The sequence below is a fragment of the Musca autumnalis genome, unplaced genomic scaffold, assembly GCF_047663935.1.
Source record: "Musca autumnalis isolate F117 unplaced genomic scaffold, ASM4766393v1 scaffold_2, whole genome shotgun sequence".
Lineage (NCBI taxonomy): Eukaryota > Metazoa > Arthropoda > Insecta > Diptera > Muscidae > Musca > Musca autumnalis.
This window is the reverse complement of record NW_027411755.1, coordinates 95,112,926-95,241,955: the sequence shown is the minus strand read 5'-3', so window position 1 is coordinate 95,241,955 and position 129,030 is coordinate 95,112,926. Positions and strand designations below refer to the sequence as shown.

Sequence of the window (129,030 nt, the reverse complement as noted above, 5' to 3'; positions counted from 1 at the left end):
ATCATGGCACAATTACCCAGGTAGTGGCATCGTAAAATTTTGAATATGTTATGTCAAAACTTTCTTTATGTTGTTGGGGAAATTACAACAAAAATAATTTTTTTATAAAGGGATTTGACTTTTCATATTCGATCAGCTGGTGTGATATCACTACCTGGTAGTTCTGCCATGGGATGAATTGTGTGAAAACGTAAACATTTTGACAGCAGGGGCTGGATTCTTGTTCTATGAAAATTTGAAATGAAAAATATTTTCTTTATAATTTGTTTTCATTTGACATTTTTTTCCTTTATAAAAGTTTTCATTTCGCATTTTCATAGAAACAGAATTGGCCCCCAGGAAGAATTTTTGGTCAGCATAGAGTTGTTGTGCTCTTTACGTGACCTGTTAAAACGGCCAGGTCAAGATCTACAGTCAACCAAAAAAGTCTACGTACACCCTATAAATCTCGGGTTTAAGGGTAATAAAGTCCAATTTACATATGCATATTAAATGATTTCGTTTTACGAAATCCTAGAATCAAATGAAGTGTATTTACATCTGTTTTTTTGTGTCATTTGCTTACGCACACAATCGCACATACACACTTATACAATAACACAAACACACGCACACAATATATTTATTCAGAAAAATAGGAATTTCACAACACAAATGTGTATCAAATAACTTAAATTAATTCCAAAAACAAAAAAACATAATTTTTGCAAGTTTTTTAACCATTTATTTTCACTTTTGTCATCGTTTGAGTATTTTTGTTTTTCTACAACACACACAAACAAACAAAGACATCATAAAACAGTTGCATTTTTTGGTAGTTTATGACGAAAAAGCAGGGTTGCGTATAAAAGTATGGTGTTTTCGTGCGTTGTTTAGAATAAATGACGTAGCTATCGTCATTTATTTTTGTAAGGTAAATGAAGCAAAATGTTGCCTGTTTTAGCAAATAAATGACGAAACAGCTCTAAATGACGAAAAAGTTGCTAATGTAAATTGGACATAAGGAAGCATTTTTTACGTGAAAAAATCTTCAAGTTTTGCCACTTTTTACTCGAAAAGCGTTCCTTTACTTTAGACACCATACAATTCATATGGGAGTAGTTTGAAAATTTCACTACTTTTGCCGGTTTTACTATTTTCAAAAGTAAAGCATAGTACACACGGTCCAACAAAACTGACAGTCAACGTACTTTTACGGCAATTTTCTGCAAACAAAACTTTTTGTTAGCTAAAAATGATTGAAATACAACATTTAAGGTATAATTTAGTGATTAGGAAAGTAATTATTCAACTAGACTTTGATATTAACGAAATAGACCCCGATGACTGTCAGTTTTGATGGACCGTGTGTACTATGCTTAAAGGAACAGACCAAATATCACATACAAAAAATATATTCCATAATACGAATAAAGGTAAATTCTATAAAAATTAAAAAAAAAAATGAATAGGGAAAAAGTGTACATACACCCCAATGAAATATCGAGATTAGCGTAAAATCTATGGAATAAGCAATACAAATTTTACATTTTTTGCTTTAGCGAATGCCTCTGGTTGTCCATAATATCATTTAGGCAAAATAGGAACATATTTGTGAATTAACCCACTTAAAGCCGCTGGTCGTTTATAAGCCAGCAAAAAATGTGCACAAAAATGCAGGGGGCTAATTACGACATTCGGTATCGAGTTGTTTCGATGCGAGTACTCAAATTTTGTATGATGACATTCGATATCGAGTAAAATTATCGAATAATCGAGCAAATATTTGCGAGACTTTGCTCGCAGGAAATTAGCTATCGTAAACAAATAAAAGGATATTTGCTGTAGTTTTATATAACAAAATTTTAATTATTAAACAAAACTGAAACAATTTCTAACATAATAGCAGCAAAAAAAATTGTGAAAAAAATTATTTGCAGTCGCTTTAATGAATAATAATAAAATTAGACCAATAAGAAATATGGACATCAATTATCCAAAACTGATGTTTGCGGATGTTTAAAGAACAAATAAGTTGAAAATGTTTGCAATTTTGTAAAAACTAAAACATAATTTAAATAGTCTTTATTTTGTAGGAATTTTTTTTAAATATGTATGTTAAGTAAAAAAGCACAAATGTTAGCTGTGTTCCTTTACTTACCTGAGGTTACCATTTCTAACATGCAAAGCGTTCCTTATACCCCGGTTACACTATTGAAGATTAACCCACCGGGTTTAATAGATCCAGTGGGTTAATCTTTGCTGGTTACACTTAGCTTTTCGAGGATATAAACTGTCAGCTGATGTTTGTTTACGTATACATACAAAATAACTAATAAAGTCGTGTGTTACACTTTTACAATTTCTCGTATGAGATATCGTCCCCTCTTTGCTCATATTGGTATATTTTACACACAGGGATACATTTTTGTATCATGGTATCAATCGTACTTTTTGTTAAAAAAAAGTGTCTAATGAAAAAAATAAATAATTGTATGCTTTCCAAATAACTTTAGATTTATTAACTCCATAAAATCCCATACGACCAATCGTAAACGTGTAAAACACGACAAACTCTGTTGCAAAAACAGTTGCAACTTTTGGTACTTTTTGAGTAGAGTTGGATTTTTTTGCACAAATACCGAATACAACACTGTATTTTTGGTGGATTTGTGACGGATTTTAAATAAACCCAGCCATGAGAGGATTTATTTTTTTGGCAAATCTGGTCAGATATGAGCAGATTAAGCAAATAAATCCTCATGAAGTGGGTTAACCCGGCAAAAAGATGTAGTGTAACCGTGCTATTATGTCCAATTTACATTAGCAACTTTTTCGTCATTTAGAGCTGTTTCGTCATTTATTTACTACAACAGGCAACATTTTGCGTCATTTACCATACAAAAATAAATGACGATAGCTACGTCATTTATTGTAAACAACGCACCAAAACACCATACTATTATACGCAACCCTGCTTTTTCGTCATAAACTACCAAAAAATGCAACTGTTTTATGATGTCTTTGTTTGTTTGTGTGTGTTGTAGAAAAACAAAAGTACTCAAACGATGACAAAAGTGAAAATAAATGGTTAACAACTTGCAAAAATTATGTTTTTTGTTTTTGGAATTAATAATTAAATTATTTGATACACATTTGTGTTGAAATTCCTATTTTTTTTTCTTTCTGAATAAATAGATTGTGTGTGTGTGTGTTTTATTGTATATGTGTGTATGTGCGATTGTGTGCGTAAGCAAATGACGCAAAAAACAGATGTAAATGCACTTCATTTGATTCTAGGACATTTGATTCCAGACATGGTACAATTACTTAGGTACTCATGGTTCACGCTGCAATTATACAATTCCGTTTTGACCGTTTTTCTTATTTTTAACAGAAGGGTTGCATTTTTCAGCATTTTTGTAACAACGTACTTTCTGAACAAAAATGTACTATTCATCTACCAAAACCATTTGAATTGCCTGTAATAAAAAATAAAAGTGTGTGTTTTTATGAAATAAAGAGGCCGAAAACTGAAAAATGTGTGTGGTGTGTGATACAGGTAGTTAAATTTTTGTCCCACATGTTTTCCATTACAACGTTAAAATAAAACTGATTATTTACTTACCTTTTTCATTTACATTCGTAAACATTTCGCTTTCACACATCTTCACTATGACAAGTATAAACGGTATAGGCGTTTTCACATTTTTTGAGAACTTAGATTAATAAATAATAAATTAAAAATAATTATGTGTGAATTCATCTCAAAAGTACTTTTTGTACCTTTTCTATCCATGTTTGCTACATTTTTTTCCACCCCTGCAGAATGAGAAAATGAAAATCAAAACGGAATTGTATAATTGCAGCAACTGTTGCGTATGTGTGAACCATGAGTTACTCATGGTTCCCTCATATACCAAGTTTACACTTACGCTCCAAAATCCACTGGATTTCGCGAAATCCTGAAATACACCCCGGTGTTTACACTTATTTTTTGTTGATTTCAAACATATCACAATAACCAAGGTAGATGCATATACGCAGCTGATCGAACATCAATTTTCAAAACAAGCTGTTGTAAATTAAATTAGCGACAATATAGAACTTTACTGCTTTATTTCGAAAATTATCTATTGTTACGAATGTAACTGATAGGTTTAAGTGACGTAAAGTTTTCATTACGCAGTTACTTTATTTAAGCAACAACAACTACCATGTAGAACTCTCTTCATCATTCTAGTTGTTACACTACCTTTTATTAATGTGCTTTTGTTTGTTTTGCCATAGTCATGTAATTATCGTTTAGTTGCTACTTCTTTCTTGCATTTGTTTGTTGTTGTAATTACGTCATTACTGTGCTTGTCGTCCAATTGTATTCCCCCCATGTATGTATGTGAGTATAGTTGTTCGCTTAGTGCGAATGTGTGTCTGTGTGTTCGCTGCACAGATTCGAGATGTTGCCAGATTTTGTGGATAATTCCAGACCAAGGAGATTTTGGATATAAATAGCGGTAGGAACGGCAACATTGAGTGAGTTGTGTTTTAAGCGTTGAACTGAACAGATCGGTTAAAGAAGTGCTGCGTGCTAACTAGAGACAAGCTGTGTGCTAAGTAATTAAAGTCGATTCCGAATAAGTGTAATAAAGTAAATAAAGCATTGTAGAAACGTAATATAAAACGAACCCTGTTTTATTTGGTACAAATCGTACTGGGGAATAAAACAACGTTAGTTAAATCTACTTCCGTAACAATTGGTGTCAGAAGTGGGATTACGATCATCCTACAATGAAGTTTAACGATCTACGAGTGGAAGACTTGAAGAAGGAGCTAAGTAAGTTGGAGTTGTGTTCTACTGGCAACAAGGCCGAACTACAAAAACGCTTGTTGGAAGAGTTCGAGCGTCGTGGAATGAACATCGACGAATATGAGTTCGACGGTAAGGAGGAAGTCGAGTTATCGGCAAAGGGCGAATCCAGCGTTGAGGAAGTTTCGTCGGTAGCTGCCAGGGGTGACGATTTGAAATCAATGCAGGCTATGATGATGCTGGAAATGAATAAGAAAAATGAAGAAACTTCCAGACTTATGGCGGAAATGAAATCTGACAACTGTAAGATGTTGGAAGAGATGTCCAGAAAGAGCGAAGAAAATTCCAGAAAATTAGAGGAAAAGTTAGAAGAGAACTCTAGAAAAATCACCGAAAACTTAATGGCAGAGAATTCTAGGATGTTTAAGGAAAATTCAAGAAACTTAAAAGAGGAGTTGGAAGAGAATTCTAGAAAAATTAACGAGAAACTCGAGAACATCACGATAGTGATTGAAAAGAGAGTAGAAAACGTGGAGGTGCAAATTAAAGAGTTGGATAAAAAGATTCTGTCTGTTGACGAGAAATTTCTGGCCCATGACGAGAAATTTGTGAACCTGGAGAAGAAAATGTCGGAACTGGAAATCAAAGGTGGCCCAGTGAGAGCTATTCATAACACGTTAAAAATTAAGCCTCCAGTGTTCGACGGCTCTACCTCTTTCAATGTGTTCAAATTACAGTTCGAGACCGTGGCTGCTAGAGATTCTTGGAACGACAACGACAAGGCGGTATCACTCCTTATGGCATTGAAGGGTGATGCTGCTGACGTATTACAGAGTATTCCCGCCGCTTCTAGGAACAACTATGGAGATATAATGGCTGCTCTTGAACGTAAGTACGGTAGTGAACACAAGCAAGAGATCTACCGAATGGAACTGAGGGGAAGAGTCCAGAAGCCAAATGAGACCTTACAAGACTTTGCGGCTGATATAGAGCGGTTGGCATATCCAGGAGAGACACATCCATTGGTGGACCGCATCAAGATTGAGACATTTGCAAGTGGTATTCGTGATCCAGAGATAAAATTTGCGACGTATGCGGCACCGATAGGAACATTTGCAGAAACCGTGTCGTTTGCCCGGGCCCAAGAAACCGCGAGGATGCTGGTGAAACCTAAAGCTTACAACGTGAGGAGGCTGGAAGTCGAGGACAACAATTCCCAGACCGTTGTCGACCTGCTGAAAGATGCACTAATGCGTGTGAAACGAGGTGCTGGCAGAACGAAAAAGACGTGCTATAACTGTCGGAAAACTGGACACTTGGCCCGAGAATGCAGAGTGAGACAAGCAAGGCCCAGATCCACCTCACCGCCTTCAAAAAGCGAAGACCAACCAGATACAGTAAGTTCTGCTAATCACGAGGCGCCGCCGGGAGATGATCAAAACGATGGTCCCACAATATCTATAGCCATAGTCCAGCAGAAGAATCACAACTTAACGGTTAAGGGCTTCGTCAATGGTGTATTGCGTACTTTGACATTGGACACCGGTGCAACAAAGTCCATTATTAGACCGGATTTGGTTAAAGGGAAGGTATTGCCGTTAAATGGAGTCAAATTGCGAACGGCCACAGGCGAGACGGCAACGGTACATGGAAAGGCCTACCAACGGCTAAGTATGGGTAGAAAATCTGTAAATTTCGATTTTATAGTGGCCGATATTGTGGACGAAGTTATACTTGGTGTAGACTTCATGATTGCCTTCGATATCAACCTGGACATAAAGCAACGTGTGATGACATGGTCCAATGTGGAAATACCGATAAGTGTGGGCTACAACGAGAAAAGCAAACATCGCCCTAAGGCAGAATCCGGCGAGATCGCTGTGGATGTCCGTACGCTGAAGGTGGAATCCGCCGACAATTGGCCCGTAGGAAAGCGGAAAAATCCAGCAACGAGGACGAAAAAGCGAAGATGTACGTCGAGGAAAGGTCCATCGAAAAGCGGCCGTACAACAAGGAAGGACAAGTCCGATGAAGACCAGGTGGCACTTAGGAAGGTGACCAGAAAGAAAGAAGGTATAACGTCAAGATTCCTGGAGAGAAAGCAACGTCGTCCAGAAGAGCAAAAGTCCAAAGCTGACGCAGTAGAGGGTACATCTAAATTGGTTGCCACCACTACGGAACGAGAACTGCGTCTAGTCAAGAGGAACAGGCTTAAGCGGGAGGCAGTGTTACCAATGCTCATACCACCGAGAGGGAACTAAGCCTATTCGGGACGAACAGGCTTAAGCGGGAGCAATGTTACGAATGTAACTGATAGGTTTAAGTTAATTTAGTTTAATTTCCGTTAATTTAAAAAGTTGAATTGTAACGTAAAGTTTTCATTACGCAGTTACTTTATTTAAGGAACAACAACTACCATGTAGAACTCTCTTCATCATTCTAGTTGTTACACTACCTTTTATTAATGTGCTTTTGTTTGTTTTGCCATAGTCATGTAATTATCGTTTAGTTGCTTCTTGTTTCTTGCATTTGTTTGTTGTTGTAATTACGTCATTACTGTGCTTGTCGTCCAATTGTATTCCCCCCATGTATGTATGTGAGTATAGTTGTTCGCTTAGTGCGAATGTGTGTCTGTGTGTTCGCTGCACAGATTCGAGATGTTGCCAGATTTTGTGGATAATTCTAGACCAAGGAGATTTTGGATATAAATAGCGGTAGGAACGGCAACATTGAGTGAGTTGTGTTTTAAGCGTTGAACTGAACAGTAGTGGGATTCTGTAACTCATTTTTGCTGTTATCGATAATTGTCGGTAAAATTAAAATGCTTGTTATTTCGATAATTAACGAAATTTTTCGGTAAGTTAACGATGCATAAAAAGTAGTCGCTAGCCTCTACCGATACAAACAGTGATGCCAACTTTTCTTTATGTTTTTAGTCATAATTTTGCGATTTAATTTTACCGATTTTTGTCGGTAACAGCAAAAATGAGTTACAGAATCCCACTACAGATCGGTTAAAGAAGTGCTGTGTGCTAACTAGAGACAAGCTGTGTGCTAAGTAATTAAAGTCGATTCCGAATAAGTGTAATAAAGTAAATAAAGCATTGTAGAAACGTAATCTAAAACGAACCCTGTTTTATTTGGTACAAATCGTACTGGGGAATAAAACAACGTCTACACGGAGATTAGTTAAATCTACTTCCGTAACACTATATATCGTATTAATTGTGTATAATACTAACAAATGAAAAAAAAATAGTTTATCGTTGAGACATCACAATAATAAATTTTGATAGATAAAAGTTGTGTTCAGAACCTGCAAAATATTACTACTTGCAGTAGTCTTCCCGTTTAGTGGTACAAATTCGTTCCCGTACTCCGAAATCTAGCAAGATTTGCACTTCTTTTTTTTTTCGAACGTTCCCACGCCTCACTTTCCCACCCCTGCCGACCGAGGGGGCGACCTCCCTTTTACGTAGGGATCGCGTACACACCATTATCCGCATCATGATGGGGTATGAGAGGGAAATTGAAAACCAGCTACAGAATTTACTTCATCAGCTAGTTAGTTACTTACTAATACATTTTTATATACTATTCATTTAAAAATAAAATTATGTTAGATTTTATAAGGTCAAGGCTCATGCCAAAGTCTACATTACAATACATGGAATTAAAATCTACACACATTTTGTTAATAGGATCTCCCATAGAGTAATTCGTGCGGTGGAAATCTCTAAATAAGGGTTGATAGTTTCTAATTGTTCTACAAGGAACATTTATTCTAATAGATGATATTAAGAAATCCGAGGGAATATTACCCATTAAAATTGTATGCACCATCATAGTGTTTAACATTGTGCGTCTACTTTTTAATGTAGGTAATCGAATTAATTTTAACCTGCTTGTATATGAAGGCAAGACAAAATCGCTATTCCAATGTAAACCTCTCAGTGCAAAAAGCAAAAATTGTTTCTGCACTGATTCAATTTTATCAGAATACATTGCGTATTGAGGGTCCCATACAACAGAACCATATTCTAATATAGGTCTTACAAGTGACGTAAATAGTTGTTTTGTTATATAGGGATCTGAAAATTCTTTGGCCCATCTTTTTATAAATCCTAAAACTCCATGCGCTTTATTAACAATAGAAATTACATGATTATTAAATTTTAATTTTCGATCCATCAAAAGGCCAAGATCAACGAATGATGCTACAGTTAATAATTGAGAACCGTTAATATTGTATTGCCTTATTAAAGAAGAAGATCTGGAAAAACACATATGTTTACATTTTTTTAAGTTTAAGTCCATACAGTTGATTTTACACCATTGAAAAAGGCTATTTAAATCACTCTGGAGAAGATCAGCTTGCTTTTCCGATTTATGAGTAATGAATAGCTTGACATCATCAGCGTACATTAGCAATCTAGAATGCATTATTGAGTTTGGCAAGTCATTTATAAATAAAAGAAAGAGAACCGGTCCGAGGTGACTTCCTTGCGGAACACCCGATGGCACGTCAATCGATTTTGAGACACATCCATCAAACAAAACTGTTTGTGATCTATTTTGTAAATAAGAAGATATCCATCTTACTAAATTAGTATTAAAGCCCATATAATCTAATTTATACAACAAAAGCCTATGGTTAACCCTATCAAATGCTTTGCTGAAATCTGTATATATTGTGTCAGTTTGATTATGCCGAACAAATCCTTTTATTACATTCGATGTGAATTCTATAAGGTTTGTTATGGTCGAAAGACCACTACGAAAACCGTGCTGATATGGACTTAGCATGGGTTGAATTTTATGGGAAATTACAGAAGTAATTAATTTTTCGAACAATTTAGGAATTGCACTTAATTTTGCAATTCCTCTATAATTGGATACATTAGTCAGACTGCCTGACTTATGTAAAGGTACAATATAAGACTTTTTCCATATTGCGGGGAAATGACCGAATTTAAGGGAATAGTTAAACAATAGAGTTAAAGGGGTTGGCAATGCAACTGAACAATGCTTCAGAATAAAACTAGGTATTCCATCGGGACCTGGACTTTTAATGGGTTTTAAACATCGCAGACCTTTGGAAACGTCTTGGTATTGTAAGAAAGGCATGTAAATTTCATCAATCTGAGATAATTTATAAGGATATGTATCTCTAATTTGGCAAGATGCACTTGAATAAGTTGTAGTAAAAAATTCTGCAAAACATTCAGCAATTGGCCTGTTCCCGTACTTTATAAAGTGGTAAAAGTCGTAAAAGTTGTAAAAGTCGTAAACGATTTTCATATAAATTTTGTGTGCGGGAACGCAAAATGTGTAAAAGTGGTAAAAATTTTAAAAACTTTTTAGTTCTGGAACAAAGCTAATATCTGTGTTTTTAGTAAATTCTTGATTATTGAATTTCAATAAAGAGGGCTTAGAAGGTGTTTTTCTTTTTAAATTAACAAAGTCATAGAAGGACTTAGGATTGGACTTAAAATGTTCTTTAATCTTGTTAAGGTACTCATTATATGATCTACGAGATTCTAGCGTATACTTAGACCTAGCTACAGAATAATTGGCGTAGTCAATTGAAGAACCTGACTTTTTATATTTACGAAAAAGTTTATTTTTGGAATTTTTTATAGTTGATAACTCAGGAGTAATCCATGGAAATTTATAAGAATTTGTGACTTTAATAGTTGGAATACATTCAAGTATAAATTTATTTATGATCTCATAGAATTTGTTAATTTTAATATCAAGATCAATATCACTGCTGCAAAGACATAACGATGTCCAGTTAACAGAAGAAATAAGAGAGTTGAGTTTCCGAAAATCTGTTTTTTTATAATTAAGGACAGTTTTTAACACTTTGGACTGATTTTCCCCAAAGGAATGATTATGGGTCATGGTTATACATAATGAGGGATGATGTATATCTTCAGGAATAGAAATTGGTGGAATTCTAATTATTTCAAAATATTGAGTAACATTTACAAATGCTAAATCAAGGATTCTATCGTAACTATTCAGTATATCGTTTATTTGATGAAGATTGAGGTCACAAAATCGACTAACAATTTCGAATGTATCTTGATTAGCATTCGCCCGGGATGTTAGTGGTGTTAGAGCTTCAGAATCTGGTAATAAGAGCCATTTAACAGAGGGCATATTAAAATCGCCCAGAACCAAAATTCGATCGGTTTCATTCATATTTCCAACGATTGAACTGATTGCGGATATATGTTTTTTATATATGTCAAGTTGAGAAGAAGGAGGAATATAGGAACAAGTTATAAATAATTTCTCTTTAAACAAAAATAGCGCTGAATAACAAACACCCTCCTCTCCTGTTTTCTGCTATACAGATTTGGCATAGTAGAAACCAGCAGCATGTTTATTGGCATTTGGATATGATAGCTGATACATTGATTTTGACATTTTTGCTGGAGTTTTTGCAATTTCCGTAATTTGTTCATTTTTAGGAAATTTGTATGGGAAAGAAATTTTTGACATTTCGCTCATTTTTCTAACATTACCATTAAAAAAGTACGGCAACACAATGGAAAATATCATTGTAACAAATAAATTTAATATATTTTTCAGATTTTTTACACATTTTGATACTAAATTTTTTGTTGCAGCAATTGACCATCTACCTTGTTTATTGTGATACGTGAAAAGTGTTGCAACTTTTGGTACTTTTTAGGCAAAAACTGGGTTGTATATCATGAGTACTGTGATTTCGCTGAAATCACGAAATGAGATGAATTCATTTTTGTATGCGAAATCATGATAAATTTTGCTTGATTCCGCGCGAAATCACAAAACGCCTTCGAAATCACTAAACGACGCCGAATGTAAACCAACTCATGGTTCATACATACGCAACAGCTGCTGCAATTTTACAATTCCGTTTTGACCGTTTTTCTTATGTTTAACAGAAGGGTTGATTTTTTTAGCATTTTTGTAACAAACGTACTTGGTGAACAAAAATGTACTATTGACGTACCAAAACAATTTGAATTGCCTGTAATAAAAAATAAATTTGTGTGTTTTTATGTAATAAAGAGTCTCGAAACTACGTGTGTAGGATTTTAAAAATAGATGAAATTGCAGCAACTGTTGCGTATGTGTGAACCATGAGTTAGACCTATTTAACAGGTCAGGTCAACTTTTCGAAATTTTTACCAGTATGTATGATTTTGATTTGAATTAAACTATTCTAAAAATTCCACACACATAATTTTAAACCTCTTTATTTCACAAAAAACATTAAATTTTATTTTCTATTAAATTTGCTTTGGTAGTCACACGCGCAAAATTTGCGGTAAAGAAAATTGAGTTTTTGGGTGAGAGCGGGGACGAACAAGTACTGAGGAGCTCTTCCTCATCCGCTCTCTCCCAAAAACTAAATTTTCTTTACCGCAAATTTTGTGCGTGTGACAATTTATTCACAATAACAAAAAATTTACAGATTGAAACCAATCAGCTTGTCGTTTTACGCCACCTTATTATTTCATTATGGGCTATGGCACAATAATAAAGGTACCACGCCAAAAACAGCTGATCATCATACCTGTTACCGCCGCTACTGTCTTATTTAAATTTTCATTAACTTTTATACAAACATGTGATCTGTTCCTTTACTTTTGAAAATGGTAAAACCGGCAAAAGTAGTAAAAGTTGTAAACTGCTCCCATATAACTTGTATGGTGTCTGAAGTAAAGGAACGCTTTTCGAGTAAAAAGTGGTAAAACTTGAAGATTCTTGAACGTAAAGGAGCAGAGCTATGTAGATCATATTACATTTCATACTACACCTATAATTTGATGATCTTGTATTTCTGTTCGTTCGTTGCCCTTTATTCACTAATTGCCTATCAGCAATAATGCTTGGTTTACATTTACGAAATCCACTCGATTTCAAATGTCAAATCCATAGATTAAACGTCAAATGAAATCCAGATGAGATTTCATTTGACGTTTAGCTATGGAATTGACAGTTGAAATCGAGTGGATTTCGTAAATGTAAACTTAGCATAAGATATTTTTTATTGTCCAATAATGGCAGTGGCAAGATCTATTTAAAAGGTCACGTAAGTAGCACAACAACAACACATTTTTGGCGGAAAATTCTTCAATATGTCAAAATGTTTGTTTACGTTTTCATACAATTTATTCACAATAACAAAAAATTTGACATATTGAAACCAATCAGCTGGCCGTTTTAGGCCACCTTATTATTTCATCATGGGCAGTGGCTAATGCAAGCTGGAGTTGTTCGTGCTGTGAAGACCAACCTTCGGCCCAAAGCAACGAGTGTGAGGAGCAAATGCCAGCAGTCAATAATACCGTTGATTTCTCCGCCGGGAGGCAGGCTTCTTCATCCCCAGCCAATATGGCGCAACAAAGCACATCAGCAAAGCAACAACAGGAGGAAACGGATACCTCCCATGGGAAAAATGCACATAACTTAAATACAAATAAAGTCGGGTGCAATACCGCAACAACGTCTCAAGAGGCACGGAAAAACATTCAAGAACATAGCAAATCTGAGAATCCTGGTAAATCGAATGTGGGTGCAAACAAAACCTTGTCTCAAACTCAGCTGCAGCTGCAAATGTTGGAAGAAGAGAAAGAATTACAAAGGCAATATTTAGAGAAGAAATATAAAATTCTCTCAGAAGGCAACGTAAGCCAGTAGGGTGTCCAAAACCGAAACCGGTTTTCGCCAAAAACTTAATTTTCGGTTAACCGAAAAAAACGGTGATTTGTGCCGGTTAACTGGTTTTAAAATAATAGTAATATTTTTAAAATTTCATTACAATTGTATTCTTGAAAGTAAACTAAACTTAACTAACAAAAGATACGGTAAAATTATAAATGTCAGATACCTTTAAACTTGAAAAATATTTTGTGTAAAATGGCACAACTCCAATATAGTTCCGTTGAACGATCTATGAAAAAACTGCGTATACGTAATATCACACGGTTGTTTGAATCACGTCATTCATACGTTTTTGAAAACCGAAAACCGTTTTGTTTGGAAAAACCGGTTTTTTGGACACCCTATAAGCCAGCTATCTTTCTTTTCTGAAACATTCACAATATTTCAACCAACAGCAGCTCAAATTGCAGCCAGACAAGTGATACCAAAGGATTTGCCGAATTTTGATGGAAACACAGTTGTTCATCAGTAATTTCAAGAATAGTACCGACATTGCTGGTTACACTGATGGTAAAAACTTAATACGTTTGCAGTCGTGTCTCCGTGGTCGTGCTAAGGAGTTGGTAAAAAGCAAATTACTGATACTGGGATACTGGCACCAGGAAACCATGTTGTTCTTTTTGTAAAAGCGAAGCTCAGAAAATCCAGAACTGTGGTGAGTTTCAATCCTATCTTTGGACGCTAAATGGAATATATTGAAAGAAAACAAATTGTGACGTCAATGCCTGAATTCACATCGTAGAAAGTGCTTTTCCAAAAAAGTTTGTGAAATCGGTGGATGCACAGCAAAGCATCATCCATTGTTACATAATAATCAGTCCTCATTGAATGCAAGTGCAAATAATTTCGCGCCAAGCGAACAAAGCCGAAGTGTAAATTCTCATCGTGATAAAGAGAAGACATGCTTTAGAATTTTACCGATTCGAGTCTTTTATGATGGTGGCTCAGTGACAACGTTTGCCTTTTTGGATGAAGGTTCTTCTGTCACTCTCATGGAGAAAGAATTCTATAATAAACTCGGAATTTAAGGTACAAAGGAACCTCTGGAATTACGTTGGACTGTCAACACAACTCGTTCTGAGAATGATTCGGTCAAAATTAATATTGAAGTGTCCGGTGTCAAAGGTGACACTCGTTTTATGCTGCACGTTGTGAGAACAGTGAAGAATCTTGAACTACCCAAGCAAACATTAAATTTTAAAGAAGTCGTGAAATATAATCCGCATTTAAAAGGATTGTCAGTCGAATCCTACGTCAACGCAAAACCGATGATTTTAATTGGGGTTAATAACTTGCGAGTAGCGGTCCCAATGAAAATTCGTGGACTCTTCAAGGTACTGGCTCAAATGTTGGTAAAATTGCTTCGCTGAACATACACACTTGTGAATGTGAACATCGTTACCAAACTCTACATGATTAAGTAAAGGAATATTTTTCCCTGGATGTGTCTCATCCGAAAATATATTTATATTTATACCATGCTTGGGTTCATCTCACATTACACGATTGGGTTAAAAATACTCTGGCGATCAGCAATTAAATGGGATGATGAATTAAATGAAGAACTATACAACAAGCGGTCCTCATGGTTGTCCAATTTGGAGGTAATTTCGCAAGTAAAAATTCCAAGATGTTACTCCAAGTTGTTGAAGTTCACTCAAGACGCCCAAATTCATTCTTTTGTCGATGCTGGAGAAGACGGATACGCGGCGTTGTGCTACTTTCGCTTTAAGTATCTCGAAGAAGTCAATATCAGTCTTGTAGCAGCAAAATCTAAAGTGGCTCCCCTCAGACCGATTTCAATTCCGAGATTGGAACTCCAAGCAGCTCTAACTGGAGTGCGCCTGGCAGACAAAATAGTCAAAGCGACGAGACTTCAATGTACACACATTTTCTTCTGGTCAGATTCAAAAACTGTGCTGAGCTGGTTGTCCATGGATCCGAAGAATTTTAAGCCGTTCGTCATGTACAGAGTTGGAGAAATCCTGGAGTCTACAATTATTATTTGATGGAATTGGGTGCCATCAAAATTGAATCCAGCCGATTTTGCAACGAAAATTAGGTCCTGTAATGACGATATGTGGTTCCGTGGTCCTAAGTTCCTTGAAGAAGATGAAAGTTTTCGGCCGAAAAATCCCGTATTAGCACAAACCTATGAAGAGGTACGTAATCGTCTGTTGCATATTTCAAAATCACATATGTTCACCATAAATGTTGTTATAAAGCGATGTCGCTATTTATACTTTATATGGTGAAGTTAAAGTCCGTGGTCCGTAGCAACAAATTACCAGAAAATACAAATGTCGAATGTGTCCAGAAAGCCAAACTTGTGTTGTACAAGTATGTCCAAAACAGTGGTTTTCCTGACGAAATATGGTGCCTCAAGAATAATAAGCCAGTAGAAAAAGGCAGTAAAATGAAAGAAATGAACATCTATCTAGACGAAAGCGAAGTTTTACTAGCCTCAGGAAGAGCTGAGATGTTAAGCTGCAACAATGCAATAATTTTACCCAATGGTCATTACGTAACGTTTTTGGTGGTTCAATTTTACCATCAAAAATTTCATCATTGCATTCTTGAAGCAGTTATGTCAAATATCAAATCCGAATTCTACATTCCCAGATTGAGAGCATTTTATAAGAGTGTACGGAGCAAGTGTCAAGAATGCAAAAATTTAGCAGCAGCACCGTGTCCACCGCAAATGGCATCGTTACCATCAGCCCGAGTATCCAGTTTTGAACGTCTATTTTCTTACGTCGGAATTGATTTCTTTGGCCCATTATATGTCAGAGTCGGCATGTTTAACGGTACGTGCTATTCACATCGAAGTGGCTCATAGTCATGATACCAGCTCCTGCATAATGTGCATTCAAAATTTCATAAGTCGTCGTGGCTCTCCCAAAGAAATTTTTACCGATAACGGAACAAGTTTTAAATCTGTTGAAATAATGATCCAAGAGGAAAGACAGCATTTAGAATTCATGAAGATGTGTTCCAAATATGATTTTATCAAGTGGCGATTCAACTCCAGCTGCCCCGCATATGGGCAATGCATGGGAACGTTTAATACGTTCAGTTAAATCAGTTCTATACTCGATGTGTCCAGCCTTCAAATTCAACGATTAAACCCTACGATGTGCACTCTATGAGGTCGAATTTATCATCAATTCTCGCCCGTTAACATTTGTGGCCCTGGATACTGTTGAGGACGACGCACTGACACCGAACCATTTGTTATTAGGCTCAGCAGCAGGGCAGAAACCTCTTTGTGAATACGATCTACGACAACGATGGCATCAAACCCAACAATTTGCAAATAACTTCTGGAGAAGATGGGTACGTGAATACCGTATAATAATAAGAAGGATGACAGTAAGCTCATGAAGATCTAGTTCGCTTACGAAGGGGGGAATGTTACCGCCGCTACGGTATTATTTTAATTTTCATTAACTTTTATACAAACATCCCAGAAAAAAAGTTTGGAAGTAGTGCAATGCAGAGTTATGATTTCAATATATCTTTCGATGCAGTCTACACGGAGTTATGAAAAATGCACTCCGCTCGATACATTTTAGAAGCACTCGGTTATAGATCTCTAGCCAAGCAAGCCAATTTTTTTGTTCCCTACAGTCGCAGTCTTTTTCTTCTGAACACAAGAAAGAGTGTCTAAAATTATAAGAATTTGTTTAAAAAAATAAAGAAATACAAACTAAAGATACGAACTTTGTTGTAATTCACGAGACGCAAATTACTTTTGAAGTGGAGTTAGAGTTTCTTTTTTGAAATCTGAACTAGAGTTGAAGGAAAAATGAAAAACCATTTGGATGATGAAGCAATATCAGTTGCGGTGTCACAAAAAGCAGAGCAGAGGAAGTAAACTCAGTTATGATCAAATTTAAAGGAGAGTTTTTATAAATTGTATTAGTGTAATAAAGTTAATATTCTTGTTTAAACGAATAAGCAATGTATTTTATTTATTTTGGGATATTTTGGGCTTGCATTTTATAGCATCTTTAGACTGCATTTAAATTCAATCCAAAACACTACATCAAAGGCTGTGATTTGGATCGAAAATGGAGTCCATCCTAGCTGTGTGCCGTGGAAGCAAAATGGAGTGCATCCTAGCTGCGCTCTCTCTTGTAAAATTCATAGGTGAATTCATAGGAAAAAAATGTACTCCAGCGGCAATTGTTCTAGTGATTTAACTGCATCCGCGGATGCAAACTTTTTGCTGGGATGTAGATCATATTACATTTCATACTACACCTATAATTTGATGATCTTATATTTCTGTTCGTTCGTTGCCCTTTATTCACTAATTGCCTATTAGCAATAATATATTTTTTATTGTCCAATAACGGCAGTGTCAAATTTAAAGAAACAATAACACTAAAGGGTTGTTTACACCATCTATCAATGTCGTATGAGATGTCAAATTTTCTACCTGCGAATGTTGTACACATAGTGTGACCACTATGAAAATTTTCATCTATCAAAATGATTTGGCAACTCATATGTAAATTTTTCATTTAGGGAGCGCTCTATTTGATACGGCATTCTCGTATGTAAACATAAATTTATCAGCTGTTTTCTGGCATTCTCAAAAAAAAAAAAAAAATGAAAAACAAAATCTTTTAAAAAAGAAAATGGAAAGTTATGTATATTTAAGTATTTAGAAAAGTAAATAAAGGGTGTTTATAATGTTATTTTCAGATCGATTGGTCGAAAGGAGCAGTGTTGGAAATTATTGCTTTGTGGCAAAACATGAATGCCTCTATAAACCCAAAAACCTATTCTACCACAACAAACATGCTAGATATTAATTTTCCTTCAACCAAAATTAAAAATTTGCGCAAATTTGTAACTCAACAATAAATGTAAACAATGACAAAAACAGCTGTTTTTATATTTATAGGTTATGTCATACGAAAATAACACTTGTGGGTATGAACGCACAAATTGAAAGTTGTATGGATGACGTCAATTTTGACAAACATAGAGAATGTCGAATGGGTGAAAGAAATGACAGCTCATATGACATTGATAGATGGTGTAAACAGCCCTTAAATGTGCAACGAAAGAAAAATACAACTCAGTTCGAATTCATAAGCGATAGAAACAAATTGTTTTTAAAGTGCCTTGCAATTAGAGCTGGCAAAAAATCGATGGCACTATCGATAATATCGATTGTTATTTAAAAATTCAATATCGATAGATAGTTTTACCTATCGATATTATCGGAATAAAAACCCCTAACCTGCAATTCTTTGAAATAAATAGAAATTTCGCTACTTTTCGGTTATGTGTGTGAGAAAGTAAGCCCGTAGTCACACGTACGCATTTTTCGGTAAAGTAAAATGTTTTTTTTTTTATTTTTTATAAAATAAAAGCAATTGTTTATTCTCCCTCACATTTCTGTGAACTACTTGTGCAAAATTTCAAGAAAATCATTGACATTTCTGCCATTTTCATTTCCAAATTAATGGTGATGACAACTTAACGATAATATCGATAGCAATCGATATTTTAAAACATTATATCGAAAATATCTAATGTTGGGAATATCGATGGTTTGCCAGCTCTACTTGCAATGTTTAAATAAAGATTTTACGTGAATTTATTTCAAAGCCTTTTCAATCTAAAAGGCAACTCTTAAAAGTTGTAAAATATCGCCCGAACTCAACAATATCAGTTGTAAAAATGCTTTATTGTGAATAAAATCACATACGAAATTTCAACAAGCAATTCACAGTAGTGCATTATTGTGATCAAATTTGACGTTTAGTATGATCATGGCCCAATTATACAGGTCCTCTCTCAAGCGAATTCAAACAAAAACAAGGATTTGAAACGTCAAAATTCATAAACAAAGGCGAAAAATTTGTTTTCGCCGACACGGAATATTTTTGAGGCGAATTTCTTTATTGTCAATTAAGGTAGATGCATACATAACATTTTCCGAGAAAAAGTTGTTGACACAGTTATTTTTGTTTGGCGTAACAGAAAATACCAGCTGATCGATCTTTAACTGCCAAAATATGTTATTGTAAATTAAATTCTAATACGAAACACAACAAATGTTGACATTTTACGTGTACAACATAAAGTTGATTTGTTTTCTTTTTTCGATATACATCTACATGTTCCTCTACAGTTTGAAATTTCTCTACCTCACAGCGAATTCAAATGACAAATATGAATTTTGACAGCTCAAATCAAAATCATTTGTTTTTGAGAGAGGACCTTTATAATTGGGCCATAGGTGGAATAAATGTGTGAACAGAATGAAATACGCCGCTTTTTTCACGCTCATTTTCATGTCAAAGATTAAAGGCCAAGTAGGTACTACCTGATTCAAATGCTGCCTAATTAATTTGAATTAGGTAGTACTTTGCCTTTAAGGCCTGCGTACATAAGCTCCTCTGCCTGATTGCCTTGCTTTCCTGCTTCATTTTTGACATAATAAAAATAAAAGAATAAAGAAGGCCGAGCAAATTTCGAACTGGGTTGCCCTTTTCTTTTTTATTCTTTTATCAGAAGCAAGCAAGGTAAGCAGGCGAGGCAGCTTATGTACCCAGGCCTGTAGTCTTTTACATGAAACTGTGCGTGATAAAGCGGCGTATTTAATTGTGTTTGTACCTTAAGATGGTGTAACATCACATCATACACTCATTGCATTAATGGTTTTTGTCTACAAGCTTTCCTGCTTCATTTCTGACATAATAAAAATAAAAGAATAAAGAAGGCCGAGCAAATTTCGAACTGGGTTGCCCTTTTCTTTTTTATTCTTTTATCAGAACCAAGCAAGGTAAGCAGGCAAGGCAGCTTATGTACTCACCTCTTAAGGTCTTTTGCATTGTACTGTAGAGTAAACGAACAACATCCAGTAACAATTTGTACAAATTTTATATCTCATCAACATATGTATGTTGTCCACTAGGGCATTCGTTGGTTGTGTAAATAAATAATATAAAAAAGCCAACATGACCAATAACTTATATTATGTTACTACAATATCCAAACATTCAAGAACTTAGAAGTTAAGTGCTCGACACATAAGAAGCATGGCATTCTTGCTTAAGTCACATCTGATAAAAGACTAAAGAACAAGTTCGACCTAATAAAAAGATTTTATAATCACATTTGAACTAGGTCGAACTTGGCCTTTAGTCATTTACCAGATATAACTTAAGAATGCCATGCTTCTTATTTGTCGAGGCCTTTGAGAATTAAGGGGTCGATTATGGATAGCAACTCAACTGTATTTGCGTTGCTAGAAGAGAAAATCATGCAATTAAAATCAGCAAAAAGACGGAAATTTTTGTAAAATTCAATCAAAATCAGTGTTTGAATCTTCAGCTATTAATTTAATCAACGTAACCGGAGTTGGGTTGCTATCCATAATCGACCCCTAAATTAAAACAAGTGAGCCAAGGCTATAGTCGGGTCGGGGCCGACTATGTGATACCCTACACCACTACTCCTGTTCATAAGCTTTTGACTGGTAAAATTCAAAATATTAAAATTGGGATAGCTTAGCGCCTTTGCTCTGAATGTCTTCATTAACACAGGCCAATTTTGTTGAAACGCATTTAAGTGCATCGTCAGTACTACCCAAATAAAAAAATGGAAAAGTGGGATGTACGCCAACCATCAATAGGCTTCTTTCTCTGTTAGACCCCCATCAACCCCCAAAATTTCGTGAGGATCCGATCAATACTTTCCTTGCCATCATTTTCTACTTTTGCTTTTGATATACCCTTATAGAAGCGGAGATATTCGCTTTGAAATAAAACGTTGACTTTTTCTCCAAATAAGTTTTTCGCCCATTTCGACCCCTAAATATTATCCGACCATCACCAAAATATGCTTCTTCATCTGTGAGACCCCCATTAACCCTCAAAATTTCGTGACGATCCGATCAAAATTGCGACCTGTAGCGTGATTTTCAAAAAATGGGATGTATTGCCGACTATTGCGATATCTCCGTTATGTGGCCACCTACGCCAACCTACTTTGCATCACTGTAAAGATGCGATTTTCTACTTTCATAGTCGGACTTTGTTTTTGGAAGTCCCCAACCAAAGCTGTGATATTCGTCATTATTATTAAAATCGCAAAAATGAAAAGTTGGGTTCTATTAGCGGCTATTGCGATATCTTCGTTGCTTGATCACCTACGAAAACCTACTTTACATCATTAAAAAGGTGATATTTTCTACTTACATGGTCATGTTTTGCTTTTGGTATACCCCATATAGAAGCTGAGATATTCGCTTTGGAAAAAAACGTTGTCTTTTTATCCACATAAGTTTTTTGCCCATTCCGACCCCTAAATATTATCCGACCATCACCAAAATCAATAGGCTTCCCCTTCGGGACCCCCATCAACATCCAAAATTTCGTGACGAACCGATCAAAATTGCGGCCTGTAGCGTGATTACAAGGTTTAGATGGACAGAAGGACGGATGGACACACATAGCCAGATCGGATCAGGATTTGACTTTTCATATTTGAACAGCTGGTGTGATACCACTACCTGGGTAATTGTGCCATGGCTAAAGTCTTGGAACTTCCTTCCTTTACTGTTATGTTACACGCTAAAACTTTCATAAGAAACTTTCCCATTATTTTGGCGTTCATAGATCGAGTTCCATACAAAAGCAATTTTATGAAATTACCGTAATGGGGAACTCGACCTAAGAACGCCAAAACAATGGGAAAGTTTCGTATGAAAGTTTTAGCGTGTAACATAAGAGCAAGTAACTTACAGACAGTTGTGTATACATATTATAGTCGAAACTTCAATTTTTTCGAACTGACACTTGCATGTGTAGACGTTCGGAAAAAAAATTGAAGTTACTTTCAAAGCACTTAAGGCCTGCGTACATAAGCTGCTTTGCCTGATTGCCTTGCTTTGCTGCTTCAATAAAAAAATAAAAGAACAAAGAAGGCCGACCCAAATTCCAACTGATGGCAACCCAGTTCGAAATTTCGTCTTTATTCTATTATTTTTATTACGTCAGAAATGAAGCAGGTAAGCAAGGCAATCAGGCAAAGCAGCTTATGTACGCAGGCCTTCACATTGATTACTGACAAGAAAATTTTGTCGGCAGTGAGGTTGTTAGTTGGTGTGGCAATGAATATGTGTGAGTGTATTTGTGTTTTTCGAACTGCCACTTGCATGTGTAAACGGGGGGTTAGCTACGGCCCTCGGAAAATATTTTTTTAATTGTAACATTTTATAAGTAGCCGTCCTTCGGCCGGTGATTTAAAACTTTCCCATATAGACAGGTGCAAATCTCGGAAGGAGCAAGTTGAATGTAGTGGCTGGATTTTAAACTTTTTCCACAGAAAGTTTTCAAAAATTAAATTTTTGTCGAAAATAGCAGGTCTTCGGCCGGGATTTAATACGTTCTCCCATGGACAAATGCTAAACAAAACTAACGCGATCATTTTTTTTTTTTTTTTTGTCAAAAATCATATGGGGTTTCGGTACTTTCGAAGCCAATATCTTGGGAAATACGGACTTCCCATATATGTTATATGCAGTGGCACAGAAAAGTATACATACATATCTGTTTTGTCAAGAGTAGAATGGTCCGGGGTTGTCATTCGGACATTCCAAAGGTATTTATTGTTTGTCTGACCATCGGAAATGAATAAACTTAGCAGTAAGGTGGTGACTTTTAGTATACAGCGATCTTTGATTCAAAAAAAAAAAACATTTCTACAAACTATAAATTAACATGATTTCTCGCCCCAGACGCCAGGTTTATGTGCCGAACAGAAGCGATATGAGTCCTTAAAATGGGAACTTTCCATGAATATCTGTAGTTAGCAGCCTTGAAACTTAGAAAATCGCTTTATTATGGGCCTGAGCGGAGAAATATTAACCCCTGCAATGCAAACTACTTATAAATTTGTGTATTCGATGAAAAATGCATTAAATGCACTTAGTACAAAACAAATGAACGTATCCCAATGTATTTGCTTTTAGTTTAACTAAAATGTAAGTAGTTTTAAGGTGTATGTATACTTTTCTGTGTTGAGAAAATTTAATTTCTTTAATTGCAATAAATAAGCGTATTATATTAAAATAAACCTGTGTAAATATTAATATAAACAATATTGATCTCATCTTCAATTTTATTAAAAGAAATAATTTTATCATATAAGTAATTAACCTTTACCCTAATCATTTATATCCTTTGTAGCTAATGTTTTTACCACTTCCTGTAATTATCCTTATATTTACTATAAGTATAATGGTTAATAAATAAAAATCTGTGTAATTATTGTTATTTTGTTACCAAGGAGCGACCCCACATGGTGCAGTTGTTGCTATAAAAACCCCAACGTTTTAGCCTAAACTCCAATTTTTGTAGGGTGTATGTATACTTTTCTATGCCACTGTATATTGGCGTAATCAGCATTCCAAGATCTACCTGTGGGCAAAATTTCAAAATTTGTAATGGTTATAATTCATGCAAACACCTTGCATTTATTGACATACATTTACACAGTAAAAATATACCATACTAGTTTACCCATATACATTTAACAATACCATGAAATATTAAACAATAAAAAGAAATAACAAAAAATTGCAATATCCCGGAAGAGTCAACAGTTTAAAGTATATGTATTATGTGACAGATGACATTGTATATCTTTTGATATCAGTTATTACAAAATGTTCATTGCTGCACATTATCGTCATTATCGGAGACAGTTGCTGTTCCAGATTTCCGTTTTTCTGCCATCCATCTCTCAATTTCTTGTTTCAGTTCCACATTGGGTATTACTTTATCCATTGTTAGCGGTGCTCGGTTAAATGGATCAGTTTGGTCACTAAGTAAATGACGAGCTATTGTTGACCTATCTACGGTTACCTTTGAGCTTGGCAATATTACCGGGTCATTCATTAAAGTTGACATTATAGGATCCAAATATTCGTCGGGAGCATCGGCCATAAATTCTTGTTCTTGTTTATATTGTTTTTCCAATCTCTGGACTTTTTCAGAAAACTCTGTCATTTCTCCGATTAGCTGGCCGCCTCCTATTCGTATAAGAATATTTTCAGCATAACTAAAGAGCTGGGAACTGTAGGAACGTCCGTCTTGCGATACGGCCAAACAAAAACTGTCACTGCTACTTAAATTGACATAAATGTGGCAAATTTCTAACACCGTTTTAGCAGGGTCGAATTCAAATTCTTTTTTGTCTTTCACTTTGAATTTCTCCTTTTGCGGACCAACTAAATTCAAGAGGAAATAATTTAACATTGATGTTATGCGATCCACCATGCTATTGTGACAGAATATACTCTTAATTTGTGTTGTGATTAATTTTAGAATGTTGATAGTGTCACGGCCCAGAATGTTATCGAAACGGGCCAACATGCCCAAATGATGAAGATTGGACAAATGCTGTTGACGTTCATTTTGTGGTAAATCATTCCATTCTCCGTTACTCTGGGCTTCTTGTAGTTGTCGGATTTGTTGTAAATTATTAAGTGATTCATCTAGAAAGGAATATAAAGAATAAAGTTGTTAGACTATGGACCATTATTACATGTGTTCTTTTACTATCTGATGGATTTGAAAACGCAAAATAAACAAATTTGGAGGCATTAAAAATATAATTTTTACATCGAAAGCTAATTCCAAGAAGCTCCTCCTTCAAATTCAACCATCACTTTTAACTTTAAGTTAAGCGGAACGCTCTAAATCTGTTCGGTAAATCCAAAATATAACAAAAGAAGACTTGTAATAATGGGGGTATGTGACACTATTTATAAATATGTACAATTCCTTGATATGTTTCGAAGTTAATACGTATGTATATACATACCCAGTAGAAATATGGCATCATTAATTAACAAATTTATAAAGCGTAGGAATAGAGGAGGCTCAATTGCCTCCATATTATACTCGGCTTCGGCAGCTAGGTCACGAAAATTTTGAACGTACTCCTCCTTATCCCACAAGTACTCCATTATAGCGTACATGGGCCGCCTGTAGTTAAACTTTTGCTCAAACTGAACAGATTGGCCCGTCATTTCTATCGAAACAAAGACATTTAATAGACTGGGTACTACCTTGCAGCGATCAGGATGATTATCAAATACATGTGAAAGGAATGTAGCACCACCAGAAGATCGCTTTGTTAGGAAAAACTCTAAAGCTTCTGCCAATTTTGCCCGCAGGTGAGGATTTTTAACGAATTCAGGTGTACCCATAAAGAGAACTATCATTTTAAAGAATGCATCGTGGGACGATGGGTACATTTGTATAAATTGTCCCGGAGGGAAATGTCGACTAAAATTTAGATACGATATGATATTGTCGATTATATTTTCCGGAATGCAACGGAGCGTATGTGGTACGAATTCAATTTTCTGTGGCAAGTTCTTGTTAATCCTCTTGACTGGAGCAAACTCTTGCTTTTTGTCCAATTCTTCTGAAGTAATAAGCGCAACTTCCACCAGCCAAATAGCCGAAGCTTCAAAGAACTTGGTAATGGCAGTATCATTTTCCGGCTCCATAAGACAATTTCTCAAGCACAAATATTGCTGCAATTGTTGTTTTAGCATTCTCAGCAAATTTTTGGCCATTTCATTATTAGGATCTGCTCTTGCTACATCTTGATATGATGACTGTAAATTGTGTAGCTCTCGGGACATTTTCGTAAACCGTTCAATGCTAGCCCTGTAGCTTAGTTCATAGGCCTTATGTGTCAGAAAGAATAGCTCCGTTACAAAATTGAATTTATCAGCGGTTATTCGTTTCGCATTTTCCTCTGTTGGCAATAGAGTAGTCTCTTCAAATGCCTTAATCATGTTGACTTGCTTTTGTTCCCTCTCGTTGTCCGGTACACCACAATATGTTGGATCAACAAGCAGTACCTTAAATATACAGAAAATATAGTAAATGACAATTAGTGGGGAATGTTTTGAGCGGGCTTAACCATGAATTTTATGTTTATTTTTGTGCCCAAGCTATTACATGCAGACGTTATATTGAGTTTGTTTTTCGGATAATTGGAAGAAAAACCTATCACCTTTATCTAATATGAGATCTTTTTTGTAACTTTCAAACTATGTTAGATATGGTTTCATAAAGACATATCTCAATTGTCCCTTCATGTTGTTCGATGTCCACCTAAACTAAGTTATCACCCAAAGTGTTACAATTTTGCCTAAATGAATTATAGCTCTGTTCCTTTACGCGCAAGAATCTTCAAGTTTTATTACTTTTTACTCGAAAAGCGTTCCTTTACTTCAGACACCATATAATTCATATGGAAGCAGTTTACAACTTTTACTACTTTTGCCGGTTGTACCATTTTCAAAAGTAAAGGAACATACCATAGCCACGTACCCTATACGTACAGCAAAGGGAATTCAAATTACATAATTGCTAGTTGACCAATCGCACTAAAACTTTGCACACTTTTCAGATTTGGATGGCAATAAATGAATATGAAACCAAATTCAATATGGGTCCATTTTTTCCTATAGCCCCCATATAGCGGTACCGCCCGATTTAAGTTGTTTTGAGGATTTTGTCATCATTTTTAGTCCGAATTGGCAGTAACTTGGCATTTCGAGTTCCCAATTGTACAGAAACTTACCCACCAAAAATTGTGTACGATACAACCCGATTTCAGTCAATTTAAAGTTTTTATCTAGATTTTCTACCTAAATTGGCTGTAATTTGGTTATGGACTTCTCAGTGGTCAAAAAGTTTATTTACTAAAAAGTTAAAAATAAAAGATAATTTAAAAAAAAAAGGTTTCAGTGTTTTATTTAAAAAAAAAAAAACTATTGACCTTTCAAATAATTAAGTTTATGTTACAAACACCTATAACAATAAATTCTAACTGAATTCCAAATATTAACAAAATCTTTAAATTATCTAATGTTTAAAAGTAGTACGGAATAAAATATGAATTATATATGGTTAAAATAAAAGAAACGATCAACTTTTAACGTTTCGTTGCAAAAATAAGATATGCCGACTACTGGAACATGTGCCGACTACTAGCAAAAAAGCACCATTTGACTAAATTCGCACTTTTCTCACGTTTTATTAGAAATATGTAATTCAAAATTTTTTTATTGCATCGAAAAGTAAAAAAAAGTTGGAAAAAATCACTCGGAATGGTGATAGAAATTATGCAAATCCATAAAGAGCCGACTATTGGTGCACTTACCCTACATATTTCTAACCTTTAATTCTAAATTTTCTTACCTTTAGGGTTGGTTCACACAAAGGTGCACATAGTCGTAATAAAACAGATGTCAGACCAATCATGAATGCGTCACTCGCATTCTGATGAATAAAGTTTTCAATTCCAGCATTAAGATTATTCCATAAATGCCCGCGAGATACATTGGCGTGTAGACACTTGGCTATCCATTGCAACATATTTCGCTTAGTAACTGGGCTCTGTACCAATAGTTGTTTTATGAGAATGAATATGTCATTCTGATGGCTCGACATACATTGCCAAAGTACGGGATCCGTACTTTTCGATTCTAAACTTAAGTCATTGAAAAACTCATATGGTCCATTTTGATTTTTCGGCAAAATAGACAACGAAAACAAATTGCCGAACAAGGTATTCATATAGGCCCCTCCTGCAAATGAAGCACTTTCTTATACATCTATATAGTGTTTACAAATTAGCTATCATCACTTACCAGTGGTATTTGGATTCGGTATGTTAAAGTCTATAAGTACTTCGCCCATTTGTGGAATACGTTTGTCGCGAACGAAAAAGCTCAGAATCCAAAATATTTCCTTTTTAATTGTAACTAAATTTGACTGACTAATGTCTGTTTGGATTTTACCTAATAATGGATAAAAATTGGCCTTTAAAGCTCCCAACGCCTCTAGTGATTCATCATCGATGTAGATTTTTTGTATGCATTCAACCATAAAATCCATTGTCTCCGATGTATTTATGTCTTGCGACATAATCATAATTTCTTTCCACTGCTTCCAGATGGGTTGACCAGGGAACAAATCGGGTTGACGCATACAAGTACTGGCGTTTGTTATAATCAGCGAACGTATCTTCTCGAAATCGGTTGATCGGTGAAGTTGAACCGATTTAAGCCTTTCACATGACAAAAACGCCCTATGTAAATAAAGCATTGAATCAACTTGAAGAGCATCATCCTCGTTCTCTCCATGTATCAAATATTCCTTAGTATCAGACATCATCAACCTTTCGAATATGGCATGAGACAACAACTCTTCGCCCATTTCACCATCGCCATTGTCACATACGATAACATCAGCTAAACACAAAACAGCCTTCCTAGAAGATTTTGACGAACGTGAGGGTGATTGTTGCTGATCTTTATTCAGCGTAAATAAAAATATATCTTCGACTAAGTTCTTTTCTATTCCTGACTTTGAATCACCCAGCAAGGCAGCGAATGGATTGTCAGCACTTGCCATTTTTTAATTCCAACTTAAACTATCTGCCTAATTATGAATGTTATTAGTAGCAGACAACGAAGCCGACCGATTTTTTCGGCTCGCTCGCTCACGTCTGTGCAAGACAATCGGCGGCGGCGCGCCGACTTATTTACCGACTCGCGGCTAAATTTCAGCTTAGTTAACATGTAGTTTAAACATAGTCCTGGTACACACTAGAATGAATTTCATTAAAAAATTTCATGAAATTAGACGTTCTTCATCAAATTCCCCACTACAGAAATTTCATAAAATTACTCAGAAAGCAAAATTTCATGAAATTTTTTCAATGAAATCAGTTTAGTTTGGACCAGGACTATGTATATCGCGAAATTTCATGCATTTTTGCTGAAAATTATCGGCGCGCGCCGTTTCTACCGATTTGACGACTGCCGATTTTTAGCCGATTTAAGCCGACAAAATCGGCTGCGGCTCGACTCGAAGAAAACGAGCGGCGGCGGCGCGCCGCCGATTTTCAGCCGACTAGCTTCCTCCTCTGATTAGTAGAATAGAAAAATTAAAAATTAATTTTGTGTAGTTCAACTAAACGATTCACTGAAAAGAGCCCCTGAACTAGGTTAAGCCCAAAACACACCCAACGTTTCAGTAAAGGCCCCGGCACATACGGTCCGTTGAGCGTCGCGTTACAACAACTACATGAAAACTTCAAGAACAAACTTGGCATCACTTACACATTTTTCATGCGGTTGTTTTCAACGCGCAACGCGTCACACAACGGGCCGTATGTATTTCCCTTGCTTTTGAAAATGGTAAAACAGGCAAAACTAGGAGAATATGTAAACTGTAGTGCGATTCTGTAACTCCTTAACGACAGAATTAACGACGAATGTCGGTAGTTAACGATAATTTTCGGTAAGTGCTATTCTGTAACCAATTTTAACGATTTTTGTCGGTAAATTTTGTCGTTAATTACCGAAAATTATTGTTAAGTTAACAACAAAAAAAAAAGTAGTTGTTAAGTCTTATGCCGTCATCAGACCATCTGCTTTTTCACATGTATGTTGTCACTTTGGGTATACTAATACTACAGAACAGCTGATGTCATACATGTGAAAAAGCATATGGTCTGATGGCGGCCTTAACGACAGTACATGATTGCAATATTTAGCCTATTTCTCTTAACAAAGGCGTTTTTATTTGAACATATTGTTACGGAATTAGATTTAACTAATCTCCGTGTAGACGTTGTTTTATTCCCCGATACGATTTGTACCAAATAAAACAGGGTTCGTTTTAGATTACGTTTCTACAATGCTTTATTTACTTTATTACACTTATTCAGAACCGACTTTAATTACAAAGCACACAGCAACTCTAGTTAGGCTGCCATCAGACCATCTGCTTTTTCACATGTATGATATCAGCTGTTCTGTATATTAGTATTACCAAAGTCACAACATACATGTGAAAAAGCAGATGGTCTGATGACCGCCTTAGCACGCAGCTCTTATTTAACCGTTCTGTTCAGTTCAACGCTTAAAACACAACTAACTCGTCATTGCCAGTTCCCCTGTATTTATATCCCAAAGTCTCCCTGTTCGAGAGTCCTCTAGAAAATGTCTGGCAACTCCTCGAATATGTACAACGAACACACAGACGCACATTCGCACTAAGCGAACAACCAGACTCACATACATGGGGGATGATCAATGACGTAATTACAACAACAAATAAATGCAAGAAAAGAAGTAACAAACTAAACGATAATTACATGATTATGGCAAAACAAACAAAGGAACATTAACAAAAGGTAATGTAACGACTAGAATGATGAAGAGAGTTCTACATGGTAGTTGTTGTTGCTTAAATAAAATAACTGCGTAATAAAACGTTACGTTACAATTCAAATTTTTAAAATAACGGAAATTAAACTAAATTAACTTAAACCTATCAGTTACATTCGTAACATTGCCTCCCGCTTAAGCCTGTTCGTCCCGAATAGGCACAGTTCCCTCTCGGTGGTATGGGCATTGGTAACACTGCCTCCCCCTTAAGCCTGTTCCTCTGGACTAGACACAGTTCTTTTTCCGTAGTGGTAGCAACTGATTTAGATGTACCCTCTACGCCATTAGCTTTGGACTTTCGCTCTTTTCTCTCCAGGTATCGTGACGTTATATCTTCTTTCTCGGTCACCCTCCTAAGTGCCACCTGATCGTCATCGGACTTGTCCTTCCTTGTTGTACGGCCGCTTTTCGATGGACCTTTCCTCGACGTACATCTTCGCTTTTTCCTCCTCGTTGCGAGATTTTTCCGCTTTCGTACTGGCCATTTTTCGGCGGCTTCCACCTTCAGCGTACGGACATCTACAGCGATTTCGTCAGATTCTGCGCTAGGGCGACACATGCTTTTCTTCTCTTTGTAGCCCACATTAATCGGTATTTCCACATTGGACCAATTCATCACACGGTGCTTTATGTCCAGGTTTATATCGAAGGCAATCATGAAGTCTACACCAAGTATAACTTCGTCCATAATATCGGCCACTACAAAATCGAAATTTACAGATTTTCTACCCATGCTCAGCCTTTGGTAGGCCTTTCCATGCACCGTTGTAGTCTCGCCTGTGGCCGTCCGCAATTTGACTCCATTTAACGGCAATACCTTCCCTTTTACCAAATCGGGTTAATAATGGACTTTGTTGCACCGGTGTCCAATGTCAAGGTACGCAATACACCATTGACGAAGCCTTTCACCGTTAAGTTGTGGTTCTTCTGCTGGACTATGGCTATAGAAATTGTGGGACCATCGATTTCATCCTCTGCCAGCGGCGCCTCGTGATCGACGGAATTCATTTTATTTGATTCACCTGATATCTCTCTTTCCAGATTCTTGGCCACCGGTTGGTCATCGCTTTTTGAAGGCGGTGAGGTGGATCTGGGCCTTGGTCGTTCCAATATGCATTCTCGTGCAATGTGTCCAGCTTTACGACAGTTATAACAAGTCTTTTTCGTTCTAGCAGCCCCTCGTTTCACACGCATCAGTGCATCTTTCAGCAGGTCGACAACGGTCTGGGAATTGTTGTCCTCAACTTGCAGCCTCCGCACGTTGTAAGCTTTAGGTTTCACCAGCATCTTCGCGGTTTCTTGGCCCAGGGCAAATGACACGATTTCTGCAAATGTTCCTATCGGTGCCGCATACGTCGCAAATTTTATCTCTGGATCACGAATACCACTTGCAAATGTCTCAATCTTTATGCGGTCCACCAATGGATGTGTCTCTCCTGGATATGCCAACTGCGCCAACCGCTCAATATCAGCCGCAAAGTCTTGTAAAGTCTCATTTGGCTTCTGGACTCTTCCCCTCAGTTCCATTCGGTAGATCTCTTGCTTGTGTTCACTACCGTACCTACGTTCAAGAGCAGCCATTATATCTCCATAGTTGTTCCTAGAAGCGGCGGGAATACTCTGTAATACGTCAGCAGCATCACCCTTCAATGCCATCAGGAGTGATACCGCCTTGTCGTTGTCGTTCCAAGAATCTCTAGCAGCCACTGTCTCGAACTGTAATTTGAACACATTGAAAGGGGTAGAGCCGTCGAACACTGGAGGCTTAATTTTTAACGTGTTATGAATAGCTCTCACTGGGCCACCTTTGATTTCCAGTTCCGACATTTTCTTTTCTATGCCCAGAATCTTCTCATCTTGAGCCAGAAATTTCTCGTCAACAGACAAAATCTTTTTATCCAACTCTTTAATTTGTACCTCCATGTTTTCTACTCTCTTTTCAATCACCATCGTGATGTTTTCGAGTTTCTCGTTAATTGTTCTAGAATTTACCTCTAATTTCTCTTCCATGCCCTTAGCGATTTTTCTAGAGTTCTCTTCTAACTTTTCCTCCAATTTTCTGGAATTTTCTTCCATTTTAGCATCTAATTTCTCCATCATTTTGGAATTTTCTTCACTTTTCTTATTCATTTCCTGCATAATCATAGCCAGCATTGATTTCAAATCGTCACCCCTGGCAGCTACCGACGAAACTTCCTCAACAGTGGATTCACCCTTTGCCGGTAACTCGACTTTCTCCTTACCGTCGAACTCATATTCATCGATGTTCATTCCACGGCGCTCGAACTCTTCCAACAAGCGTTTTTGTAGTTCGGCCTTGTTGCCAGTAGAACACAACTCCAACTTACTTAGCTCCTTCTTCAAGTCTTCCACTCGTAGATCCTTAAACTTCATTGTAGGATGATCGTAATCTCACTTCCTGAAACCAATTGTTACGGAATTAGATTTAACTAATCTCCGTGTAGACGTTGTTTTATTCCCCGATACGATTTGTACCAAATAAAACAGGGTTCGTTTTAGATTACGTTTCTACAATGCTTTATTTACTTTATTACACTTATTCAGAACCGACTTTAATTACAAAGCACACAGCAAGTCTCTAGTTAAGGGCTGTTTACACCATCTATCAATGTCATATGAGCTGCCATTTCTTTCACCCATTCGACATTCTCTATGTTTGTCAAAATTGACGTCATCCATACAACTTTCAATTTGTGCGTTCATACCAGCAAGTGTTATTTTCGTATGACATAACCTAAAAATATAAAAACAGCTGTTTTTGTCATTATTTACATTTATTGTTGAGTTGCAATTTTTCGCAAATTTTAATTTTGGTTGAAGGAAACTGAATTGGTAGAATTGGTGTTTGGAGTTATACAGGCATTCATGTTTTTGCCACCAAACAATCATTTCAAAGACTGCTTCTTTCGACCAATCGATCTGAAAATAACATTATAAACGCCATTTATTTACTTTACTGAATACTTAAATATACATATCTTTCCATTTTCTTTTTTAAAAGATTTTGTTTTTCATTTTTTGTTTGAGATTGTCAGAAAACAGCTGATAAATTTATGTTTACATACGAGAATGCCGTATCAAATAGAGCGCTCCCTAAATGAAAAATTTACATATGAGTTGCCAAATCATTTTGATAGATGAAAATTTTCATAGTGGTTACACTATGTGTACAACATTCGCAGGTAGAAAATTTGGCATCTCATACGACATTGATAGATGGTGTAAACAACCCTTTAGCACGCAGCTCTTATTTAACCGTACTGTTCAGTTCAACGCTTAAAACACAACTAACTCGTCATTGCCAGTTCCCCTGTATTTATATCCCAAAGTCTCCCTGTTCGAGAGTCCTCTAGAAAATGTCTGGCAACTCCTCGAATATGTACAACGAACACACAGACGCACATTCGCACTAAGCGAACAACCAGACTCACATACATGGGGGATGATCAATAACAGCTCTGTTCCTTTACGTTCAAGAATCTTCAAGTTTTACCACTTTTTACTCGAAAAGCGTTCCTTTACTTCAGACACCAAATAATTCATATGGGAGCAGTTTACAACTTTTACCACTTTTGCCGGTTTTACCATTTTCAAAAGTAAAGGAACAGACCAAACGTAATTACAACAACAAATAAATGCAAGAAAAGAAGTAACAAACTAAACGATAATTACATGATTATGGCAAAACAAACAAAAGAACATTAACAAAAGGTAATGTAACGACTAGAATGATGAAGAGAGTTCTACATGGTAGTTGTTGTTGCTTAAATAAAATAACTGCGTAATAAAACGTTACGTTACAATTCAAATTTTTAAATTAACGGAAATTAAACTAAATTAACTTAAACCTATCAGTTACATTCGTAACAATATGTTATGTTAATAAGAAGGGTATACAAGATAAATTCCGCCTTATTGAGAAAACATCTTCTTAAGTCATTAACATAAGGGTTAACTGTGCCGTGGAAGCAAAATGGAGTGCATCCTAGCAGCGCGCTCTCTTGTAAAATTCATAGGTGATTTCATAGGAAAAGATGTACTCCAGCGGCAATTGTTCTAGTGATTTAACTGCATCCGCGGATGCAAACTTTTTGCTGGGTACATAAAGATCTTCAAACGGAAATTTTTAGATCTTCGACGGTCTTGGACGGTCTTTATGTAGCATCAATCAAATTGGTACTGCCGAAGCCCATTTTACAATACATATCAAGGATACGCTTATATTTGTCTTTATTTGTAAAGAGGGAAAACGTTAGCTAAAGTTTTAAAAGAACTCAAGTGTGGCACTTTTATATAAGACCTATACCAATGCGCTTAACACAATCTTTCTAGAAGACTTTCGTTGGCTTTAATGCCGTATTGAGGCCAAAACGTGTAGAGTGATCTTATAACCTACTTTGTTCTGTGGTAATCTTATAGATTTAAATTCAGCATCACTAACAATAAGAATGCTAAAAATGCCGTATAAGTTCGGATTCCCGAACTTTTCATACTCTCCACTATGAGAAATTCTATTTAATGTGGGCGTGAGATGAAGATCTGAATATATAAACTCAAATGACGATAACGTGGATCCACGAAAATCACTGAAGGGACAGGCTTCATCTTCATCTAGTTCTTCTTTTTATTGCGCTATTCAGAATTTGCTTTCAAAGCGCCACAATCCAAAATATGACCCTACCTTTGTAATTAGAAAAAAAAACAGCGCTTTAAATACATACATATAGGATTCTACATTTATATTTTTATATCACATACACATGACCTTTTGGGCAACGATTCTGATTACGCATATCTATTAAACATATACATATAATGAATCTTCTTTCACTGCAACTGTATACACCGTCTAATACTTCCTGAGACTGCAGGCAAATTTGTTGGTCCGCAAGACAAGTTCCTGTCCACTTAAACAACATAAATCGGAGATATTCTATATTTTGCGTTGTGGTCCCTTTACGTAAAGATTAATGCAAAATATTCTGGAAAAAACCACCAAATCTATGATATGTATGTACTGTTTTCATTTATCTCCTAGAGGTACTTACATACAAACTTGACGTTGAAGTTACCCTTGGGAAACGCATTGTTGGGATACTTGCAAACACCCATTGTAGGCACATTACTTCCAAAAAGAGATATATTTTCTTCCTTACGCGTTTTGTCTTCTGTAGTTGCGAAGAAATAACGTTTTCAACTTAAAAATACAATAATAAATATTAAAATATAATTTTGACAATTTGTCTTTCTATCGATATTCGTCGGTATGTGCTACCGATTTATACAATCGGTAACATAAAGTTACAGAATAGCACATTCGTTAACTCAACCGAATATTTTCGTTAACTAACTATGTCGGTTCGTTATTAAAAAAAGTTACAGAATCGCACTACTGATCCTGAAGTAAAGGAACGCTTTTCGTGTAAAAAGTGGTTAAACTTGAAGATTCTTGCACGTAAAGGAACAGAGTTGGACGTAATACCCCGGTTACACTTAACCGGATTAACCCAGTGGGTTTGGTTTTAAAATGTCAATTCCATAGCGCAAATGTCAAATAAATCATCATGAAGTGGGTTAACCCGGCAAAAAACTCTAATGTAACCGTACTATAATTTCTCATAGAAGAATAAAAGAATAAGGGCAACATAGATTGAATATTTATTCATCTATCTGAAATGACGTCCAACTTTACGCAAACCTTCCCCCGCCGGGGATAACGATCTTGGCGCGATGCAGGGGCTAGATGTTACAATCTTCTCATTCAACTTCTTATAGCCCGTTTAGACTATACTCTTATACAATGATTAAGGGCATTATCTCGATTTAAGCGCTTAATCCTTCTTCTTATAGCCCGTTTAGACTATACTCTTATACAATGATTAAGGGCATTATCTCGATTTAAGTGCTTAATCCACCCAAATCCACCCTGATTTACCATACAAAATTAAATCAACTCAAAACTTGGATTTGTTTTAAATCAAATGTTAAATCGAAATATTTTGATATACAACACTGCTTTTTGCTCCTAAAAATGCAACTATTGCAGTCTGTACCAATATTGGCAACTATGTTCATAGGTCTGTACGATAACTTCGCAAGTAAAGGGCTGTTTACACCATATATCAATGTCACATGAGCTGTCATTTCTTTCACCCATTCGACATTCTCTATGTTTGTCAAAATTGACGTCATCCATACAACTTTCAATTTGTGCGTTCATACCTTCAAGTGTTATTTTCGTATGACATAACCTATAAATATAAAAACAGCTGTTTTTGTCATTGTTTACATTTATTGTTGATTTGCAAATTTGGGCAAATTTTAATTTTGGTTAAAGTAAAATGAATATCTAGCATGTTTGTTGTGGTAGAATAGGTTTTTGGGGTTATTCATTCATGTTTTTGCCACAAAGCAATCTTTTCCAAGACTGCTTCTTTCGACCAATCGATCTGAAAATAACATTATAAACACCCTTTATTTACTTTTCTAAATATTTAAATATACATAACATTCCATTTTCTTTTTTTAAAGATTTTGTTTTTCAAATTTTTTTTTGAGAATGCCAGAAAACAGCTGATAAATTTATGTTTACATACGAGAATGCCGTATCAAATAGAGCGCTCCCTAAATGAAAAATTTACATATGAGTTGCCAAATCATTTTGATAGATGAAAATTTTCATAGTGGTCACACTATGTGTACAACATTCCAGGTAGAAAATTTGACATCTCATACGACATTGATAGATGGTGTAAACAACCCTTAAGAAGTACTTGCAAGTACTCAGCAAGTTCTCAGTAGCTTCTCTCCTCTTATTTTACTCTCTCGAAGCTAAAAATTTGCAGAATGTCATCGAAACACAATTTGCAAAAACTTACAAGAAGTCAGCTGATTTGACAAACAAGAAGTTTGGCGGATATGATTTGATTTAACAATCGAAGATTGTTTACGAAAATTATTTGATTATCCATTGCTACAAAAATAATTCTCTTTCCATATCATAAATTATAGGCTGGTCGTCCACATCGTGTTCCTCCTACTCCATGGATGCGCCGCTTTTTGCTGGGATTTGATACCTTAGAAAGTAAGTAAGTTAAGTCGTTTTCCAAAATTTATTTAGTCATCTCTTCTCTTTTTGATGTTGTAATTATTTTAATAACCAAATGTTTGCCAAAAATTGCAAAGTCCGCCAAAAAACATTCGAATTTAAATCAGCTGATCAAACTTGCAAATTCTTACAAGGAAAATTTTGCTTGCAAAAACTTGTAAGTTCTCAGTAACAGAAGTCTCCAAAACTCTCCAAATTCTCTCACAAATCTCTCCAAATTCGCTCTCTTTTACTCTCCAAGTTTGTTAAAGTTTTTACAAATTTGTACAAACTTTTGGGTTAGTCCCAATTTACATTAGGCGAGTTTACTTGCGGCAAGTCCCTGCTTGTAGGAGAGACATGTAGGGGGAATGGAAATTGAAAAAAAATTGCTCGTACCGGCAATTTTCAGGCAATTCCTTTTATATTTTTCGTATTTAACTTGTCGTATTTAACTTGTCGGAACAGAATTGCCTTTTATAAACGCAAGAGGCAAGTTTAAAAGGGAACGAGAAAAATTGCCGCAAGTAAAATCGCCTAATGTAAATTGGGACTTATCGTACAGACCTCATATGTCGTTAATTTACTAGGGGTATGACTTTTTGACCTTTTTTTCTCAAAAATGATTTCCTGTAGCGAGAGTGAATGAACTTTTGCCTATTAAAAATTTGCTCCAAATTTTTTTCCTGTTGCACGAATAAGTGACATTTTGCCTATTAATGACTAAAATATTTTTTATTCCATTTAAATATTTAAAAAGGTCCCATGGAATAATAGCTCATTTAGACTAGCCATAAATCCTCGACTGGATTTAATAAATCCAGTACAAATCTCATTGCATTTAGATATACATTTTGGAGGATTTAAATGGCAGTCAGCTGATTTTTGTTCATAGCATAATTACCAAGGTAGATGCATCAGCCCATCTGAACGAATGTGAAAAGTCAAAAGAATTTTTTGTAAATTGAATTCGTCTCAAAAAACATACATACATCAAATTACAAATGTATTGTTTAATACTGAAAATGTTAGCACATTATGCTACTAATGCTAACTAAAGAGCAAATAAAAAATTATTTTACCGCAGTTTGCCCATCTAAAATAAATAAACGAATTATTTTATCGTTTAGACATCATAAATATTAGTCTTGGTTGATTAAAATCAACTTTGTACATCAAAACAAATTTAATTTTTCCGCCTTGTTTACAAATGTTTACATTTTAAATTATTTTTAGTGTAGCAATACACCGATGCATCTACCTTGTTTCTTGTGCCAGCTTGCAACTTTTTGTATTTTCTAGCAACATGTTGCAAAAAACAGAGTTGTATACGAGGATTTATGCCATGTTTAAAACAAATCCACTCAATAGGAGGATTTATTTTTGTATGGGAAATCCGGTAGATTTTGGCTGGATTTAGCAAATAAAACCTGATAATGCGCTAAATCCGGCTAATGGTGTCATATCTAAATGGCATATAAAGCTATATATGATATAAAATGATATATATGTAATAATATGACGATGAAATTGGTGAGAAACAAAGGCTTATGTCATTCTGGATATTTCGTGTGGCTTTAACGATTGTTTTGAGTTATTTAGTACCGGTCCACACTAAAGCGATTCCATACTAAACAAAATTTATGAAATTGCTGTTTTGGGGGAACTCGATCTATGAACGCCTAATTTCATGAAATTATTGCATTAAAATCACTCTAGTATGGACCAGGAATTTTGTGCTTAAAGTGACTCCAAAATTTTTTCTAAAAAGCTCATCTATAAAAACTTTAAAAGCTTTTTGTGCGTGAGTTTTTTTCTATCGAATCACCTTGTAATTAAGATTTTATCTAATCTTATTCAAATAACTGTAAACACAACCACACAAAAACAAACAGAAGCGGAAAAATAGAAAAAATATTAAATAAAAATAAAATAGATGTAGCTTTAATGCAATATAAATTGTAAACAACATATTTAATAACAATTTGTCAGATTATTTTGTGCAGTATTCCAGTCCATTTTTAATTTTCAAGCAATTCTTTTTGCAAATTTGCGTGTGTATACATAAACAAAGATCAGCTGACTGGCATCTTATATCATTTTAGACTAGTCTAAACAACTAGGATTTGAAAGTTGGATTTAGAAACCGAGTCGATTTAAAATTACTAGTCTAAACGGGCTATTAGAGTGTTGAACTGGGTGGTTGTGATCGACCAAAGGTTATCAAGTTTTATGCTAAGTTTACATTTACGAAATCCACTCGATTTCAACTGTCAATTCCACAGCTCAAACGTCAAATGAAATCTCATCTGGATTTCATTTGACGTTTAACCTAGGGATTTGACAGTTGAAAACGAGTGGATTTCGTAAATGTAAACCAAGCATTACTGTCACGAACCAACACAGTGCACTGAAAAAAAGTGTATCTCTGAAATGTGTGACACATATTTGGTAGCGATCTCCTATCAAAATAATTCTGAGATTCGCCACAACACCGGGGTGTTAAGCGACCACATGCCCATCGGTGTACTCAAGGTTTGCAGTTAGGGTACCAACTGTATTTGATACCTGGACGACTCAATGTGTAATTTTCATGCCCTTGCCGTGGTAAGGAAGCTATGCCACCGTGGACCTCAGTTCCTCTACAACTCAATATCCCGTGAACGAACTTTTAATAAAAAAAAACGCAAAACCCTCAAAACGAATCTCCGACTGATGTAAGTGTGGATGCCTTGGCACCCTCAAGGCCTCGACACATAAACGGCTGGCTTCTGGCTGAAGTCATTTCTGGGAAAGGAATAAATAAATGTCAGAACTACATTTGAATAAGGTAGAACTTGGTCTTTAGTCTTTTACCAGAAATGACTTCAGCCAGAAAGCCAGCCGCTTATGTGTCGAGGCCTTTAAGGTTAAAATACATTGAACTTTGTTCCTTGCTTCACGCTCAATATCATGTAGAGCAATAAAAGCCATTCAAATGCGATTTGGGATTTCTTTATTCTTCTACACAAATTCAGGCTTGGATAAGCATGAATTTCTTATTGTGTTCTCACCTTTAGTCTTTACAATCACAAGTGCAACATCCTCATTATCCCAATGTTGCTGCCGGCAGCTCAAATTCTGCTGAAAATGGGCGGGGACGACAATCCGGAGCTGGACCATATTAATGACAGGAAAGTGTCCCCTTGACACTCAAGGAGGAAGCATCCTGGATGAAATGTGGTAAATATTATCGCTGACTGAGGAGGAGGAAGATATGGACGCAACAGTGATCCATGTCCGTACCTCTAGTCTCGTTAATGATCCCCCATCCGATGACAAATCTGCTAAAACGAGCTGTCCAACTGGAACAGACGTTTTGGTGTCGGACAATCCCGACAAACCTCTACTTCTAAAGCAAAAACAGTAGAGGAAGAGAGTGGCACGAGCGAAAAACCTATCGATAAGATGGATGATTCGCTGAATCCACAGACTAGGGATAAGTAAAACAGAGAAGCCATTACATAGTCGATACGTCCGAAGATTTGCTTTACCACCAATGAAACCAGGTAACGTAATTTGGTGACTATGTGGGTTCTAGTCCTTGGCTTTCCTTTTTCACTTGCAAATAATTTCAGATCATCAAGCTTAACTCTAAACGGGAAAATTAACAAAAATCATTAAAAAATGATATTCGCCCTAAAAAGGCAAAATTTCAGAAAAATAAAAAACAGGCTGAGCCCGGCTGGGATTTGAACCCACGTCCTTGAAAAACATATCAAAAAATGTTGTCATGGCGTGTTAGCGTTCAAAGCCAAAACTCATAACTTCAAAGTCAGCGCAAAAAGCGTTTGTCATGAAGAAAATACATTTCTGTGGTCAAGTATCCGCGTTAATGTACAAAAACACATTTGCATTTGAAAAACGATAAGTTCTAGGACAGAGAAGCCATTACATAGTCGATACGTCCGAAGATTTGCTTTACCACCAATAAAACCAGGTAACGTAATTTGGTGACTATGTGGGTTCGAGTCCTTAGCTTTCCTTTTTCACTTGCAAATAATTTCAGATCATCAAGCTTAACTCTAAACGAGAAAATTAACAAAAATCATTAAAAAATGATCTTCGTCCTAAAAAGGCAAAATTTCAAAAAAATAAAAAACAGACTGAGCCCGGCTGGGATTTGAACCCACGTCCTTGAAAAACATATCAAAAAATGTTGTCATGGCGTGTTAGCGTTCAAAGCCAAAACTCATAACTTCAAAGTCAGCGCAAAAAGCGTTTGTCATGAAGAAAATACATTTCTGTGGCCAAGTATCCGCGTTAATGTACAAAAACACATTTGCATTTGAAAAACGATAAGTTCTAGGACAGAGAAGCCATTACATAGTCGATACGTCCGAAGATTTGCTTTACCACCAATGAAACCAGGTAACGTAATTTGGTGACTATGTGGGTTCGAGTCCTTGGCTTTCCTTTTTCACTTGCAAATAATTTCAGATCATCAAGCTTAACTCTAAACGAGAAAATTAACAAAAATCATTAAAAAATGATCTTCGCCCTAAAAAGGCAAAATTTCAAAAAAATAGGTTTCGTTTAATCGATTATTAGCCGCAAAATGTCTAAAAGTCGTAGTCGACTATTGACTGTGCGAAAACCGGTTAATCGATTATTCTTAATCGACTTTCGAAAGACGGAGTCAACTATTATTCGTAGTCGAAGTCTATTATTAGGTCTGTACGATAACCCAAAAGTTTGTACAAATTTGTACAAACTTTTACTAAATGCTGTTCGATAACAAACTTGTTCTGTAAAAGAGAACTGACAGACCTTGCAAGTAGTTGCAAATAGTTTTTACTTGCGAAGTTATCGAACAGGCTTATTATTCATAGTCGACTATTAATCGTAGACGGTTATAAAGGGGTGAGTACATGGCACAATTACCAAGGTAGTGGCATCGTAAAATTTTGAATATGTTATGTCAAAGCTTTCTTTATGTTGTTGTTGAAATTACAACAAAAATATTTTTTTTATAAAGGGATTTGACTTTTCATATTCGATCAGCTGGTGTGATACCACTACCTGGTAGTTCTGCCATGGGTGAGTACATAAGCTGCCTTGCCTGCTTACCCTGCGTTTACAAAAGACAAAGTAGGCCTCCAGACAACTGCAAAAACAGTTGTAAAATTATGAATGAAAACTATAGATTCCTTTTTGTTTTCCGTTCACATATTTTGTTTTTGTACATTTTCTTTTGTTTTCAACACATTTAAATTATCATCTCACTTCTTTTTCACAAAAATGTCAAAAATTTGTTAACCTTACTGTCTGTGAAAAACTGGTAGACATCCGACAAATATATGTATGTGTTAGTAAATCTGAGTTGTATTTGAAGACAGACTGTCTGGTGTAAACGCCTTTACTTAATTAATTGCGTGTACGTTCAAAAAACAAAAACAAAATACATGTATTTGTTTTTGTTGTCAATTTGAAATGCATGTATTTTGTTTTTGTATTTTTGAACGCACACGCAACACGCAGTTAATTAGGTAAAGGCTTAAAGAATAAAAAAGAAAAGGGTAACCCAGTTCGAAATTTGCTCGGCCTTCTTTATTCTTTTATTTTTATTATGTCAGAAATGAAGCAGGAAAGCAAGGCAATCAGGCAAGGCAGCTTATGTACGCAGGCCTTTAGTTGTAGTTGACTATTGCATGTGCTAAAACCGCGTAATGGACGGTACTTTTTTATACATACCCAGCAAAAAAGTTTGGAAGTAGTGCAATGCAGAGTTATGATTTCAATACATCTTTCGATGCAGTCCACACGGAGTTATGAAAAATGCACTCCGCTCGATACATTTTGGAAGCACTCGCTTATAGATCCCTAGCCAAGCAAGACAATTTTTTGATCCCTACAGTCCATGGTAGAATAAGAAAAGGTAGCAGCAATACACAGCTGACTGAACTGGGTTTTAACGTTAGTGTCAAATTTCATATGACATTTTATACATTTATTTCTATTTCGATGTACATTAGGGACATATATTTTTTGAGAAAAAAAATATATCATTCGGAAAAAACCATTTCCCAGAAAGACTTCTTCATATCAATGATATGTAACCTCCTCCAAGTTCGAACGATAAGTCGCGCAGTAAATCCCCGCTTGTAGAGGCGATACAACGTTAGTTAATATGTGAGGTATTTTGTTAAAATTTAAAAAAAATAAAGCCCTAATAAACATGTGCTTCTTTGATTTCTAAAACAAAACATTGAAACAGCTTCTCCTTTTTCTATGAATTTCCAGCGACCACAAACTTGTCTGCAAGAATTCTACTTTCTGCGAGAATTTATGCATTTAGTGGAATGATGTGGAAACATAAAAATTGAAAATGTAACGAATTTTCATTCATGTTTTCCAAAATATTCAACCAAATGTGAAAAATTATTAGTTTTTTAAATTCCAATAATTTATAGACATTTCCTTTTCTTGTTTACAAATACAACTGGCAGTAACGTTACAAACAAAAACAAATTCCTTTGTGGTTGTTGTTCTAGTTGTATTTGTTGTAGTATTAACTTTACCTTCTATTTGTTCTACCATGCCTGCAGTCGTAGTCTTTTTTTCTGAACACAAGAAAGAGTGTCATAAATTATAAGACTTTGTTTAAAAAAATAAAGAAATACAAACTAAAGATACGAACATTGCTGTAATTCAAGAGACACAAATTATTTTTAAAGTGGAGTTAGAGTTTTTTGGAAATCTGAACTGGAGTTGGAGGAAAAATTAAAAACCATTTGGATGATGAAGCGATATCAGTTGCGGTGTCACAAAAAGCAGAGCAGAGGAAGTAAATTCAGTTATGATCAAATTTAATGGAGAGTTTTTATAATTTGTATTAGTGTAATAAAGTTAATATTCTTGTTTACACGAATAAGAAATGTATTTTATTTATTTTGGGATATTTGAAATGGCTTGCATTTTATAGCATCTTTAGACTGCATTTAAATTCAATCCAAAACACTACATCAAGGGCTGTGATTTGGATCGAAAATGGAGTGCATCCTAGCTGTGTGCCGTGGAAGCAAAATGGAGTGCATCCTAGCTGCGCGCATAAGAAAAGATGTACTCCAGCGGCAATTGTTCTAGTGATTTAACTGCATCCGCGGATGCAAACTTTTTGCTGGGTATATACATATATCACGGATCGCATCAATGAAAAGGGTCGATTATATTCGATTATAATCGGTTTTCGGCGGTTAACGAATAATCGAAAGTCGACTTTTAGTACATGCTCAAATAATCGACTAACCGAAAATCGAGTTTTAAGTTTTTCACGAAAACCGTATAATCGAAAAACCGATTATTGAATTCCACTGCGTATCCCTACCACAGACCACCAAGACCAGACCCTTTGGCCAAAGCCAAAGAAGCAAGAGACAAAAAATCATACCGAAGGGCAACTAATTATTAATTATTGCAATCGGTATGCTAATAAAGACTTCAACAACATCGAAAACTCCAAAAGGCGACAAAGGGAGGAGACTAAAGGTGAGAACACAATGAGGAATTCATGCTTAGCGAAGCCTAAATTTCTGTAAAAGATTAATGAAATCCAAGATCGCATTTGAATTAGGTAGTACCTGGCCTTTTTTCATTTACATGAAATTGAGCGTGAAGCAAGCAACAAAAGTCATTGTGTTTCTACCTTAATACTATGTTTACATTTACGAAATCCACTCGATTTCATCTGTCAATTCCATTGTGTATACGTCAAATGAAAACTCATCTGAACTCGATTGGATTTCATTTGACGTTTGAGCAATGGAATTGACAGTTGAAAACAAGTGGATTTCGTAAATGTAACATCCTGTTTTTGTAATGGGTACTTTACACGATATGTTTTTTACATATGGATTGTCACTTTTTATATACAAAAGGAATATGCAAAGTGACAACACATATGTGAAATACATATCGTGTAAAGTACCATGGTATAATAAAGTAGAGGTAGGCCAGGGGCTGGATTCTTGTTCTTTGAAAATTTGAAATGAAAAATATTTTCTTTATAATTTTTTTCATTTGACAATTTTTTCCTTTATAAAAGTTTTCATTTCACATTTTCATAGAAACAGAATTGAGCCCCAGGTATGAAATTCGCTGAAAAATACAAACGTCAAATGACATGGAGCAATAATAAAAGTAGATGTATATGCATAGTTAGTCGGTTTTACAAAAACATATGAAATTTAGAACTTGTGTTTATTAAAAAAAAAAAAACTAAATAGAGTAAAAAATAAAAATCACTTCAATTATGCTCCAGAATATTATTGCTAGATAAGCTTTCCAAAAATAGCAAAAGTTGTACCCAAAACTTAAGACAGCGAAAACAAAAATGTCGTTCTCTTATCTTCTACTAGAAAAGTTTGGCTGATCTAACATTGTGATTGCTGGCATCCGATTTACAGAAACATTCCATTTTACAAAAATTGTAATTTTCCGTTCCCGTAGTTTTAGAACAAATTTCAATAAATCTCAATACTCGACAAATCGTTCACTAGCAAGTATTACTGCATATTAAAAAATCAACAATTTAATTTAGGTAAGAGTAACATTTCTTGTCCTTGTTTTCAATTTTAATATAAAAGCTTCGTTCCCGTACTTTTTAATAGTAAAACTCGTAAAAGAGAGAACTGCAAAAAATTTGTTCTCACATACAAGTTTTTTGAAATAGTTCGGGAACGGAAAAATGGAAAATACGTCAAAAAAACTGGAACAAATGTCAAAGTCGGCGTATCAGCCAATCAGACGCCGGCAACCATGTTACTATTTTTTTACTCGCCCAAATTTGTCGTGTAAAAAGTTTTTAAAGAGAGCGTCATTCAGTGCCATTTTTGTTTAAAGAGAAGTGAACCTTTTACAACTTTTTTGTGTACGGGAACGATTTTTCGAGTAAAATGTGTAAAAGTCGTAAAAATTGTAAAAACTTTTTAGTTCTGGAACACAGCTAAAGTGTTTAAGCAGTTTTTTTCTTGGAACAATTCACCGATGCATCTACCTTTACAATTGCATAATGTCAACATCAGTAAAAAATGTCAATCCTGCTTTTGACAGCATAGGCCATAACAAGAAAAAAATTGTAATCAGCTGTTAGCTGTGGCCTACCTTATACATTATTGTACCATGTAAAGTACCCATACATAATTTTTGCACATGTGTGTGACAAACAAATGAAAGCTTTTCATTTTTAGTTTTCGTAACAAAAGGTGTGTTCGTTTACTCGATAATTTGTACAAGTCCAGTAACTTCTTGTAAACGACTAAAGGCCTGCGTACATAAGCTGCCTTGCCTGCTTACCTTGCTTACTTCTGATAAAAGAATAAAAAAGAAAAGGGCAACCCAGTTCAAAATTTGCTCGGCCTTCTTTATTCTTTTATTGTTATTATGTCAGAAATGAAGCAGGAAAGCAAGGCAACCAGGCGAAGCAGCTTGTGTACCCAGGCCTTAAGGTCTTTTGCATTGTACTGTAGAGTAAACGAACAACATACAGTAACCAGTGTGACCATTTTAGCAACTAATTTTAGCATTATTTTTTTTTTGTATTTAGCCGCAAAATTTCCATTTAGCATTTTTCTTAGAATTTTTCAATATTTATTTAGCATTATTCTATCCACGAAATCTGAGATATTTTAGTACTTTTTTATAAAAAAAATCTGATAAATGTTGGTTGAATTGAATAGAACAGCTGTTTTAACAGCTCAACCCAACGTAGTTGTTCGTCTTTGCTCTGGTTTAAAGGAATGAAAATGTGAATAAGCAAATACAATAAAATAAGTAAAAAAACGTTAAGTTTGCCGGGTCGAACTTGAACCTCCTCCACCATGAAATCTTCAGAACTGATATGGAATAGTTAGTTTTTTTCTTGTTACGAAAGTACCAATGCCACTATTTTAGGTCGAAAGTTTTTTGACCACTGGCATCCCAAATACTTAATAATTCAGTCTTCTAAAAATTTGAAACTACATGAAATCGTGCATATGTATTAAATTTTCGATGGGGAAGTTCTTACCTACTGCGAACTTTAAAATTTAAAGGACATCCAATTTTGCCCGAAAATGTAAAAAACAAACTAATACCCCGTTTATATATAACCGGATTTAACAAACCGACTGGGTTTTAAATGTCAATTCCATTGGTTATATTTCAAACAAACAAATGGGGATATTCCAAAACTTGGACTCTGTGTCCACAACTTTTGGTGGAGAAAGTTTTTGGAACCTAAAATACCAAATCAGTGCCAGTTCAGACTGAAAATGTAGCCAAAAACAGCATTATACCTGAAATCGGCCGGTACCGTTTTAAAAGGGGCTGTATCAAAATATGGAATGATATAGTCCATCTTTGAGTTTGACCTGCCTGCAAACAAAAGACGATTCTTTCCAAAAATTCAGTGTCCTATCTCAATTTTTGTGAATGACAGAATGATTACCACAGACGGACGGACATGCATAGATCGACTAAGAATTTTACTCTTATTATGAATGTAGGGTCGCAAATAATGCGCTACAAACGGAAAAACAAACTTAAGCCCTCGACACATACGGTCCGTTTAGTGACACTTCGGGACATGCGTTGTCCCAAAAAAAATAAATTATGTTTAACTTTAATGCGTCGGCCATGTTGTTGTTTTTCAAAAAACTTGGCATCACTTACACATTTTTCATGTGGTTGTTGTAGCGCGACGCTCAACGCACTGTATGTGCCGAGCGCTTTAATATACCCACTATACTATGGTGGAGGGTATATTTTATTAAGAAATAACGTTTTTAAATTTAGCATTATTTTTTAGCATTTTTATACAGTCGGTCCTCGATTATCCGTGATGATCGGGACCGGAGGCATTACGGATAATCGATTTTCCCGGATAATGGAGGCAATGCTTTTATGCAGTTTTTGAACATATTTTTAAGTGAAAATGACATAATATTGTACAATAATATGAAAATCTGCATATTTTTTATATTTGTTACGGTAATCCACCAAATTTTAGAAGGATACATAATATCATCATCACCAGATTCATCTGAATGGACTTTGCCCCATGGTTTTTGTGAAACCATAAATACACAAATTGTGTAATACGGGAGAATTTCCAGTTTTTGTTTGTTTACCTTTTGTTTGCTTAATCAGATTAATTAAAAAGTGTACTTTTACTCCCGGACAATGAAGTTTATAATGAAAAATAGAAGAAATGGAAGAAAGTCCAACATTTCTTTTCTATCACGGATAATGGAGGTTCCCGGATAATCGATTCACGGATAATCGAGGTTCAACTGTATTTATTTTAGCATTATTTTAATGCTGATTTAGCTGCAACACTTTTTTAAATCTGGTCACACTGCCAGTAACAATTTGTAAAAATTTTGAGTAAACGAACACACATAAAATCAAACGAACGAATGCGTCAGAAATAAAAGAAAGGAAAAGACCCATCGTTTTGTATGAAAACTTATAGTGCGGTTACACTACAGTTTTTTGCCGGGTTAACCCACTTTATGAGGATTTATTGCTTAATCTGGTCAAATCTGACCAGATTTGCCATACAAAAATTAAATCCTCTCACGACTGGGTTTATTTTAAATCCGGCACAAATCCACCAAAAATACAGTGTTGTATTCGGTATTTGTGCAAAAAAATCCAACTCTACTCAAAAAGTACCAAAAGTTGCAACTGTTTTTGCAACAGAGTTTGTCGTGTTTTACACGTTTACGATTGGTCGCATGAGATTTTATGGAGTTAATAAATCTAAAGTTATTTGAAAATCATAAAATTATTTATTTTTTTACATTAGACACTTTTTTAACAAAAAGTACGCTTGATACCATGATACAAAAATGTATCCCTGTGTGTAAAATATACCAATATGAGCAAAGAGGGGATGATATCTCATACGAGAAATTGTAAAAGTGTAACACACGACTTTATCAGTTATTTTGTATGTATACGTAAACAAACATCAGCTGACAGTTTATATCCTCGAAAAGCTAAGTGTAACCAGCAAAGATTAACCCACTGGATCTATTAAGCCCAGTGGGTTAACCTTCAATAGTGTAACCGGGGTATTAATTATTAGTAATAAATAGGTCTGTACGATAACTTAAAAGTTTGTACAAATTTGTACAAACTTTTACAAAATGCTGTTCGATAACCAGCTTGTTCAGTAAAAGAGAAATGAGAAGCACTTGCTAGTGGTTGCAAGAACTTGTAAATACTTTTTACTTGCGAAGTTATCGAACAGGTCTAATGTCACAAAGAACGGATGCAAACTGGTGGGGAATGTAATTTTATTTATTTTCACAGTAGCACAGAAGAAGAAATACCGCCGATGAGCACCAGGTCCTAAACTGAACTTTTCGGAAATTTTGTGTGGGAGGTACCCGAAGGAGTGGTCCGATGGAGTCCATATTGGAACCTCATCTAAGTCTGGTAGAAATTTCACGACGTGCAAAATGTGGACCAAATCGGTGCCTCGCCTGCTTGCCTTGCTTGCTTCTGATAAAAGAATAAAAAAGAAAAGAGCAACCCAGTTCGAAATTTGCTCGGCCTTCTTTGTTCTTTTACTTTTCTTATGTCTACGCAAACGACACATGTCAAAGAATGGAAAGGATAGGACTATCCCAGCCAATCCTATTTCAACTACATGATACATCCGAATGCAATGCTGCACATAGTTCGTTGGATTCAATCAAATCCAAAACATATTATATTTTCCGATGTCCGGTGTTGACACTGTATAATGTAGTGGATCCTGTTGGTGTTGTAGTAAATGAATGCAACTTTGAGTTGCTAAATGAAATCAATTCCAAAAGGACATTATTGTGGCCCAATAACATAATGAAAATTAGCTGTTGATATTAATGATTACAGTTTTTAAACTGAATAGTGGCAAAGCCAACGCACAGAGGGGAAACATAGGCCTAAAGTTGCTCAAAACTCAAAATATGAAAATCGTTTTTAAATGAAAAAAATGTTGATAAACGGCAACCGGACTCTTTTCTACATTTGCTATAACCATTCTTGATTTTGTAAGATAATACCCTAGACAGACGGCAGAGTTAATTTGCATAAAAAATGTCCTAATTTGAATTAATTTTTCACCCTGACAGACGATAGTATCTGCATTTATGAAACAGCTGTTTGTGTTGTTTCTTTGTACCCAGCAGACCGTTTCATAAAGCTTTACAAAAGTTCGCCAAAATATGCTAAACAAATACACTTTCTACCTTTGATCCTTTCACCACGATGAAGCAAAAATAAATTTAATTTATTCGCAATATTTTTGAGTCTTTTTAATATTATAAAAATATTGCAAAACTTTAAAAAACATTTGAGGAAGATATAATTTTCGATAGAATTGGTATGTTGGGTAATGACATTTTTTGTGAAAATAAAAATTTGAAAAAGAGATTTGTTAAAAGGCGTGAAAAACGATTAGCTGCTATTCTACTCGCGAAAGACCACTACTTATTTTGAAGAAACGCGAAAATTGCTGATTTGCTTTCCCTTTTTATTTTCTTAAACATGGAAATTTGACAAAAGACAATTGATTTTCAACAGCATTGCCATATTGAAATTGCTTAATTCAGTTTAAATTTCCTTTGATTTTGTGCATTAAGAAAGGGGATAATGTTCAAATTAATTTGAATTAAGGCTGTTAATGCAAATTAAGACTGCCGTCTGTCTAGGCTATTAGTCAATCCAATGCAGCAGTCGATTGAACTCAGCCATACTGAAAACAAAAAGTAAATTTTCGAAAACTAAGAAATTAGGTGAACATTAAAATGACATTATTTTCGCGAAAATTTATATTTTTCAAGATTTATTGTTTTTGTACAGTCCCCGAACAAGAGTTGCATTTAATGTTTTCAGATTGATTTTACATCTTTGATCTTTAATAATGGTGATACCTATCCTCTTTATGAAAATTTTTTATGATAATTTTTAAGATTATTACAATTTCCCGACCATAGTTTCTTCTAACGTTTTATGCGCTTGAGTCTCAAATATCAGATTCAATCATAAAAAATTGCGCATATTTGCGCCATTCCGAAAAAATCGAATTTTTCTCAACTAAAATATGAAATATTTTTATATGGAATTGCAAGGTTTACTCACACTAAATCTTGTTCCGCCTTATAACCGGGGCTCTTATTTATCAGACTAAACCAACACCTATCAAATATGTTTGCATTGTTCAGAAACATTCACGCGTTTCCTAAGTGAATTGAGAAAAATTTAATTTAAGTAAGTTTCAAAAAATAAAATTTGGAATGAAATTTATGTATATGGGACTTTATATACATCTGTACCGATTTGTTTGAAAATTGGCTCAATGTTTTTTAGGCTAGTTCAGGTTGCATGTGTCAAATTTTACTGATTTTGGTGCATTTTTATCTCATATCAGATGCGAATATATATGGAAGCTGCATCCAAATCTGGACCAATTTTCATTATTTTCTATAGGATTAATCCTTGTACAGAAGATATGCTTTGTGCAAAATTTTATATCAATCCGACAATTTTATATCTAAACGAATTAACATGATTTTTATTATTGTTTTCATATTATATACACAAACCATATACATATGTATTTATGCATTATAATCGCGTACATTGGTTGGGATTTTTGTCTAGGTCTCCAAAATATATCTGACCTTGCGCCAAATTGGCTAGATGGGGAATTGATGCTTTTATTAAATATGATTTCCTATGCTTGTTGTCATCCCAAGGGCGTTACAGATTTGTATTGATTGTAGTTACGGCTCTCGTTCTTTTATTTCTTAATGATCAGCAAAGACTTCCAACATACATATGTTATTTCTGGGGCTTCATTGGTACATTACTTCTGATTTAAAAAGAACAGAAATACATTTGAAATCACAATTCGTAACAACGAATATTTATTTTATGTTTTATAGTACGTTTATATATAACCGGATTTAACAAACCCACTGGGTTTTAAATGTCAATTCCATTACATATACGTCAAACAAATCCTGATAATGAAGGTTAACCTCCCAAAAAGCTCTAATATAAACAGCATATTATATGACGTCTGCCATTGTTTTAATAATGACATTTTTAATAACTTTAATATAATTTCCGTTCCTGTACTTTTTAAAAAAATTTTGTGTTCTCAGAGCAAATTTGACAGTTTGCTCTTTTACTACTTTTGCCATTAAAAAAGTACTGGAACGAAGCTTTTGTCTTCTTTTTTGTTTGTCATCTGTTTATCGGGGTTGCCATCAAGAAACACATATTACGTATACTCTAAAGCCACACGCTGAAACTTTCATACGAAACTTTCCCATTATTTTGGCGTTCTTAGGTCGAGTTCCCCATTACAGTAATTTCATAAAATTACTTTTGTATGGAACTCGATCTATGAACGCCAAAATAATGGGAAAGTTTCCTATGAAAGTTTTAGCGTGTAACACAAGAGATAAGAGTTTGATATAAATTGTATGCTATTAAAAGTAAAGCCTAAAACACATACAACGTTTGTTTTGAAGTTTCGTGTCGTTCGTCGTCGTCGACTTGGGTTGGGCGTTGGTAACACACATAAAACGTTTGATAACGCCGTCGAAAGCCATATGTTTTATGTAAACAAACAATAACATATGTTTGGCGCTCAACATTTTAGAAATGTTATTTAAAAGTGCCGTGTTCTAAACATACATAAAATGAAATATTTGGATATATTATTCTATTTAAAATTACTTAAAGGGGTGTATGAAGTATGGAAATGTCTTCCTCGCACTATAGAAAGAAAATTTTGGACACGACCTCTGTACGAGAACAGAGATGTTGACGGTACATTCGCACTCGATTTTGAAAGACTGTATCATACCGACGTGGAACAATTCCGGATTATGGTCAGAATGGAGCCTCCAGTTTTTGATGCGCCATTTAATCTGTTGAAAGACGAATTGACCAAGAATTCGAATAGACCATCTATATCTGCTAAATGTAGATTGTTCTTGACCTTGATGTAATTATTTTTTATTTGCGAAATATGAATGTATATACAATGTTTTTATTTTGCATTTTTAAGATATTTGGCACACGGGGATAGTGTTCGTTATCTATCCTTAACGTTTAAGATGGGGGCCTCAACAGTGAGAGCTATAATAAGGCAAACATGCGAAACACTGTGGCAAAAACCTTACCGGCTGCATTAAGATTTCACTTTTTTATTCGACACTGATATTGAAAAATTGTATATAGTAGATTCTTGCAGTTCTGGAACAGACCAGTAGTCAAAATTCCTGGACTTTGTGTATCCAATCACATTTTTTATCTATACTTACGGCCTGGGTTGAATATAGTCACTTAGAAAAGACATTGAGTTAGTGAACCTCCACTCTGGACTATATTCAGGAGCTCCACTTCCCGAGGACAACTTTAGGTGTTCCTTAGTGTATCTGTCCCGTAAACTTTTCCATCGAGTTTGACACTGTTTTACTAAATAGTTCAAATAGTTAGATTGTATGTAATTAATAGTTTGAACGTAGAAATTAGGATTTTTTTATTAACTTACCCGGCTTACCCACTTCAGCAGCCACAGCACTCCATGCTTTTTCTTTGGCAATTTTGTTTCGGTATAAATTACTGCCTTTATTATAGATGCATTCATGGAGTTGAATGCTGTTAATTAATTCCTCCTCAAACATTTTTATTTTATAATTTTTTGAAATGAATTGAAAACAAGCAAAAACAAACAAAGAATAACAAAACAAAAAGCGTCCAAATAGTGTCAATGTGTTTGTTTGACATGTAAACAAAGAAGTGTCAAAAAATACGCCGGCATCAAAACGCAAAATTCAAATTTTTTTGACTTTGATGCCCAGAACTGAGCGCCGTTGTGTGCAACACAAAGAGACGTAGAGCAAGAGAAATTTTCGGGCATCGATGCCAAACGCAAAACTTTACCCAAACGTTGTATCTGTTTACAGCTTAAGGGAACACTTTACAGGTTAAAAATGGTAAGAAATGGTAACCTCAGGCACGTAAAGGAACAGAGCATTAATTTTCAATAACAACAATGTTGTTTTTGTAAATTTTTTAGTTGTTGTAATTCATGCACATACCTTCTATAAATTTGCCTTGGCTCGAACCGAATACTACGTTCGTCCACACTTTGGATATCGTAATATTTCTTCGAACATTCCTCCACCCCTTCCGGTACCTCCTCCACAAAAGTTCGAAAATTTCCGCTAAAATGGTACGCGCGACGTAGCGACCGATTTGGTCCAAACTTTAGATTTCTAAATAGGCTAGTATAGTAAAAAAGTCCTATATTTTGAAAGCCCTCCTAAATACATAATTTTTTTGGGGAAAAAGTATTTCAATCCACACAGGGTGTCGACAAAGCCGACTGATATTTTTAAATTGTTTTTGACACATTTGTTTAAATTTTTGTCTTCTTTTTTGTTTGTCATCTGTTTATCGGGGTTGCCATCAAGAAATACATATTATGCCGGGCATACACTAGGTGTGTCTTTTTACGTGATAATTTGTAATAATTATTACGAAATGTTACTAAATGCTGTCTTTTTACACAAAAGTTCAGTAAAAGAGAGCGAAGCGAGAGAACAATTTTGACAGTTGTTTGCTGAGAAATTGCTAAAAGTTGCTGAAAGAATTTTTGCCAGCAACATTTAGCAAGTTCGATCAGCTGTTTTTTAATCATCTGCTAATGGGCAGCTGCTCAATGTTTATCTTATTTTTGTGGGAAAATACTATAAATATTACGATTCAGGATTATTTATTGATTATTTTATTAATATATTCATTATTTTTATTTATTTTGCTTAAAATTAAAGAACTTTTTGATTTGGAGTTATTTTTTCGTTCATGCATTGGCGCCAATGTTTTTGTTTTGGTTATCAACTGATATCTTGCTAAAGTTTACTAAATGCTGTCTTTTTACTTTTTTCTCTATTTTCGTATCAAAGAGCAAAATCTTTCTTACTCTCTGAAAAGAAGTTACTGAATAATTATTACTGAAAAAGTAAAAAGACACAACTATTATGGGCATGCAGGACAGCAACCGATGAACCCTTGTGTAAGTGTGTGATTGAATAGTGTGTGGCATTCCTTCAGTCCATATTGCAAAAATGATGAATTTTCCTCCAGAACTCAATTTTGGGTTGAAGTTTTCCAAATTTTTAATTTCCTCACAAATAATATTTGTTGTTTTCAAAAATTATTTGTTGGTTACTTGGTAAATAAACAAAATTCATCGGATTGAAAGGGGTTCATTTACAAAATCAAAACTATTTTAATTTCAATCCTGCCAAAACTACTCCCAAATACATTGACAAAAACTTCAAAATTTACTAATACTATTACAAATGCTGTCCTGGGGCCGGATTCCTGTTCTATGAAAATTTGAAATGAAAAATATTTCCTTTATAATTTTTTTCATTTGACAGTTTTTTCCTTTATAAAAATTTTCATTTCACTTTTTCATAGAAACAGAATTGAGCCCCTGCATGCCCATAGTGTATGCCCGGCATTACGTATACTCTAAAGCCACACGCTGAAACTTTCATACGTAACTTTCCCATTATTTTGGCGTTCTTATGGCCGCGGCACATACGGCCAGAGATGGTCTGTCGTCAATAATGACGTATCTGACATACATATCAGACGTATATTACATACGTCGGAAACGTCGTAAATCTAGCAAAAAAACAAGGTTTTTGACAGAATAAACAAACGATTTTTATAACCTAAAAATCGATGTTTTTTTACATAACAATATACCTCATTTTATTATTCCATTTGAGATCCTATTATATTAAAAAAACAGGCATAAAAAGATTTCACTTTAATATATACATTTTATATATTTTTTTTATATTATATGGGCATTATACATACATATGTTTGTTTATTACTTCACCCGCAAATTCTTTGAATCGTACTCTAAAGCCACACTTTGAAACTTTCATACCAAACTTTTACAGCTTTTCGGCGAGAGGAGCTTGGGTGAAGGATATCCTTCATCCTTCAACTTTTGGGATGAAAGTTTCACCGTGTGCTTTTAGTGATACGTAAATCAGTGGTAGTGTTCGAAATATATTGTAGATGGCGTGCTAAGTGCGTAATCCAATTTATTCAATTATTTTAGTTATTTTAAAAATTACAATATTAATAAAAATATGCTGTTATTTTCAAAAAAGGTACGGAGGCCCTTCAATAACACAGATCGGTTTGCAAAATTAATATTAAGTGAAAAATATGATGGTAACACACATTTTTTTAGGTTTATGACGTTTACTACTTTTTATACGTTTTCTACGCGTATATGACGTTTTCGACGTTTACACCTTTCTGACCGTCGAAAACCTAAAAAGTCGTCATACAGACCATCTCTGCATACGGCACGTGGAGCGTCGCGTTACAACAACCACATGAAAAATGCATAACCAAACTTGGCATCACTTACACATTTTTCATGTGGTTGTTGTTTTCAACGCGCAACGCGTCGCACAATGGATCGTATGTGCCGAGGGCTTTAGGTCGAGTTTCCCAATACAGTAATTTCATAAAATCACTTTAGTATGGAGCTCGATCTATAAACGCCAAAATAATGGGAAAGTTTCAACATGTGGCTTTAGAGATAGATCAAGTTCCATACTAAAGCAATTTTATGAATTTACTGTATTGGGGAACTCGACCTAAGAACGCCAAAATAATGGGAAAGTTTCGTATAAAAGTTTCAGAGTGTGGCTTTAGAGATAAGGGGAAAGTTTCGTATGAAAGTTTCAGCGTGTAGCTTAGAGATAGTGTGACCACTATGAAAAATTGCGTCTATCAAAATGATGTGGGAACTCATATGTACCGTTTTCGTTTAGAGAGCGCTCTATTGGCTATGTATTTTCGTGTGTAGTTGAGAAATAAGTTGATGGAAAAAAACAAAATTTTACAACTGTTTTTGCAGTTGTCGGGACGCCTACGTCACACAAGCAAGTTGTGGGATTTTGACAATCAATACATCAAGTCAACTGTCCTGTCATTTGTAAACGCAGGGTAAAGAAGGCCGAGCAAATTTCGAACTGGGTTGCCCTTTTCTTTTTTATTTTTTTTATCAGAAGCAAGCAAGGTAAGCAGGCAAGTAAGCTTTGAGTCTTTGAGTGATTTATATAACGTTGTCATAGGAAATTGTATGCTAGTGTGAACGCAAAAACTGAAGCCCTCGGCACATACGGTCCGTTTAAGCGCTCGGCACATACGGTGCGTTGAGCGTTGCGTTACAACAACCACATGAAAAAAGTGTAAGTGAATCCAAGTTTTTTGAAAAACAACAATATGGCTGACGCATTAAAGTTAAACATAATTTAACTGCTTTGGGACAACGCGTGTCCCAACGTGTCACTAAACGGACCGTATGTGCCGAGGGCTTTAGTGACACGTTGGGACACGCGTTGTCCCAAAACTGTTAAATTATGTTTAACTTTAATGCGTCAGTCACATTGTTGTTTGTCAAAAAACTTGGCATCACTTAAGCGTTCGGCACATACGGTGCGTTAAGCGTTGCGTTACAAAAACCACATGAAATAAGTGTAAGTGAAGCCAAGTTTTTTGAAAAGCAACAATATGGCTGACGCATTAAAGTTAAACATAATTTAACTGTTTTGGGACAACGCGTGTCCCAACGTGTCACTAAAGCCATCGGCACATACGGTCCGTTTAGTGACACTTTGGGACACGCGTTGTCCCAAAACAGTTAAATTATGTTTAACTTTAATGCGCCAGCCATGTTGTTGTTTTTCAAAAAACTTGGCTTCACTTACACTTTTTTCATGTGGTTGTTGTACCGCAACGCTCAGCGCATCGTATGTGCTGAGCGCTTAAAGCCCTCGGCACATACGGTCCGTTTAGTGACACGTTGGACACGCGTTGTCCCAAAACAGTTAAATTATGTTTAACTTTAATGCGTCAGCCATATTGTTGTTTTTCAAAAAACTTGGCTTCACTTACACTTTTTTCATGTGGTTGTTGTAACGCAACGCACTGTATGTTCCGAGCGCTTTATGTTACACGCTGAAACTTTCATACGAAACTTTCCCATTATTTTGGCGTTCTTAAGGCTTGCGTACATAAGCTGCCTCGCCTGGTTGCCTTGCTTTCCTGCTTCATTTTTAACATAATATAAATAAAAGAATAAAGAAGGCCGAGCAAATTTCGAACTGGGTTGCCCTTTTCTTTTTTATTCTTTTACCAGAAGCAAGAAAGGTAAGCAGGCGAGGCAGCTTATGTACGCAGGCCTTTAGGTCGAGTTCCCCATTACAGTAATTTCATAAAATTACTTATGTATGGAACTCGATCTATGATCGCCAAAATAATGGGAAAGTTTCGTATGAAAGTTTTAGCGTGTAACATAAGAGTATGTGCCGAGGGCTTTACACTTTTTTCATGTGGTTGTTGTACCGCGACGTTAAACGCATCGTATGTGCCGAGCGCTTAAAAGTGCTATGGAGTTTGACAAACATAAAAGATGTCGTATGGATGGAAGAAGTGACAGCTCATATAACATTGATAGATAGTGTAAACACCGCTTTAAGAAGCATGGCATTCATAAAGGTCTTCGTACATAAGCTACCTCGCCTGGTTGCCTAGCTTTCCTGCTTCATTTCTGACATAATAAAGTCCCAATTTACATTAGGCGAGTTTACTTGCGGCAATTGTCAGTTTGTGGGTGAGAGAGGGTGTTGAGAGGTAAAGGGTTACCATATACCTCACCTCTCTCTCCTTCAAACTGACAATTGCCGCAAGTAAACTCGCCTAATGTAAATTGGGACAAAAATAAGAGAATAAAGAAAGCCGAGCAAATTTAGAACTGGGTTACCCTTTTCTTTTTTATTCTTTTATCAGGCCTTTAGGCCTGGGTACATAAGCTGCCTCGCCTGCTTACGATGCTTGCTTCTGATAAAAGAATAAACAAGTAAGAAAAGCGTTAAGTTCGGTCGGGCCGAACTTTTTATACCCTCCACCACAAATTTTAGCCATTTCGGTGGATTAATGTGGCCACAACTTTGAAAATACCGAAAATCGGAAGGTACCGTTCTATGGCGGCTATGTAATGACGCTAAAACCTTCAAAATACCGAAAATCGGGAGATATAGTCCTGTGGGGGCTATATCAAGATATGGACCTATATAAAAACTTTATGGTAGAAATGTTTCTTAGCCTTTGGAAACACAAAATACAAAGTTACAACCGATTCTGTGGTCAAATGGGACTAAAGGCCTGCGTACATAAGTTGCCTTGCCTGCTTACCTTGCTTACTTCAGATAAAAAAATAAAAAAGAAAAGGGCAACCCAGTTCGAAATTTGCTCTGCCTTCTTTATTCTTTTATTTTTATTATGTCAGAAATGAAGCAGGAAAGCAAGGCAATCAGGCAATGCTGCTTATGTACGCAGGCCTTAATACATTCAAAATATATTAAAGTGACGCGTACTTTATATATGGGGGCTATACCAAAACGTGAACCTAAATAAACAAACTTTGGTAGAAATGTTTTTTGGCCTCTAGAGACAAAAATACCAAATTACAATCAATTCGGTGGTAAAATGGGACAACTATCTTAAAAATTCCTTAAAACGACGACGCGTCATTTTGTATGGGGCTATACGAAGAAGTGGACCTACATAGCCCGCTTTCAATACCAAAAGTCCTACGTACATAGAATAGATTTTACCAAAATTTCATCCACCTACTTCAATTCGTTCGGACGCTAGAGTGATTTCCACAGACGGACGGACCTGCCTACATCGATGTAGAATTGCGCGCTGATCAAGAATATATATAGTTTGTGGGGTCTACAATGATTATTTCGAGTAGTTACAAACGGAATGACAAACTTAATATACCCCCCATCCTATGGTGGAGGGTATAAAAAGAAAAGGGCAACCCAGTTCGAAATTTGCTCGTCCTTCTTTACCCTGCGTTTACAAATGACAGGACAGTTGACTTCATGTATTGATAGTCAAAATCCCACAACTTGCCTGTGTGACGTAGGCGTCCCGACAACTGCAAAAACAGTTGTAAAATGTTGAATGAAAATCATCGACATCTTTTTGTTTTCCATTCACATAAGCTGTGTTCCTTTACTTACCCGAGGTTACCATTTTTCTCATTTGTTACCATTTTTAACCTGCAAAGCGTTCCTTTACCCCGAAAAGTGGCAAAACTGGAGCAACTTTGACACTTTTCTCTTTTACCACCCTTACCATTAAAAAAGTAAAGGAACAAAGCTATAATTTGTTTTTGTTCATGTTATTTTGTTTTCAAAACATTTCAATTATTATCTCACTTATTTTAACAAAAATGCAAAAAATTTGTCTTCCTTACTGTCTGTGAAAAAATGATGGACAGCTGGGAGACAAACGACAGATGTATGTATGTGTTAGTAAATCAGGGTTGTATTTGAAGACAAACTGTCTGGTGTAAACGCCTAGTTATGGGTCAAATACATACGGTCCGTTGTGTTTGTTCTTGAAGTTTTCACGTGGTTGTTGTAACGCAACGCTCAACGAGCAGTATGTGCCGAGACCTTTGTTCTTTTATTTATTTATGTCAAAAATGAAGCAGGAAAGCAAGGCAACCAGGCGAGGCAGCTTATGTACCCAAGCCTTTAAGGCCTGCGTACATTATTAAGGCCTGCGTACATAAGCTGCCATGACTGCTTACCTTGCTTGCTTCTGATAAAAAAATAAAAAAGTAAAGGGCAACCCAGTACGAAATTTGCACGGCCTTCTTTATTCTTTTATTTTTATTATGTCAGATATGAAGCAGGAAAGCAAGGTAAGCAGTCATGGCAGCTTATGTACCCAGACCTTAACATTACCTATTTACCTTCGCTTTTTTGATAAAATTGTTTTTTTTTTTTCATCAACTTATTTCTCAACTACACACGAAAATACATAGCCAATAGAGCGCTCTCTAAACTAAAACGGTACATATGGGTTCCCACATCATTTTGATAGATGCAATTTTTCATAGTGGTCACGCTATCTCTAACTCTTATGTTACACGCTAAAACTTTCATACGAAACTTTCCCATTATTTTGGCGTTCATAGATCGAGTTCCATACAAAAGTAATTTTATGAAATAACTGTAATGGGGAGCTCGACCTAAGAACGCCAAAATAATGGGAAAGTTTCGTATGAAAGTTTTAGCGTGTAACATAAGAGTAAGCTACACGCTGAAACTTTCATACGAAACTTTCCCCTTATTTTGACGTTTATAGATCGAGTTCAATACAAAGTCTTATGCCAGACTATGAAAATTTTCACTGAAAACATTTTGCCATTTTCTTCGAAATTTTCATTGACGTCTGCACACATACATATATGAAATCATTTGAAAATGTTGATATTTTCATTGCTTTCGCAGTAGTCACACGCGCAAAATTTGCGGCGAAACTTTCCCATTATTTTGGCGTTCACAGATCGAGTTCCATACTAAAGTAATTTTATGAATATGGTGTATTGGGGAACTCGATCTATGAACGCCAAAATAATGGGAAAGTTTAGTCGCAAATTTTGCGCGTGTGACTACTGAGTTTGCATTGGTTTGAGAGTTACGAATACAAACACAAAGAATAATTTCCGATTACAGAACCTTGTGTACAGAGTTTCACCCCGTTCACACCTTTTATCTATAAACTAGTTTTCACGTTAATGAAAATTTTCATAGTCTCCCAGCAAAAAGTTTGCATCCGTGGATGCAGTTTAATCAGTACAAGTGTACAGTACGATTGCCGTTGGAGTACATATTTTCCTATGAATTCACTTATGAATTTTACAAGAGAGCGCGCAGCTAGGATGCACTCCATTTTGCTTCCACAGCACACAGCTAGGATGCACTACATTTTCCATCCAAATCACAGCTTAAGATGCAATGCTTTGGACTGAATTTATATTCATTCTTCGGATTGCATTTTTAATCAGTCTAAAGATTCAATAAAAATGCAAGCCATTGCAAATATCCCAAAATAAATAAAATGCATTAATTATTTGTGTAAAACAAGAACTCAAAGAACTTTATGCTAAGTTTACATTTACGAAATCCACTCGATTTCAACTGTCACTTCCATAGCTCAAACGTCAAATGAAATCTCATCTGGATTTCATTTGACGTTTAACCTATGGATTTGACAATTGAAATCGAGTGGATTTCGTAAATGTAAACCAAGCATTATTATATTATATTTTATTATATTATATATTATTTTATAAACACAAATTTATTATATAAACACAAATTAAAAAAAGTTTCCATTAAATTCAATCACATTTGAGTTTACTTCCTCCGTTCTCAATTTAATCCAAGCGCATCTGATTTTGCTTCATCATCCAAAAGATTTTTTATGTTGCCTTCCCATCACTAGTTTTGCTTTCGACATGGACTCCAACTCCGCTCCATTAAAAATTTCCGTCTCGTGAATTACCGCAAAAATGTTCGCACATTAGTCCCGGTCCACACTAGCGTGAATTTCATTAAAAAATTTCATGAAATTAGGTGTTCTTAAATCGAATACCCCACTACAGCAATTTTATGATTTTACTCTACTATGGACGTCAATCTAGAGACGCATAATTTCATACCAAATTTCAGTGAAGTTACTGTAGTGTGGCCCGGGACTTAAGTTTTTATTTCTTTATTTTATAACAAATTCTCCGAAATGTATACACTCTTGTTTGTCTTTTGAAGAAATGTCTTGGGATCAACCAACTGTTTTTTTTTTCTGTAGGGATCTCTACAGTAACTGCTTATAAAATGTATCGAACGGAGTGCATTTTTCATAACTCTGTTGGACTACATCGAAAGATGTTGTGAAATCATAACTCCAATTGCACAACTTCCAAAATTTTTTGCTGAGCTGGCATAATGCCAAGTTTACACTTGCGCTCCAAAATCCACTGGATTTCACGAAATTCTGAAATACACTCCGGTGTTTACACTTATTTTTTCTTGATTTCAAAGTCCCAATTTACATTAGGCGAGTTTACTTGCGGCAATTGTCAGTTTGTGGGTGAGAGAGGGTGTTGAGAGGCAAAGGGTTACCATATACCTCACCTCTCTCTCCATCAAACTGACAATTGCCGCAAGTAAACTCGCCTAATGTAAATTGGGACAAACATATCGCAATGATCAAGGTAGATGCATATGCGCAGCTGAGCGAACATGAATTTTCAAAACAAGTTGTTGTAAATTGAATTAAACATCAAAAATATACGACAATATAGAACTTTACAACTTTATTTCGAAAATTATCGTAAAATTATCTATATATCGTATTAATTGTGTATAGTACCAAAAAATAAAAAAAAAGATTTTATCGTTGAGACATCATAATAATAAATTCTGATAGATAAAAGTTGTGCTCAGAACCTGCAAAATATTAGTACTTGCAGTAGTTTTCCCGTTAAGTGCTAAAAATGCGTTCCCGTACACCGAAATCTAGCAAGACTTGCAATTCTCTTTAAACAAAAATAGCGACGAATAACACCCTCTTTTCCTGTTTTCTGCCATAAAATTTTGGCATAGTAGAAACCAGCAGCAAGCATGTTCATATGTTCATTGGTATCTAATATTATAACTGATACGTTGATTTTGACATTTCTGCTGGAGTTTTCGCAATTTCCGTCATTTTTCCGTTCCCGTATTTTTTTAGGAAATTTGTATGGGGAAGCAATTTTTGACAATTCGCTCTATTTTCTAAAATTACCATTAAAAAAGTACGGAAACACAATGAAAAATAGCATTGTAACAAAGTAATTTAATATTTTTTCACATTGTTTACATATTAACATATTAACATTTTTTGTTACAGCAATTCGCACATCTACCTTGTTTAGTGTCATACGTGAAAAGTGTTGCAACTTTTGGTACTTTTTTAGGCAAAAGCAAGGTTGTATATCATGTGTACTGTGATTTCGATGTTGATTTCGCTGAAATCACGAAATGAGATGATTTCATTTTTGTATGCGAAATCATGATAAATTTTGCTTGATTCCGCACGAAATCACGAAACGCCTTCGAAATCACGAAACGAGGCCGAATGTAAACCAAGCATAAGACTAAAGTGATTTTATGAAATTACTTTATTGGGAAACTCGACCTAAGAACGCTAAAATAAGTCCCGGTCCACACTAGCTTGAATTTCATTAAATAATTTCATGAAATTAGGTGTACTTAAATCGAATTCCTCACTACAGCAATTTTATGATATTACTCTACTATGGAGGTCGATCTAGAGACTCATAATTTCATGCAATTTTTTCAATGAAATCACTCTGGTGTGGACCGGTACTAATGGGAAAGTTTCGTATGAAAGTTTCAGTGTGTGGCTTAAGAGTATGTGTACTCATTCACAGGTACCAAATTTGACATCTCATACGACATTGATAGTCCCGGGCCACACTAAGAGTAATTTCACTGAAATTTTGACATGAAAGTAAAAGAAAAATTAAAATAAAACGGTCTGTTTGTTTCATACGAATATTGCAACAAAGCAGAATTGCACAACACATGAAACCGTGTACACTAGTTTCTTGAAATTGTGCATTTTTCCCAAAAAATGCAAAGTTTCATGTCAAAATTTCATTGAAATTACTCTAGTGTGGCCCGGGACATACCTAGTGTAAACACACCTTAAAGCGCTCGGCACATACGGTGCGTTGAGCGTCGCGCTACAACAACCACATGAAAAATGTGTAAGTCATGCCAAGTTTTTTGAAAAACAACAACATGGCTGACGCATTAAAGTTAAAGATAAATTAACTGTTTTGGGACAACGCGTGTCCCAACGTGTCACCGAACGGACTGTATGTGCCGAGGGCTTAAGGTCATTTAAGCGTCGCGTTACAACAACCACATGAAAACTTTAAGAACAAACTTGGCATCACTTACACATTTTTCATGTGGTTGTTGTTTTTAACGCGCAACGCGCCTCACAACGGGCCGTATGTATTTAGCCCTTTATGTGTCGAGGCCTTAATATAGGGGGTTATCATGAAAGGCCACCGTGGTGCAAGGGTGTGCACACATAAGGTCGCGGGTTCGATTCCTCGGCTAGGCAACATCAAAACACTTTTCAACGGTGGCAAAATACACCTCAGGCGACATTTCCTGAGTATTTCAGCCATGTAAAACTGTGGTGTCTTAGACACGCCGTTCGGATTCGGCGATAAACGGTAGGTCCAATGAATCGGGGTGCACTCATTGATATGAGAGAAGTCTCCCTTGTCCCTTATGGGATGTTTGTGGAACAATTAGTCCCAATTTACATTGGGCGAATTTACTTGCGGCAATTGTCATTTTGTAGGAGAGAGAGGTGAGGCATATGGTAACCCTTTGCCTCTCAGCACCCTCTCTCACCTACAAACTGACAGTTGCCGCAAGTAAACTCTCCTAATGTAAATTGGGACTTATATATTGTAATGGGGAACTCGACCTAAGAACCCCAAAATAATGGGAAAGTTTCGTATGAGATTTTAGCGTGTAACATAAGAGAATAAAGATTATAGATGCCAATAATTTTTATATTTTATAATGTAGTATTAAATACTCAGGATTTATATGCTAAGTAATACGTTTACATATATGGTCTTGTAGGCCTAGTATTACTAGAATGGATTTGAATAAATAAATAAATATTTTCGTCTTTGTTCTGTTTCCCACACACGGGAACACTACTATTGTATTCGACATTTCGAAGTTCGATTTTAGATCCCTACCAAAGCATGAAGAAGAAGAACATTTTGTGTCGTCGGACGAAAAAAAGTGTTTTCAGAGAGAGTTCGACATTTTTGTTGGAATGTCAATTTTCTATTGAATATATTTACTTAAAAAGAATAAAAATTAAAAGAAAAACGTGTCTCCAGTGCCTGATTTTCAAATAAAGGCATACAAACATACTGTAAAGTTTTGTTTCGAAGAAAAAGATATATCGTGAAAAACGTTTAACAATTGTCTTGGAAATTGTGTAACCATAGAGAACACAGCGTTCAGACAAAATATCAACGTAGTTAAAATCGTAGTGAAATAAATCGTTCAGAGCCTGTCAGCTGGGGAAAAAAACTAGCTGCTATAGGTGATAAATATAATTCCAAAACTATCAAATACAGAGCTTTAGTGAATTTGAAGGGCCATATAAATTTATTGATAAAATATGTGTGCGTGTTATTTTTTCTAAACCCATTTACGTATATGTGTGTGTAAATTTGAACAAGTGTGAGTGATTGAATGCTAATCCTCAGGTGATAATATAAAATCAAAAACGAAACAAATTTTCAATTTAATATACTCTGTCTCCGCAAAATATACAAATATACAACCAACCGAAAGTGACAACAAAACAAGAAATGTAAACAAAGAATCGTGAAAAACAAAGAAAATTAAAAAAGAAACAATTTTACTTCCAACAAGATTTTTCAAAACAAAGCGCCGATCTCGTGAAAATATATACGAAATATCCAGAATTAAAAACAAACAAAATAATAGTTGCTAATAAACAAGACGGGGACCACCAAACATATGCTGTTTGTATGTATGTACTTTAAACATACATACGTATTTCTTAGTATGCGCATGCTGCTACTCCTAAGGGGAAACGGTGGACCCAAAATATACAAAACAAAATACTCGCACACGAAAAGCAAAATCGGACACAAATAAGCAAAACAAACAATAGCTGCTTGCTTTGTTTTTCTATTCTATTTTGTCCTAAAAAGACAATAATAAATAAAAAGTAAATCATTAAAGAAAAAATATAATTTGCACATTCTGAAAAGATTCGGCTAACATACAGAAAATATAGAAGAAAATACAACAACGAAAGTGATATAATAAGCGCTACAAACCACAAAAAGTCAAGTCATTCAATCGAACAAATTCGGCTCGCCAACAAATTCTCTCCTCCTCGTTTATTGTTTCAATTTTTTTACATTGACTTGCACTTGTTTTTGTTTATTTTTTTGTGCTCCAAACTCTTGCCGTGTGTTGAACTGAGACAAAAAGGACGGAAAAGAGCAACTAGAAAAGAAAACAAACAACAAACATTTCATGTTAGATAATTATCTTATTTTTTACAATTTCTCTGTTTGTTTGTCTTCTTATTGTCTGATTTCCCTAGTAATTTTTGCATTTGTATTTCTCCATGCGCGTTCTGCGTGTATTCTCGTCTGGTTTAAATCATTCCTTGGGACAGACGTAACTTGTATACAAGTGTCGTAAATCATACATATTTACCGAAACAATTTTTAAAATTTTTAACAAACTGTCAAATTTATTCGCTGACACTGAAAGAAAAATCCAAATCTAAAAGGAATTTAACCAATTTACAATATGCTTTGCTGTAATATCGATTTATGTAATTGGTAGCCAATAACATAACATGAAGAGGAATAACAAATTGCTAAATAAATATGTTCCCCCAAATTATCCAATTTTATCGAATTTTATCGAACATATTCATCGAATAAAAGAAGATTGTGAATAGTGAACCTATTTATGTAGATTAGGCCGGGGCGATTTGAAAACCTTAATGGGCCCTTCGCGTTTCTGATTCCTGATATTGAACTGAGCAAAAAAGTCTACTGGACCATATATCTACGATGAAAATCGAGCCTCCCGATTTTGACTTTAAGTTTTTTATCTACGTTTTTTTGACATCTTGGCATATAACAGCCAAACCATTGAGATTTTCGACCCAACACACAAATCGCCCCAGCCTAATGTAGATATCCAATGGATATTTTACAAAATAGTCATTATTAGGTATCTTCGATAACCGAAAAATTCGAAATAATTTCTTAAAAAATGTTAGTAAAAATTGTTCGATTTTGTTTAAATTTTCAGTGGTAGATATCGTTGCGCTGATTAGGGAAATGTGCCAACTTCTTTTAGGAAAAAAAAATTTCTGCATTGATTTATGCTTTGGAAAGATGTCAGGTTGAGAAAAATATTTGTCGTAAGATGAGCTGACTCGCTAAGCTCGAATTGGGATGACATATATCATTTATTGCGGATGTCCATACTTCCCAAGATATGGGCATCTGAAGTTCCGAAAAAATATTTTTTATGTCTTAGTTATTTATTGATTGATGACGGCAATGTGGATGCATCTGTCCAAGGTGAGAAATTCTCAAAGCCTGGGCCGAAGGCCGGCTATTTATAGAAAATTTACAATTTTAAAGAAAACTTTGCAAAGCCGAGATTTGCATCTGTCCATGGGAAGGACTCTCGAATCCCCTGCCGAAGGTCGTGAATTTAGGGAAAAATATACTATGATTGTTTTTTTATATGATACTGTATTCCGTAAGCTTTACAATGGAATCCATTTTATCATTATCCGTTTAAAAATGGCATGGTTTTAACAAGGGAATTTTCGGAGGCTCATTTCTCGGGATGTATGGACGGACTTCCACAATAAAGGTTTTACATATACAGTTGCGAGCAAAATAATAGCAGTGCGGAACTACTATGTACGAAAACTGCAATAATAATGATATAAATCCTTACATTAATTTAATTATCTGCATCAGGAGAATGCTTTTAAGGTCCCAAACCTCACGAGCTAAAATATTTTAGATGAATATGCAACTATTAAGAAACTCCATTGAAGTTTTCTGCTCAGGAAGGTTTTTTCATGTGCAAAATAATAGCAGTGCAAGTAAGCCAAGTAAAATTAACATGTTAAAAGCTATTCATTTATAACTTTTTACAGTTGAAAAGCATTTTTGAATGAAAATAAGACGAAATACTGACAATATGTGCAAAAATGTGGATCATCACTCCCTTTAGTGCATCACTGCAGCCAGATGGTCATAAATATAAAAAATTTTAATTTTTCAAGGAAAAACTTACCACATAGTGGAAGATATCGGTGGTATTTTCTCAAAAATTATTTGTAAAATCATCGTACGTATCTTCAATGCAACTAATATCCATAGCACGGATACTACTACGTATTATTGCAATTTTCACTTAGGGGTAGTGATAAAATCCGATCCGAGCTTAGCGAGTCAGCTCATCTTTTAATACTTTTTAACCCTTTCAGTGTCAAAATTAATTTCTACCCATGTAAAAACATTGGCAAATGTCGTATAGGTATATTCGACAAATGGACTGGGAGGGTTAAAGATTTTGGATCGCGTAGCCGGTGTTAGACCTTTCCCAGAGAAGAAAATCTCAAGTCCGCGCCAAAGGACGGCCATTTAATGTATCGAATTTAAGGGGTCGATTATGGATGTCAACTGTAGTTGCGTTGCCAGAAGAGATAATCATACAATTAAAATAAGTGAAACGACAGAAACTGCTATCAAATTCATTCAATATCAGTGTTTTGAACCTTTAGCTATTATTTTAATCGTAAAAATGTATGAATTTCAATGCGGAAATGGAAATTTATGTTATTAAATTTTGTTGTTGGCAAACGCAACTGGACTTGGTTTGCTATCCATAATTCGACCCTAAAAAACGTTGGATTGCGTAGCCGTTATTAGACATATCCCAGTGGAGAAAATCTTAAGCACCTACCGAAGGCCGACCTCTTACAAAATGTGTCCAAATTAGAAAGACTTTTGATAACATTATGTATGATTAGGGATGATGGTTCTAAGCCAATGTTGAGCCAGAGAAAATTTTGCAACATATAACAACATTGTTGAATTGGACAAAAAGAACATCGGTTCAAAAAATCGGATTTTTTAATATGTCAGTTGTCGGTTCAGTATCCGAACTTTCGGTTAAAAAAAAACCGACCTATGGGCTTATTTATGTTTCTTTGTAAAATAAATTTAATGAAATGAGATACTTACCCCTGGAAAAAATTTCAGTATTCTGTATAAAAAATCAACCAGAGTTTCGGCGTCTATCAAATTTTGCAGGAAACATTTATAAAAAAAAATGTTTTCCTTATACTTATTATGGACTTCTGTCACAGTACAAATATATACAAACGTTGTCATACGAACAAACAAATAAATGACCAACTAACGATTGTCCAACTCTGAGATGTATACATCTTCGAACACGTTCGCCTTAAGGCGAATAACTAACCACATATTCCACAACAACAACTCTTCTTGCTGTATAGTAATAGCTAAGTATTTTAAAAGGAACCATAACTTTTAAAATCATCTTGGCGATCCTGGTGATATTTCTGAGTTTAATACAAGGCTAATTTAGTAAGTTGATACAAAAGGCGAATTCAGACCGTAGCCTTCATTTGTGTGAAGAATCTACATCACATCCTCTTTTGAAAAATAAAAAAATGTCTTCCAAAAATTCAGATTTGGACAATCAACAGGAATGGTTTTTTTGGACGTTAAAGCTGTTTTCGATTCCTCATGGCATCATGGATTCATATCGAAATTAAACAAATTAAATTGCCATCTGGAACTTATAAACATTATTCAAAGCTTTCTAAAAGAAAACTCTAGTTTAACGTCACATCCTGTACACTGTGGACAAACTTAACAAGATGATTATGATTATGTTTAATCAACACAAATTCGGTACTAGGTCTAATAAACAAGTTACTTTTATAAAAATCAATTTTTCAACTTCTTATGTACTACTTTGCTCCAGTATGATCTTCATCAGCATCAGCAAGTGTAAACACTTTTCATTTAAAAATAGATAAGTTTTAAGTTTGAAATAGTTTTATCGAACGATACAGTCAGTGCATTGTCCCAATTTTATCTGCTATATCTCAAAAATGGTAAAACCTAGAAAATAGTCATAAAGTTCAATCTTGTAGAGAATTTTTACATCTACAACATCTTCTTTAAACCCATTTCGATAGGAGTTGCGGTTTCCAAGCAAAATCGTGAAAACCTAAAAAATCCTAAAAATGTGAACTTTGATCGCGATATAGACTATCAAAATTAAATGATTTGTATCATAAAAAAAAATACCTAATTTCACATTCAAAAAATATTTTAGAGACATTTTTCTAAAGCTTACTTTTTTTTGCAAATGTATTGGCCACCACTGTATATGAAGTGTTATTTTGCACTAAAAATATAGGTATCCCGATTGTACACACACATAAAATTTAGTATCGACTTTGACATCAACTTTACAAAATAAACGCAAATAAGCTGGCTTTTGCAGATACCTTTTCTAGTTATACCATTTGCTTTTATGTGTTTTTGTTTTTCTTCAACCATTACAATTATGGGTAAAAAACACATATAAACTTTCTTAAAAATAGTTCTAGTGACAGATCATCCACCAAAGATAGCCAGCCTTCTTCTTCATACTCATACACTATTATAGATTAGCACCTTTTGCGCAATGATCAGAAAGAAAATAAAACATTCACCGGTTTCAACAATTTTCATTTGTTGTGCTAATTAACAGATCTGAATTTTGTTCCGTTTTTAGATTTTAGACTGATGAAAGCAAAACGAAATTGAACAAAGTGAACACTGTGAAAAGATATAGTTTTTTTCAAGAGAAAACGTGAATATGAGTAGTTTTGCAAATGAGAATGTAAGCGAAAGCAAACAAAAAAGCCCGCAGGGAACACAACAACAGCAACAAATTACCGAACAAGAATACAATAAAAACAACAACACTACCAAGACACCAACTACTGCTACAAAAGCAAAAATAACACCAATAACAAGCAGCAATACAATAGACGATAATAGTGCTGAAAAGACTACCGAAAATATTAACGAAAGCGAGAATAAAATTGCAACAATAAGCAAATTAACAACAGCAACCAATTTTACTAAGAACGATGAAAAAAGCAACGTACACCAACTGAAAACTGAAAATGATCTTATCAATAAATCCACAACTGAAAATGCAATTCTACAATCTTCGATTTCGTCGTCGTCGTCATCACCATCAACGTCGTTAATTGCCGGAACAGCATTGCCACAAGGTGACTCTGTTGTACTGGTATCACACCAGCAGGATCGAAAACAACATCTCGTCCGTGGTGAAAAGGAGACGAGTAATCCAACCAGAATCCAGCATGGTGCCGTTATTCAAACGACGCCTTCGACACCACCGACAACAGTATCATCACCTTCATCCCAATTACCGTCTGTATCCTTGGGTATAAGTTCAAATTTAGACACTCACTTGCCTCATATATCCAGTGAACCAACATTTGGTGCACAGTTACGTCAAAAACAGCAACGGGAACAAGAAGCACAAATTCAAACAAAATCAGCAGACAACAACGTGCCATACTATAGCAGTGCAGTTAAATCCGGTACCGTAAGTGCCACCGCATCGCCGAACATGGTCCGAAAATCATCAGATGGTTCTGTTTCCCTTCCACGTCGTGTATCATTTCCAAAAAGCGATAATGAATTAGTGACCGGTTATTTAGAACCAGCAAATCCATGGGAACATGGTAAGTGATAAATTATTTCATGATAAGATAGGAAAATAATCCAAGATATGTATATATATCACGAACAATTTCTAAAATTAAAAAAAGTCATTCCAAATCTGTTTTAGGCGTTTTAATTTTAATAATTAAAAAAATTCTAAAAAAAATCGTTTCTTAATATAATAATCTAATGTATCCTGTTACTGTTTACAATATTGTTACCCTTTGCGATGATGGAAAAATACTTATGAAAATTCTCCATGGCTTCGCGAAAAATCGTATTTCTTGCAAAATTTTACGTATTTACAAACATATTTTTTAATATAATAGCGAAGGTACCCACAAAAAATATATTAAAAAATTACAACAGCATCCATACACTTAGAGAAATAAAATTATGCCTGAGTCGTGTAGCTTGGAGCTATATTAATATTATTTGCAAAAATACGAGGCAAATATGAAAAAAAAATAAAAATCATATTCTAATTTTATTTTTTTATGGTTTTATAGGCGAACAGTTTTAGATCATTATATTAAATCAGAAGGATTTCCAATTGGGATATTCACAAAAGTGGCGATACTGGTGAATACAGGCCTATATAAATAATGCCAACTCTTTAAAAAATGGTTGACTATGTTATGAAAGATCAAATGCTTGGCTTCATTAATGAGAATTCGTTGTTACATGAGAGTCAATTTGGATTCAGGAGTAATCGTAGCACGACATCACTCCTTGTTGGTTTGGCCGACAATATACATGTCTTTTGCATTGATGAATCTACTCTAATATCTGTGGAGTCGTTTGTTGATATAGGGATCCTATTGGATCCAAAACTAAATTTTAATAATGATGTAATATCAATGGTTAATAAAGATCATGGAGTTCTAGGATTCATCAAACGGTGGGCAAAGGAATTTTCTGATCCTTATGTCACCAAACACGATATACTCCGATAAAATTGAATCTGTTCAAAAACAATTCTTGATTTTTGCTTTAAGAGGCTTTCATTGGAATAGTGATTACGTCTTGCCATCCAGCAGACTTAAGCTAATTAGATTACCAACATTAAAAAGTAGACGTGTAATGTTCAATACAATTATGGATATTAGAATAAATATTCCTACTAGACCTAGTAGATACTATCGTTTCTGTCATATTAATTTTCATCGAACAAATTATGCATCTAGAGAACCAGTCTGTAGAATGTGCGATGATTTTAATTCCTTATATTTTATTGTAGACTTTGGTTTAAACATAAATATTATTAAGTCTAGAATAATTTCGTTTCTAAATGAGTAGAATATGCCTAATTTTAGTACTGGCTGTTGAGAAAATATTCTGTAGCTAGTATTAAATGCTCACTTTTACCCGTCATGCTCCCGATCATGATGTGTACGCGATCCCTACGTAATGGGGTGGTCGCCCCCACGATCGGAAGGGGTAGGAAAGAATGGCGTTGGGAACGTTCGAAAAAAATAAGGAATGCAGTTAGTGCTGGGGGGTGTTGTGTTTTACTGTCACTGGATTTGGAAAATACCTTTGACAAACTAAATCATGCAAATTGGTTAGGAAATTAATCGTTTGTATAACTTTTCGTCCTCGGCTTGCAAATTAATTTTTTCTTACTTGTTCAATAGACGTCAGTACGTTTGTTTTGTTAAAATAATGTTTCTCGTATGCTTCCAGGTGGTGTCTCTAGGGGTCTGTCCTTGGCCCGCTGTTGTTTGTAATGTATGCCAATGATTTGTTGAGTTGTATTAATAGTAGGAATTGTATGTCGTTTGCTTTTGCTGATGACGTGCAAATTTTGTTTAAAGAAGAATATGTGTTTTTGGATGTTTTGCAATCGTCAATTGATTTTAATCTTAATATGTTGGTTACTTGGTTGTCTTGCAATTAATACTCAGAAAACTTATGTTTTTCGGAAACGTGCAAGAGGATTCAATTAGTGTTTCCATCTATAGTACTCCTATAAATGTTGTAAGCTCGATGAAATGTCTTTGTTTTTTTCTTGATAGTGGTTTGGTGTTTGATGTGCATGTGAATTCTTTGGTGTCCAAGGTAAACTTTATTTTAAGGAAGTTGTACAGTTTGGACTTAGCTTTACCTAAGAGCATTAGAATTCAGTTGGTTCATGCGCTGATTATACCTCACTTTATGTATTGTGTTAAGATTTTTGGGGATAGTTGTGGATATGTGTTACGCAAGCATAAACTATTGTTCCATAGCCCAGCAAAATGTTCGATGCCAAAGATGTCATTAAATCATGGGTGCAAGTGATCTGGCATGTCATCTTTTTAGCATCTTCATCGATGAATTTTATATGACCCCAAAAGATGCTATTCATTTTTGGATACAAAGCATGTCATTTACACCAATGCTTTGACATGTCATTTTCACCAATGCTTTGATATGTCATTTCCACCAATGTTTTGGCATGTCATTTTCATCAACCCTTTGCAATGACATTATCATTACGACGAGAGTTTTAACAACGTTGGTTGTGATTTCGATTCTCCGACAACATCAAGCCTATTGTAAATAATTAATCTTATATATGTAGAAAAATGTGTATAAATAAAAATACAAAATTCGTCTCTATTGGATCGATGGAATGGGTTCAAATGCTGATGAAAATATCGGATCTTTCACGACGTCCTTTGGATGGGATCAAATGCTAATGAAAAGATCGGATCTTTCACGACTTCGTTTGAACCAATGCAAAAGATGCCATGAAATCACGTCTTCGAATGGAACCCTTTCCTTCAAATTTTGCTGGGAGGGCAATGCGATATGTTCTCATTGTTAAGCGTCGCGATCATATTTCTCCCTATGTTAAAGAATTCCTTGGTTGTACGTTTGATCATTTTTAAATGGTTTTATTTAGCTCACCCCGTTTGTTTTATTTATTCTTGGGTCAAATTTAGTAATTCAAATTTCACCCTCTTCCTGTCAACCGATTAATCTGAAATTTTGTATACACTTTGGATTTTGGTGACAATACAATTATGTTTATTCATTATCATTATAAATTCAAGATGGCCGCCGCTACAAAATGGCGGATAACGTAGGTTTTATCAATCCCATCAATATAGGTATCAAATGAAAGGGCTCAACAAGCAGAATACAATATACTATAAAAAAATGAAATCCAAGATGGCGGCCGCTACAAAATGGCGGATAACGTAGGATTTATCAATCCCATCAATATGGGTATCAAATGAAAGGGCTCAACAAGCAGAATACAATACACTATAAAAAATTGAAATCCAAGATGGCGGCCGCTACAAAATGGCGGATAACGTAGGTTTTATCAATCCCATCAATATGGGTATCAAATGAAAGGGCTCAACAAGCAGAATACAATATACTATAAAAAATTGAAATCCAAGATGGCGGCCGCTACAAAATGGCGGATAACGTAGTTTTTATCAATCCCATCAATATGGGTATCAAATGAAAGTGCTCAACCAGTAGAATACAATGTACTATATAAAATTAAAATCCAAGATGGCGGCCTCTACAAAATGGCGGATAACTTAGGTTTTATCAATCCCATCAACATGGGTATCAAATGAAAGGTATCTACAAGTAGAATACAATTTACTATGCAAAATCCAAGAAGGCCGCCGCTACCAAATGGCTGATAACAATTTTTTATCAATCCCGCCAATATGGGTATCAAATAAAAGGGCTTGACAAGAAGAATACAGTGCACTATACAACCTCAATATTTAAGATGGGCGCAGCCACTAAATGGCGTATAATTAAGATTTAAATTTAGAAATTGAATCTGTAATTCAGGTATCTGATTAATCCAGCCTGAATCCACCACCCAAGTCAAGATTTTTTATCGTGTTGAGGACTGTGTGGCGTTAGGGTGGCTAAAAATGATACGTCGTTAGCGGTACAGTTGGACTGCAATAAACTAACGGGCAAGAGACCTTGCAATAATGAAGCACTAAATGAATTAAACAGAATGCGAAATAAAAACTAAAAACTAGAAAATAAAAATAGGTAAAAAAAACTTTTTAAGTTAAACGGTTTTATGTTAAACAGACATTGCAATGTTTAAGATAAATGTACTAAAAACCTGAAAATAATAAAATAGATACAGTCGTGGGAATTATAAACATATGCATAGACTAGACTAAAATAAAACCGTGGGGCACGTCAATTGTCTACAAATTATCGACATAATGTCCACGTTTTTTGGATATTTTGGCATATAACTGCTAAACCATTTCGATCCAGCACTAAGACAAAAATTCTATTGATCCTTTTTCTTTTTAAAGGGATGAGTAATATCTTTCGAACAAGTTATAATTTTTTTAAAGGGGTCATGGATAAGTTGTAGTTGTAAAAGTGTGTTTTCATTTCGATTTTTTCACTACATTTACCGTTATAAAACAAAAAACTAAGTGACCCAAAGGAAACAACGGTATTTTCGTTGTCCTTCAATCCCCACACGTTCTGGGAGCGTTCCAATGCTTTTGCGATTGCCTTGGCTAAAACTTTCGTCTTAGTGTTGGATCAAAAATTTCAATGGTTTAGCTGTTAAATACGAAAATATCCAAAAACGTGGAATTGTTTACCGCTGGAGTTACGGGTATTCTCTCTCGTTCTAACAATCGATTTTTTTTTTTTTTTTTTTTTTTTTTTTTTCGAACGTTCCCACGCCTCACTTTCCCACCCCTGCCGACCGAGGGGGCGACCTCCCTTTTACGTAGGGATCGCGTACACACCATGATCCGCATCATGATGGGGTATGAGAGGGAAATTGAAAACCAGCTACAGAATTTACTTCATCAGCTAGTTAGTTACTTACTAATACATTTTTATATACTATTCATTTAAAAATAAAATTATGTTAGATTTTATAAGGTCAAGGCTCATGCCAAAGTCTACATTACAATACATGGAATTAAAATCTACACACATTTTGTTAATAGGATCTCCCATAGAGTAATTCGTGCGGTGGAAATCTCTAAATAATGGTTGATAGTTTCTAATTGTTCTACAAGGAACATTTATTCTAATAGATGATATTAAGAAATCCGAGGGAATATTACCCATTAAAATTTTATGCACCATCATAGTGTTTAACATTGTGCGTCTACTTTTTAATGTAGGTAATCGAATTAATTTTAACCTGCTTGTATATGAAGGCAAGACAAAATCGCTATTCCAATGTAAACCTCTCAGTGCAAAAAGCAAAAATTGTTTCTGCACTGATTCAATTTTATCAGAATACACTGCATATTGAGGGTCCCATACAACAGAACCATATTCTAATATAGGTCTTACAAGTGACGTAAATAGTTGTTTTGTTATATAGGGATCTGAAAATTCTTTGGCCCATCTTTTTATAAATCCTAAAACTCCATGCGCTTTATTAACAATAGAAATTACATGATTATTAAATTTTAATTTTCGATCCATCAAAAGGCCAAGATCAACAAATGATGCTACAGTTAATAATTGAGAACCGTTAATATTGTATTGCCTTATTAAAGAAGAAGATCTGGAAAAACACATATGTTTACATTTTTTTAAGTTTAAGTCCATACAGTTGATTTTACACCATTGAAAAAGGCTATTTAAATCACTCTGGAGGAGATCAGCTTGCTTTTCCGATTTATGAGTAATGAATAGCTTGACATCATCAGCGTACATTAGCAATCTAGAATGCATTATTGAGTTTGGCAAGTCATTTATAAATAAAAGAAAGAGAACCGGTCCGAGGTGACTTCCTTGCGGAACACCCGATGGCACGTCAATCGATTTTGAGACACATCCATCAAACAAAACTGTTTGTGATCTATTTTGTAAATAAGAAGATATCCATCTTACTAAATTAGTATTAAAGCCCATATAATCTAATTTATACAACAAAAGCCTATGGTTAACCCTATCAAATGCTTTGCTGAAATCTGTATATATTGTGTCAGTTTGATTATGCCGAACAAATCCTTTTATTACATTCGATGTGAATTCTATAAGGTTTGTTATGGTCGAAAGACCACTACGAAAACCATGCTGATATGGACTTAGCATGGGTTGAATTTTATGGGAAATTACAGAAGTAATTAATTTTTCGAACAATTTAGGAATTGCACTTAATTTTGCAATTCCTCTATAATTGGATACATTAGTCAGACTGCCTGACTTATGTAAAGGTACAATATAAGACTTTTTCCATATTGCGGGGAAATGACCGAATTTAAGGGAATAGTTAAACAATAGAGTTAAAGGGGTTGACAATGCAACAGAACAATGCTTCAGAATTAAACTAGGTATTCCATCGGGACCTGGACTTTTAATGGGTTTTAAACATCGCAGACTTTTGGAAACGTCTTGGTATTGTAAGAAAGGCATGTAAATTTCATCAATCTGAGATAATTTATAAGGATATGTATCTCTAATTTGGCAAGATGCACTTGAATAAGTTGTAGCAAAAAATTCTGCAAAACATTCAGCAATATCTGTGTTTTTAGTAAATTCTTGATTATTGAATTTCAATAAAGAGGGCTTAGAAGGTGTTTTTCTTTTTAAATTAACAAAGTCATAGAAGGACTTAGGATTGGACTTAAAATTTTCTTTAATCTTGTTAAGGTACTCATTATATGATCTACGAGATTCTAGCGTATACTTAGACGTAGCTACAGAATAATTGGCGTAGTCAATTGAAGAACCTGACTTTTTATATTTACGAAAAAGTTTATTTTTGGAATTTTTTATAGTTGATAACTCAGGAGTAATCCATGGAAATTTATAAGAATTTGTGACTTTAATAGTTGGAATACATTCAAGCATAAATTTATTTATGATCTCATAGAATTTGTTAATTTTAATATCAAGATCAATATCATTGCTGCAAAGACATACCGATGTCCAGTTAACAGAAGAAATAAGAGAATTGAGTTTCCGAAAATCTGTTTTTTTATAATTAAGGACAGTTTTTAACACTTTGGACTGATTTTCCCCAAAGGAATGATTATGGGTCATGGTTATACATAATGAGGGATGATGAATATCTTCAGGAATAGAAATTGGTGGAATTCTAATTATTTCAAAATATTGAGTAACATTTACAAATGCTAAATCAAGGATTCTATCGTAACTATTCAGTATATCGTTTATTTGATGAAGATTGAGGTCACAAAATCGACTAACAATTTCGAATGTATCTTGATTAGCATTCGCCCGGGATGTTAGTGGTGTTAGAGCTTCAGAATCTGGTAATAAGAGCCATTTAACAGAGGGCATATTAAAATCGCCCAGAACCAAAATTCGATCGGTTTCATTCATATTTCCAACGATTGAACTGATTGCGGATATATGTTTTTTATATATGTCAAGTTGAGAAGAAGGAGGAATATAGGAACAAGTTATAAATAATTTAAAATTGCCTAGTTCAATGGATATACTTAAAAATTCAATATCAGGAATATTATTTATTTCAATTAAATTAGTGGAATAAGAGGAGTCAACTGCAATAAGGACTCCACCACCTTTTTTAGCAACACGATCATTTCTAAATATTTGATATTTCGGACATAAAACTTCACTATTTAATACAGCTTTTTTTAACCAAGTTTCAGATAAAACAATTGCATCATAATTAAAACCGAAGCTATCAGTATATAAGCGAGTTAATTTTGTATTTAAACCCCTTACATTCTGATAGCATATAGAAATAGAATTTTTTAGTTTTTTGAAACTGTAGCTGTTCGCGGAGGCAAATGTGCTAACTTGTCGTTTCTTTCCACAAATTCTTTTATAAAAGCATTTACAGGCCAAAATTCTCTCGATATAATTTGATTAAATATTGACTGATTAGTAACAATCCTGAAAGAAGATCTACTTTCCGAAAATGCTGAACGAAGCTTGTAACATTTAAGAAAGTAATCTCCTTGAATACTTGATCTAATATAATCATAAATTTCGTCAGCCGTCGTTTCGGGAGGGAACCTTGACGCAAATACCATTTTCATAGCTGGAGGCATAGATAATGATTTTTGCACAGGTTGTTGGGTATGGCCTGCATTGGCAGATGAGCCCCTTGAAGAGACAACAGGCAAGGATGTTGCCAACTCCTGAATACCTTGAGCAGATTGTGAGGTCTTTTCAAGACTAGCACCACCAATACTCATTAACTCAGGAGTTGCTACAACCTCCTTTAACTGCTTGCTTACTTCCAAAAGCTTATCCAACACAACATTGGCGTATAACTGAGCACGACCAGATTCAGTTGTATCAGAAATATTAACTGGATCCGATTGTACTACAGTATCCCGAGAAACACTAGGTTTACGACTAGAAACAGTTTTACCTGTACTCTTTTTCGTCGACCTTTTGCGTTTCTGCCCGATAACCGATGGTGACGATGCAAATTCGTCCAAATCCGGATATTTGCTAAACAAATTTGAAACTTTATCAAAACGGGAACAAATTATGGAAAGTTCCCCTTTAATTGAAACTAGTTCGGAATGTAGATTCTTTGCAAAATTGTAAAAATCAGCAGAGATTTTTCTACAATTGGGACAGCACCAACGAATTCCATCATTTTCTTTAATTATGTCAGTAACTATTACTCTCATACGAGCACACTTACAATGCCATTGATCTAAACAAAACCAACATGTAACACAAACTTCACTATCATCACGAATATTACATATTTCGTATGAACAGACCATGTTAACTATATTTCAGTTTACTAATAAGTTAAAATTTTTTGGAGATTTTGTAGCTGAATTTCTTAATCCTTTAATTAAAAAAAAAAGCAATCTTTGGCAACTCTGTTTTGATATGATAACCAAGCTGTTACAACAACACAATAAGCTAATGTAACAGAATATATGCACAAAACGAAATAGCCAATTAGACAAATTCAACACAAAAAAGCAGCTTATTAGCACAAATGTAATTAATAACACTTCACCAATTAGCACAATATTTAGACAATAAGTTATTTAATAATTTTAATAAACTTTTGATAACGTATACACGCTAATTTAATTAAAAATTGAATTTTTTTTTAAAAATGCACAGAGCACACAAAAATTTGACACTACAGCGAACAGGGTTGCCAACGGTTTTAGGCTGAAATTTCTTTAGTTCTTTGGTACCTAAAATTATACACATTCATATTTATGTATGCCAACTCCTGACTAGGAATTATTATTTGATTAATTTATTCTTTCTTAAATTTCATGGGTGGGGAACCATATTTCCTATGTTTTGAATTACAGTCGAACCTCGATTATCCGTGATGTTCGGGACCGGAGGCATTAAGGATAATCGATTTCCCGGATAAAAAAGCAACGCTTTTATGCAGTTTTTGAACATATTTTTTTTTTTTTCATTTATTCATTTATTAGTAATACAAAAAGCCTTAAAGGCCAAAACACTAGTATTACATAGCAAAACATTCCTAAATAGAAAAAAACTAACAATAATATGTTATAAATCTCCACTTCATTTTACTTCGTCTTGTTGGCTCCCCAGCCATAATTATGCACAATTAAAAAAAAATATATATATAAAGATGAATTGACTAGGCGGCAAATAGCAGAAACAGCATAGATACAAATATTTTGTATAGGGAAGATTCGGTTAGAGTAGTTGGTTAGTAGATAAATAATTACACAGCACAGTTCCAGATGTTATTTCAAGAGCGTACGATATTAGCGGCATTAATAAGGCATAGGCAATTCTGTACTTGACCCAAGATGGATAATAAAAACCAGTCGAGTAGAGTTTCCCTAGGGTCCCATAAACCCTGGCATGCACAAAGTCAATATGATGCGCAAAATAGAGCTTTTTATCTATTATATGTCCCATGCATTTGTAGCGGTCTAGTAGATAAATAATTACACAGCTTTAAACGAAAAGCGTTATTAGAATGCGAAAAAATTCGCAGTTCAAGAGGTAAAAAATTCCAGCATCTTGCAACACGAATAACAAAAGACATTTCAAATCGCGAATTACAAATCAGGGGTAAACTAATCTGGGGATTTCTAATAGAGTGAATGAAATTAAATATCGTACACAATGGTGAGGGTATCCCAGTTTTTATAATTTTATAAAACAATAGCAGGTTTCGCTGATAAACATATTGTTCGAACGACATTCCTAGAAATAATTTAACAAACGACGAAATATGATCACGCCTGCGGATATTATAAGCAAACCGAACAATGGAGTTTATGATGCAATTAAGCTTATCGAGATTGTAATTGACAGTTCCAGATGTTATTTCAAGAGCGTACGAAACTAGCGGCATTAATAAGGCATATGCAATTCTGTACTTGACCCAAGATGGATAATAAAAACCAATCGAGTAGAGTTTCCGTAGGGTACCATAAACCCTGGCATGCACAAAGTCAATATGATGCCCAAAATAGAGCTTTTTATCTATTATAAGTCCCAAGCATTTGTGGCGGTCTACAAAGTCAACCCTAGATTGCCCTATAACAACATCAATATTTGACTCATTAGACCCAAAAAGAATTGCTTTCGTCTTAGTGGGATTTAAAAGCAAGGAGTTATCACGCGTCCATTGGAGAATTTGATTAAGACACATATTTATTTTGCCCTCAAGAACAGAATAACTTCCCTTAACAGCACTGAAAAGTAACATAATATCATCAGCAAAAATGAATGCATCACACGAGTTCGGGTCAAGACACTCAGGGAAATCATTAATATAAAGAATAAATAACAGTGGTCCCAACACCGAACCCTGTGGTACACCAGAGAACAAAGATGTAACACTGGATCTAACACCATTTAACTCAACAAACTGCGACCTACCACTCACATAAGTCAAAATCAGCTTACAAGCAGATACTGTAAAATTAAAAGCATACCTAAGCTTACGTAACAAAGTGGCATAGCATATAGAATTGAATGCCTTAGATAAATCCAAGGAAACCAAGACACTGTCCTCATTCTTATTCATTTTGCTCCTAATAGATTCTGTTAAATGTAAAAGTAAGGAGGTAGTACTATGACCTGGACGGAAAGCATATTGAGAACTAAAGAGACTATTTCTGGTAAATGATAATATTTGGTCTTTCAAAATATTCTCAAATACCTTAGACAGAATGGGTAAAATAGATATGGGGCGCATGTCATCAGGGCAACATACAACAGAGGTTTTAGGAATAGGGACTACCCGTGCAGTTTTCCATGCTACAGGAAAAATTGATGTAGTTAGAATTGAGTTAAACAAATCCAAAATCAAGTCAGAAATATATGGAAATATAAGCTTCAGAAACTCTAGGGGAATTGCATCCACACCAACCGACTTCGATTTAATCTTACCCAATGCAATTGCAACATCTTCGCTTCTGACACACTCAAAAGAATATACACCATCAGTGTCATCCATGGAATTCAAAGTAACTTCTCCATCTATCACAGAACCTAACCCAGACGCAAAAAAATTATTAAGGATGTCAACGTCACCATCATAATCAACACCATCTGTACCTACACAACCATACCCCTTTAGAGCCCGCCATAATTCTTTACTACTCATTCCGCTAAAATGCCTGGAAAAGAATTTACGTCTTTCTCTTCTAATCACAGATTTAGCTCTGTTCCGATATTTCTTGAAAATTCTCCAGTTTTCACTAGTGTTATTATCTTGAAATGCTTTATACGATACATCCCTTAAAGATTGAGCAAATACAATTTCTCTTCTCTTCATCCAATTTTGATTCCGTGAATGAATTCTTCTCCTAACAATGGGTACAAACTGGAATAAATTTTCAATAAGCAAATTAAGAAGAGAACATTTAGCATTGACATCATTAGATAAGTGATATGTTAAAATCAGACAACGTCATTAGTAATCCTTCCCAATTTATATTATTGTAATCACGATACTCGAAAACTTCATCCAAGCATATCATATTAATATCAAAAATAGCAAGAATTAAAGCATGATGAGACAGCGATGGACATTGCACTTGGCTAGAATAATGAACCTGCAAACCATCACTAATAAGCATAAAGTCAATCAATGAAAAAGCCGCATGGGCCACATCAAAGTGTGTTGGTATAGAGTTATGTAAAACGGATAAATTTAATCTAGAGCACACAGCACGCACTAACCTACTCCTTGCCACTTTGAACATATCGCAATTAAAATCACCAACCACGATCACATTGGTATAATCCATAAACAAGTTATAATGAATTTCCTCAAAGGCCATTAAGTCTCCCACGGGTGGTAGGTACACTACGCCAAAAAGAATTTTAGCACTTCCTGAATATAATTCTAAAAAAAGTGACTCACACTTACCCAACACTGATGATTTGAAAACAAATTTATGTTTCAGAATTTTTGACACATATATCCCTACACCTCCCCCTCTTGATTGAACACGGTCATTCCTATAAAACGTATACCCTGGAATGCTAACCGCTCTACCTGGTACAGTTGGTTTGAGCCAAGTCTCCGAGATACCTAAAGCATCAATTTGAGACTCTTCCAAAATTGACTTCAGCTCATGAAATTTAACAGTATTTGAAGAAGGTCTAATACTTTGACAATTAATATGGCCCACATTAAATCGGCCTTTATTATGACAAAACACAGACTTTAAGTATGCGTTGCCGCTAATTGCCTGACCCATATTCAAGTTAAAAGACATCAAAATTAAATGATGCATAAATGGTGGGGAACCGACAAAAGTAACAAAATAAAATCAAATCGCTATAAAAAAAATTACAATGTTCCATGAAACTGTGAAAGGTACAACTAATCATATCATGAGATCAATATTATTGTAAATTTAAGAAAATTCAGATATAATACAAGACGCCCGCAGGAAACATTTTTTGGGCAATCATAAAAAGAACCAAGATTTAACGAATGTTATAAAAATATCCAAAACCAGGATCGGTAACATAAATTAAATATCATCATTAAATCAAGGTTGTACATAAGAAAAAAAGAACTTAGTTCAATGAGGCAGCATCATGTAGGAGCGAAACACATCGATCAGTATCATAAATAACCTCCTTGCCATCAGATAAAAGCAATTTGGCTCTAAGTTTATCGGCATTTAAAATTTTGAATTTAGTCACAATCTGCTTACGGACCAGGTTTTTGCAATATGTATTATATGTATATTAAGTAAAAATGGCATAGTATTGTGCAATAATATGAACATCTGCAATTTTTATTAAGTTTGTTACGGTAAACCACCAAATTTTAGAAGGATACATAATTTCATCATCATCATATTCATCTGAATTGACTTTGTCCCATGGTTTTTGTGACACTATAAATACACAAATTGTGTAATACAGGAGCATTTCCAGTTTTCGTTTGTTTACATTTTGTTAGTAATTGGAAAGTGTGATTTTACTCCCGGGTAATGACGTTTATAACGAAAAATAGAGGAAAGGGAAAAAAGTCCAAAATTTCTTTTCTATCACGGATAAATGATTCACGGAATAATCGATAAATAAAAATAAATAAATAAAAATATTTTATTGTTATTCAAACAATTGAATTACAACAAAATATGGACTCAAGCTGAAATAAACACAAAGATGTAAATAAATAAATAAATAAATAAATAAATAAATAAATAAATAAATAAATAAATAAATAAATAAATAAATAAATAAATAAATAAATAAATAAATAAATAAATAAATAAATAAATAAATAAATAAATAAATAAATAAATAAATAAATAAATAAATAAATAAATAAATAAATAAATAAATAAATAAATAAATAAATAAATAAATAAATAAATAAATAAATAAATAAATAAATAAATAAATAAATAAATAAATAAATAAATAAATAAATAAATAAATAAATAAATAAATAAATAAATAAATAAATAAATAAATAAATAAATAAATAAATAAAAAAATAAATAAATAAATAAATAAATAATTAAATAAATAAATAAATAAATAAATAAATAAATAAATAAATAAATAAATAAATAAATAAATAAATAAATAAATAAATAAATAAATAAATAAATAAATAAATAAATAAATAAATAAATAAATAAATAAATAAATAAATAAATAAATAAATAAATAAATAAATAAATAAATAAATAAATAAATAAATAAATAAATAAATAAATAAATAAATAAATAAATAAATAAATAAATAAATAAATAAATAAATAAATAAATAAATAAATAAATAAATAAATAAATAAATAAATAAGTAAATAAATAAATAAATAAATAAATAAATAAATAAATAAATAAATAAATAAATAAATAAATAAATAAATAAATACCGAAGGCGACCCGCCCATTAAGGTGTTCAAATCGCCCCGGCGATCTAAGAGTCAAATTACAAATATGGAGAAATAAGCCGTGAAAAATACATTATTGGGCGAATCGTTTAACCACGCCATATTTCCATGAACTCTTAAACGATAACCACTTTGTAGTAATCGGTTCAGTAGAACCGAGTCTAACTCCATTTTTGAATCTGGACCTTCGGGTCAAGTTACGTCTGACTACGTCGTTGGGCTTCACCATTCACCTCCTCAGCTGCGATAGATGGGGGATGTTCTCCGAAGGGCCGCATTCACACTATAGTTGTTTATGGTATCTGCGGCTGCATCTGTTTAAGTGCTATTCAAACAGGCCTGATAGACTTGCTAGCGGTTCATTCTTGTAACGTTGGACCTCTCTTTCTAGATCATAAAGATCTACCTGATATTCATGGGAGGGGGTCCTATGCACAATATGATGATAAAGATGGTAACACTGCGACGAAAGCATTCCATTGTGTTGCTATACTGGAAGAATATTTGTCTCCTCATGTATACGGTCCACTGAAGAGGCACCCTTTGCAGTTCTCAGGGCGGCATTACGACAGGAATATTTTTCCATCGCGTTGCACTTATATTCGCAGACCTTTCAGGCCCCGCATAGCTTACCACAGACCGACCTATTGCGTTGTATGTGGTCAACAAGGTTTCTTTATTTGCATCCCAAGTGCTGCCGGCCAGTAGCTTGAGGACCTTGTCCCTACATCTCAGCTAGTCGCAAATAACTTTGGCATGCGCGGACGACGTGAACATGCTGTCGAATGTGACCCTAGAATCGTGGCGTAGTTAGTGGTCGGAATTATGCAAACATCGACCATGACATTAGAATTATGACAAAAGAATTATGAAAATAATTCTATCCGTTCAAAAGTTACAGAGTTTTGACCAGGAAAAACTATTCCGTGCGGCGGTTTGACCATTATTACAATTGGAATATACCAAATTAATCACTTCTTTCGAAATACTTTTCTGAAAATGGGAAAATACAAAATTGTTAAGCAATCGTTAAATCCGAGTTTTACCGTTTCAAAAGCAGCGTGCTGTTAAAATTTTTTATATAATATGACTGAATTTCTTTAAAATTAAGTGTTTTCGGAGGGGGAGGGTCTCATAATATTGCCCATTAAAAATTATTTACGTGTCTGCTGTGTTGGCATCAATGTAGTAGAATACTCTTTACCGGCTTCTGGCTAAACCTTGGGCTTTTTTATTTAAATGCAATGCTTAATACGCAATTGCAATATTCATGAAAACTATCGTCAAGTATATGTATATCGCGAGAAATATAGGTTTTTTTTACAGAAAATAAAATGTTGGCACATCGGCGGTAATTGACGGATCTATGTAAATAGGTGTATATTGAGGTATTGTTGATAGGGGATTTCTGAAATCGGATGAAAATAAAAATCCTATGCACATTTGCATTGTACAATTGCAACTGACGGCACTCTTTGGCCGCTGAGTAAAACATTGAAATATGACAAGATTTCGAAAGAGATTGATCCGCTGTATTCGAAAAGCGTATGCACCTCAAAGCCCTAAACACATCCAACGTTTGAGTAAAATTTTGTGTCATTTCTGGTAGAAGAATAAAGAAAAATTGAAACTTGGCAGCACTTTGTCCTTTGTTCATCTACCAGAAATGGCACAAAACTTTACTCAAGCATTGGATGTGTTTAGGGCTTTGAGGTGCATACGCTTTTCGGATACAGCGGATCAATCTCTTTCAAAATCTTGGCATATTTCAATGTTTCACTCAGCGGCCAAAGTGTGCCACCATAACCAATTTGCGGCTTTTTAATCTTCATACTTCGATATATTGATGGCAATTTCAATATTACTTTTTATTTCTTAACCTTATTAGTGAACAGCGGAACTTTATGCACACCCTATTCCTTGTCCAATTTGGATCTAGGTAAATTGTTTAATTCTAATTAAATAGCAATAAAAAGATATGGTGTATGCAAATTGCATAAAAATGATAAATCGCCTTCAAAAATTTGGCAAAGAAAGGAGTGTGAAAGAAAAAGTGTAATAAAAGTATTTTTAGTTCTGTTTTTGAAGAAAAATGTTAGAATTTATAGTAGTGAAAACAATAAATTTAATGTCTGTTTCTTTGACAATAGAAATTCTTTGGTTGTAGTGAAAAACAGACTATGTCCTTGCACCGAAGTTACCCATAAATTGAAAAATTATTGAATAATTCAATGAATTTAATAGAAAAAAACCTTTAGTTTTTACCCGGAACAATATATAGTAAATGTCATCATATATAGTAAATGTCATCATTTTGAGTTAATAAAAATAAATCTATTAAAAAAATCATCGTTTGCAATAATCGATCTATGATGGTGACTTGATCCATCATCGAATATATTTATAAAATCTTTATTCCTTTTTTGTAGTATACGAATTATTATTATATTTTATCATAATTACGGTTATGATATGAATACATTTTATAAGATGATAGTACATATTTGATGAAAAGGACGTATGTACATTTAAATAACAAATAAATTGCAAAAACCAATATTGTAGAGAATTTCATTATTAATTGTTCGTTTATGGCAACAAATTATGCAAGAACTACGGCTTTTTATGTAAATCTTTTGCTATTGTTCCTAAAAACAATATTTCGTCAAAATATGCAAAGTTTTTTGCGATTTATAATAAATAGATCGAAAATAAGAATTGCCTACCACATGGGGGTGACAATAAGAGAATTGCAAAAATTACAAAATCTTTAGTTTCTTGGAGAATTACCAAAATTATGTTTCTTAATGAGTTTGTCTATCCACTTTGGACATTCATGATCCGACTTTCAGAATAATAACTATAAAATATTTCCTAATGATTAGGCAGCGGAATCCTATGCAAATGCATATATGGTTAGGATGGTCGTAGAGAAAATCAGATTAGACAGGAACTCGTTTTATCACAAAATAAAACGAATTAGGCCCAGAAATTTTTGAATATTTTGCATATCGTGCATATTTTGAAATATTTCTATATATTTGCATAAAATGAGCATATGCAAAACCATATGCACAAATATATACAAGGATTTCTGGTCTAAAAATCCCACCGAAATGGCTGAAATGTGGTATTAAGTCTTCGTTAGGGGTATGAAACTTTACACCTGCAATTTGTCCGCATGGGTCCACGTCTACATATAGCCCCCATAGAACGGGACCTCCCTCTTTCCGATATTTTGAAGATTGTGACCTCAACATCACACTTAAATGACTGACATTTTGTATAAAGTTTTCGTTGGGAGTGTAAAACTTTCTGAAATTTGTCATTATAGGTGCACGTCTTCATATAGCCACCATAGAACGGTACCTCCCGATTTTCGGTATTTTGAAAGTTGTAGCCTCAATATCGCACCGAAATTATTGAAATTTGGTATTTAGTCTTGGTTGGGGGTATAAAACTTTCCACTTGAAATTTCTCGGTATAGGTTCACGTCTTCATATAGCCCCCGTAGAACGGTACCTCCGGATTTCTGGTATTTTGAAGGTTGTGGTCTCAATATCCCTCCGAAATGGCTGAACTTTGGTATTAAGTCTTCCTTGGGGATATAAAACATTCAACCTGAAATTTCTCGATATGGGTCCAAGTCTTCCCATAGCCCCCATAGAACGGTACCTCCGGATTTCTGGTATTTTGAAGGTTGTGGCCTCAATATCCCCCCAAAATGGCTGAAATTTGGTATTAAGTCTTCCTTGGCGATATAAAACATTCCACCTGAAATTTCTCGATATGGGCCCACGTCTTCCCATAGCCCCCATAGAACGGTACCTCCGGATTTCTGGTATTTTGAAGGTTGTGGCCTCAATATATCTTCAAAATGGCTGAAATTTGGTATTAAGTCTTCCTTGGGGGTATAAAACTTTCCAACTGAATTTTGTCGGTATAGGTCCACGTCTTCATATAGCCCCCATAGAGCAGTACCTCCGGATTTCTGGTATTTTTAAGTTTGTGGCCTCAATATCCCGCCAAAATGGCTGAAATTTGGTATTAAGTCTTCCTTGGTGGTAAACAACTTTCCGCCTAAAATTTTTCGGTTTAGGTTCAGGCCTTTATATGGCCCCCATAGAACAATACCTCCCGATTTTCGGTATTTTGAAGTTTGAGGCTGTGGTTATACATTTCGCTATTTTATTGACTTGTCTGAAAAGAAACATTTTTGTACCTTTTATTGAAATATTTGTTGCATAAGAAAATATGTAAAATGCATAAATTTTTGCGTATGCAAAATGTCATATGTTTCGATTGCAATTAAATCAGAAGCCAAAAATATGCCTAGTCCCAAAATTTGACATGATTCGGACCAAAAATAGGGGTTGCATAAAATTCCGCTGTCTACTAATGATGTCAATGGGGATGTCTTCCCAATCATTATGTCCGTTAACCCGACTTCGCATACTATTTTGCATGGTAGTTCCCAATAATTCGGTATTCCAGCTTCTCCAGTAGGGGTTTAATTGCCATATTTGATGGGTTTTATTGGATATAGCACACTTTTTGGGACTTGTTATGATAGTGGTGGATAATATCTATCCATTTAGTAAAAATTAAGTAGTTTCAATACTATTGCGAGAGGAAATGGTGCTCTGTTGTAGGTTGTTTGAAAATACTGCACTCATGGTCTATTTTTACCCTATACTTTCCAGAGGTATTTTGATTATTAATGAACTTTATCATATTCAATGCTGTCTCAGACCATTATTTGCCGCAAAAGTCATAAAAATGCATAATGACTACAAAAATTCGCAAAAATGATTAGTTTTATATATATTTTATGTACCTCAAAGCAGTAGGTAATTCTTATTTTAGTCTGTATTTCTTATAAATCGAAAATAAATGTTGTATATTTTGACGGAAACCCCTGGAATGGAATCACATTGGTCAAGACCAACTGGGTTTTGCAGCTTTGGCATTTCTTGTTGGCTTGCATTGATTTGTATTCCCTTATTATAAATATTTTTTTAATAAGTGTGTCATTCTTGCTTTTCTATTCGGTTGTGACTTTTTGTGCTGTGAATGAACAGCGATGACGTATTCTGAGATGAGAGACATACTGTCTCCTTGTGTTGATATAGCGAAAGATATCACATGGTGGATATATGTATGTGTGTAGGAGCGTGTTAATTTAGGAGCGTATTTGTGCACGTATACAAACAGTGTAATTGTTATTTAGTATATTTGTACATACATATCTGTGTATGGATATAAGTTTTAAAGTAAATATTTATGGACTTGTATATACATATGAATGTAGATGTTGACATATCTTTATGACGAACCTTTTCGGCACTGACGATGTTCGCCTTGAACATTGTGGGTGCACTTTTTTCAAACTGAATGCTTAGTTTGTTCAGGTTACCTCCTCCTTGCGTACATGTACCAATACGACCAATACGTACTATGCATGGATTACTCGTATGTACATTTGTACGAGTGTTCATTTGGTCTGATTCATATACACCATTCAATGTCAAAGAAAAAATGTCATACAACAATCATGTGCGGGATCTGTTAACATTGGTACACAAAATGATGGTGTATAGATGATTACAATGATAATGCAAAATTCTTTTTATTGGATTGAACTAAAAATCTTACTGTTGATATTAGTACATAGGAATCGTAGCTGGTATATGTCTATTAAACCTCTGCACAAGCCACACGTTTCTTTATTCAACGATTGAAACAAAAGACCCAGCCAAATAAAATACAGATCATCATATACATGTTTTTGTTGGCTTATTAAGTACATCAACATTTTGTATTAAAACGACAGAATTTTTTAATTTTTCGACTTATTAAAAGAATACAGACCATTTTTAAATCGAATTTGTTTGTAAAAGTAATCCTCACCGCAGATATCTTTAATAAAAAGTAATTCGAAAACGAACATTTTCAAAAGAACTATGTTGTATTCTTTAACAAAAAATCTACATACAGTTAGTCAACTAAATTATTGCAAAAACAAAAATATTGCAAAAACTTACATAAAACAACATTTTATTGGTATAAAAAATAAGATTATTAATATATTTGTTAACTGTTTAATTCTTACATATATTAAAAAAAAATTAAGAAGTGTTTATTACATTTTTCTTTAATGTAATTTATTAAGTTGCTTTGTGTAACTTTGTGTCATTCTTGCTCATTTGTACCCATTTTTCTTCATTTGTACCCATTTTTCGATGGGGTTAATACCTGGACTTTGGGCTGGGGTGTGGACTGTATAACAACCAAGTCCGACATAAAAATGGTATATGTTTAGGGTCGTTGTCTTGCAATTTGTTTGAATTTTCAGGATCAAAAACCCACTTTTCTTGACGATGTTGCTTAAATCATTTTTTATAATATCCAAATAAACTTCCTTTGTCATTGTTTCCTTCAATATCCGGATGTTAACAAAGCCTCTGCTCGTTGTACCCATACCATAACTGACAGTATTCCGAACTTTACGGTATGGATTAAATATTTTGTTTTCCAGGGATGTGGAAGTTTTCGTCATACTTTTTTGGGAACATCGTGACAGTATAACATCGTGATAGTATAACATTTGACCTCTGCAAGGTGATAGCAATCTCAGTGAATTGTTTGATTTTGTAAATTGTAAAATAATTTGTAAATTGTGCATTATGAATTCATTATAATATTTCTAGTCCTCATTTATTTAAGAACCGTGATCTTTTACTCAAGTAATTGTAGCTATTGTAAGTAACAATTATGTTCAGAACCACGTTGAGATTATGAACAGCTTCTGGAACAAAATTTATAAATTTTTTTGTCTCGAAAGAAAATGGTTTTATCCAATACAGAATATTTAAATGTTAATGTCGAATGAGCGATTCGTCAATATTTATTCCAGTTGAGACAACTGACACAATCATTTTTGATCTTATACGAATGTTGCCAGGATTTTGTTCCCAGAGTCGTGGGGATGGTGACTTTCGAAAATCCTACATATTCATAATGACGAGAAAATGCTATATCGACATAACATAACGATGTACATCATTCCGTCCATCTGTTGTAGTGAGCATAAAGCTAACAACATTTAAGATAGAGCTTTCAAAGAACATTATACAAATCGTAGGACTTAAAATCTATATAACTCCTAGGAATTTTGATATTGAAGTTGAATTATATCGGTCCATGTTTTGAAATCGCTCCTATAAAACGACACGGCACATTTTCGGTACTTTGGTGCTATTTGCTCTTTTGTGGAGGCACAAACCTTTCTTACATATTTTTTTCGGTAAGCTCCACTTTGCGATAAAGCACCAATAAAATTACATTGCCCGATATTTTGTATTTGGTCTTCCTAAACCTTTTTTACAGAAAATTGTTGAACCAGTTCTTGAATCAGGAAATCTTGGTCATCTTTATACGAGTACAGTAGACAGGTGTAACTTCGAATTTTCCGACTTGCGGGACTGCATTTCACTACACAAAGAAAATGTTTTAATTCCCCAATAATTCGTCAAAAATAATTGTATTGACCGAAAGCAGGAATAATCTTTTGCAATTTGGATATTTTTAATTTCATTTAAATTATTTCAATGCAATTTAAATTGATTGCCGAAAATAAAATATTTTTTAACTTTCATATTGACAAAACTGAAGGTTCACTAAGAAATGCTGAAATCATAATTCAGCAATAAATGACAAAAGGAAATCTGTGGAGACAATTAATTTTCTTATTTTTTCTGCAAATTTTCGCGGACTTGACGATATTTTTTAGGTTTTATCCTTTTCTGCAATAAGACCATTCCGAATTGATGCGAATTATTTAATTTAATTCTGCCGCTCTTGATTTATACGCGTTGTAACTAACATCATTTCCTTATATACTCCACGTCAGTAGAATAGAACACCTAAATTTTTGTTAATGTTAGCTTATTTATCCCAAAACCAGTGAATCTACGTTTCTAATCTTTTAGGTATTTAAAGTCTATGATGTTCCGTGTCCAACACAGAAAAAATTATGTTTCTAGCTTTTCGCAAAATGATTTTCTGATCCATTTTCCGAGAGTTCTATGAAAAATAGGCATTTATTTTTGGTCATCAGGATAGAACAGTCATTTTATTTTCGGAATTTTTGAGATATTGACGCCGAATTTGCTTTCAGTCGATAAAGAAAGGCTTTCTAATAATTTTTCACCTAATAAAACCTATAAATAATTCCGCGAACACCGAAATAACAGCGTGAAAGGGTTTAAAATGACAGATAATTAAAACATCTCCGAATATCAGTAGGAGTCGCGCAGTAATGTCATATTTCTGCACAATAAGATATAATATGACATAGACAACCTCGACGGATACAATCGAGTGCTTCGGATGCTGATAATATAGAATATTTTTAAAATAATTATTGAAAACGTCAAAACTTCTCATAAAAACCTAGATGTTTTCTTCAATAAAATTATTTTTCCGCGAACAAGTCTTTCGATAAAAGGTTTGGAAATATGCTCCACAATTAGAGGAAGATAATCTGATATGAAAACAACCGTTATTTTAATACACTGAGGGAAATTTTACTTTTAGTGTGTTTTCCCGCGAAAACGGGGCTTTTACATATGCGAGTTCAGTTAAAAAAAAAAACTACTAAATCGTAAAATCCGGTATGGAGAGCATAACGTGGTCCATTTATATTGTAACATAACCCTGTTGAGAACAGTCGCGGACACCGAAATAAGAGCACATATAGAAAGGTTGTGTTCAATTTGAAAAATGTGCCGAAATTTCCCTCAGTGTATTAAAATAGCGGTTGTTTTCATATCAGATTATCTTCCCCTGAATGTGGAGCATATTTCCAAAATCTTTAAACGGCAGATTTGTTCGCGGATCATTTTATTGAAGAAAACATCTAGGTTTTTGTGAGAAATTTTGACGTTTTCAATAATTATTTTGAAAATATTCCATATTATCAGCATCCGAAGCACTCGATTGTATCCGTCAAGGTTGTCTGTGTCATATTCTATCTTATTGTGCAGAAATATGACATTACTGCGCGACTCCTATTGATATTCCGAGATGTTGAGGGGGGCAACTTGATCCTTCCCCCCCAGGAAAAAAGAACTTACTCAACCCCCAAATAAACTTGCCTCCCACCGAAAAATTGCACCCAAAAAACTTACCACCACTTTTCACTCGCGAGTAAATCGGATCTCTGCTCTTAACATCTCTTGATTTCAAAGTAAAATGATGTAAATATTTACGCTTTTACTTTACAATTGAAGCCATATTTTTAAATCAATAATTACAAAGAATCTACCTTACTTCATAGCTATTCTATAAACAAATGATTAAACACTATTGCTCTTAAAAGTATACATAAAATAATTTATAAATAGATAAAAACTATGTATAAATGAAATAAGATTAACATATTATAACTTAGGTAAACATTATTATAGGACTTTCAAAAAAACGCTACTCAATATTTAGGTATTTCAAGTTTAATTTGTTTGTTTGACGAGGAAAGAAATTAAATTAATCGTAATTATACTTTCAAACAAATTAATATACAATTTATACATATGCAAATATTATATGCGTACCTTTAAGTAGCTGGACAGCAAACCACTGTCATTACTTCAATTTGTGTACGCAGACAGTTTGTAATCAGCGAGTGTATACATGATGTATGTATGTACATAAATAAATGTGTGTATAAATGTTTGCATTTATTTATTTACCTACAGAATGCCCATATCTCTCTTTTTTCTTCTTTGACTTCAGGTTTTACTTTTTTGTTATTTGCTTTTCTGTTGTTTTTTTCTGTTCTGAATTTGTCTGGAATTCAATTTTGACTGTAAATATCTCACATGAGATTGTGATGTCATCGACGATAATTTTAATAAAAACAAAGTGTTAAACACACGGTCGTGTCGAACAAATAAAAAAGAAGCAAATAAAAAAAACGAAAAGAAACCGAGAGAGAAATGTGCAAACAACAAATACATTAGCGGTATTCACTCATCGTTGTAAAGTGGCATTGTAGATCTTGTACATGTTGTTAACATTGTAGATCTACAAGTGTTTACAACACCACAACAACAAAATACATGAAAGTTTAATTTACCACAGGGTTGTTAATTTACTCGACCTAAAAGTATTGTAAACATTCCATTGTACTTTTACAAGGGTTAGAACAGCTGATTGCTGTGTCGTCACTTTGTTGTGAGTTTTATTTATGTCGGAGTTTTGTTTTTTTTTGTAGAAAAATGGGAAAAATAAAAAGAATAAAAGAATGGAGGCCAAGAAAAAACAATTTTTTATGAAAAAAGTGTAATAAAACTGAAACTAAAAGATAGACTTACGACGACGTTAAGATGCTTTGATTTTTTTACGATATTCACAAAGAAGACATTCACACTTCGTTGTAAAAAACCCTGGTACATATAGTACATTAACAAGAGTTGTAAATCTACCCCAATGAGTGAATACCGCTATTGTATTTAGTAAATAGTAAACAATAACCCCACCAAACATTTAATCATATTTTACAATATGACAACAGAAACGTGTTGCTGTGTGTCATATGCATATATACAATAGTATGTTTACATTTTGTAGTTTGTCAATAAAATATTTCCATGCTATGAAATTATTTCAGCACATCATCTTGTAAAGTTCTGCATTCACGGTGACAATAAAAATTTACAGAAAAAGTTGTGGGTTTGAGCGGATTATATGGGTATTTTTCATGGGATCCTAGCGGATGTTTCTCCATTGCAATGGATCGCGCCAAATTATATTATTTTTTGTCCTTATGGACAAAATAACTATACATTTTTCATCAAAAGTAGAAAATTACAAAGTCCACTTTTTTTTTAAATCCTTGCGTCTTATCCAAATGCGTAGAAATGCATAGGCTAAATGAAACTTTATAAGCGTAAAATGACATAACAGACAATACTATAACAAAATGCAAAAAACCCACAAAAATATTAGGTCAATTAGATAAATTTTCGCAGCCATTTGTTGTGGCGTTTAAAGGACCTGTAACTTTTATGGGTTACAGTATAATTTAGACTATTCAGGATTTAGGATACAAAATATGTCAAATAAGATAATGTACTTAATCATGTTATAAGTAGACATCGGATTTTGCATATTTGCATATTTTTTATTAATAAAGATACGAAAATTCTGATTGGACCAAAATTCGTTTTGAAGAAAACTGAATGTAATGACAGGCTCATATTTTTTATTTTTTTGCATATTTGCATATTTTGCATATGCACAAAATATGCAAAAAATATGCAAAATATGCAAAAAATATGCAAAATATGCAAAAAATATGCAAAATATGCAAAAAATATGCAAAATATGCAACTATTTTTTTTGACGAAAATCGTCAAATTAAATTTGGAAAGTCATCAAAAAGTGTTCTAAATTAAGTTTATTGTCGTTAAACGTCGATATCTTAGCAGATTATTATGTTATTAATTATTATTCCGCCACTGTAATAAATCTGGACTAAAAGACTTAGAAAATTTCCTATAATCCAGCCTTCTTATTACAACATAAGTTGCTTTCCAATACAAATTTGTTCAAAAACTTAATCAGAAATGTCAAAATGAACGTATCCAAATATGATGATAGTTTCTGCTCGGCCAAAATTGTCTGACAGAATAACAAATGAACTAGAAATTAAGACTAAGAAATCTTTCATATTTTACTAAAAACATAGAACATATAAAAACATATACAGGGTAATCATTAATATTTCCCTGTGAATTTTCCACACGGGAAATAATTTTAGAAAGTGCAATTCTTTTAAAATCAATATTTATTAAAAGATGAAAACTACTAGATTAGCTTCATTATGGCATATTCTAGTCGAATTGTCAAAATATTCCCTTTTTGGGCATAAATATGGAAATAAAAAATTGTGAAAGTGGGGAAAGGAAACAAATTCCGCGCGGAATTTTTATTCATGATTGCACTGATAACCGTATTTTAATACCCTAAGGGTATTATGTCTTAGTGAATGTATCTGGCCATGTATTTTTGAAAACAGAGTACAGGTCACTTTTATAGACCAATTCGCATAAAAATTGGATATTTTTTTGTTTCTAGCGCGATGCCTGTTTATTTTGGTAAGAATCGATTCAGATTTGGATATTGCCCACATATATACAGTATAATCTCGATAATCCCTACACCAAAGGTTTTGGCGATGTACGAATTATCAAATTGTCCGGATTAACGAATAGTAAAGAAAATAAATTATTTTCTATGATTAAATCACTCGTGGTAGTTAAATAATAATACTTTTTTAAATTCTAATTTTAAAAAACCGAACTTTTAAATGAAATAAAGAAGTAAAAAGAGCTCTACGTGTAAAAAATAGTGAGATTTTTCTATACGACAATCCGGACATTTTTATTGGCATTGTCCGTATTTGTTCCTTTCCTTACTTTTTACCAATTTACCATGCAACAAGACTAAATTTTCCCAAATTACAGAAGAAGCCAATCAGATTGTGAAAGTAGAGCTAGAAATATGACGTTTTTTAAGTTTACATCAGGATGTAAGCAAAACACGGGACAGATGTGAAATTTCATTTTTTTGGAAATAAAGATTCCTTGAAATCTATGCCTTTTAGGTGTATTGTGCCTTTGGCAACTTGAATGACAATATTGCGGCGAATATTTTTCTTAATATATTTATTTATATCCTAGACAACAAGTCTAATGTGTTATAAAAGGTATTATATCCTTGTACTCGATAATTTTTACTAAATGTTGCTGAAACAATTTTTACAGCAACTTCTCCATTAAACAACTGTCAAAATTCGAAGCATTTGTAATAATTAGTACAAATTATCGAGTACACGGTCAGGTATAAGTTAATTAATTGTATATACAAAAGGGTTATGACTTTTCGACTGTGTTATCAAAATTGTTTTCCTGTAGCAGGAATGAATGAACTATATTTTTTAGTATTCCAAATGCTTTTCTAACTGAAATATGTGAGTGGTTTTGCCATGTTAAAGATAATTCGAAGGTTTTTGACTTATTTTACCACTACTACTCTATTGTGTGGTCTTTCTCAGTGATGTCATTTTGCACTAATCATTGGGTGTTCTTCATTTTGAATTACTTTTCGCCGAGGGGTGTTCTTCATTCATGAATTACTTTTCACCGAGGAGTAAACATTTCCCAATTCTGCATAAAGCGGTTGTATGCGTACAATATACATATAAAATTATGTATTTTAAGTGCATTAAACTAAAACCATGTCATCAATATTAAAGCGGCAGTTAGAACATTTTTCCAAAGAAGCTTTTTGACCACAAAGAACAAAAATTGCCAACACTGCAATATCTGCATATACTGAATAAAGGTCTAAACACTATAAAATATATTCAAATCTAATATGTGGATATTAAAAACGTATACTTCTAATTATAGTTGTATTCCAGAACCTGCAATCGTAAATGGTACTTTAGTACTTTTTCCCATTTTGTGCTAAAAAACGAACCCTTTTTCCAAAAAATACATAAAATTCCGCTTTTATCTAAACAAAAATTGCGATGACTAATTCTAGCTCCTTTGTTTTTCTGTTAAACAATTTTGGCCGAGTAGAAACTAGCACCATATTTGGACACGTTAATTTTGACATTTCTGATTGAGTTTTTGAAATTTTTCCATTACCTACATTTGTATAGGAAGCAACTTATGTTGTAATAGGAATGCTGGGTTATTTGACATTTTCTCAGCTTGTGAAAACTGATTTAAGTCTTATTAGTCCAGATTCATTGCTGAGGCGGAATATCTGGAGAGTCTCAATAACATAATAATCTGCAAAAAACTATGTTAAGCGTCAAAAAACCTAATAAGGAACGCTTTTTTGACGATTTTCCAAATTTAATTGACGATTTTCGTCAAAAAAACACTTGCATATTTAGCATATTTTTTGCATATTTTGCATATTTTTTGCATATATTTTGCATATTTTTTGCATATATTTTGCATATTTTTTGCATATTTTTTGCATGTTTTTGATATGACCCCAAATATCGAAAATTTGACCCTCAAAACGCCTAGATCCAAAATTTGAGTCCAATCGGATAAGAAATAAAAAACATGCTAAAATCCGATGTCTAGTTATAAGTGAATAGTCTAAAATTCTTTTTTATGTAAAAAATTTTCTTATTTGTGTATGGAATACGACACCAAATTATTATTTAACTTGTTATTTGGTGAAATTGTTTTAGACAAGATTGCATCTGAATATAACAAACACAAACAAAAATCAAAAATACTTGATAAAGAGTGACCGAACTAAAAGGGTTCCATATGGACCAAACGAGTACTAGGTAACATCAGAGGTAAGCAAAAGCTCAACCCGCAAATATCTAAAAAACTAAGATTTTATGAGTTTTTAGTTCACGAGGAAGGACTGCATTATGGACGATTTTTTTGACAAAAATGAAAAATGATTTGTCAATTTTATAGTCTAAAATTACGATTTTTCATTTAAGACGAAATTGTGCCAAAAATTACATAATTTTTTTTCACAAATGCTTTCTGATCGCTGAGAACAGAAATGACCGATTTTTGTATGAACAGGCTTAAAGTATGACTAAAGACCTTAAAATCGGCGTACAATATGAAACATTTGCAATCGTTTCGTTTCGTATTTTCTTTAGGAACAACAACCCAAGTTGACCGAACTCAACCAAACAACAAAAGACAGAAAACGATTAAAACACCTACCGTAGTATGTTCTAAGTACATTTGTTGATGTTACGTTATTGGGTTCTCAGCAAATCAATCATACCATATCATATCATCGGTATGATTGGGTTCCCATCACCCATTTATAAGCATAAACAAATATTTTATTTAACATTATATAAGAAAAGGTAACAAAATTACATATAAATATTTAAAATTGCTAAAGTCTGCACGTAAAAGCCGACTTAAATTTGGGTCATAACTGCCAAAATGCAAAAAAACGCCATCCCTCCAAATTGCATAAGGCGTTTAGGAAACTCGCTTATAGCAGCTTTAAATTGCTAAAATGAACACATGAGCTTTTGATTTTTGTCGTTGTTCGCATCGGATTTCGATATTGCTATGTACTCTCCAAAATACCAAAAATCGACCAAATACGCATATTGGAGCTATATCAAATCCGATCCAATTTTCACACATTTTTGTAGGATTGGTGTTTTAGCAACAACAATGAATTGGTAAACTTTTTCATCCATACAAATTACTATGGAAACAAAGATCGCTCGGGTGGCAGGGGTTAACCGATCGCCATAAAATTTCAAGTATAAGGTTTTTGGTTCAAATGAAAAAAATAGTCTTCGTAGATGTCCAGATATGATTTTTTTATTTTTTCTATGAAAAAAAATCAGTTTTATTTGTTGTAAATTACTCATTTCTGGAAATCACTCAATTTGAACAGCGCTTTAAGTTCAGTTTTATTTATTTGTCTAAATTCTTCCTCATTTCTTGTTTCAAATGGCCGCAATATTGGTAACCGCAATCCGTAAAAATATAAACATATTAATAGCGTGGTGCGTTACAAAAAAAAAACATGTATTTAAATTTGAAATATATGATTTTTTTGAACGCACCAACATATTTTAAACAAAAACACAGACAACAGATGTCGGAAATGCGGCGACATTTCCTCGGTCAAACAATCTTGCACCTGCCTATTAAAAACGCAACAAAAAATACTCAACAACAATGGAATGGAAATGCTCAAAACTCCCAATGCTGCCAACATCATTTCTATCTATAACTTTATATCTGTTACAAATATTGTAATATAACTGTTTTCACAACTAATTGCATTCATGAAATATAAATTATATTAGCTCATGGCTTATGCAGCCAATTCTTTTTTTTTTTCTTAGAATAAATCTATATAAATAAAAATCAAATGTCGTTCGTTTGTAATGGCATCAGTTGAGAACGGCTGGACCGATTTCGATAATTCTTTCTGTATGTGCGCAATAACCCGACTTGGGTTTTTATGCAATTAAATTTGAACACTTTTACACCCACTTTTTCAATTTTCAATATTTATCATTTCTACAAAACCGATTTTCCTGAAATTGCCAGGGAATGTACAGGGATGGCCCCGGTTAAAATAGGCTACAAATTTAGTTGTATTTCGGAAGGGGTGGGTTACTTACCCTATACTCTATTTCTTTAAAAATGTTATTTTTACAATAATTACGAATGTATCGGTTTGGAAATTAATTTACGAGACAATTGTGGTTATGTCTCTGTCCTTTCCTAAGGGAGTGGAGTATCTCCCATATGCCATATTTAAAAAAACGCTATATCTTTATCATATCGGGACCTAAAGATCCGGCCACGCCTACTTTTTTTTTAATATGTTATATCTCCAAAACTACTAAAACGATTTACCTTTCTTTTGAACGCTATATGTATATGCCAAACTTATTACATATATCGGTTTCAGCATTGATTTTGGGAGGCAATGGGGTTGTGTCTCCAATCCTAGGTACATATTTGGAGCCAAAATCCCGGAATACTTTGTTAAATACGCTATATCTTGAAAACTGATGACCACGCCTTTTCTCTTCAATATATTATTTCTCCAAAACTATCGAACCAAATTTCATGAAATTTTAAGATAATGTTCAGGAATTTCCCGTTGTCAAAAATGCTATATATTTGTAGAAGAATTTCGGGGGCCTATCGTTTTAAAATCGCTATATTTGCTAAACTCATGACTGTATCGGCTTGCAAAATAATTTTCGAGACAACGGTGGTTGAGCCTCCGTTCTTTCTTGGTGCCCGAAGTCCCAACCACTTTTTAAGTACGTTATATCTCGAAAACTAACTAACCACTATTAAGAAAAACTATATACATATTTACAAATTTCCTTAATGGTGAGGTTCAACGGTCCATCAGCCATGAAAAACTAAGAACATATATATCTCAATAAGTGGGAGAATTCGAGTTTACCATTTTTAAACTTTTATAATTAGATCGCTTTAGGATAAAGACAGTGGACAGGGACGATAATAAATCCTAAATAGCAGCAATGGCCGAAAAAAAACCGACAAAGTCCGTAAGAGAAAATAAAGGTTACAGCAAAATCTGTTGATAAATTTAAAATCCTCAATGAACAAATTGGTTTGACAATGGACCCAAAGAAATGAAGTAGAAAAAAAACCATTTTGAATTGGAAATCATAAAGTTCATAAAATTTGTGGTAGTAAATATGTTTGCTTTCTCCGGGAAGACACCAGAGCCGACTCCACATTTCATCTTAGAGCCGTCTGTGTATTCTAGACTGGTTTTAACTCAAAGGGAAAAAATCGATGTCGAATTTTTTATGCGGCACCCTGTTGAAAAGTTTAGTTTTGTTAAAAATTAAGATTGTCAAAGTTTGAGCTCAATCGGAATATGTTTACAGGTGCCACTGGGGCGGGCCTCAAAGTTTCCATGGGCCCTTTATATAGCTAATATTAAAATCTGACCCGATTTTCAAAATTTTTCGTAGGATTACTTGTTTAGCCACTACAAAGAACTGGTAAACTGTTTTCATCGATTGGACAATAAAAGTGGTCTGTAGAGTGATTTTTTGAAAATTCGGTCCCATACAGACCACATTTATTGTCCAATCGATGAAAACAGTTTACCAGTTCTTTGTAGTGGCTAAACAAGTAATCCTACAAAAAATTTTGAAAATAAAAAAGTCCGAACTCGATTTTTTAAAACCACTCTAGTGTACAACTTTATATCTTGCAGGAGTGCAGTAATCAGCAGTAGTTGCTATTTGTCTCGGTAGTTTGAGAAGCACGCTTGCATGTCCGTATGCTCTCTCTCCACATTCCTAGAGCTTGGAGCCTTGCAGATATAATAACATCGAAATACTAAACGGGTGAATATTTCGCAGTGCTACATGAATTTTGGGAAAAACAATATAATACCCTTTCCACATTGTGGTGTTGAGTATAAAAAGCGTAGATTTCCATTTACATTGAACAATTCAATTAAAAGTTTTGTTAAAATATCTTCCCAAAATAAGTCGTAATGTTATTGCTTCCTACAAAATAAAAAAATCAACTTTTAAGTACCAACATTTTATGAAATGTAATCTCCCAATGATGATTTATTTACCATGTAACGTTGTTGACCTTTTTTTAATTTACAATTTTTTTACTGAAGTACACATATTTATTTACACACACAATGCGTTTCCCTTACTAAACGTGTCCTTATTATTTACCCTTACAGTTTGTATGGTAAAAAGCATTTCGGAAATCGCTGAATTGTATATGACATCATGCCACAAACACAATACGAAACCACTACAATGCATACTGGACCATTTGAAGGCGGTAGATCTTACGAAACAGCTGAGACAGCCATTATTATCTCTCAAATCTACACAATTGGCGCCAAGTGATTGTGAAGCTCTGGAGGAAGTTCTCAAAAGGGTAAGTAATAAGGAAAATAGCGTACCACATTATTATTATAAACTAGACTATGTTGCTAAATGTAACACTTTGTGCAACAATGAATGACAGACAATAAAAACAACAAATATAGCTGGGGAAACATTAAACATTGTTGACAGCAATGAATATGAAGGACATCTTTGTTGAAAAATATCAATTTGCTATTAAAAATAGCCGCCTAGGAATCACTTTTTATTAAAGTGGTGTGTAGTGTCCACTATTTTGGAAAAAATATTGATTAAAAAGTGGACAGTCAAGTTTGAAATTTCAGTTTTAATGATAATGAAAAAAACGACATATCAGTGAGAGAAACCACATATAGTCCGATGTTGTTTGGGAGATAAGCTTGTACAACAATCGACCATATTTGTTGGGATTAAAGATTCTATACCGAAAACTTCGCCCCTGGAGCTTTCAAATAATCCACAGCAAAACTCTTGAGGGCGTTCTATGAGCTATTATGACGATGATTTCATCATCAGAGCAATCGACTAAACCGTCTTTTCTAATGACCATGTCTTGGAGGCCCACCAAAGAGCGACCACTGTGTCGTGTTCGTCAGTGATATCAAAGGCGGAGTAATCTTTAGTGTTGGGCAATCTCGTTCATTGAGCGGATCGATCTTTTTCATTCCGTTCACCAAAAGATCCGGGTCGTTTACTTCGTTCGTTGGCTCTTTTTCGTTCAACAATACATTTGACTTTATTATTTTCTTTTGAAGTCGTTCGTTCTCTGCTGCATATGACTCTGTCGTTCTTTTCACCGAATGTTCGTTCACGAATGACACATTGTGTGGTAATGGGGGTGGTTTTGTTTCTGAACGTAGTGGTGGTGGTTTTGACATGAAAGAACCAGATGAACGAATGATGCAAAAGAAAGATATGACCGTGATGTGCTACTGAACGAGGTGAGTTACTGAGCGAGAGTAGCTCTCTGAATCATTGTTTGTTTTGTGTGGAAATTTGCGCTGTTTGCGCTAACGCAGCGTTTGTTTAGAGTTTGACTGCAAAACCAATGCTGCTAATTTTGTAAGCAGCAATGACTCGTCCATCGTGGATCTAAATGAACGATATAAAAGAATGGGCTGGATACGGATCCGTTCGTTCTTTTCACGGAATCGTTCCTTTGAGCCGGTTCGTTCATGAACGACGCAACTCTAGTAATCTTTCCCTTCTGTACAAGCTCTATCCAGAGAGGTCACATATATGCTCCATTCTGGGAAGACTCTGTGCCCAGAATGTTTCGTGCATTGGCTTTATTGTATTAACATATTGTTTAGGGGTCAACAGCTTACGTCTTATAACCGCAACACTGCCTACCTCTGACACAATTCTCGTATATTTAAATATATTGTTTGCCCTGAAGTTGGCTACATTGCTTGAATTCCACAATCAGTTACAAATTTAATTCTTTTTATACCTTTTGTACACGTATATGACGTTTTCTATGTTTCGAACCCCAAAAACTGGTCATTCGAAACATCTCTGACGGTTATAAAAATATAAAACGTCGGTTCTTTCGCTTTCAAGGCGAGTCGACAGAGTGAAAATCAAAAAACTTATTAAAATTAGTTTTTCACATATAAACTACAAGGTTTTTCCCCTTTCAATGCAGGTGAATGAAGAGAGTTCAATTTCGCATTTTTAGGGTTTCGCGGTCGATCCACGTTTCTATAACGAATAAATATTTACAACAAATTGTTATGTAATGTTCCAAATATATATTCTCACACAAAATAGTCATTTTATAACGAAATTTCTCTCTCCCTCTCGTTCGATAGTATGCTATCAATAATAAAATTGTTTAAAACATCAACTAAATATGAACAATTTGTTGTTTGCTTTTAGGTGCAGTACAAATCTATAGATGTCTCTGATTGTAAGCTTAATGAGACGGCAGCCAGTGCTCTTTTTGAAATTATTGAATATTATGAGGCTACAAATGAACTTGATATATCATCTAATTCCACCGGAATGACACATCGAGGATGGCTATCGTGCACCTATATGATAAGCCACAGTCAGGAACTGCTGGTGCTGAATGCCGAGGGTAATCCTATTACAAAGATCAGTGCTGACCATTTGGGAAGTGCGCTCAATACATCAAATTTACACACATTGAAATTGGAACATTGTGCTCTCAAAGGAGCACCGTTAAGCAGTTTGTGTAAGATAAAATGAATTTATAACGAAAGGAAAGATTCTAATTTTACACTTTGTCTCTATTTATCTTTTTCAGGCTTCAAACTTTGGCAGAATAGGACATTGAAGGAGCTGTGGATAGCATACAATGATTTGGACTGTAATGATGCCGACACAATAGCAGAGATGTTGAAGGTCAATCATTACTTAGAATTAATAGATATTAGCAACAATAATATTGGCGATGATGGTTTGCGTCACATTGTTCTGTCGTTAATTATGCAGTCGAAGGAGTTGGAAAGACGAACGACATTTCAGCGTGCCGCTGCCATTGACGACGACGAAAGTATGTCGCCTTTTGATACATCAGCACCAGTTGATCTATGCGATGGTAAAGAGATTGGCGATTGGGATACCTCAAATGAAAACAACCAGTCCACAATGAAGACTGATTCCGACGTTGATACTGAAGCTAAATTTAAACATCCCTTAACGAAAATTGATGAAAAGCTTAGGGTAATTGGTAGTGGGGAGCAGAGTGATACTGGGACAAAAATTGATATTGAACCTAGACCAATGATTTCATCATTTAAGCCCCCTTTGATATCAACTGTTGGATCGACGATTGAAGAAATTGATCCGGATGAGGATACCGATGACACTGTACGATCAAGTACACTTAAATGCAGTTCGCAAACCTCAGGCGGAGGTCAATCGATGCTGGACAAACTACTTTCAATGAACAGTGAAAGCAGCAGTGAGGATGGTGTTTCCAATATTTCCACCGATACTTTAGCAGCGTGCTGCTCAGAAGATGCCAGTCTTATCAGCGATGATGTGTTTGATGTCGCTGCTACTGTCACTGCAACTACAACAACTTCAAATACATTTATCAAGTGTCCCAATGATACAGATTCTGAAATAAGTGAGAGAACAACAGAGATTTCTAGTCTTGTCGATAATCCTTCCGTGGCCAGAGTGTCTCTTGAATCTTCGCCCAAAGAAACGGCTACAGATAAAAGAATACCATCTACTGATTTTTCAAGTTCGGAGCCGAATGAACCTCTTACCATTCCCATTTGTAACGTCCCGGTAGACACACAAACCTCAATTCAAAGTTCTCTTGTAAATAACTATGCAAGTGTTAATAACAACAATGACATCAGTAATGACAACAACAATGTACATGTGACTTCGATACCTGCACAACATACCTCATCCACCATATTCTCTGGCAGTTCCATGGACATGACAACATCTTCGACAGCTGTTGCTGCTAACGTAAATATATACGAAGTGAAAGCGGAGGAAATAGACTGTCGACTAAGTGGGGGTGGCAGTGGTGTGAGCATTTTGAGTGCAGAAGGACACATAAATCATGAGCCTAGTAACTCCATGCAACCCCATTCAGCTAGCAAAGCATTAGATGTGAATAAGAACACCAAGTTGGGAGAAGATTTCGATGACACTCACAGTACAGATTCAGCGTTCGAAAGTGCCTCGGAAGGTGATATCAGTCGTCATCTCCCAGAAGAATTTACCCGCCTATCTGCGTCCCTGGAAAGTACCCGATTGGATGATATAGCCAAAGAGTTTTGCATAGAGACAGCAACTATTGCATCAGAATCTAATGAATGTTTGATAGCAGCAGCAGCAACTAATGTGACGCCATCTTCAACACCGACTCCACCAAAAATTCCGTTTAATCAGATCTCGACTCCCGTTACGGAGAGGGAGCGTCCAGTAACAGATGCAGCCAAGTCTGAAACTTGTCTTTCTACCTCGCTGCCTGTCTCAGAAACTGCCCTACCTCCTACCATTCAAGTTGAATTTGGGGTCCTAGGCGAAGCCACGGAATCCCCCATTGGCCCAGTGCATGAGTTTAGGGACAAAATACCTAAGGTGACTATTGCGCAAGATAGTATATCACAGAAAACTAAGGTGGCCAGCTTAATTAGTACAAGTCCCAGTCAAACTCCGCCACCACCCTCGACATCTCCTGGAGGAGTCAGCGGTGGTTTAAGACGTACTGAATCAACTTGCGCCTTTTTAACACAATCCACGCGTAATCGTTCTCAAAGCACCGATAGTCTGTGTAGTGATAATTCTCTGGATGGCAGTATTGGCAGTGGCGATCTAAACTTCTCATCTTCCGCACAACTAAATGAAAAACTCACCAAGAACGATACGCTTACGAGACAACAGCGCCAGCTGGAATCATCCGGAGAGGCGGGCACTAGGGCACCAGGGGGACTCAAAGCTCTCGCCTTGTGGAACAATAATCTTACTAAGGAGGCAGGTTCTTCCATTTCTGATCTGCTGGCGGAAACGGTGTCTCTGGAATTGCTCAACATAGGGAAAAATTGTCTAACGAATGAGTTCGTTTCTACAATTAAGGACAGTCTGACCAGGAACACTACATTGACCACCTTGGGTCTGCAAAGTGCTGAGCTCAGCGGTAAGGGTATAGAAACACTTACATCCATTATGACATTCGGAGGAAATAGCACATTGCAGCGCATTGACATACGCGGCAACAAGGTGGAAGTGGAGAGTTTATCAAAAATAGCGGAAGTCTTGAAATCGAACACAACCGTAACACAAATAGATATCGATGATGAACCCAAACGATTGTCTGTAGGCAGTGAAGCACATATGGATTATGCGCGTGTATTAGAAAACGTACGTTCCATGTGCGCACGCAACGAAAAAACTCAACAGCAGGAGAAGCCCTCAATAAACCCTATGAGTAAGCGTAAGGGTGGTTACTACTTGGGTTCGAGAAAAATTTCACTGACTTGTCATAGTAGGCCCGTGGTCGATACAACAAATCCGGTTGTCATGGCCGCCAATAGTAAGTTAGAGGTTAAGCGCAAACCTGGAACTCGTCTACGTTCGCCTGTCCCCAGTCCAACAACAATATCGCCTTCATCATCGCCGAACCGTGCTAGTAGATTTCAGGTTTTCCGTGTCGCTGAAGTCAGCCCTCTGACTTCACCTAGCATACAAAAACAAGTTACAGGTGGACTCGCAGCTACAAAGGCAATTTCCAGCAGTAGTGTATTTATACAGTCCGTTTCATCGGATGTGGGGTCCAACGATCCAATTTATTCGAATTTGACGTCAACATCGCTGCCAACTTCATGCTCCTTGCCGTCTATGGCAACGATTTCGTCGTCGACACAATCCGTTAAACGATTGTCGGTTTCACCTCGATCGCGTTTTCTAGTACGTAAGGTATACGAGGATCCCAACGTGCCACTGTCTAGTCGCACAATACCTCCGATCACACCTCCCTTAAATCCCCCACCAACACCAATGTCAAAGAATTCAAAAGAAGCTGCACAGAAAACGAATGAGGCTACTCTATCTGTGATGACAGACAAGATTGATAACGACCTGCTACTTAAGGCCGCAACGGCCCCATCGAGTAGTTGCCCAAAATCGCCTTCAACTTCTTCGACGAGTCCAACGCACCAACAACAAGAGAAAAATACAACCACCGATTCTTGCGCAACGCCTATTCTGAATGTCAGAGAACTTGCTCGAGCAACACAACAAAATGAACAAAGTACAAATACAACAAAACCATTAACAACAACAAATTCTGTAATTGAACACTCCCCATCTGTTTTATCAACCCTTTCAACTTTATCATCGTCATCGTCCACATCTGATTCTTCGTCATCGTCGGCGACTTCGTCATCTTCGTCGTCGTCGTCATCTACATCGCCCGCCAGTAACATCGATAGTTCTGATTCCTCGTCTTCGGTACATTCAACCGAACACTTACGTCCACACGCAGACCCACAGGATTTAACCATTTCGGGGCAATGTCCGATTGCAGTATTTGGTGACAATGATATAACGCTAACAAAGAATACTGTTAATGAAGCACTTGTTACCGCAGCTGTGGCCGTTGCTAGAGATACAACAGGCGAAGACATAACATCCGCTCCACCCACAGCACATCAGCAGCGTGTACGCAAAGTTTCATGGATTGCAAATCCAACTGCAGTAGATAAACTATTGACTCTATTCCATAATCCATTTCAGCGTAGTTCATCTCCGGAATCTAAAGGAGTTACGAGTACATCAGTGACATCTACAATGGCAGCGACACAATTCAGTCAAGGTATGTTTGTGATATTGTTATTATTGAATATGTTTCTTGTTTATAATAAGTTTGCAATGAATTCGATTCGTTGCTTTCGGATCGTAGTCGTGACTTACGTGGAAACACGATGCAACTTTTATGTTAATTTTGTTAAAATCGCGATATGCTAAAGTTAAAATATAGGCAGTTTTGTAGTAATATACAGTAATTCTTAAATCCTTTATATTTCTAAGTTTGATCGGTAAGGACTACACTAACATCATTGTAATATGGGAAGATATATAACGAAAACTAAGAAAGGACACATTTCAGAGGTCACAGTCAAAGTAAACCACTTTTATAAAACGTCAAATTTGTTACTATTCGACAGTTAGAAAACTTGATTGGTTAGAAAACTTGAGTGTTATTCATTGGAATTGATTTCAAGAGTTTAGTGTTTCTACAGTGTTTTATTTAACTTACTTTGGTGTCTGTTTAGTTCAAATCTAGTAACTCATTTTTAACACACTTGCAGTTGACCAATCGAACTGAAACTTTGCATACTTTTCAGATTTTGATGACAATACATGAATATGAAACCAAAACCAATATGGGTCCACTTTTTCCTATAACCCCCATATAGCTGTACCACCCGATTTAGTTCAAATCTAGCAACTCATTTTTAACACAGTTGCGGTTGACCAATCGAACTAAAACTTTGCACACTTTTCAGATTTGGATGACAATACATGAATATGAAACAAAAACCAATATGGGTCCATTTTTTCCTATAGCCCCCATATTGCGGTATGACCCGATTTCAGGTATTTTGAGGATTTTATCTTGAATTTCAGACCGAATAGTACAGAAACTTCCCCACCCTAAATTGTGAACATAGGTTCAGGTTTTGGTATAGCCCCCATATAGCGGTACCACCCGATTTCAGGTATTTTGAAGTTTTTATTTACATATTCGGCCTAAATTGGCTGTAATTTGGTTATGGGGTGCCGTTGAAGGTGAGAATGACATGCTGAGAGGAGGAAGAGTGTTAAGTATAAGTGACGAACAATTTCACCAACAGAACGAAATGAAAATACATAGCCTATTACGCCAGAATGACTTCCCACCTAAAACCATTGAGGACCTAATCAAACATGCCAAATCGAATCGCAATAAGGAACCGAAACAAGAGAAAATGTATAAACCGATTACCTACATCCCGGGATTTTCAGAGAGACTATGCAAATCTAACATTTATAACAAAGACCATTATCAATTAGCACTAAAATCAAACAATAAAGTGGACAGTATGCTTAGTAAAACAAAATCTAAAATTAATAAAAAAAGACAAGTGCAATGAGTTTATAAGATAACATGTAGGAGGGACGAAACTGGCTTATGCCAGAAGGTATATGTCGGTACGACTAAAACTAAACTTAAAACTGGACTATCCGGACATAAGTCGGATCGAACAAAAGACAGCGCTAGCAGCTCATTGCAATTTAAATGGACACAGGCAAACTTCAAAGATGTTGACATACTATCACAGAATATAACTATAAGAGATGATTCACAATAGAAATGTTACACATAATAAATATACCTAACGACAAACGCATTAATTATAATAGCCCGTTTAGACTATACCCTTATACGATGATTAATTGCATTATCTCGATTTAAGTGCTTAATCCACCCAGATTTACCATACAGAATTAAATCAACTCAAAAATTAGTCTTATGCCTGACTATGAAATTTTCATTAACATGAACATGAGTTTATAGGTAAGAGGTGTGAAGGGGGTGAAACTCTGTACACAAGGTTCTGTAATCTGAAATGTTTCTTTGTGTTTAAATTCGTAACTCTCAATCCAATGCAAAGCAATGAAAATATCAAAATTTTCATATGATTTCATATACATATGTGTGTAGACGTCAATGAAAATTTGGAGAAAATGGCATACGTTTTCAATGAAAATTTTCACAGTCTGGCATAAGACTTGGATTTGTTTTAAATCAAATGTTAAATCGAAATATTTTGATATACAACACTGCTTTTTGCTCCTAAAAATGCAACTATTGCAGTCTGTACCAATATTGGCAACTATGTTCATGTGTCGTTTATTTACTAGGGTTATGACTTTTTGACCTTTTTTCTCAAAAATGATTTCCTGCAGCGAGAGTGAATAAACTTTTGCCTATTAATGCCAAAAATAACAACGTTCATTCCATTTAATTATTAAAAAAGGTCACGCACAAACCACTTTGAAAAAAAATTGGAAAATCCTATGAAATGAAAAAATGTTGCATCAAATTTTTTTCCTGTTGCCTATTTTGCCTATTAATGACTAAAATAATTTTTATTCCATTTAAATATTGAAAAAGGTCCCGCACAAACCACATTCAATTTATGTGATAATTCTATGTAGCTATATATGATATAAAATTATATGTATGTAATATGACGATAAAATTGGTGAGAAAAAAATGCTTATGTCATTCTGGATATGTCGTGTGGCTTTAACGATTGTTTTGAGTTATTTATGTGCTTAAAGTGACTCCAAAATTTTTTTTCCAAAAAGCTCATCTATAAAAACTTTAAAAGCTTTTTGAGCATGAGCTTTTTTCTATAGAGCAAATACTCGATCGAATGTCGTAATTGGGCCCCGCATTTTTTTTGCTTGATAAATGGAAGATGTAGTAACAAATCTCTGGTAATGTGAACTTTATTCCTTGCTTTTCTTATAGTAAGGGATAACAAAAATGGACTTTAAAGACAAGGTGTAAGAACGGGCCTAATAGGCCATTTAGATATGACATCATTAGTCGGATTTAGTGCATTATCAGGTTTTATTTGCTAAATCCGGCCAAAATCTTCCAGATTTACCATACAAATATAAATCCTCGTTTTGAGTGGATTTGTTTTTAATCCGGCATAAATCCTCGTATACAACTCTGTTTTTAGCAACATGTTGCTAGAAAATACAAAAAGTTGAAAGCTGGCAAACGAAACAAGGTAGATGCATCGGTGAATTGCTACAACAAAAATAATTTTAAATGTCAAAATTTGTAAACGAGACGAAAAAATTAAATTTCCTTTGATATACAAAGTTGATTTTAATCAACCAAGACTAATATATATGTGATGTCAACTTCTCACGTTTCAAATTATATCAGATAGGCACTTGCATCTACCTTGGTAATTGTGCTATGAACAAAAATAAGCTGCCGGCCATTGAAATCCTCCAAAGGTATATCTAAATGCAATGAGATTTGTACTGGATTTATCAAATCCGGTTGAGGATTTATGGCTAGTCTAAATGAGCTATATGACTTCAGTGTTGTATATGTTAAGTTGTTTTTGTAACATAGATGGCCTTAATGGCTTGGTTACTTAACAATCTAGAAAAGTAAATTTAATAAAATTCAATGAAAAGGGTGCAAATATTAATACTGTAGATGTTAAAGAGTGTAATACAAATTTGGCCACATTTTCCTCCATGAAGCCGTAGATGACGATCTGGCCATGGCCGTAATATGTACATTAGAGTTACCCAAAACCTATTTTTTGGATCCAAAAACCTTATTTATTTAATTTTTATGGCGATCGGTTAAAGTTAACTAGTGTCAACCTAGCGATCTTTGTTTCCATAGTAATTTGTATGGGGCTAAAGATGCATTTTCACGAAAATTTTCTAAATGCCACAATAATGGTCACATCGTTGAAAAAACTTTACAGTTCATTACTGTGGCTAAAAAAACAATTCCTCCAAAAATTTTGAAAATCGGAAATCGAATTTATAAAAAAGTAAAATTCAGTTGCAAATATTAGTGCACAAAACTAAAGAACCCCCCAATTTAAGGTTTGGGATTTTTTCTCTTAGCAAGTAATTGGACCAATTCATAAGATGGACATTCCAGGAAAATAACGAGCCAAAAAATGTATCGAAAGTGGTTAAGAGGCTATTTTTTATTCTATTTTTTTATTTTAAAAAAATTTATTACAATTAAAAATTATAATAAAAAAGCACTAGCAACTAGGGCTATCGGCCTTGATTAAGAGGTGATTCCAAAACTATTCGACAGAAGTTGCAATCCCAAATAAAATTTATTTATAAAAGTAGCCTGGGAAGCAATATCGCCTGATATTATTAATAATTTGATATCCACTATACATACAAGATGTGCGTGTGTCATCCAAAATAAAGGATACTCAACGAAATATTGATTTCACTGCTTTTTATTTTTTGATCCTTAAATTGGGGGTGCTTCAGTTTTGTCCACTTATATTTACGACTAGAGTTTGGGAATTCCCGACTTTTTTTCATTTCCCGGGAAATCGGGAATAAAAATTTCTCACTCCCGGGACTATGAGAAATCGAGTTCGTGGGGCATAGACATGACAGAGAGCAAACATAAAGGATATAAATACTCCTTAAAATTATAGTTGTATCATTAGTTATCTCTTTGAAACAATATTAACCACGATGCGCCAAAATCTTGAAAGTACCAATACATAATATATGACAGCTGTTCAAGCTAACCAATTCTTCCTGACTAATTTGCGGAGATTATATAAAATGCTGTTTCACACGACCATCCTCGCAAAAGCTTCCTTCATATCAAAGATTGCTGTGCGACTCTATTTTTGTAACGTTCTTTTTATGGTTCGAAGGGCGTGTCGATTATAGAATAAATCCGTTAACAAAGGATTATTACAAGGTTGACCAAAACTTCACAATTGCATCACGAAGGCACCAAGTTGTTACTGACTTCCATTCCTAATATACACGATTTGCCACATAGACATTATACAGTTTTTAATATTCTTCTTCTTTATTTGCCAATCCGTGTTCAGATGTTAGCGATCATACAATTATAATTCAGTGTTACATAATTTAACTTAACTAATTGTTAATATTATAGTAAATTAAATATGTTCTATTCAATTATCGAAAGGCTTCGGTTTCTGGCGGCATTTAAAAGAATTCGTTCGTTTTGCACACCCGTCCATTCTTTAATGTTACTTATCCATGTTGTTTCTTTTCTTCCTCTGGGTCTTTTTCCTTCGATATTGGTCTGTATAATGGCTTGGAGCAGCTTATATTTTTCATTCCTCATTAAATGGCCCAAATAGGCAGTTTTTCTGGTTTTTATCATACGTGTAATTTGAAGTTCGGTATTCATGCGTCTAACCACTTCTTCATTTGAGATACGTTCAGTCCAACGAATTTTTAAAATGCGGCGATTTATCCACATTTCAAACGAATTATTCTTTTCTGATCTGTTACTTTTACCGTCCAGGTTTCGGCTGAGTATAGTAGTACTGGCCATATGTAACATTTAACAAAGCGCATTTTTGTTGTTAGGCTTATATCGTGACTGGTAAGCGTTTTTTATATTTAAAAAATGAATTTCGCGCCATTTCAATTCTGCACTTGATTTCTTTCGACATATCCCACTGATCATTAATCTGAACTCCCAGGTATTTAAACGTTTTAACTCTTTCTATTTCGGTATTGCTTATTAACATAGGTGCAGTTGTTTCCACAGACTTTCTGCTCACAATCGTATATTTGGTATTTTTTATGTTAATACGTAATCCATATATTTCGCTTGTTTTCACAAGTACATCTAAAAGTCGTTGTTGTAGGCCAATCACTGTAAACATCCTAACGGACAGTAAAGCAGCAATAACAAGCAAGACGGTGAAATCAAAAACTGTTCTGCAGTGTAAAAAATCAATCAACTAACTTAGTATCGTCGGCGTAACGGATGTTATTAATTAGCGTATTGTTTATAGCAATACCAATGTTCTTTCTAGCAATGGATTCTACGAATATTTGTTCTGAATATATGTTGAATAGAAGGGGAGACAAAACACATCCTTGTCTTACACCCTTTGAAATTTGAACATTGTCTGTTAATTCACCATCTACATTAATATTTGCTACTTGATTCCAGTATAAATTTTTAATGCATCTTATATCCCATTCGTCTAGCCCAATGGAAGTCAAGATATTCATCAGTTTATCATGTTTCACCGTATCATATGCTTTCTCATAATCCACGAAGCAAACAAATACGTCTTTTTGAACTTCTCGACATTTTTGTATTAGTACGTTAAGTCCAAGTAGTGCTTCTCGCGTTCCCATACCTTCATTGAATCCAAATTGCGCCTGCCCCATGTGTGCTTCACATAGTGGGTATATTCTTCTGTGTATTATTTTAAGAAATATTTTCAGGGCATGGCTCATTAAACTAATTTGCCTGAAGTCACCACACGTATTCGCAATATTTTTCTTGGGTATATGTATAAATGTTGATTGGAGCCAATCGTGCGGGTATTCCCTTGTAATATAATGGGCCGATTCCGTACAGCGAGGCGAGTCATGTCGCGTCGTCTATCGTCTCTGTGACAAAATTTAAAAAATGCACTACGTACAGCGATAGAAAATAATCGTCGATAACAAGTTATTTTTATTTTTTTTTATTTTATTTTTATTCGTTAGTAAAAATGTACGGCGACAGCTAATTTGTTGTCGCCGGAAAATGAACATTTCGGCGACAAAATTTGACGACGTCAGGCGATATTGCCATACGGAATCGAAAAATTGCATTTGACAACGCGACACGACTCGCCTCGCTGTACGGAATCGGCCCATAAATTTTGTTAAACAATCCCAATAATAGTTGTTTGTTGTTTCCTTCTATTAATTTGAGTACTTCGACAGGTATATCATCTGGCCCCGGTGCCTTTTAGTCTTTCATAGATTCTATTGCCGATTCCAATTCTTCCTCATTGATTAGTCTTCCTGGAATACCGATTTGGTGTGTTTTGGTTAGGAAGTAGGTTCGACTCTCGTCAGTAAATAAATTTCTGATATATCTTTCCCATAGTTTACTCTTATCCTCACGTTCGTAGTGAGCTACATTATTATCATCGCAAATAAACGCGGACATTATTATTGTATATATACCGGATGCTTCTTTCATTTTTTTGTGGAGATTGAAATCGTCATGGAGAAGTTGTAATCTTTCAATTTCCTGGCATTCTTTGTTTATTTGTGCATTTTTCGCGGCACGAATTGCGGTTTTAATTTCTTGATTCAATTCCCAATATTTTTCATAGTTAATATTTCTGTATTTGCTCCGTTCATCTCGAAGTGTACGTATTTCTTCTGTTATCCAGTTGTTCTTCTTCCGTCTAGTTGTAGTTGTACCTAATACATCTTTCGACACGTTGTTGATGGATTCTTTTAAACTATGCCATTGCTGTTCATTGTTGTCCCCAACGAAGGATAGTTTGGCGTTTATTTGATCTTTTATTGTTTGTTTCGTAAAGGGGTCGCTTAGACTTTCGAAATCTATTTTCTTCCGGGGGTTTCTCCTGCGAGTGATAGCCAATTTTATACCAATTTTAAAAGGTGGAAGGGTGTGATCTGATGGAACGTCAGCACCGGGATATGTGGAGCATCTGCTCACGCAGATTCTTCCTGCTTATTTATAATTGTGTAGTCGATTTGGTTTCTGACTATATTATTATTGCTGTCTTGTGGCGACTTCCAAGTATATAATCGTCTCGGATGGAGATTGAACATAGTGTTACTAATTTTAAACTTGTGTTCTTGGCAAAATTGAATTAGCCTTTCTCCTCTTTCGTTACGTTGGCCTAACCCAAATTTACCTTTTTTACCTTTTTAATATTACATACAATAATTTCGGAGAAAACAACGATTCGAACCTATCACAGAGTTTATATCTTAGCAAATAAATATACTTCAAGAATGCCATTAATAAAAATATGGACTAGAACAACAAAGAAAATGGCTCCAAAAAGTACAGACTTCGAATTCCAGAAATAACAATAATTATTGTGAGGATCAAAATGTATGTGCTATATACGAATTATCGCGATTTTTACTATTGACCCTAAGATTTTTACAAATGATCGGGAATTACGAATTATCGGGGTATGAATAATCACTATTACACTATAGTGTCAACATTAAATAACTATAAGACTTACATATGAAAAATACAAATACCCGTATTCCCGGAAATTTCAAAAAAATTCCCGGGAAATCCCGTCTGAAAGAAATCGAGAATTCCCGGGAAATTCCGGTGTCGGGAATTCCCGACCAGAAACTCTATATACGACTTAAAATGTTTTTTGAATTTTAATTTTTTAATTAAATTCAGAAGACCTTAAGTTTGTGTTTTTTTTTTCAGTAATAAACATATAAATACATAAAAAGTAAGTGTTTTTTCGAGCTTGAGGTCTTTTTTATTGTATTTATTTCATTTTCCGATATTTCGAAATTCTATGAATTTAATCTTGAGGGAAATGTTCTACAATTAGAATAAATAAATAAAGGACGACTTATTAAACATATCACAGTAATTCCTAATACTAACAGGTAAATAATTACAGAAAAAAGATCGCTTGCGTGTAAATACTAAAAAATAATAAACTTAAAAAACTACTGTAGTGTTACTACTGCGTCATGGTTTATTATTGCACTGATTAGTATTTATTTTTTGCACGATCTCTTCCCCCGTGTGAGCTGCCTGTAGCAATAGGCTGTGTTGTCCGTATCTGTTTATTCTTGTTGTTATTGGGAGACTGTTTATGTGGAGCATCTCTAGCGTTAGTCTCTTGTTGCAATGATTCTCCGTTTGTAATATTAGGTCTGTCTGCTTACTTTTCCAGCAACAATTGTCCAGCAAGAAATTTCTCAGAGAGTAAGAAGTTTTTATTCTCTTTTGCAAGAAAATTGTAAAAAGTAAACAGATACTTTCCCAGCAAAAACCAACAAGCAATCAGCTGATTTGCCAAACCAGAACAATTTGTCCGTCAATAAAGGAACAAAAGGAAGCAAAACTGTTGTATTTTATTACAAATAAAGAGAAAAGGACCCAAAAGAGGAATTTTTCCACTTAGCAACTTTATTCTCCACAAAACAATACAGTTAGGCTTGCTATTTCCACAATAAATTTTTTTTTTAATTTTCACAAACATAAATCACCGAATAATTAAAAACAGATGATTGGTTGTTTTCAGGAAGAAGAAGAGTTGCAAGTGGTTGCTAGAAGAAATTTGTCCAGCAAGAATTTGCAAACTCTCAGTAAAAGAACTGTCAAAATGTCTCTCTCGAATCGCTCTCTTTTGCTGGACAATTGGTACAAATTTTAGGGTAACCAGACAAATCTATTCTCACATCATAGATGTTGGGTGTATGATTGTGTAGTTTACAGTGTTGGAACAATGCAGTTTTCTGTGTTGCGTTTAAAATTCTTAGTTTTATGTCAGACTTATGTGCTGACATTCTCGTTTTTAATTTATTAATATGTCGTTCCGATATATTATTTTCCGCTCTTCTCCTCACTGTTACCACCAAATTTAATTTGGTAAATCACATTATGTTTCTCCATTCTAGGTATTTTAATTTTAAGTTTGCTGAATATTGACTTTGTTGTGTTGCAGGAAATATAAGTTATGGTGTAATTGTTTTTGTCATATAAGTCCGACTTTTCCAATCTTTCTGAAATAGTTGGCATATATATTAGTGATTTGTATATTTTCTTTGCTACCTCGTTTTTTGATGTAGGTTTTGTTGGTTTGTATTCGCGTATTAATGAGATTATTATGTGTGTTAGAAAGAAAAGAAAAAAAAAAAAAAAACAAGTAAAAAAGCGTTAAGTTTTTATATCCATAAAATATTTTGAACTAAAACGGAATAATTATTTTCTTTCCTGTTCACAATTTTAGGCGGAGATATTTCGTGACAACTCATACCTAAATAAGGTAAAAAAGCATAAAAAATGTATTCAATCGGTGGGGAACCTTATATGGGGCTATATCAAAGTGAAAATCGGGAGGTACCGTTATATAGGGGGCTATACCTAAACATGGACCTATGTTGACGGTTTTTAGTGTAGATATTTTGTGACCACTGGGAACCCCAAACGTGAAATTACAAAATACCGCAAAACCGGGAGGTACCGTTATATGGGGGCTATACCAACACATGGACCTACATATGTTGACAGTTTTAGGTGGAGATGTTTTGTAATTACTAGGAACCTCAACTGTCAAATTACAGGTAGTTCGGGAGGTAATGCTATATGTGGGCTATACCTAAACATGGACCTATGTTGACGGTTTTTAGTGGATATACTTTGTGACCACTGGGAACCCCAAACGTGAAATTACAGATAGTTCGGTCAAAAATGTAGTTAAAATCCACAAAATACTGAAAATCGGCAGGTACCATTATATAGGGGCTATACCAAAACATGGACCTATGTTGATTACTAGGAACCTCAAGTGTCAAATTACAGGTAGCTAATATCCTCAAGGTACCGATAATCGGGAGGTACCGTTATATGGGGGCTATACCAAAACATGGACCTATGTTGGCGGTTTTTGGTGGATGTGTGCTGAAACATGCAACTTAACGAATTAAGCCAGAAATCCTCTTATGTGACGAAGCCATTAGGGTATAAAAATCTAAAAAAAATAACAAATATCAAAACATAAATTGTAGTAACGTGCGAAATTTTTAAATTTTAATTCAAAGTTACCCAACTTAGAATTTTGAACAACGAGAACCTAAAAAAGGAAAATTCACTAAAAACCATTTTTATTACTCCATATACTGCTAAACACTTTATTATTTTGAATGCTTTATCGCCATTGGAAGCCTATATTCATACATACATAACAAATAACAATTATTATTTTATTTTTATTATTTGTATTTTATTGGCCATTACAATTTTTTGAAATTTTAACTTTTTCTCTCACCACACTCCAATTTGTTTCACTTTGTGTTTTTTAGCGCCATTGGAACAATGCACTTTGGAACAGCAACAATCGGCTTCTTCAAAAACGCTTATGCCTTTAAGAAAACAATCACCACCATCATGGCCCAAACTGGGCACAGATATTTTAATTGCTGCCAACAGCAATAATGCCGATTTGGCAAGTACTGTTGCAACCACAGCTGCTGCCGTCGTTACCGAACAATCAAGATCATTCTTGGATGCAGCCTCGAAACAGTTCCGTGACTTTAGCAAACAAGTATTTCGGCAAAATTTATCATTTGGAAACGAGTCAGTCACTACAGCCTCCACTACGACAATAACATCATCAACCGTTAACAATCCAAATAGTGGAGAAGCTGAAATGACTGGTATGTTACAGTGTAGCACTGGTGCTGCCGCAGGTGGTGTTGGATGCGTCACAAGTTCCTGTTTTATTGGACCATCATCCTCCGCCAGTGAATACAATGTCGAATCTTTACCCACCGATGTAAAACATGAAATCAAGGAAAATATTTCACCTGATCACACAATTAATGAAGAGACATTGTTGACCTTGCACAAAATGCAAGCCAATACAGGACCACCAACGGCATCAAGAACAACACCGGCTGAATGTAGATACGAAGGTGATGATTTTGGTTCCAAGGATGCCCAAACAGGACCAGAAAGAAAATGAATAAAATATTACATGAATATAATTATTCGCACAATACTGAATCAGCAGCATCAGCCGCAGTAGTTGTAGAAGTCATAACTACATTACGTTTTCTATTCTGGATTTTTTTTTTCTGTTCAAAGAGCCAAAATATTCACATTTCATTTTAAACCTACACACACACAAACAAACAGAGATGCTTTAAATATTTTGTTTCTTTTTTCTGAAAATTATTAAGTATACATACCGTTACGTACACAATTCTTCATAGTAATATTAAGTGTTTCTTTTTCTTCTGTTTTTACGTTTGTAAAATTATTGTTTTCAGATATTTTGAATTTTGTTATAATTAGGCAACGTATACACACTGATACACACACACACAATTACAAACTATTATTATAATCGCTATAATGTAGCAACCCAAATAGTTTAAGCGTTTTTTTATTATTAACGATTTAAATACTATGGTACGATTATTGACCACTTTTAAAAGTACTATTAAATATATGAGATGTTCTTAATTTTTTGTATATTGCAGGCAGAGGCATAAGACACAGTGTATCAACATACTTCGTTAAGTGGATAAGTAAACCGTTTCAGGATCAACCAAACAATTGAATTAAGCATATGTAATATGAATATACATAGGTTTATATGCAAGTGTGTGATCGTTAAATGACCCTTATATGTTTGCCCTTTCCGTCTCTTCATAGCTCCGCGTTGTTCAGTCATTACCTTGTTCAAAATTAAAAATACATTAAATTCAGAATAAATCCTTCAAAATTATACCAACTTTAGTTAGTTCCAGAAGATGCAAGAATCTACAAACGATAACAATTTTTCCTTTGTGTTATCGAAAAGTAGTAGAAATTAGTAGATACTTGCAGTTCTGGAACAGCACAATTTATAGTGACAAAATAGAGCAACGTTAAAAAGTTAAATGAAGAGCTTGAAAGTGACACTCCATTAAACCGTTGCACAATATAACTAGGAGTTGCAATAACAACAACAGCAATAACACCAAATACTACAACAATAAGAACATATCCATGAACACCCTATCCCCATTGATCTCAATGTATGTGATAATGTCGCAACACTAAGAGAGTTGCGTCGCTTACTAATACTAATACAGTTTTTATAGTTAGTCAAACTAAATAACAACAAAAAAATATATATATAAATAAATAAATGCAAATGCAAACAATCGGTAATGGTATATATGTATATATACATACATATATAGCTACATTTATATTAGTTATTGTTTATTAAACAATAATAATATTATTATTATAATTTTTATAGTTTTATAAACTGTCCACATTACAATCCCCAATATTGTGTTTTTATTTTAAATTTGTTTTTATTTTTGTTAGTGGAAATGTTTCAAAACAATTTGTTTGTAGTAAGAGATGTATATTTTATTGTTGTTGTTGTCATCTGCAACTATTGACTTTTGTGCAACGCAGACCGATCTTTGCGTGTACATATACAAACGACGCAAGCGGGAAAACTTGCGTAAAAATAAAAACAACAAAATATAGCAATCCAAAGAGAAATTTACAAATTTACATACCTATTACAAAAATATATTGTACCTACAAACAAACATAAATACACACTAAATGTAAATTTACTTACAAGTCACAGCAATTAGTAGCTAGGTAAATGTCTGAATGATATTTGCCATCCTGCAAACCCCTAAAATATTGATTAAAATTAGTGGAATAGAAATACACAGCAATGGATTAAAAAATAACATTTGCCAATATCACACAAACACACACATAGTAAATAACACATCCAGGATTATAATTAAAAAAAAAACACAACACAAATGTTAATATATTTTTTGGCATCCAATATTAATGAAGATACTATGCCTTTGTTGGGCACTGTATAATTTTATAACAACTAAAACCTAATTATTTTTTTACTTTTTGGCAAGATTCACTTAAATTTTAACTCATTTGTTTGAAGCAGTTCACTGACTTTGAGAAACATTTCTTTTACTATTAATAGAATTGCTCTTTAATCTATCTCAAGTACTTCTTTTGTATGATGTGGAGATATTTTGAATTCAATAAAAATGTAAGTCTAAATACCTTGACCGGTTATAATTACGTCGTTAACCAATTGGCCATATTAACTGATAAAAAAGGACACACTACAGTGATGTTAAAAACAATTGCAACTACTAATACTTAACTGACAAGCAGTTTCGTTTATACATACATTTCTAATGAATTTGTTTATGATCTGTTTAAAAAAATATTAATAACAATTAAAGGTTGGCATCATTTTAGCTGGATACCAAACAAATTGTACAGCTGTTCTTTAGAAGATTATAGTTTCTATTCCTTATGCCTTTATCTCCGATATAGATAAAACTTGTCTATATTAAGAATTAACTTATTTCAAAAAATGTTTGTTGCAAAAGTTTTAAGCATCACTTTACACTTAATATGTCACTGGGACTTCAACTAAGTTTTTCTAAATGTTTCATACTTAAGTTGTATTAGTTTTATAAATGCACATTTTAATATTCCAATATATCGCCCAAAAAATTCTCTTCTGGAATATTTGGTTAACATATTGGGCGGGCACACAAAACAAATTGAAATTTATTTTTGTGGTACTTAAACTTTGCTTTCAATTTTAACAAGGCTGAATGTCTTGAAATTGATTTTTTAAATTATATGAATTTGCTTATAAATTTACATATTTCAGATTTCTTTACTAACACACATCCACACCAACGCCCACAAACATACATACATATATACAAAGTAAATGAAAGTTAACAAAACACAATTAAAACACAACTAAATTATATACATAATTAATTACCTATCATTTAAGAAGTGAATGATGATGAATGATGGATGAAGGAAGATCGATTACCTTTTTTATTGTACAATCTTTTTGATTCTTTAAATAAGATAAATATACATACAAATATATACATAAATATTTTTTCTAGTTTTTGTTTTTACAAATATAATTTGTTTTAATTTTTTTGTATGCTTAATTATGTTGAATACAGCTTTATAATTTTAAAAATTAAGATAATACAAATTGTTTATACGAAAATGTACACACACTCACACACGTATTTACACTGACAACCACACGTACACAAAAAAGAAAGAAAAAAACAAATAAATAAAAATTGTATTTTAAGGACAAAGATGGAAAGAAAAATTGTAAGTAAATATAAAAAGAAGTATCTTGTCTATTTCTAAACAAAATGGAATGCTGATAATTTGTGTGTTACATTACAGAATAATAGTAAAACAATAACAACTATAAATATTAAACAAATATAATACAAACTTAACTACAACAATAAGCCAATGCTTAACAAAACAACTTATACATAAAAATATTATTACTACAAAAATGTGTTTATTTGATTTAAAACAAGAAACAATGAATACAATTAAACGCATAATACTATTTAGTCGACAAAAAAAAAAAAAAAAAAAAAAAATGATGAATATAAGAAATAAAAACAATATTAAATACTAAATAAAAACTCATCAAAATTGAATCAATTGTGTTTAAATCTTCTTAGGTACATAGGTTTTAGGTTTGAGGATGCGCAGCTGCTGTAATGGCAACCACTCCACTCGGAGACCCTAAGGTCCATTGTGATCATCCTGATTATTGAAAGAGAGTTAGGTTAGTTTAGGTTTAAGGATTCGCAGCAACAACTCATCATAGCTGCTTCACTGGGAGACCTTTTGAAATAGAAAGATTCATAGCAGGAGAAAAGAAAGAAAAGGAAAGTACTTTTGTTAATATATAATATTCGACCTTATAACACTGTGACACAAAATGGAACTCAAAGTCTGGGGGTGGAAAATTTCTTTTGAAGATGAAAGCCCTTGGTGATTATACTAAGAACCCAAAAGGAAATTGTCGCCATAGGTCAAGTTTCTGTGATATCGCGCAATAGAGTTTTTGATTTTTTCCCTATAATACTTGTGAAAATAGCTTTATATCTCTGTTTCGCGTTATTGTAGCTTCGTTCTGAGATGGCACGTCTTCAGTCAAATCGATTGGCGAATCTTTTTGTAGAACTTTTCATTCTTCTAACTCAATGTTTTTCATATCCTTTTCGTCCTTTATTTCTTGAACCGTATTGAAAGTACTAGGTTAGGTTAGGTTAAAGGACGCGTAGCTGTCATATTGGACAGCCACTTTACTCGGAGACCTTATGGTCCATTGTGTTCAACCTGTAGGGGGGTTTGAAAGAGAAGAAATGTATATTACATGGAAAAGAAGAATAGATGTCAAGGAAAGAATTAAGCAAGGTAATGGAGTAAAAAAAGAGTATTAATGGTAGAGAAGTCATTGAAAAGGATGTTTTAGATATAAAGGCGAGAGAGGAGAGTTTGCCATGCTAAGGCGCATTGGTTGGTTCTCGTTGAAGCCATTTTAAACCTTTGGCCAAAAGAAGCAGTTTCGTCGGCTCGACTTGGCAGAACGTTGTCAGAGATGTTGTGGTGTGTTCACCCACCGTTCGAAGTCTCGTGGTCATGAGCACTGGACAACGACATAATAAGTGCTCAATCGTTGTTGTTGTTGTTGTTGTAGCAGCATAAAAAAACTTCGTAGAAGCATAGCTTTGAGATGCTGGGTTGGCAGCCGCTGGCCGAAACACTATGGTTCCGGGTCAATCCGGTACGAAAGAACCCGCAATAGTCTCCGTCTCTTCTTTATCTTCGCATAATCTGCAGTAGTCGGTAGTGTCGTCTCTATCCCATCTGCAGGTTAGAGATCTTATCCTGCAGTGTCCTGTGGTTGTTCCAACCATTAATTTCAGATCGGATTTCTTCATGGAGAGAAGGGATATAGTTCTTCGCTGAGATAGGTTGGGCCAGATTGCCTTTGATACCTTGCAACCGGGTTCATTGTTCCAAATCTGACCAGCCTTGTCCCGGTAAACTTGTTTTAGCTGCCGCATGAAATGACAAAAGGGTGGCTTGATAGAGTTGGCGATTTCAATGTCGGTTGACTCCGATCCGCTACGTGCCAGCTCATCCGCTATCTCATTGCCTTCGATATTGCAGTGACCCGGGACCCAGCATAAGGTAACGATTGATT

The 129,030-nt window shown here is 34.5% G+C and overlaps 3 protein-coding genes and 1 long non-coding RNA gene across 14 annotated transcripts; 1 reads left to right on the top strand and 3 right to left on the bottom strand.

The window, feature by feature from the left end:
* Positions 1-23,991: 23,991 nt before the first annotated feature.
* On the bottom strand, positions 23,992-29,128 carry Ube4A (Ubiquitination factor E4A). The gene is made up of 4 exons (XM_073968531.1): positions 28,224-29,128; positions 27,772-28,160; positions 25,370-26,423; positions 23,992-25,040 (listed from the first exon to the last, which is right to left on the bottom strand). The coding sequence occupies exons 1-4, from the start codon at positions 28,987-28,989 to the stop codon at positions 24,214-24,216; spliced, it is 3,036 nt and encodes a 1,011-aa protein (XP_073824632.1). The 5' UTR covers positions 28,990-29,128; the 3' UTR covers positions 23,992-24,213.
* A 37,574-nt stretch (positions 29,129-66,702) lies between these two features.
* Positions 66,703-127,267, top strand: LOC141394301 (uncharacterized). Of its 9 annotated transcripts, XM_073968520.1 has the most exons (7): positions 66,703-67,074; positions 72,375-73,362; positions 105,967-106,169; positions 108,038-108,356; positions 108,429-112,312; positions 112,388-112,466; positions 123,272-127,267. In XM_073968520.1, exons 2-7 carry the CDS (start codon positions 72,459-72,461, stop codon positions 123,931-123,933), a joined length of 6,051 nt encoding a protein of 2,016 aa, XP_073824621.1. In that variant the 5' UTR covers positions 66,703-67,074; positions 72,375-72,458; the 3' UTR covers positions 123,934-127,267. The 9 variants fall into 9 exon arrangements, with proteins under 9 accessions (XP_073824621.1, XP_073824612.1, XP_073824616.1 ...); XM_073968511.1 differs by having other exon boundaries at positions 108,429-112,466; XM_073968515.1 differs by having other exon boundaries at positions 66,703-67,156; positions 108,429-112,466.
* LOC141394307 (uncharacterized) lies at positions 67,545-72,380 on the bottom strand. The gene is made up of 3 exons (XR_012410322.1): positions 72,275-72,380; positions 67,844-68,015; positions 67,545-67,706 (listed from the first exon to the last, which is right to left on the bottom strand). It is a non-coding gene; the product is annotated as an uncharacterized lncRNA (long non-coding RNA).
* LOC141394306 (uncharacterized) lies at positions 77,984-84,272 on the bottom strand. Of its 3 annotated transcripts, none has more exons than XM_073968536.1 (2): positions 82,398-84,272; positions 77,984-82,105 (listed from the first exon to the last, which is right to left on the bottom strand). In XM_073968536.1, the coding sequence occupies exon 2, from the start codon at positions 82,042-82,044 to the stop codon at positions 81,052-81,054; it is 993 nt and encodes a 330-aa protein (XP_073824637.1). In that variant the 5' UTR covers positions 82,045-82,105; positions 82,398-84,272; the 3' UTR covers positions 77,984-81,051. The 3 variants fall into 3 exon arrangements, with proteins under 3 accessions (XP_073824637.1, XP_073824636.1, XP_073824635.1); XM_073968535.1 differs by lacking the exon at positions 82,398-84,272 and adding an exon at positions 82,290-82,367 and having other exon boundaries at positions 77,984-82,112; XM_073968534.1 differs by lacking the exon at positions 82,398-84,272 and adding an exon at positions 82,213-82,297 and having other exon boundaries at positions 77,984-82,112.
* Positions 127,268-129,030: the final 1,763 nt, after the last annotated feature.

Coding starts and splice junctions, on each gene's coding strand:
- Ube4A (XM_073968531.1), bottom strand. CDS start 28,989: ATGGCAAGTGCTGACAATCCATTCGCTGCCTTGCTGGGTGATTCAAAG. Junction 26,424..27,771: donor TGTGTGAACCAACCCTAAAG/GTAAGAAAATTT, acceptor TGTATATTTAAG/GTACTGCTTGTTGATCCAAC. Junction 25,041..25,369: donor TGATGCCATATTTCTACTGG/GTATGTATATAC, acceptor ATTCCTTTCTAG/ATGAATCACTTAATAATTTA.
- LOC141394301 (XM_073968511.1), top strand. CDS start 72,459: ATGAGTAGTTTTGCAAATGAGAATGTAAGCGAAAGCAAACAAAAAAGC. Junction 108,357..108,428: donor AGCACCGTTAAGCAGTTTGT/GTAAGATAAAAT, acceptor TATCTTTTTCAG/GCTTCAAACTTTGGCAGAAT. Junction 112,467..123,271: donor AGCGACACAATTCAGTCAAG/GTATGTTTGTGA, acceptor TGTGTTTTTTAG/CGCCATTGGAACAATGCACT.
- LOC141394306 (XM_073968536.1), bottom strand. CDS start 82,044: ATGGTCTGTTCATACGAAATATGTAATATTCGTGATGATAGTGAAGTT.